The 144,179-nt window shown below is 40.4% G+C and overlaps 5 protein-coding genes and 1 long non-coding RNA gene across 7 annotated transcripts; 2 read left to right on the forward strand and 4 right to left on the reverse strand.

The window, feature by feature from the left end:
* Positions 1 to 3,925: 3,925 nt before the first annotated feature.
* On the reverse strand, positions 3,926 to 21,199 carry fam83c (family with sequence similarity 83 member C). Its single transcript, XM_032549681.1, has 5 exons — positions 20,387 to 21,199; positions 15,360 to 15,527; positions 14,702 to 14,826; positions 9,817 to 10,050; positions 3,926 to 7,857 (listed from the first exon to the last, which is right to left on the reverse strand). The coding sequence occupies exons 1-5, from the start codon at positions 20,882 to 20,884 to the stop codon at positions 7,074 to 7,076; spliced, it is 1,809 nt and encodes a 602-aa protein (XP_032405572.1). The 5' UTR covers positions 20,885 to 21,199; the 3' UTR covers positions 3,926 to 7,073.
* A 7,900-nt stretch (positions 21,200 to 29,099) lies between these two features.
* On the forward strand, positions 29,100 to 35,633 carry LOC116709903 (nuclear factor 7, ovary-like). Its single transcript, XM_032548617.1, has 3 exons — positions 29,100 to 29,104; positions 33,238 to 33,244; positions 33,537 to 35,633. The coding sequence occupies exon 3, from the start codon at positions 33,554 to 33,556 to the stop codon at positions 34,931 to 34,933; it is 1,380 nt and encodes a 459-aa protein (XP_032404508.1). The 5' UTR covers positions 29,100 to 29,104; positions 33,238 to 33,244; positions 33,537 to 33,553; the 3' UTR covers positions 34,934 to 35,633.
* Positions 35,634 to 37,053: 1,420 nt separating this feature from the next.
* uqcc1 (ubiquinol-cytochrome c reductase complex assembly factor 1) lies at positions 37,054 to 46,785 on the reverse strand. Its single transcript, XM_032549960.1, has 9 exons — positions 46,578 to 46,785; positions 44,958 to 45,056; positions 44,040 to 44,147; positions 42,971 to 43,043; positions 42,818 to 42,875; positions 41,976 to 42,084; positions 39,824 to 39,901; positions 39,571 to 39,684; positions 37,054 to 37,619 (listed from the first exon to the last, which is right to left on the reverse strand). The coding sequence occupies exons 1-9, from the start codon at positions 46,650 to 46,652 to the stop codon at positions 37,485 to 37,487; spliced, it is 849 nt and encodes a 282-aa protein (XP_032405851.1). The 5' UTR covers positions 46,653 to 46,785; the 3' UTR covers positions 37,054 to 37,484.
* Positions 46,786 to 94,527: 47,742 nt separating this feature from the next.
* Positions 94,528 to 106,702, reverse strand: gdf5 (growth differentiation factor 5). Its single transcript, XM_032548421.1, has 2 exons — positions 105,553 to 106,702; positions 94,528 to 96,872 (listed from the first exon to the last, which is right to left on the reverse strand). The coding sequence occupies exons 1-2, from the start codon at positions 106,217 to 106,219 to the stop codon at positions 95,965 to 95,967; spliced, it is 1,575 nt and encodes a 524-aa protein (XP_032404312.1). The 5' UTR covers positions 106,220 to 106,702; the 3' UTR covers positions 94,528 to 95,964.
* Positions 106,703 to 120,027: 13,325 nt separating this feature from the next.
* On the reverse strand, positions 120,028 to 124,706 carry LOC116710244 (uncharacterized). The gene is made up of 4 exons (XR_004337070.1): positions 124,422 to 124,706; positions 123,543 to 123,597; positions 120,942 to 121,057; positions 120,028 to 120,849 (listed from the first exon to the last, which is right to left on the reverse strand). It is a non-coding gene; the product is annotated as an uncharacterized LOC116710244 (long non-coding RNA).
* Positions 124,707 to 124,752: 46 nt separating this feature from the next.
* Positions 124,753 to 137,257, forward strand: sdc4 (syndecan 4). 2 transcript variants are annotated; one of them, XM_032549164.1, is made up of 5 exons: positions 124,753 to 125,030; positions 134,144 to 134,324; positions 134,401 to 134,426; positions 134,499 to 134,694; positions 135,263 to 137,257. In XM_032549164.1, exons 1-5 carry the CDS (start codon positions 124,974 to 124,976, stop codon positions 135,412 to 135,414), a joined length of 612 nt encoding a protein of 203 aa, XP_032405055.1. In that variant the 5' UTR covers positions 124,753 to 124,973; the 3' UTR covers positions 135,415 to 137,257. The 2 variants fall into 2 exon arrangements, with proteins under 2 accessions (XP_032405055.1, XP_032405056.1); XM_032549165.1 differs by having other exon boundaries at positions 124,755 to 125,030; positions 134,147 to 134,324.
* Positions 137,258 to 144,179: the final 6,922 nt, after the last annotated feature.

A 144,179-nucleotide genomic window follows, 5' to 3' on the forward strand; every position in this document is an offset into this window, starting at 1 on the left:
AAAGGTCCAAACCACAGATGGTCCAATCCGCTGACCGCACCCTGCAGGGAACCCGGCTTTCTATTTCTGTCCCAACCCGACCGCCGGCCCGTTTCTGTTCACTCAGCATCAAGTTTTCTGCTGCAGATAAAACCAGGAAACAAACTGATGAAGATGATGAGAAGGAGACACAACAGGCATAAAAACTAAAATCCCAAGTTTTTAAGCTAAAATCATAATAAATATAAAATATTTAATGTGAAATTAAAAGGGAATAATACATAGATTTAATAAAATAGAAACTAATTAACCACAACATAGAAAAGGAAAACAGATATAAAAAAATACCACAAACATGGAATAAAATCACAGATGTTCATAACTTAATATTAAGATGAGGATAAGTAAAAACTAAATAATATTTTCTAAACTTTTACATTTGCTTTTAATGGTCTACTCTGCTCTCAGTTATTATAATATTAAATTTTATGGTTACATTTCTGCAAAACCAACCAATAAAACAGCAGAAATCTGTTTAACCCCGAGGTCTTCAATATGGGGGTCACAACCCTGTCCAGGGTCACAGAGTTACTGCAGGGCGGCCATAATATTTCTGATTCATTGGATGTTTTTTTATTTCTTCCTTCAATTCAAAATTATATCATTGGAAATAAGTAATAAGTATCTAATAGAAGACATAAAATATTGCATTTTACACTAAACAGTTTGTTCACAGCAAGCTATATTAAAACTTAGGTTTAAAATATAAACTATAAATGTGTATTATTTGTATTGAATGAGCAGTAAAATGTCATGTTTGATGTAGTTTCTTGGTCCAGTTTATTGTAAAACTTAAACTCCTGATTAAAGCTGCTTAATCTTTGATTATTTAATGTATTTATCAGAGTTCAGATCAGAGTTCTTTGGATTTAGACATTAGTCTCCATTTGGACTGTGTGGTTCTGAAGCTCAGGTCGGGTTCTGGCGTTAAGCCGTCGGTATGAAGGAATTCCCTCTGAACAAAAGCCGTTGAGCAACAAACAAAGCCGAGGAATCATCCCGGAAAACCAGGAATGTGTTTGGAAACACGGAAACTCCAGGATGAAACCAGCTTGACTCCTCTGTGGCTGAAACTGGAATCAGAACTAATCCTGGTACCAGAAACCATCAGAACCCGGTTTCAGTTTCAGCTGCAGGTTCTTCATTATAGTTTAGCTTTATTTTCTTGTGACCTTTTATTTGGATGTTTGGTAGTTTGTATCAGTTATTAGATTAATATTGTTTACTTTTGGTTGCAGAATTCAGAAAGGTCAAAGTATTACAATGTGATTATTTAAACACCGATTAGGTAATGAATACTCGACAAAAAATAAAATTTTCAAAAAAGGTTTTTAGTTTGTCTAACATACAAACTAATGCAACAGATCAACCTCTGCTAATAGGATTACTTAAAGGGGCAGCATCAACTTTTTACTTCATGTTAAAATGTCATTTTAAAACAAACATGGACAAACTGTTGCTTTGATTCTTTCATGCAAATTTGAGAAATCCTTTAATCTCAATGGCAACCATTCAGCTGTGTAAAACACCTGGGTGGACCTAGCCCCGCCTTTGAGGTGCAGCTCCTCCCCCACTCAGCTCCTTCAGACTAGCCAGCAGCTTTTAGCAAACACCTGGTGCATTTGCTGAGCTCATTATAGGAGCTACTTGTCAGAGTAACTCTGGTAAAAACATTGTTAAAGAGTTTAATAGAGGAGCCATATTGGGATTGCTTCCTGAAGGCGGAGCTTCAGAAAGAGCAGGAGATTCTTAAAGAGACAGAGGCCCAATTTCAACTCTAATTTCTTTTATGTCATACTTGATATTTAAAGCATTTGAGTAACAACTGAAGGTAACAGTTACCTGATGATGCTGTAAAATGTGCCTGGAAAACACACAATACTGGCCCTTTAAATGAGTTAAACTCAGCTTCTAGCCACAGTCGACCTTCCATTCGAACAAATCCCAAAATCCTTGAGTCCAACTTTCCTGAATCATCAGATTATTTAAATATCAGAACCTAAATCTGGACAAGGTCAGGCCTGCACCTGTGCACTTGACTCAAAGCAACACAATGAGGTGACTCAAGAGTTGACCCAAGAGTCGATGCAAGCGTCGACCCGGGAGGCGACCCGGTAGACGACCAGGGAGGCGACCCATTTACTCTGAGACAAACAGCCAGCAAGTCCCTGGAAGAACAAAGAGGCTGCAAGTCGCAGCAGAACCAGGCGGGAGGCCGGAAAGCTGCTGCATCCTGCAGATAATGGCCAGCTGCACGTGAGGAAATGCTGAGGGAGCATCTAAACTGGTGTTGACTGGTTCTGGTTCTGGAGAATTCCCAGGTGGGGGAACATGCCCACTGGGTTTACCTTTCTGATCTCAGATGGTTCCAGTTCACAGACACCACAGCTGACACTGGAAATGAACCAGTACCTGAACCCTGATGGGTGTTGAACTACACCAGTCCAACCAGTTCTGAACTGAACTGGTTGGGATGGCGCCGGACTCTGGTTGCTAGGGGCAACCAGGACTCTGCTGAGCTCAGCTGACGGCATCTCCTCTGCTTCTGTCACTCCAAGGTTTTCCATCTGAGAAATGAGCCGCTCAAGGTTATTATAGTTAACAAAATATCAAAAACTGAAAAAACTTTTTAACAGAAATAAATAAAAATGGTAATTAATGGGGAAAAACTATAACTAACCAGAACTATGTTGCATGTTGTTAAGTATTCATTACCCAGTTGATGTATAAATGATCACAAAACAATATTTGTTGAGTTATACACCTAAACATTAACCAAATTATTAAAACTCTACTATAACTGGATGTGGACAGAGTATCCGAATATTGTACTCAATTAAGAGAAGAACAACTTCAACATAGTTTTACTCAAAAGTGAGAAAGTATTTGGTAAAATGTCTACTTGAGTCCTGAGTAACTGATCAAAACATCAATTATTCAATATTTAAAAATTACATAATCAGACCAAAATATAAAGTTATGTGGAAATGATGGTATTTTAAAGACCAAAATGCAAATCAATCATGTAAATAGCATTGACAAAAAAACAAAATAAGGAAAAAATAAAATCTGAATTTTTTTATTTTTATTTTTTTCAAAATAAAACTTATGAAGCTTTAAGAAAAACTGCAGGTGTGCGTCTGGTGAGTTTTTGTTAAACCATGTTTGTGTTTTATTCAGTGGGTAGAAAATACAGAAGTTTTACTGAAGTAAGAATAAAAATACTTCATAAGAAAATTACTCAAGTCCAAGTACAACATAGTAAAAATACTCCTAAATATAATTTTTTCCCAAAAAGTTACTTAAGTAAATGTAATTAGTTACCATCCAACTCTGAATACAACTAATAAAAACTGAACTAAAACTAAATAGTATTTAACAAAAACTAGCAGACACTCTAAAAACTAACTAAACTGGTCACAACAAAATAAAAAACCTAAAATAAAAAACCCAACGCTATAATAACCTTGGACCCGTTTTGGCCCGTTTCATTGTTCTGTCAGCTTTGGGACTTGCTGCTCATTGTTCCTGATTTGGACCCGGACCCAGACCTGGACTTCCTGACAGTAAAACGACATGCTGAGGTTCAGGAAGGAATACTGAGACCAGAACCGACAAAGACCGGTCCAAATGTAAAACCTGAAACCCGTCAGCAGCAGAACCTGCAGGTTTCATGGCATATCTGCATAAAAACCCTAAAATATGTCAGTTTGAGCAAGAAGTGGCTCCAAAAGCAAGAAGGACGAAGAACTGGAGTCCAAAGACGACAAAAAATCAATCATCAACTTTTTGTTTTTATTCAAATTTGTTCATCTTAAAAAAGAAAACCAACTTTAACAAAAGCTAAAAGTTCACATTTTTCCATTAATAATTGTTAAACACAAAATAATCAGAAATCTTTTTTATATGTACAATAAACTGATTATTCAGCCAAACAGGACAAACTGCAGGTAAACTGATGGCTGCACATTCTGACACATTTCAGCTGAAGGCAATAACTGAAGACAAAACAATAAAAATTACAAAAATTAGTCGTAAACAAACACAAAACATGTGATCAACATCATTCCTTATTGCTCGACGCCGAGGTTGAAGCCCTGATGTGCCGGCTGATGATCGGCGCGTTTCATTCTTAAAACTTCCAAGTAGAAACAGTTCAATAAGTTTTATACAAATCTGGATATAAAAGGAGATTTGAGAAGCAACCCAGTGAAACCAGTGTTTTATACAACATCACAGCAGAGCTGCTGGGAAGAAAATGCCCTGAAACCTTCAGGTCTCATTCTGCTGATGCTCCTGCGCCGGACAGGAGGAAACCTCGAGTTTGGACCCAATCCAGGTGGTCAGAGACAGAGTTGGTCAGAAACGTGGCTGTAAACCTTAAGGCAGGATGATCAAGGCACGACTTACCAGGAAACTATGATCATAACCAAAAAAACTGCAGATAAACAGCTTGATTTCTGTTTCAACATCGCACATATAAAAAAAATAAAACAGTTGATCATTATTTAATGACAATAATAAAAATACATCAGATTGTGCAGCAAACTGAGTCGGATTCGTTCAGAAACCAGTAAACGGTTCTTCCTTCTCTACGTTTTTATCCCGACACTCTGAGGACCCAACAGGGTTTTTCTGCAAGTTAGGAAAATAAAATGTGGAAAACAGAATCACACTCTACGCTGATGACGCTTTAATGTTCATTACTAATCCTGAGATTAGACCCGCTGGATGTTATTATTTATATCCAGAAATGTTGAGCCCACTGCTGCAGGACAAAAAGACGATTCCTTTACATGCTGTCTGCAGCTGTGCTGCTGCGGTAAAACAAAATGAAACCTGGAGATGGAGGTGTTATTAACTTAGGGCAGTGCACAGTGTGCAGTCCAGACGTCACGCTGCAACGGGTCTGTAGCATTTCTCCTTTTTTACTGACCGGTTTGGTCCCATCTACCACTGGGTGAGTCACGGCACCGGCTAATTCCTGCAAGAGTCTCAGAAGATGCTAAAAAGCTTCATGAATTTCAAGCGGTGGTTTGTTTCAGACACTGAAAGCTCTTCATTTCCTTCCTGCTTCCTTCTGTGTAACAGAGGATGAAACATGAAGACGTTACAGGTGAACTGGGACTACCTCATCTGTTAGTACAGACAGAAGCAAGGGATTATGGGACAGAGACGCCGAGCGATACCGCAGTTTATTAAAAACGTCCTCCAGACACTTCAATTTGAAAACTTCTCAACTTTTAGTGCGGTGATGAATTTAATTGGTACAATTGCTAATCGTGGTATATATATATTTTTTTATGTACAGAATCATTCTTTAAATCATTTCTCTATTTCCTTCGACTCGGCCCGGGTGTCAGGATGACACACTAATGCTGCAACTTATTAGATTTGTTTTCGCTTCCTGTTAAATTAGCAAGATTTATGCTGGAACGGTTAATTGGTTGTTGCTGAAATTTAATAAAAGTATAATTTGAAAAAAAAAACAACAAAAAAAAACTTGGGAATCTTTGTGCCTTTTAGCTTCCAGCCTCTAACTGAAGCTACGACGGCGCATTGGGGATTTTTAATTTTTAATGATCAGAATGAAGATGAAAAATTATGAGAAAAAACTTTTATAAAGTTACTAAGATCTGATGTGACCCGCTCAGCAGGTCCAGGTGGTTCTTTCCAAACAGACTCCACTATTGTCCTGCTACTGATAACAACTTAATGCTGATGTGATAAAAGATTAAATATTTTCTAATTTGTAAAACCGACCAAAATGTAACTTTTCAAGATCTTCAACATTCCTTATTTTAAATGTCAATTATATTTCATGTAGGAGTTTTCATAAAATTTAATTCTGTCGAACAACTTTATTATTGTATTACAACCTTTCTTGTATTGTTATAACTTTATGATTTATGGCTTAATCCTAATGTTATGACTTTATTCTCAGAATAATCTTTTGTGCCAGTTTCAACCTGGGAATGTTTTACAGTGCATTCTGCTTTAATAAAACATCAACAGAAACAATTTCAACAAGACTCATTTAAATTACCTGACTTTTTTTTGAAGATTTAAAGACTTTAAAATATCTTGAATTCAGATTGCTGGTAATTGTACATAACACTTAAGGGAGGGGCAGTTAAAATAAGTTTTAAAATAAAATCTTTATACAGTGAAATTATCATAAGGTTGCATTTATTTACAACATCTAGAAAAAAACGTTCCTGGAGTGTTGAAGGTTTAATCCAGTGTTAGCTCGTTGCTACGCCTTCTTGTTTCCAGAGCATGACTGATGATTAACAGATTATTTTAGAGAATAAACATTATATAAAATAATCTAATACAGAAAAATCTCTTTCAACCACTGGTGTCCAAACATTTTCCCAACACTTGGAGGCTGCAAAAGTATTTTAAAACAAACTTCTTGAGCCTTTTTTTAAATGTATCTGTTCAATAATAAAGTGAAATTTTAAGTTATTTTAGATCCAAAACATTAAAAGTTTTGCATTATCATAAGACTTTAAAAGTTTGATTGTTTTCTTATTTGGGCTGAATGCTTTGCATTTGAGTAACAGTAGATCAATGTTTGTGGTTCTAGTTACTCCAAAGGTAAGACAAAAGCAAAAAAGTTGTTAATATAAGAGAATCTATTTTTTGTACCTCATATTTTTGTAAGATGTTATGTATCTGTAAAAAAAAATAAAAGAAAAAACCTTGTTAAAAACTTGCTCTACAAGAAGAAAAAGTATCCATCCTTGGATTGAGGTTGGGGGCCACACACAATCATTCAGACGGCTGCAAATGGCCCTGGGCCGCACTTTGAACACCCCTGTTGAAACCAACAGTTGGTCCTTATTTCCATGAAGAGGCGAAACGGTTTCAGGAGGGAAACTGAACAGTGTCTCAGAGCCAAAATGGCCGACTCAGTAAGTGTTCCATGTTTTCCGGCTGTGGAAGATAATAAAGAAATAAAAAGTTAACAGAAAAGGTTCAGAAAACTCCTCTGAGTCTGAACGGTGCGGCAGGACGCAGACGGTCCTTCAGTTTTTGCTCTTCAGCTCAAAGCGGCTGTAGACCTGCTTCATTTTCAGCTTGTTGTAGTGGTTCACCAGGTCCAGCTTGCTGTGGCCCAGCGTCATCCGCTTCTGGTCCTGGCGGCTCATGTGGCCCGGCGGAGACGTCGGCGGCGGCGGGCACTGCTGGCTCTCCGGCTCTGGCTGGGAGAGTTCTGGCCCGCCCCAGGGCGAGGAGTTCAGCGGGGACGGAGACCGCCGGAAGTTGAAGGTTTCCTTGTCTTTGGAGGAGAAGAGCAGCTTGTCGGACATCTTGTTGTGGTACTGGCCGGTGGGCGTCCTCTGCTTTGGGGGCAGTTTGGGCTCGTTGACGGGCGACGGCGTCTGGATCTTAAGGTTCAGGTTTGTGTTTGGAGAACTTTGAAACAAGGTGGGCTTGTGATCATACAAACCCAATCCCTGAAATTTGGTAGAAGTGCCACCAATGTTTGCCCGCAAGAGTTCGGCTGAGCTGGGTTTGTTCCACTCGATGCCCGTTGACTGGCTGTAGGTTGGCAGTTGGCGGTCGGTGATCGGGTTGTGACCGGTTCCGCCGTTGGGAGAACCTCGGACTCCCGGGCCTCCCACCCTCAGCCCACCACCGATTCTCCTCTCTGGGCTTTGCAGAGACGAGCCGACGGGTTCCTTCTTCTCATGACCCTGAGTGACCTTGTAGACGTTGTTGGAGGTCATCCCCGGAGCGACCTTAACGCTGGAAACGCTGTTACTTGATTGGCTGCTGGAGTTTTCAGAGCAACTCCGGTCCCGTTGCCTGCAGGAGGAAAGACAGTCGAGATCAACAAGGAACAGAAACAGAGACGGTACCAGTACCGACCCGGTTCTTTAAAAACTGGTACACTAACAGGCCCGTCATGATAACTAATTTTGCCCAGATGTTATTGTGAAAAACAATAATGTTGTTTTGAGACCATTTTAAATTCATATAATGGTAATAATGCAAGAACACATTCTCAAAGATCAATAAACTTTAAATGCTTATTAATATTTAAAACTGGAACTGGAAGACAAATATCCAAAAAAAAAAATAAACAAACAACAGAAATAAATAAAATGAATTATGAAATCTCTGGAAACAAAATTGCCCATAAAAAAAAGATTTAACTGAGACCAAAACTCCAGAATGAAAACTTTACCATCCAGTTTATGGTAGAAAGAGAGAAAAGAGAAAAACGATAAATCATGAAATCATAAAACAAATTTAGCTCCGCCCACTTTGGTGGAAATGTTCTAACTTGGTCAGTTAGACTTTAAAGGTTCAAATTCAGCCTGTTTTTACTGGGTTTGTACTTTTTCTTGTGGTTCTGGTCAAATTACTACAAGTTGCAGATCGAATCCCACTCAGGAAACTTTCCACTGAGCTCCAGTTATACGCCGAGGCCAGCGGCCCGGTTCTTTCTGTGTTTACTTGCAAAACAAGCGACTCTGGAATCCTTTTTTGAAAACATGCTGACAGAAACGCTTCCAACAGTTGGCTTGTTGAGACAAACACCAAGTTTAACTGTAATGAGTTTGAGGGTTTGGGGCCGACTGCTGATGTGCCTCTGAGCCTTCAGTCAGGCGGCTTCAGAACCAGGTCTGGCGAAAAGCAACAGCCTTGTGCACAAATAAACTCGGATGAATTAGTTTGTTGACTCTTTGGAGGACTTTGGACCGAATGACCTGGTTTTTACATGACGAACCTGAACTGAGCAAAACGTGCCGTCATTAAACTCAGTCTGGGAACAACAACTGTAAACGGAGCAAATCAGAGGCACAACATTTCACCTCGGAAACGTCCTGTGGACCCGGTCCTCCTGACAGGTTAATGTTTCAACTCGTCTTTGGTAACAATAAGAAACTCCAGCTGTAAACCTGTGAACAGATTCTAGTTCCTGTTGTTACTCTGCAGAACCTGCTGCAGGCAGGGTGTGGCAGTGTGCAGAGAAAATGGAGGAATGAAGCCACAGCTTAGTGCTTGTTTACACTTTAACTTTGCAATTAAACATTTAGACCAAATGGATCCTTTATTTATTTTAGGAAATTTTCATCCTGTCTTCTGGTAACTAAAACATGAGAGTTTGATGACATTAAAATATAGTTCATGTGAGCAAACAGAAGAGCAGAAAATGAAAATGTTGTGAATAAGGTGGTGAAGGTGCAGCTGGTAGGAATTATACTGAGAAGCAGGAAGTTTTTCTATTTAAGGTTTCCTTCCCGTACAGTGTGAATTATCTGTACATTTTTTCCATGATCTGCTTCAGATTGTGGTTAAAATAATTAAACAGAATAAAAAAGCAGATGAATAAATAAGACCTGAGTGAAGTTGGTTCCCCTGGCGCCTTCTTCAAATCTAATGAAATTGGTGTCAAATGTTTGTGCAGCAAATTTTTTTCCTTTGTGCACCTATTATGTTAAAGATGTTCATAAAAATGTAAGACAATTGTGTTACATTTGGGTAATGTGGGGGAGGAGGGGCTGGTTGACCTTTAAACTTTCATTAATATTTTCAAAGCAAAAGCAGCACAAAGATATTTTTGCTGCACAATCATAGTCAAGTTGACTGACACCAATTTTGTCTAATATGAAGAAGGTGAGGAGGCTGGTTGACCTTTCCTGACCTCTGGAAACATTTATTATTGTCTTTAAAATGATAGCGATTCTTAATGTTTTCCTCCATGATGTATTTGATGTTTCCATGGAACGTCCGCCATGTTGGACAGGTCGTTCATACCTGTCGGAGTGCAGATCCAGACCCAGGGGCCCGCCGAGCCCCAGGCCGATCCCAGGGGCCTGGAAGGTCTGGAATGACGGAAAATAAGGCATCTCTTCGTCTTCTGAGTTGAACCTGTCGATGATCTGCGAGTCGGCGTACAGACAGCGAAACTCCCGATCGAAGCTGTCGGTGATGAAACCTGAGAAATGCATCACCATGTTGCTGTGCACCTGCGCCGACAGCCAGGTGAAGCTGCAGGGAGAAACGACAGGTAGTCAGGACCTTTTATCATCTAAGATCTAACAATCAGAAGGAAAACGGAGGAAAGTTTCCACAGATAACCTCGGGTAGGAGCGTCTGACAGCTTCGGTAACAAATTAGGGTTGGGTTCCTCCTGGGGCTCGGAGTGAGGCCATTAACTCGGGTTAGTTCCATCAGGACAATAAAATTATACGTTTAAGAATGATAAAACGCACTGAGCATCTATCAGTACTTGGTGTAAATGATCTCCCTCCACCTCCAGCTGATAAGCCAGAGTTAACCGTTTCCTGGCAGATGATGAGTCACAGCTGTGACTCATCGGTTCATTCGGCGTCCAGCCGACCTTCATCTGGCTGGAGCGACGACAGCTTGAGCTGGTTTCATCCAGACACATTCACTCATCACTCAGATTTAAAACCTTCAATCTGGAAATTCGGTTCTGTTACATCAGAATTAATCAAGATATTGGATCTGATGTTATTATAATTCAGCCTGAAAGCATAAAGGTGATTCATGGAATAGTGATGAAGTATTTATTAAAACCATATCATCCTGTTAGATATGAAAACAATGTTTTCTTACTTTAAACTGAATGTTGGTTATTAGCTAAATATATTGGAAAATTCCCCAAAAAATTTTATTACTTTTATCTTTTCAAATTGTTGATTTGCTTGAATTACAGAAATAACTTTAGATTTTTAGCCAATCTAAAAATTCTATAACTATAATAAATAAGAATAAGTATAACACCATACATCTCTGTATTACAACAAAAAACAAGAATAAATATTTTAAGAATTTTGAAATTATTAGATTTTGTTTTACGTTGAATCTTTAATAAAATAAAATGCAATAGAATGAGCAATTTGTTCTCCAAAAATACAGTAAAAATATTAGAACCAGTTCATTTCTATTTGAATAAAAAAATACTAAATTATATGTACTTAAAGTTTTTTTTCAAAGCAATCAAAATCTCTAAAATAAATCAGATTAAAAAAAGAAATAGAGATACTTAGCTATGTAGCTAACTACAGGAGCTAGCTAGCAAGCCTGATAACTTCTTAGCTATGTAGCTATTTCTCACTGTATTCAGAGAATTATGTTCCACTTACAGCTGATTAAATAAATAAATGATGATGCAAAACATCATATTTGGAGAGTTTTCTATGTCTATAAAACCTTTTCCAGACAGTTTTTCCTCTCAGTAGGCCGCGTCACTCTCACCTGTTAAACCAACCCATCATCATTATTATTAGTCATAGGAAACAGCAGCAATAATTTTTCCTCAGATGTGAATGTGAAAGTTGCTGAACTTGCTGGGCGGGAAATTAAACAGAGAAGTTGAGGTGCCTGCTGAGCAGCGACTCGCCGTCCGCCATGACGGTTCCTCAGAGGGAACCGCTGCGACCATAAAACTCTTACATCGCTTCACTCTGATGCTTTATCAACAGAGCCATAAACTTATAAAACATGTTCAGCAAGTTACGATACGACTTCCTGGAACATTTTATATAATTTTCCAGTTAGCAGCTCAAACATGTTGATGAATTATTAATGACGAATCTCAGGATTTTCCTTTTATTCTCTTTTTGTTCAGCTTATCATAATCTGCATCTTTACCCATGAAAAAAACATGCAGCAGATATACATCAATCAGGCAAAACATTACGACCACCAGCAGGTGAGGTGAATCACTAATTTTCTCGTCAGCATGCCACCTGTCCTGGCTTCGACAGGTAAGCAGGAAGTTAATGTTAAAGTCGATGTTAGCAGCAGAAAAAATGGCATGTAGTCGAAACCGAGGTTACTGCAGTTCACTAAAACAAACAAAATAACAAAAAATTTTAATTCAGGAAACGTTTTGTTAACTGATAAATAAAAACTGTAATTAATGGGGGAAACTACTATATTGTACGTTTATAAAACTAACTAAAACATACTGAAATTATAGATAAAATAACCTGTTTTCATTTTTATTAAATTATTTATTATTAAACATTTCGAACTGATGCAAAGTTGATATCTAATTTGATGAGCTGCAGCTCTGACTGTTGCAGGAAACTCAGCTGAAGTGAAGGTGTGGTGCAGATGAGACCTGACTGAAATATTTTGAACAATTTTTTGTCTTCATTCCAGAGTCAGCAGAGCAGCTGAACCGACCCAACCCACGCCTGCAGCTAGGGAACCGGTTCTTGTACAGAAACGGTTCTGGGTAGTCAGCTTAACGATTCTGTTTAACGGTTCCCGTAACGTGTGATGTATCCACGCTCCGTGTTTTGCTTTAGAAAATATCCAAGATGGCGTCACGGCAGAAACGCTGCAAGAAATGTTTAGATTTCACATAGATTTGAAATGCCTCCAACATCCTCAAACCGCTGACAGCGCAGCATGCAACCGATTTGAACGAGTGAGTTTGATCCGTTGCTTAGCAATGATGGTGAATCTCAAGGGGGCGGAGCTTAGAGGACAGGTAACTTAAACTCCTCCGCATCCTGGCTACTGTATTAATGTTAGAGCCATGCTGTATGAATAATCTACATCTCACGTTAACAGTTAAAGTCATATTCAATAAATCAGAATATATTTTCTGACCAGGCTCGCTTATTATGTTAAAAACACAAAAACTGTTGATGTTAATGTTAATTTGACAGAGGGATTCTTATTGATTAAGCAAGTTTTTGTTTAGTTTGAATCAAAAACAACATGGTGCATATTTTGAATTAAGAAGTTTATTTCCTAACTCAATGAGAATCGATAAGGAACCAATAAGTTCTCTTCAGTTCCCGTCCCAACCTGCAGCACCACGGATACGTCGCCTTCAAACTCCAAGCAAACTTTCTGCTCCCTCATAGTGACAGCCTGGGGTTTTACAAGCTGTGGCAGGAGTTATAATTACACCACCAAGTACATGCAGTAATGATCAACACTTCCTCTGAGCTGATCTGTGACAACAGCTTGGTAAAAACAAAGTCTCAGCTTCACGGCGATTTTACACTCAGACGCCCTCGGCATCGCTTCAGGGGACATCGCTACGCTCCGAGCCCAGTTTTCACTCTAAAACTGAACCCGTTTCCTCACCGGGTCGCACAGTTTGTTCATGACAGGAAGTCAAGTCCTCGTGATGTGAGCAGGAAAGTCTCTGCGCACAACAAAAGAGACAATAACACAGTTTGGACGGACGCCTGGAGACAATGGAGCTCAGTCTGAGCTGAGGATGATGAGTAACTGACAGCCGAGCCGACACCATGTTTCTGCCTGGGAACATTCACATCCCACAACGGCTCCTTTTAGAACAACAACTTCACGCAGAAACTTCATCTGAACCAAAAATACGCCACCGTCCAGGATTCATGAGCGTCTTCAGAGAGAGTTATGGTGGTTTATGCATAATGAGCTTAACGTGAAAGAAGCTCTGACTGAAAACAAAAAATCCAAACCGAGAAACGTTTCCCACAAACATTAACTTCCTTTTGTGGAAAACGTAAGATCTTGGTTGCGTCGCGTATCAGTGGGAATCTCGACTATGACTTCTCCCTCTTTGCTTTTAACATAATTTAAACTGAAGGTTTGTATCTGGACCGTCCGAAAGGGAAAAAGTTTCAGCGCTTACGGTGCAGAACCTGCTGCAGGCAGGGACTGCCAGACAAATTAAGTTACAGTTTAGCACATTCTGTCACGTCCAACGCTGCTCTCGAGGTAATTTTAGCTGAACAGCACAGATTTAGTCAGATAACGTGTTAAAACAGAAACTGGATTTTACACGAGAGGAACACAACCTCGTTACGCTTTAAAGAGCTAAATTATTGACTTGGTTTGAAACCTTTAGCTTAACTTTCTAACAACTAAAATATGAAAATGTCTGATCTTGGACACACTTATATCTGGTTCATGTTTGTGAGCAACAACAGAGGATATCAGCTGAATGAAGGCTGGTTGCTAATGCTAGCTGACATGTTTTATTTTAAGGTCATCATAAAATGAACTTGTTCATATTAGGAATGTGAACTTGGTTCAGAATATTTAGGTGTGGATCTATGAACATGAACTAATTCAGTTTTAGTAACTGAACTTTGAGTGGGTTCTGGTTAAGTCTGGACCAGGACAAGATGGCTGCAGCTTTACCAGGTCACAACGACGACACTGAAGGTTGTTTTAGTTCATTTCATCTGTTTGCTTCATTTAAAGCAGAAACATTTCGACCCTCAGGTGTTCAGTTTCGATCAGAGACGATCAGAAGGGGAAAACCGTGAGCTTAAACTGGATGACCTTTGGTCCTCTCTTATCTCCGGCTGTAATTACAGGTGATACTGGGATATTTCTGGAACCGTTTTAACCACCCGCAGCTTCAGGAGAACAGCTCTGTTGCACAACGTCGGCTTTATCAGCCTCGCCACAAGAATTTGCAAATTCATCTGAGTCTTCCTGTGTCAGTGCTGCGTATCAGCGAGATGCAAAGCAGACGTCAGGCTGCAGGACGGAGCAGCTCCACACAAACTTTCCTGTTTTCCTGCTAAAAAATGGAGGGCTGACTGATAACAGGTGTGACTGTTCCTAAATCTCATGTTTATTTGTTGCCACTGAGACTAAAGGCGCCTGGAAAAGTTCATTGGTGTAAACTGAGCAGCTAACGCTGCCGTCTCACCTGTAGGAGCCGGCGATGACCTCCTCACAGTCGATGATCATGAACTTCTCCAGGACCTGACCGGTGAACTTCTTCCCGCCTCTGGTGCAGTACGTGTCGCCGCAGACGCTGCGAATCCGCATGTTCTGCACAAACCAACACACGGACGTAAAATAATGGCTCTCAGCGTGAAAACAGGACAACAAGATCAACCAGAGAGGCAGCATTTATGGAGCTTGTATAGAAAGAAGCAAACAACTGGAATTATCTGCACAAAAAGCACAAAACTTCCCTGGAATAGTGCAGCGCACTAGGATCAGGACTGTGAATGATTTATAGCCATTAATTTTTTCAGAATGAACAGAATCAGAATAACTGAAACGTTCTGTTGGGAAATCTTCCACTTTTCTCCAGCAAATTTTTCATTTGGTGCTTTAGTGTTTTTGCCAACTTTGTCGACGCTTAGCACACTTAGCTTCCCCTAATTTATTTATTTATTACAGATAATTTACTTGGCTGTTAGGAACCAAGTTAGCAAAACCCAGCAACCATAAAACTGAGACCATGAGAGAAAGCCCTGTTCCAGAAAACAAATCACTTCCTTAAATGCAGCTGTGTTTGACAAATCTGGGTTCAGGAGAACGGTCGTGATCACCAGGTCCCGACCCGTTTCACTTACATTCAGGTGAGAGTTCTGAATGTCCAGCGCCACACACATGTCCGTGAAGTAGCTCAGGTTCTTCTCGTCCAGCAGGATGTAGACGGGGACTCGCCGCTTGTTGGACGCCTCCATCAGGTCACACATCAGGTCCACGTCGGTGAAGATGTCCATCACCACGGCGATGACCTGTAGAGACAGTGGGACTCAGTCAGCCGTGGTTTCAGATGGTACCGGTTCTGATCCAGACCTCAGAAGTTTCCTTCACAGAAAACTCTCCAGAGAAAGTTTTACTTTCAACTTCAGATGAATTTTACTCAGTTTCAGACAAAAAACTGAGCAGAGGAATGTTTTAGTTTTATCGCTCTTATTTTTACAGTATTTACAATAATAATAATGATATTAGCACAATGTTTGGAGAAATCCGTCTTATTAACTGTAAGGCACAGCGGTGGAGGCTTGATGCTCTGGACCTCCTCTGACAGATGAATCTTGGTCCAAACTGGGTAAATATTCAACTTCCTGCTTTCATGACCCAAATTATTCAAACTTTTACAACAAATCTCCCCTCAGACCAGAGAAAAAACTTTTTATTCTGTAAAGAGACGAGAATCTGAATCAGCAGGTTTCTAACTTTCTTACTCACCAAACTAAATATCAGCAGAGCGTTTATACTCAATCTAATCTTACAAATGAAGGGCATAAAGAAAGAAGAGAGCTGCAGTCAGTGTTTCATGAGAACCTGAATGTTTATTATTTATGAGCTCATAAAATAAAAGGAACTATATTTGGATATTATGAAGGAACATGTTATAACCTGATGAGCCGGTCTCTGGGCCCCGAGGGGCTAATCCGCTCCGCTGTGGGGCCTCACAGTTTCCATCAAGCACAGCTCGGATGACAGCGTGACCAAACCCAGTCAGCAACCAGTCAGTAACCAGTCAGTAACCAGTCAACCCAGAACCACGATCAGTTCCTCTGAGAAACGACCAACCAGGAGATTATCGATCATTTCTGATCAACTGGAGGCAGAAGATTTATTCTCACTTCCATCAGAACCGGGAGGCTGAATACTTCACTTCCTGGAGGATTTTCCTCCTTTACACCCCCACCCCCACTCCCACTCCCACTCCCACCTCTGCTTTGTTATTTCCTTCAGAACCAAAACACAAAGAGAGAGGAAACGGGCCTGAAGCAGCAAGAGAACCGACAGGAACCAACAAAGACAAAAAGATTCAACGACCAAACACTCCACTGTCTCCCCACTTCCACAGTTAATCTACAGCTTCATTTTAAACCTTTTGGTAAATATTCTTACATATTTACAGAGACAAAACCTCATGAAAAGCACAAATAGTTTCATTTTTAACGGAATAATATTTTATTTTACCCAATTTTTCCCCCACTGATTATTAGTAATTGGTCTCATAAGTAAAACAATCGATATCAATTTTCATCATGGGACTGGTCATGTGACACTGATGCAGCAAAGGATTGTGGGATGTTTCACTGAAGCAGAGACATTTTTATGATGTTGAAAGGGAAGATAAATATTAATATTGGTGGATGAACCTTATAAATTACATAAACTCTATAACTTCACCATATTAATAAAAACTGGTTTGTTTTATGAGTTGATTCTTTAAAACAAACTGAAGTTTCTGTTGCATTTAAAGTAAAAACAAAAAAAGTGACATCTCCAAAGTTTTAGTTCAATTTAAAGAGGTTAATATGAGTTTCTAATCATTCTATAAAACAATTTAGGAGATTTATCAACTTACTTTGTTCAGTGAATTGCACTTTTCAGAAGGAAAATTTGCAGTTGTCAGGGAAACAAATAATCCACCTCTTTATTTCCGAGCAGCAGTGAATGCAACACGACTTCAAGCATAAAGGAGGTGAAAATCTTTAACCTTTTCTGCTTTAAGTTTTAACAGGGAAAAATTGCTATGTTTTAACTGTGCAGACAGAAGCAACAGAAATCTGTTTGGTGATGAAATCCTCCATCAGCCAATGAAAAGCAGCTTCAGGCGTCAGGAAAGCATCAAGCCAGTCCTGCTTTAGTGGTTAAACTCTTCTGCAATCGTTGAAATAAACATTATTACCCAAAACCAACCTGAGGCCAGTTCTACAGTACAACCTGAAGCCAGGCGCCTGCTGCAGATCAACGTTTCAGACGAGGTCAAAGTTCATTTAATGGATGAAAAAGTAGCAAAGAGTTTGAAGGATTTCTGCACATGAACTTCCTTTATTTCAGTGGTTCCCAAAGTGTAGGGCGCAACCCCTATGGGGGGCGAAGTTCCATTGGGGGGGTTCAGAAAACGGCATGGATGAAAAAAAAAAACAAGACAGTTACACAAAAGTGTTTCACTGTAAAGATGGTTTGTAGTTTGTTTTGTTGCAACCTGGAGTTTGAAAACTAAATATGTGTTTAGGTTTATGTCTGGTTGAACCATGTGTGTGCCCAGTTGATTTTATTTTCTTTTTTGGGGGGATTTTATTGTGATCCATGGGGGGCCAGAAGAAAATCTTTGGGAACCACTGCTTTATTTACAGACACAGGAAGAGGAAGTGACTCACACGCAGCGCGTGCTGCAGCGTCTGCAAGCGGAGCAGCTGACCAGGCTGATCTGGGACCAGCTCACAGCTCCAGACAGAGACTAGTCAGGGAGGTCAAAGGTCACACAGGAACACGACCTGAACACCATGGATTCACCAGAGTCTGACTCAGGTTCTGGGTTTACTAATGCAGCAAGTCCAACCCGTAAAACCAGCTGCTGGGAGATCCACAGACACGCAAGGCGGCTGCAAACAGAGAAGCTAGCTTCAGAAACGTGACCTTTGACCTGCAGAAGGAACTTCAGACGCAGGAAAACAACAGAAATGAATTTCAAAGCACAAATTTGCCTTAAAATCCTTCTGGTAGTTTATAAAACACAAAACTCATTAAATATCTGCTGCTGTTGTATCAACCTTCCGGACCACTCCGACCAAACACGGAGAAGCAGCATTCAGCTTCTATGCATCACAGATCTGGAACAAACTTACAGAAAACTGCAGACAAGCTGAAACACTGAGTTCCTTTAAATCTGGACTAAAAACCCAGCTGGTTAGAGCTGCTTTTGATTCATAATAAATGGAACATTGAACAACATTCTTTATGAGTGTTGATGATTTTTTGATGGTGGTATTTGACTAAATGTAATGTCTGTTCTTATATTGGTGAACGTATGTTTTTATTTTTGTGTTTTTACAATATAAAGCACTTTGAGCTGCCTTGTTGCAGAAATGTGAGACACAAATAAACTTCACTGATTGATTAAAACGAAGAAAACCTTCAAAAAAGCAAGAAAACTGAAAAGATCTGAAATAAACTAAAGCTATTTCAGACAAAACAAGCTCAAAATGTTTTAAAAAGCAACCAAAGATGCAGAAACCAACATCAGGTTCAACTTCCTGAGTGTTTCTCCAGGTCAGTTTGCATTGAGGTCATTGATCCGGACTCAGCTGCTGGCCTCTGGTTCAGGACCCAATAAGAGCTGAACCAACATGGCAACAGGTGGGGGTCGGGCCGGCCCGGGCCTGTCTGCTCTGGAGATGAATTAACGCAGCCAGCTGGAGGAAACACACCTGCAGAGTTTCCTCTGGCAGCGTGTCTACCTGCGCCGTGATGTCATCAGACCGGAGAGTTCACCTAGAAGCGCCGCGCTGAACAAGAGAAACTCTATATTTGCAGCTCTGCGGCCGTCAGAGACTCTGGAAGCAACAGGACCGTAACCATCTGTGACCCGCCGGTCTGCAAACACAACGCAGCGCAAACGCAGCATTTTGGGCTGAGCAACAGCCTCAGAGAGAGAGGGAACATTTGAATTGGAAATGAATAGAGTCTGTTTTCACTGGAAGAGTGCAGACTGGTTCTGGTTCTAACCCAGGTCAGGAAACCTGCCACCTGAAGCTGAATCCATCATCAGATTAGATTAAACTACGGGTCATTAATCAGAGATAATCTGATTAATGATTCAATTATTGATCCACTTTTACTTCACAGCATCATCAGAGCTGCTCTCTTTTATATGGAGGAACAAAACTGACATAATTAAAAATAAAAGCAGAAATATGGATGTTTTTCATTTTCCTTAAAATGCATGTTTAAGGAAAACGCAAAAGAAAAAATTTAAACATTTCTTGATGAAAAGCAAAAGAAAAAACTAAATACATACATTTCTGCTTTTATCTATATATCTATATGCCACTGTTTAAATTATGGACAGGATTAAACGAGTATTCGCTCCTACTGCTTTTCAAACAGAGAAGTAGCTTTAAGCTAATTATTTTGTTCTTGGTTATGCGTGGACATATTTTCTCTGTCCAACTGATTACTTATTTACTTATTTTAGTGTTTTTAAAAGCCTGAAATTTTAAAAATAAATTAAATGGATTTTTTTTTAATGCTGTTATCGATACTATGCTGTGTTTTTATAACTAACTGTTCTAACTGGATAAAGGATCTGAATGGTGGGAAGAGAACCCGAAACTTTACTCAAATATCAGCAGCATTAATTCAACATAAGTTTTTAGTAAAAGTAAAAAGTAGCATCCAAGAAATGACTCCAGTAAGAGTAAAAAAGTATTTGGTAAAAAGTCTACTCAAGTACTGAGTAAGTGATCAAATTATCAATCATTTCAAAATTACATTATCAGACGGACCAAAATATAAAGTTTAGCGGAAAATTTGGCATTTTAAGGACAAAATGACAATAATTCATATAAGTAACAGAAAATAATAAAATCAAGCAAAAGCCTTAAAACTTGTGAAACTTTAACAAAAACTGCAGGTGTGTGTCTGGTGAGTTTTATTTGCTTAAAATATGTTTGTTTTTCGTTCAGTGAATTTACTCTGCGGGTACAGAATCCAGAAATTTGACTCAAGTAAAAGTAAAAAGTAGTAAAAATACTCCTAAAACAACATATCTTCCAAAACGTTACTCATGTAAATGTAGTTGAGTAAATGTAACTAGTTACTACCAAATTAAGCCGGACCTCCTCACCTTCTTGGCCTTGTTGATCATGGACCGGATCAGGTCCTTGATGTTGTGGGTTTTGTCCCTCTGGAAGTAGATCTGGGTCTCCGACGGTCCGAACCGCACCGGGGTCTCGGGCCAGCCCAGCTCCAGCATCGGCGGCTCGTCGTCGGACATCATGGGGAAGTAAGTCCCGGAGGTCAGCTCGGACACGGCGTCCGCGTCCCCGTCGTCCCGGTCGCCGCTGTCGGGGTCGGAGGTCTTGCTGGCGGCATGCTGGCTGATGTAGCGGATCTCCAGCGGGGACAGGAAGTTGAGCTCCCGCTCCTCGGCCAGGACCCGCCGGTACTCCTTCTCCCCGTGCTCCAGCAGCGCGTCCGTGGCCAGCCGCGCCGCCTCGTTGTGGCTCAGCTCCAGCTTGGAGCCCTCCCTCCACGGGTTCTTCACCTCCTCCAGCCGGGAAGCGAGCTTCCCCAGCGGCTTCCTGCCGGCGGGGGCCGGCCGCAGGCCCTCGGAGCTGATCATGGTGCTGCCGGACTGGGAGACTATCGACCTGAAACCTGGAACTAGTCGCTGCTGCGCTGGGAGTCCTGAAGCATCGCCGCTATTTTTAAAGCAGAAAGCGGATTAAATCTGATCAATAATCCGCGCCGACCTGCCTCCAGATTAAAGAGAGTAAATGACAGTTTGGTTCTGTTCGGGGCGCTGAAATGGTCCCGGCTTCTCTGGTTCCCGGCCCTGTCCGTCAGAATGTCCCTCTCCGAGCCGCGGCCGCCTCCTCTGCGCGGTGTTGTGTTGCAGCAGCCTGGGGTCAGGTGTGTGTGTTCTGCTCACCTGTTGCAGTCTGTCCTCTCATTGGCTGCTAGCCATCAGGCTCCTCCCCCTCCCGCCGTTACCAAGCCAACCAGCTCACAACAAGTAGCACACGTCTGGTCAGGGATTTCAAAATAAAGCTGCTGGTGATTAAAAAATAATAAACAGAATAAAAGCCATAATGGGTGAAAATGAAGCAAATACCAAAGAAAATACAAATTTTATTTCATGCAAACTTTTTTCGCCATTCCCAGTTTATTTCAACTTAAATGTTCAAATGAACCCGAGGTTTGACATATTTTACTCAAATAAAAGTCAAAAGAAGTCGTCCAAGAAATTACTCAAATAACATCTGATTTAATATTTAAAAATTACGTAATCACACTGAAAAAATGTAAAGTTAAGTTTGAATTATTGTATTTAAATAATAAAAACAATACAAATAAAAACATTTTCACAAGAAGTAATTTACTAAATATTTTTTTCAACATGTAAATTATTAAACTAATCCCACTGCAGGTAATTAGTATAAAGCAGATGATAAAACAGGGTAAAGTACTTTCTGTGATTAATTTATATAGTTTACTGTATTATCTTGATCAATGGCTCATCAGAAAATAATTAATCAGAACAACAAAGATGGTGTAGAAACAAGATGTCTCACTCTGATTTAAACTGTTGGTCTGTTTCTGGTGATTTTATGGTAAAAACATGTTTTTCCTTTTTCTGTGAAGCTACTCTCAGTAGGATCCAGAAATATTATTCAACAAAAGTAAAAAGTATGGTGTAGTTAAGCTGCTGTATTTAAATTCCAAAAATGTTACTCAAGTATGTGTAACTGAGTAAATGTAACGAGTTACACCTCGGTTAGAGTGTTTTGTAAATGTAATTTTGCTGTTTTATGTCGCATTTCAGTTAATTTCACACATTTTCATCAGCCTGTTTCTGGTTTTGCAGGTTTTGCAGATTTTTATTCCTCATCATCCGGAGGGAATAGTTGGTTGTTTATTAGTTATTTAACATAACTTTGTAGTGAAACGTGTAATTTTGTGTTAAGTTTTCCTCTTCATGTCTCTTTGTTGAGTCTTTTAGTGTATTCAACCATCAGTTTGTGCTGCAGAAAGCAGAGATAATGATATATGACTCAAAGTTTTGTGGTGTCATTTTGTTGTTTTGGGGTTTTGTGTGGAAATCCTTTGACTACCTGCCGTACATCTCAGTAGAAAACCACAAATAGATCTGTTTGTGATGTTTCTTTGTGTTTCTACTAGAATTATGGTACAGATATGTTGTGTAGCTAAATAATTACAGTGATAGTTTCAGTTGTCATCTGACACTAGAGCTGTGCCAGAACCAAATTCTTCCTTTTTAACTGGAAGTGATAGCAAAAGACTCAACCCTTCCCTGGAATGAAGGACTGCGTTCCTCCGTCCTCACCAAGCGCTTCTGCAGAAATTTCCTTTGATGCTTCAGCCATTGATGAAGAATTCTTCATCTTCTTCCTCTTGGCAGCAGAATCCCCCCGAGGTCACAGTGTCCGTAATCGGGCCTGAACATCCGGGATCGGGTCAGGTGTGACGGTGTGTTTACCAGCAGGGAGGTGCAGGTGATCGAACCAAACACCTCTCCCTGACATCATCCTCCCTGCTCTGTTTGAATAGGTAAAGCTGAGTGTGATTTCCATGCAGCGTCCGGGTCACGAGTCAGAACGGCCGGGCGGGTTAGTTGACGCTGTGAGGTCCGGCTGGGAAACTGGGCCAGTCAGAAACTGGTTATACTGGAACCATCATGGATCCTCGTTTATTCAATCAGTATTTTCCTTCTCTGACGGTTGAAATGGGATTTTCCTCACACCAACATCATCTGTACTCAGGACATTCAGGGTCTGCTCTTACGGAGATGTAAAATGTGTTTTTCTAAACATCTTAATGATCTTTCAGGTTCAGAATAAACTTTATTGTTTATATTCTGACCAGTTAAACGATCATGAACATCAGCGGCCATAACTCCGTCTGACTGCATCAGTTTCTCACATTGTTTAGAAATTTTGCTCCAATCTTTTTTTCAATGTGGCAGACTTTTGTTTCAGCTCATCTGAAGGTCCTTCCACAATCAGGTTGAGGTTTGGACTTTGACTAGACCGTTGCTACATCTCATTCTTGTCTTTGTCTCATTCCCCACTCATCAACTTATGCTGATGGTTCTGTCCGTCATGGTTCTGTCCGTCATGGTTCTGAGATGGTCTGAGATGTTTTACTCTCTTGAGAGCGACGGACGTCTGATGGTTTGCTGATGACCTTTGACCCTTCACAGGTGGATGGGCAGCAGCAGGTGCTGGCGTCTTTCCATTTTTGGCTTAATGTCGACAAATACCTTGGAATAAAACCTACAAATAAACAATTCAGTTCCTTTTGTGAATAAAATAAACATTCATTTAGAGTCTGTGTACTACAGTTATCTATTAATAGATTACTAAATTAGTTGATTATTATTTCAGTAATCAGGTTAATCATCTTAATCTGAGTAACTGCCTCAGCCGTACTGAAGAGGATGTTGTGATTCCATCCATCCATTGAATCCAACCTGATGAATTTCAGTTTCTCCATTTCCTGATTTTCTTCTTCCATCCTTCTGCCTCATTTAAACAGTAAATCTGATTTTTGTTTTTACCATTTTCAGGATTATTCAGTTAAAGTTGAATGTGATCAGCTCAGAAAAGGAGAGTAAAATGTTTAAAACACTGCAATGGCCGAAGGTAGTCCACCTGGACAACACTCCTATTCCGGCTAGAGATGGCCAAATGGCCTAAGTACCCTTAAGTACCCTTAAGTACCCTTAAGTACCCTGGTAATGGCCTCAACGCATCTCACAGTTGCACAATTGTTCCTTAGACTTCGACTTCAACACAATTAATTTGGTTAGTTTATTTCTAAACTGTCATTTTATACCCTCTTAGCTTTATTTCAACACTTCATGTATGCTTCAAAACTAGACTGAAGAGCATTACCTACAGGAGATCTGATCTCCTGTTGGTATCATAGATACCCACCCCCAACATGGACTATTCAGACTCCTACCTTCTGGCCTGACGGTCAACGACCACATGTACAATAGAAGAATAGAAGCATAGAAAAATGGATGAATGGAGGCTAATTTGAGCCATCAGTCGTCAGTTTGGACAGGGTCTTTTGGCCCTGTTTCAGCCAGTCTGGGGAGAAATCGAAAACCTGGCCATTGCAGTGTGTGTTTATTTAATCGCCATGGTTACAGACACAAAATTAGAGAAGTTCAGTTGAAAACATTTATTCCTCAAATTTAGATTCCTCCTGAATAAATGGTGTTAAACTAAAAGATTATGAGATTTTACTAAAATAAAGTTAAATATATCTGAAGACGTTTCCCTCATTTTTACTGGAGATGCTCCAATCCAATATTAATATTTTTATTGGGAAGATTTCAGTTAGTGACAAAGATCCTGATTCATAAGGGCAGATCTATTCAGTCTAATTCTATGCTTTATTATTTATTTTATATTATGTTTAGAATCCCTAATTACACTTTGATCATTTGAAAGAAGGTTGTTACAGTTTATTTTTACATGTTTGACCAGGTAGTCAAGCTATTGTTTTAGTTTATTATTTATTTTACATCGGCTTGAATAAATAAAAGTTGTTTTTACATGTTTGACCAAACTGGTGAAGCTTTTCTTGTATTAAATGAGCTGGTGCAGAGTTATCAAATAAGTTTAGAGTTGAGTGCATTTATGTCTGTGTTTAAGAAACAGAAACGTTTATTTTTCTTTTTTAATCAGCTGTTTTTCTGTATCGGATCGGCATCTACCGATAATAAATCTCAGAAATTGGGAGGGCAATCTGATGCATCCCTAATCTTTACTGGTGTTTGTACTTTTGGATTTGCATAATGGTCATAAACAGTTTTAGAAGAAGAGCAACATGAAGCATCGGCAGCGTTTGTTCAGCCGCCTTTCATGCAGTTATTTTAGGCAGCGTTACATGAGCTGCCACAATAAACTCGATGATGGACGTGTTGTTGATCTTGACGATCTTTGTGAGGAGCGGCCGAACCCGCTGCTAGAAACACAGCGGAGAACCGGTCCGACCCGCTGGCTGAGAAAACGCTGACGCATCACTTTTCAGTCATTAGTTCAAATTTATTCACGTTTATTTATGTAACCTGCAGTTACCAGGAAATTCATCAGCCGGTTCCTGACAGAAACAAAAACAATCAGTTCAAATCTGAAAGTTTAATCTAATATTATTGTGATGGAAATGATTCATTATAAACACCTGAATAAGTTCAGCTAATAAATGCTAATTAAAGCCAATCAGAGACAATAATTGTTCTGAACACGCCCAGGGCATTGAGCAGCGCTGAATAATAGATTTAAATTATTGTTGAAAGTTATGACAGCATCACTGCACTTATTATACTCTTACTTAAAAGTTTCATACACAAAATTGTGGAGACACTTTTATAAAACCAACATAAAACCTGCTTACATTCATCAGAAGGAAACTATGTGACTCATAACTGCATCCGATTATTTTCATTCAACTAATTAAATATTTATTACATTACATTGATTTAGTACAATAAACTGCTTCTAACAGAAATTATTTGAATAAAAGAAACAAACCGAATAAGAGAAAAAAGTTTGTTTAATAAAACTAAAGGTCAAATATTAACAACTGCTGTTCAATTAGAGGGATTCATGTGAGCAATAATGAAACTGTGTTTTTCACTCTTTAAATAAAAACTAAATGATAAAAATCAACTGCTAAACAAAGACAATAAGATTTGATCGTGATTGTTTATTTTCTTTTATGAGTTTGTCTCCTTGGAGATTTGTTCTAGAAAAATATACAGGAACAAATCGACAGTTTTGATTTTGATAATATTCCATGTATTAAAAAGTTAATAAGTTTATACTTTATACCAACTTTCCTGAGTTACTCCAAGCTTTTCCTGGACCTGGAAAACTTTGCAGTCATGAATTTAAATGACTTGTTGATGATGGTTTTAGTACCGACTCAAATATGCGGCTGCAGATAGAAAACTAACATCCACATTTCATGTCTGTGATAGTTTATGACGCTGCTGAGCTGCTCCCCATTATTCTCTTTTATTCCTCTTTATTATCTTTTATTCTCCTTTATTCTCTGTTATTCTCCTTTATTCTCCGGTATTTTCCTTTATTCTCTGTTATTCTCCTTTATTCTCCTGTCACTTTGTCTAGGAATCAAACCTGCAGGATTTTCCTGCGTCAGCACGTTTTCACTCTGCAGAAACAGCTGCAGGCAAACCAGGCAGGAACAGGAGAGACATTCAGCTGAGAACCAGAGAGAAATTTCTTGATTTGTGCATCTTTGCAGAAACCACAGACATTTTACACTCAACACAACGGCCCTCCATCTTGTCTGTATGGTACGCCTGAAATGTCAAAACAGGACAGAAAATGTTTTCTGTGGGGAAAACAATTTCTTTATTTTTGGTGCTGATTGTTTTGGATACTGTGCAGTTGGACTGATTTTTGGTCATATTTTTCATGCTTTGCTGTGTTGTTGTGGTGCGTAACCATAGCAATGGGGAGGTTTTCAACAAGGCACAGCTGATTAACATTGGAAAAGCTGAAATAATGCCAAAGCCCTGAGAGCTGTACTGCCAAAGTCACCAACATCTAGAATGACTCTTTGAAGAATTTGAGTTAATATGAGTTACAACATTTAATTTCCCTTTGAGATCAATAAAATATTTTAATGAAATTAAATTAAACATTTTTTACATACTTGTTGAAAGTGTCACCATGTTGTGAGTTTGTTATGAGACAGATAATCTGAACAAAATGAAGCTCCTCCCAGTGCTAACTAGAAACCACCAATCAGAGCCAGGAGGCGGGTCTTAGCGCCGTCAATCACCCATTCCCATTCCGCCCATACAGAAACATTTATCGATGATGGCAAATAAATGGTTTTCCTGTAATTATGAGTTGTTTCTCAGCCATTAGCATATTTAGCAGCGAACATGAGGTTGATTGACAGCGTTAAGCCCCTCCTCCCAGCTGTGATTGGTTGTTTTTGGTGTATTTCTTCAGACGACAGTAGTAGCTCAGGGAGAAGGTGAAGGAGATCAGTCTTTTCATAGATCGTCTGTTTCTGTCACAACGTGGTGACAGTTTTAACAAATATGTAAAAAACATATTTCATTAAGTAAAAATTACATACTGCAGTTTCAAAAAGTAAAGCATAAACTAGTAAGCTCTGCACATGCTCAGTTGCTGTCCTCTCAGTTTAAACCTTCACCTCTGACCCTGAGTCTGTATCAAGGTCAAAGTTTTCACCTCCACATTAATAATTCACTTCAGCAGATTTTACTCTTCATCCTGAGGAAGAGTTGTTGCTGTTTAACCTGAACTTCTGTTTAAGATGAAACAGACTATTTGGTTGGTCGTTCTGATCATAGAGGCGTGTCTGCGTGTGAGTCTGTGTGCGTGGGGTGTGTGTGTGTGTGTGTGTGCGTGTCTGTGTGCGTGTGTGACCTGCATACGCCTTCAGTAAACAAGGCCGACCCGTGACCATGCAGTCAGCATGAAGTCATGGAGGTGAAGACAGATGTTGGACAAACACCATCTGATCTGCTGCTGGAACAAATAGGCCAACATTTCACTGCAAGGAAACCAGATCTTAGGAATTAGACAATATTTTATTCCTAAAAACAATTATAGACTGTAGAACAACCTGCAGCTCTTGATTTTATGTGTGGAAAATGAGAAACGCTCAACTTTTATTATGAAAATGTTTGAGAGCCTAATCCAACGCTAATGTTAGTAAATGTTTTCCTGTTTTGTCCTAATTTTGCAGAAAGTCTTTGCTCGTGTTCCTGATGCCCCATTTTGAATCTGTTGTGTTTATTATTGTATAAAGTCTCATGAAGTCTGTTGATGTGGTCATTCTCTCAAAATGTCTTGGTTTTCTAAAGGATTAACAATCAATTTTACTGGAACTCCTGAAAATCCACAAGCAAAATGGTCATCCCTCCACCAAACTTCACCCTTACAAAGCCTTTTTTGTACCAGGTATGTTTCACTGAGATTACAAATGCATTTTTCGTCTTCATTTATGAATTTTGACATGTAGTTTGACACATCAGGCTCCCGCTGCACACATGATTCACGGCTTCAGCTGAACTCTGAAAATGTTCAAGATTCAGAAAAGTGTGAATCTTGAACTTAATGTATCTGGTAAAAATCCTCCACAACAGAAAGGATCCTTTTCAAAGCAGGTCAGATGTGAAAGGCAAAACATTGAGTCATTTTTCATTTGGACTTTTTTAATGATAGTTTTACATGTTTTTCAGTAAATTCTTGCTTTAGTAGTGAATAACTGCATTTAAAATTCAATTTTTTCTGTCTACAACAGTAAAATAATGTGTCTCTGCAGAGCACAAAGGATTTTTCTGCAGATTCAGCCCAACGTCAAGACATGAAGTGGATTAAAGGTTAAAGGTCATGATGCTGAGCTAGTATGGAAGCTTGGAAAGACTGTAGGAGAAAGCCTCTTTTCTCTAGAAACAAAATGGCGGCAGGTTAGCAGCGCTGCATCTGGATGAGATTCTGAGACAAACATCTGCTAAACACGGTGGTGGAGGTATGGTGATTTGGGCTGTCGTTTAATGAACTATGACCTCCTTCAGCTAAATGTGAGTCCAACTGTGTAAAATCTGAATTCCGGTCCAAATCAGGTCAAAAATCACAAACACAGATCAAGAAGCTGCAACGGTCTAGTCAAAGTCCAAATCTCAACCTGATAGAAATATTTCACCAAAACAAAATCTATATAGTTAAATTCGAATCAGGAGAGTGGGTTTTATTTAATGTACTGTGTTTTCTGTAGCTAACCGTTTTGAGCTTCAGGAGTTTTGTCCTGGTTCAGTAAAAGCTGAATGAAAACCAAAATGTTGCGGGACGTTTAGAGAGAAAACAGGAACCCAAATGAACTGAAAGACCTTCAGCTGCTGCTGAAATAGAAACAATGTGATTTTTATTTTTTCCACACTTCCTTTGACAGACTTTGACTCATACGGTCTGATAATTCGTTAGAGCTTCAGCTGTGAATCTTTCTGTCAAGCTGCCTGGTTATAAAGGACCCAGAAGATAAACGTAAAAAAAGACAAATAATCTGATCCTGAACGTCTCAGGAAAGGAAAGAAAATGTGAGATTTTCCCCAAAACGTTGTGAATTTCTGTTGAGACGGGTTTGTGTCTTTCTGAGGACGGCAGCAGCAGACAGACTTTCACAGGGTTTGTCCACCCACAGTTTCAACACTCGGACAGAACGGCATTGATGGTGTGAAGCCGGCTGGCAGATAAAGGTCCCAGCTCATAACGGAGAGAGAGAGAAACCGCACCATTGTTCTGCCTCACACAAGAACAGGACTCAACCAAAAGGCTGAAATTAAAATAATCACCACAACCCGTCCAGTGTCAGAACCTTCGGTCTGGAAAGCGGACCTTCACCGTATCAATGAGACCTTTGTTGATGCTCTGAAGCACAACAGATTGACACAGTCTGCGTGAGAATCTCACAGTAAATGTCAGCAACTGCAGTTTTTATTATTCTGCTGCTCCATAAAAGACGGACTGAACGATAGAGACCAGAAACAGAACTGCAGTTTGGACCGGTGAAGGAACAGAACCCACCCAAAGAAGTTACACTTATCAATAACCTCCATACAGTTCAACCTTTATGTCACTATTTTATTTATATACCCTAATTCATAAATGAACAGTACAAAGCAAACAGGTCCAGTCCGTTCCCAGCAGTACCAGCCAGAACAGTCCAATCACCTCAGTAAAAATGAATTCCAGCTCTTTCAATCGAGTCGTTCTCTTTGTAGCAGTGATTTCTCCTTGGCAAGAATATGGTGACAGTGGAGAGGAATGACTCACTCTAACAGGAAGACCACCAGAACCAGAACCAGAACCAGAACCAGAACCAGAACCAGACTGTGTGTGGCTGAACCAGAAGAGAGGACAGAAGAGAGACTGTAGTGGAAGCAGATTTTCTCCTGAACAGTTGGCCTGTATTCCCACCAGTCCTGTTCAGTTCGCTTTAATCCGACTCCAGCCCATTTGCCTGTAAAGTCCAGTCCGGTTGGTGAGGTGTGAACGCTAATCGACCTCTGACCTCTGGTCCTCCAAACCTTGGTCTGGATTTGGTTGAAGTGAACTCTGGTTCAGTTTGAATATGAAAGCCAAACGGACCACAGACCGCTCCAAAAGCAGGAAGTGAACTATAGCGCAGGTCATTCTGGGTAAATACAACCAAAGCTAACGTGCTAGCCTAGCGCTAGCAGCAGAAATGGCTCCTGGTCTTTAGTCAAAGACTAAAGAGAAATCCTCCAACACTAAAATCTGACGCCTCCATCTTGTTTCCATCTGGTGAAGAAGGAAGTTGCTCTCAGTGTCTTCAGAGGTTTTTGTGTCGTTTCCTTCAGTGGTTTTTGGTGCAGCGCCCCCACAGGCCAGGAGGGGAACAGGTTGGTTTGACTCAGAGAACCACAGCAGCTGGAGGTGGAGCAGATGATGGAGTTCTGATTCCAGTAGAACCGGGTCGACCGGACTATCAGTTGTGAAAATATCCTGATCTGATGGATGTTAGCTGAAAATCCCTTCCTGCTTCAATGGTCCCATGACAGAAACATCAATGTTTTATATATATGGACTCTTTTTGTGTATTTTCTTTACCAAAAATATCAGGTCCAGCACTGTCAGTTCCGTACAAATAAAGTTCTTTCACATGGGAACTAATGCAGAATGCTGTGAGGAACTAAAGCAGCAAACAACGTTCTATAGGGAAACTTTAAAAAAGTGACACAAGAACCAAATAGAGAGAACTCCCAGCAATCACTGAACTCTGGTGTTTGGAAACATGAAAGATTTTATCATGTAGCCTAAACGGAGAAAGAAAAGTGGACTGAGCCAGAACTTTGTCAGAATCTTCCAACAGCAGCAAGTTTACAAATGCACACCACACTTTTCAGATTTTCTTTACAAATTTGTATCCCCACTGATCCTTTTCCCTCCACGTCATAATTATATTTCACTTTGTTAGTTTGTCACATTAAGTCAGAATATAATTATAGTTCTTTGTTTAATGCTTAACTTTACTTAATTTATATTTATGATACAAAAACATTTTATTTTCTCTGAGATTTATATCCAGAAAGAATGACTGAATTGGTTCAGTTTAACTTTTTTCTTTTTTTATTCTATTTCATGGAGCTGATGAAGATCTATGTTTAAATAGTTAAATTATAAAGGAAAAATATTTACTGTGATTTTGACATTGGTCTAAATAATACAAAGTAGGCAATATTTGTGATACAACATTTTGTAAAATATAGACGTTATTATATAATCATATATTCCAGAAATATACATTTATAAAATTTCCTGGTACAAATAATTGAAGATGTCAGGTTACTATATATATTTTCATAATCTGCAGTTTAAAAGCTAAAAGCAGGAAACAGTAATTCTTATTGATTTTAATTAAAATCAGCTCTAAAGTTTACATTCAGCATCTCTAATTTTAAACAAACTGGATGCTTTAAGGTATTTTTTATTATTATATTCTGTTTTAGAAACAGCCAAGTTCATACATTTTAACAAAAAGAATAATTTAATTTCTTTCTTGATCACAATGCGACACATTTTATTAATTTTATTTGAGTTTTTTAAGGTTCTGACCCGCTGTGCCTCCTGAAGGTTTGACCTCTTCGTGACCCAGATGCCACAGCGTCACTCTGTCACCTGGGATCCTGCTAATCAGGCCTGGTTCTGACCCACTTCTGGTCCCGGAGCGACCCGGAGCACATTTAGATCCGATGAAGCTTTTCTACAAAGTGAAAGCATCAGGTAGGAACTGAGCCGGGTCATCTGTACGACCCGGTTCTGTCCAGACCCGGTCGTCTTCTGAGGGGAAAAGTTTGAATCAAGAAGCAGCAAAATGACTTGATTACATTTGAAATGGTCAAAATCTTAACATCCATATTTTATTATTTCTTCATTAACTGCAGCAAAATGTTTTCATAGATGAACCTTCACTGTCAGGCGAGTTTTCTACATGTTAAGGTCAAACAAAGAGAGATTCACACATTAACTTCATCTCTGTGCAGTAAAAGGGTTAAATAAAAAACTCTGGAGCCTGCTGCAGAGCCTCACAGCTGGAGGATTGAGATTTTATTTTCTAAACGCTTCTGCTCTAAAATAAAACCAGTGTAGTTTTGTTTCCAGATCAAAACTGCTTTAAATTTAAGTTCCTTCACTGCGTGGGTTGTGGCGCCCCCTGCTGGGTAAAGGTGGAACAGTTTTCCATTGTCAGAGGAGAGTCTCTCCACCTCAAAATGAAAACTTTAGGAAGCTAAAGTTTTCACCACAGGTTTCTGCCCTGTGGTCAGAAACCCAAATATCTCAGATTTATTTCTAAAACAAAATAAATCGCAGTCTGTGTTTCCACTGATGTCAAAGCAGAAAGTGAATTTAAAACACATGAAAAGAGTTTTTGGATCCAATTTTAAGCAGAAAGTAATTTAATGTCTGGATGATGATTTACTGTTTGGAACTTAAGTTTGTCTGCTTGTTGCTGAAAGTGATTTTTTTCTGAACAACATTTCAAATAGGAATAAACCACAATGCAAGGTAGTGAGGAAAACTTCCTGCTTTGACAGGATCTTTAAAGATTAAAGATTAATATCAAGCTTCAAACTGTTCATGTCTAATCTTTAACTTTGAATGAATCAGTGAATGATGAGTAGTCTCGTGGTTGTTGCTTGTAAATATGAAGGATGGTGTTGAAGTAACTGAGGGACAAAAAAGGCAAAAAAGGAAGAGAAGCAACATGTAGTTAGTACGACTGTTCTTGAATAAAAAGTATTCAGTAAGAAACGACTGCAGCACTGAGAGCAGTTAAATCTACTGTCTTCATTACAGGTTCAGTTCTGATCTGAGAAAAAGGAAACCTGTTAATCAGTGAGTTTTATAGCAGCTCAAAGGTTGAATTCCAGATTTTGGAATAAAAAACCTCAATCAGAACTGAACTAAAGCAGGAATCAGTTTGTGATCGTTGGTTCCCGCAGAGAGACGATCAGATTCACCTTCAGACCAAACTAGCAGCTTCCTCTCAGTGAGTCCAGCTGCAGGAGAGAAAAGTGGAAACCTCCAACTCTGCTGCTTCAAGTTGCTCACACTGGAGGTGAGTTGGACCAAGAACACTCAGAGTCACTTTGAGGGAAGTTAGTAGAGGAGGGAGGGAGCCGTGACTGACTGGACCTTCTGTGTTTTCAGCTTCACTCAGAGACAAAATGGCTTCCAGATCAGAGGAGGATCTCTGCTGTCCGGTCTGTCAGGACGTCTTTATGGATCCGGTTGTTCTGTCATGTAGCCACAGCTTCTGTAAGGAATGTCTGAAGAACTGGTGGAAAGAGAAACCAGCAAGAGAGTGTCCAGTTTGCAAAACAAGAGTGGTCACCGAAGATGGACCCAGTAACCTCGTTCTGAACAACCTGTGTGAGACTTTCTTAGTGCCGAGAGACCAGAGAGATACAGAGAGTCTCTGCAGTCTGCACTCTGAGAAACTCAAACTCTTCTGTCTGGACCACCTGGAACCAATTTGCGCCATCTGCAGAGATTCAAAAAAACACTCCAGCCACAGATTCAGACCCATCGATGAAGCTGCTCAGGATCACAGAGAGAATCTGGAAACATTTCTGGAGCCTTTAAAGAAGAAACTGGAGCTGAAGAAGGAAGTTAAAGAAAAGTTTGATCAGACAGCAGAACACATGAAGGTCCAGGCCCGACACACAGAGAGGCAGATTGTTGAGCAGTTTAAGAAGCTTCATCAGTTTCTAGCAGAGGAAGAGGAGGCCAGGCTGGCTGCACTGAGGGAGGAAGAGGAGCAGAAGAGAGGGATGATGAAGGAGAAGATGGAGGCTCTGAGCAGAGAGATAGCAGCTCTTTCAGACACAGTCAGAGCCACAGAGGAGGAGCTGAGAGCTGAAGACGTCTCATTCCTGCACAACTACAAGGCTGCAGTGGAAAGAGTCCAGCGCTGCCCCCTGCTGGAGGATCCACAGCTGCCCTCAGGAGCCCTGATAGACCAGGCCAAACATCTGGGCAACCTGGCCTTCAACATCTGGAGCAACATGAAGAACATGGTGACCTACACTCCTCTGGTTCTGGACCCAAACACGGCTCATCCAAGAATAATCCTGTCTGAAGATCTGAACAGTGTGAGTTTAGGAGAGACACAGAAGTTTCCTGATAATCCAGAGAGGTTTAATCATGGCTGTTCTGTTCTGAGCTCTGAAGGTTTCAACTCGGGGAACCACAGCTGGGATGTTGATGTTGGAGACAGTGAATTCTGGATGCTTGGTGTGATAGAAGAGTCTGTTCAGAGGAAGGGAAAGATAGAGTCTGGATGGTTAGATATTGGAGTCTATGAAGGTAAATACTCAGCAGGGTCTCCACCTGCTCCTCTCATATTCCTCCCATTCCAGAAGAAACTCCAGAGGATCAGAGTGAATCTGGACTGGGACGGAGGAAAACTGTCGTTCTCTGATCTGGATACTAACACACACATACACACCTTCACACACACCTTCACTGACAGGATGTTTCCTTACATTAACACCATGGATAAAGTAAAAATCCTGCCAATGAAGATCTCATTGATCAAACAGTAACTCTGATGTTCTCAGCATGAAGAACACAAAGTCAAAATGAAACCTTACTGATCAGATTTAAACTCATTGCCACAGGAAGTTCTCAATCCCTGCAGCTGAACTTTTTCTCTTTTTCCACATAGGACACTGATAATTAAGTCTCCTGTGGTCTTAGGGTGATTGCTCAAGGGGAGTGCGGCAAATGTCACGGTGGGCAAGCGGGGAGTTTTCCCATAAGACTGTCACTTTTCAAAGCCACACAGAAAAAACCTGGTAAAAGCGCACACAGGGTCAGTGTGACCCGCCAGACTGCGCATAGAGTAAAAACCTGATGGGTCTAAATGCCCCCATCTCTTAAAACAGCAGGAAGGATAATGCTATATAAAGCTTTTTATTATAGTGTTCTATTTATTTGCATTAATAAATTAAATAACTAATTAATTATCTAATCTTGTCTGACTATTGATTTGATCAATTTATTGTGAGTCTCTTGTGGGTAAATGTCTATTTGTTGTTAATCTCTGGAAATCACTTTGTTAAATGGAGTATGCTATTCTTAAAACTGTATAATTAATGTTATGTTTTCATCTTTCTGTGAATCTACATGATTTGATGGCCTGTCACTTGAATGTCTGAAATGTGAGGTAATAAATTTACTCTATTCTAAACGCCAGAGTGGAATATATTGTAAACGGTAAATAAAGATTGACTGATTCTGTCAGTGTCGTCTGCTTCAATTCAGCCAGTTTTCCAAATGGTTTTCCAATGAAGACGTTTCTGATGAAGCAAAGATTCAACTGCATCAACAATCCAGGGCACACTGACAGCAACACTCTTTGTTGTGGAAGTGGTAACTGAGTGAAGTTTGAGGAAGAAGAAAAGTTGTTCAGGTGTTGTTATGACAGGCCTGCATATATCTGATCATCAGAACCTCCAGGTGTTTGGAAAAGAAAACGTCAGACTCGACTTTATGCAACTTTCCAGACAATCTTCTGTTTTTTATCCTTTTAAACCTGCATAATAGATTTCTGCCTAAGCCAGTCGGCTCAAACTGCATTCCTCGAGAACCAGAATCCTGCAACTTTTAGATGTGTCCTTCGCCCTACGCACTTGGATTGAATGGCTAAACTGCCTCACCAGCATGCAGTGAACCCCTACAGAGCTCTGCAGACATGTTACAGCAGGACACCGGCCCTTGAGGACTGGAGTTTGAAACTGCTGGTCTTTAGTCACCTTTTGTGTTACACGTCTCAGCTGGGTTGAAACAATTGTAACAAATGATATTTATTGATGTCTCTGCTTCTCCTTTCTTCTGAGTGGAAAGCCTGTAAACATGATTAGCTTCAGAGAATGAAGGAACGACCGCCGTCTTCTTCCCCAAACTCTGTCCTTTTATTACAAATTCTCGAAATCATGAAATTATACAATGAACATTCCTTTGTGCAATCATGTCCAAGTGTCTTTTCGTTGTTCTAAAACAAAGATATACACTTCCACATCCACTTCAGTAAACAGCATCAGCTCCCACCAGCTGTGACAGCATCAAAGGGCCAAATCAAAACAATTCAACAATAAATTTAAATCTCACAGATTTACATAAAAAGACACCAATTTCTCAAGTGCAGTGAAATTTTAAGGGTATTAATGTCTTTGAATTGTAATAATTCTGAAAGACTTAATCATGTTATTAGTTATATAACTTAATATGGACATATTTAGGTGACTAAATCTACTGTAAGCTCTCATAAGCTTTGAATAACTATATGACTGAATGTACAGTGGAATTGATTACACAGTAATTATACATTGCAATACTAATAATGGATGTGCATAATAAAAACAATTTAATTTATGCTCTTAAATTGTTTTTATGAATGAATGCAACTGTTACACCAGAATGTTTTCACTGCGACCCTCAATCTTTTCTAAACTACTGTATAAAAAGTTCTGGATTGATTGATTCTGGCTCCATTTGTTCGTCCAGAGTGAGGCGGCTAATTACAGCCAAAGACAATAATTGGCTGCTTTATAGTCCAGACTGGCGTGAGAGTTCTGCAAAGATGAGTTGGATGTATAAATGTAGAAAGATTGGTGCGTCCAGTGAACAGTAAACAAGATCAGAACAAGCGGAAGAAAACAAGTCAGAGTTTGAAAAGAAAACTTTATTAACCATCTTTTTTTAGAACCACTGATGTTTAAGTCTCTGAGTTTTGCATCCTGTTCAGGTCTGAGAGCATCGAGGGAACAAGCAGGTTATTTAAACAAAGAGGAAACACACAGATATTCAAAAATACTTTATAAATACAGAGCGGCATTCAGTAGAAATATAAACAGAGTGTGTTTGCATACAGAAGCTGCTCTCAGACCCGACAGGACGACGGACACACCTGCATGTGTCTGAATCCTATTCCACGATTGTCTCTGCTGTTTTTCTGAACCTCCACACACACTTCATTATTTAAGAAAACCTGGAGCAAGAAAGAGAAGCTACAGCGACTGAGGTGAGGTTTAAAGTCTGATCTGAGGAGAAGCAGGAAGTGTTTCATGGTTTCAGAGAGGAGAGGCGTTCATCTCACAGCCCTGCGTCGTTATACGTGGGACTGACCACCTTCAGGATGCTCTGAGCATTCTCCTCCACCAGAGGGCGCCACTTCACCTCTCCTGTGAGCAGCAGATCCTCTCCGTCCAGAGAGTCGATAAACTGCATCTGTGAAGAGCAGAGGAACATTTACCCTCAGAGCAACAACAACATGCAATGAAAACACATTTTAAATGATTTACATAATTCCCATGAAATCCAGAGACTCAGCACAAAGAACACTAATGGTTTTACATCACATAAATACACACTTGAATGAGGAGGCAATTTTTATCTGTGAAACTATTTGGAAATGGAAGCCAAGATGAAATGATGCAGCATGAAGTCGAAACCCAACATGGGCAACTCCAACCTTACAGTCATCTCACTCACTGAACCTCACTTCCCTCCATGTGGAGGCAAGTCCAGTTGGTTCTTCAGGTTAGTCATTTCTTTGCAGTTTCACTAAACAGACCTCTTTGAAATGCTCTTTGTCTGACCTTCCTCAGAGATGAGAAAAACAGACACGTCTTTAAATGGTTCTACTGCAGCCAGAGCCATCGCCATCAGCAGACTCTCTGCGTCTTTTCTGCATTTTTTGTACCCATTTCAGAGGCAGTACAAGCCATATATTGCGCCTTGGCGTAATTTACGTCACTGCGTGAGAGAGGGCCAGACCTTGCAAACTCCTCAAACCACTGCAGCAGACGAGGAGACATGGTGTCTGCAGTACTGCCATGTCCACCTGAATGACTTTTGGAGCAGAGTGACTGTAATTTTGCAGCCGTTTAAGCAGCAGATTTATCTGAAGAACCGGTATGAAATGAAGAAGCAAAAAGCAATGCAGCTCTGCTCAGCGTTTTGTTGGAGTTACAGTTTTGTACCAGCCCGACTGAAACACCAGAGTGAAACACCAGAGCTACATAACATTAGCTTGGTGTAACTGTTTGGGTTTTCTTTTCAATGAAGTTCATTTGTGAATATTGGTTTACATCTTTTGACTGCATTACACAAATCAACAGGTTGCTCATGTTTAAAACATAAAACTAATGAGCTAAATTGAGTTGCTTTTATTATGTTTGGGCAAGAAATTTATACAGGACAACATTATGAGTTTAGTTGAGTCCAACAAAAACCACAACCTTGAGGTTCTCCATTTATCTGCATCGTTGCTAACAACATCAGAGTGTGAACGACCACGCCCACAAAACTGAGGAACAGACTCTAATGGAGACGCTCTAAACTGGGGTAGAACCAGACCAGTTCTATCCCAGTTTAGCAGCTGGAGTTAGATTTGACAATGGAGAAGAGGTTTTAACTTGGTAACTGTAGGCCAACGACAGTCATGGTTGTCCACCAAAATAAAGTAGTGACTCTAAGGGGAATGATGCAGAGAAGATGAGCCGTTTTTTAGGACCTCTGTTGCTAATCAACCTTCCATGAGCTTTGGTCAAAGGTCATCCAGGCCTTTCACAATGTGAAGACCCATTGACTGGAAAAGCTGATGGAAACCAGGTGGTTTGAGGAACTTTGGTTTTTGTAGCTGTAGAACCAAACCCAGGCATGGGAGAGATGATGAGACACCAGCAGCGTTTGGTTTGGTGTAACAGTTACTCTAGTTCATTCCCAATAGCAGAACCTGCCATGAATCCTCAGACCAGCACGGCCACCAACGACTGCCATCACTGGGAACTTGGACAAGATTTTCAATTCTTAAGAGAAACATGAGGGAGAAACACTTTTTAACATTTTGTAAAACTAATGTTCTGTTGAACCACAGTGGATTTTCATCTGTGTACTTTTGCTTATATTTGGTAGCTGATTTCAGACTGTTTTTATCTATTTTACATTTTTCTTCATCTACTAAATGTGTGGTGTGATTTTGTACAAATTTATAAATGAATATCTTTTTTATTTTGTTGACTTTTTTCACAATCAAAGTAAAATAAAATCTGTTTTGAAGTTACACATTTGTTTGGCCAAATTCAGTAAAATGTGGAACATCGTCTCTGATATTGTTATCCAAAAAAATATTGTGATATAATTTTTGGCAGGAAGTGCGACTGAGTAACCAACACACCTGTTTGCGAACGTACTCCACCATGAGCTCCAGCTGCTGGGGGTCGTCACACTGACAGTTGAACAGGTTCCTCCACAGAGCCGCGGCCAGGACGCAGTCATCAGACAGGATTCCCTGCAGAAACACAGAAACACACTTCACTCGTCTTCACCTCAAACCAGGACCAATGTCTGGACGCTCTCCAGGCGTTAAAACCCAGAGATCTGGGATTGATTTCATGTTTTCTAAAAAAAAGCTCCTGCTTTCTTCTGACCTCATCGTATCCAAATATGGCAGCGTAGAAGGTTTCAGTCATGGCTTTCATGGCCTCCTTCCTGTGGATGGCATCGATCTGCAGCACACACAGAACCACAGTTCAGTTCTGCACAGACAAACACCGAGCTGGGTCCATTAGAACCTGGACTGGTTCTGAGACCATCAGGTCTGTGGTCGATAAGAAGGATGAATGATGGACCTAGAATTTTATCACAATATTTTGTTGTACAATTGTGATATTGCTAAAGATTTTTATTTTAAAAAACTGTTAATTATTTTTTTAGGTAACTGTATGCCACAAAAACATATTCATGAAAAACTAATTTGAAACAGAAAAGGTGTGATTTATAAGTTGCACACAGTGGCTGCATTTAATCATATTTTCAAATTTACTCATATCTGTTGATTTTCTTGTGGGACAAACAATGGAGAAAATAACAAAAGTAAAACTTCTGATCATCCTGCAATAACTAAAATTTATCACAACAACACTGAATTAAAAATCCTATAAGGATTTTTTCACAATAAATAATCACAATATATGATAAATGCCGACCTATAGCAGTTAACTCAGGTTATTTTTGACCTGATGATGGCGCTGTTAAAACAATGTTGAAACAGCAACATCCGATTTTTCTGTAAATTAGAGTCCAAATGTCTGAGGAAACATTTCAAGTTCAGGAGTTTTTCTACTTTTTTTTATGCATGCAGAAATAAAAACTGAGGTTTAGGTTAAAAAAAAAATCTGAAAACTGATTTAAAGGGCAGAAACTAAAGGATCGATTGAGTTTGGACATGTGGAGGCCAGGAGAAGAATCAGACTTTTTCCCTTTGCGATTTCTGAATTGAACTGAAGGTTTTTCAGTGTGATAATCAAAACCCGGTTTGGAGCCGACCAGGCATCAGGTGTTTCCACACCTGCTGGTGCGCTGGACTCGACCGAGGACCAAAATTCCAGCATTTTTTAAATTTCCCGCTGCTGCGGTTTTCTTTCTCAATGCACTGAGTCAAATGAATTCAAAAACCTGTTCTCCTCCTGGCCTGTGGGGGCGCTGCACCAAAATCCACTGAAGGAAACGACACAACAACCTCTGAAGACACTGAGCGCATCTTCCTTCTTCACCAGATGGAAACAGAAAAATATGTATTTGAGTTGCATTAGCTCACTGTGCCGTTGTTGGGGGATCAACGCAGATAAAAACTTTTCTAACTGAAATTAATTCCCACAGATTGCAGTTAACTAAATGTTTTCTCCCAAGGCGTCTCTTCCAACCCAGTAACTCCCCCAGGAAAGCGGCGCTGATGTTTGACTGAAGCGGACAGATTTCTGGCGCGTGACGGACGCAGGTCAGCACCAGGTCTGTGTGAGCAGCGTGGAGCCACCGGTTAGAACAGCTTTTCACGCTTGTTGAGGCTTTCAGAGCGGCAGTTGTTTTTCCTAAAGTGACCCTGAAATATCCTGCAGACCCACATTAACATTCTTTGTTGTGACTCCTGAACAGAGTTGACTTTTTCAGAGTGAAACCTGTAATTTCTGCTGTGCAGTAATCGGCCTTGCAGGAGTCTCTCTGTGAGCCAGAGTCCGGCGCTCCATGCCAACCAGCGACGTTTCCTGGAGCTGCTCCACTGACGGAGAATAGAGGAGCGACTCTGTGGCCGCGGTGACCGCAGCCAGCCGCGCTCTCCTGGGACCTGGCTGCACTTCCTGCCTGTTGGCTAAGTTATGCTGATGTACAACCTGCGTCGCTCTGCAGGATGCAGCGGCATGGCTTGCAGCCGAGGGACTAAAATAACGGACATTTATTTCAGAAAACAACTCTTGTTTGGATCTTTGATTCTTCACAAATGCTTTTAGTCGCAGAGCTGTTCAAAAGAAAACGGTCAAACATCAGTGAGTTCCTTTAAAACCGTCTTCTAACCGAGGTTATTATAGGTAACTAAAACAAAATAACGGAAACTCAAACTGAGAAAACATTTAAACAAAAAAAATAAAAACGCAAAATGGCAACAGCAAAAGTTGGAAGAAAACTCTTGAGTCAGTTGGTTGTTCAACAATAAAATTTTAAAAAATGTAATTTTCTGTTGAGCATTCATTACCCAATCGATGTAAACAACCACAGTCCCTCTGACTGGCACCAAACCCGACTCACCCCCATGATCTTGCTCCTCTGCTCCACGTCTTCCCACATGGAGTGGACGACGTAACGGCACATGAACTTCCCCTCTCTGCCCTCCTGACGCATCCGCACCAAACACATCCTGCCAGACAACAAACAGGGAGCATGGACAAGACCTTTGTTTTCTAATTAAATTGGTCCAATCAGGAGGATTTAGTTGCTTTAATACGAACCTTCAGTCAGGAGTTGGGATTTAAACCCACCAGCACTGAACCATCTCACCGCTATCATCCTTCCCTCATTCGTCCCTCTGTCTACGTTTTGTAGCTCAGTTGATCTGTGTTCAATTCAGATCATCCAAACTACAATTTACCATGAAAAAATGTCCATCTTCTATTACAGATATTCTGACTGGTTCTGTTAGAGGGTGGGAAAAGTCCAAACTGCATCCATTACAACAAAATCTGTAAATCTAATCACATCCAAAATCCATCTAAGCTGATGTTCAGCTTTAAAAGAAAATGGTGGGAAACTTCTGCTAACAGCAGAGCTAACTTTTAGCTTAGCTAAGCTAACTTTGAAAACGCTTAGCGCACTTAGACTCCCCCAAGTTAATTTTCCTGGATAGATTCTTAACTTTACTGGTTGTTCAGTTCTGGTTTAGTTGAATAAAGTTCATTATTGAACTGTGTTGAAGTTTTGGTTTTAGATCTTTTTATTCATGCTCTTATTTTGAAATGGGTGAAGACTGCTTACGCAGCAGAACCATTTCCTCTCCTCACATCCTCCACCCGCGATGCGACGCAGCAAATGACTATTTGAACGAATCAATAACATGAACAGGACGGCATGTAACAGCAAAGCGTTTGACTCACCAGACATGCAGCTGAGCGACCAGGAACCAGGAGTTCAGAGTGTCCGGCAGAAAGCATTCTGGACCAAACAGAACCACGTTTTACTACATCAACAAGCCTGAAAACAGCTGGATCCTTCTGCTGCATTGTGGGAAATGTAGGACTCAGACTTACTGTCAAAGAACTCGTCGTAGTTTATTCTCTCCACGCAACACGTGTACATGCGCAGCGCGGCGATCTTGATTTTCTGTCAAGGCAAAAAAGTCCAAAACTTTAAAGAGGCGCTAAAACTTGAAGTTTTAATTTGCTGAAATTTTTTTTATTCCTAACAAGTTAGAAAGTATATTTTAACTTACCAGTACTTTTGGAATCAATAATGAAGAACTGACTTAAATCTCGATATAACTGGATATTAACATCTGTATCTGTCCCAATATGGAAAACATTCTAGATCCGTCACAATGTGCTGCGGCCATACAGGCACATCACTCTATTTCTATGTTTTGTGCCCTGAGCTTCGCCATACTTTATTATTTATTTTACATTATATTTAGAATTCCTGATTGCACTTTCTGAACCATTTGGAAGAAAGTTTGTTACAGTTTATTTTTTACATGTTTCACCAACGTACTGATTGTTTTAGTCAGTTTCAGTCTTTTTATTTTCCATTTGCTGTTTTACTCCTAACTGAACTGCCTGAAAAAATGAACGTTGTTTTTATATGTTTGACCAAACTTGAGAAGTTACTGGTGCATTTCAGACAGTTGTACTGGTGCAAAGTTATCAAGTAAATTTGATAACTCTGTCTGTCTTTAAAGAAACAAAAAATGTTTTAAGTAAATTCAGCTTTTTTTCAATATTAGATCAGTTTTAACCATTAATAAACCTCAGATATCAGACATGAAAAGAGTAGATCGGCGCATCTTTACTTAAAACAGACTCCTGTGCTTTGCTGAAAAGTTAGTTTTGTATTTTTTACGAGTTCTAAGACATTTGCACTAGAAACTAGACAAAAAGTATTGGTAAGAATTTGTGTTTTGAAGTGATTTCAAACATTTTAGTTTCTGTAGTTTCAGTTTAAATCAGGAAACGGTTTTGGTCCAACATCACGTCTCACCCTGAAGGACACGGATCAGGACATATAAACACGTTTTCTCTGGGTTAAAACCTCCAACATTTTCCGCCTTTCTGCTCTTCATCCAAACCTAAACAACCAGAACTCCATCCAAACCCTCCAACTCACCCATTTGTTGTATTTGAGCGGGGCGGTGAAGCCCATGGCCTCGATGAATTTGGTGAAGGCGCCGACTTCCTCCTGGGAGTGCTGAGGCGTCTCCTTCACGCTGCGGAGCTGCAAACCCACATCGATTACTTCTGATCAAAGTGTCTGACACCAAAAAACTTCAAGGAAAACATTTCATTTCATCATAAATAATCCACCAAAACAGAGACTAACCTCAGGAAATATTAATTTGTTTTCGGCTTGGAAAGAAGCTGATGGAATTTTAAAAATGTATGTTCATAAATTATGCAATTTTTAAATATTAAGTGGTTGATCATTTCATCAGTTACACAATACTTGAGTAGACGTTTTACCAAATACGTTTTTACTCTTAAGTAATTTCTTACTTTTTATTTGTACTTGAGTAAAAATAAGTTGAAGTAGTTCTGCTCTTACTTAAGTACTTTTCCCACCTCTGCTGGTCGAGATGTCAGAAGAAAAACTAACATCCAGGAAAGATTTGTTTTTCTATAGCAAAGACTGATCAACGTTTTGATTCACAAACTCAGCAGAAATACAAAGTAAATGTGATCAATTAAAAAATAAGATGCATTGAGTTAATTTCTTAAGAATTAATATCAATTTAACATTTTGTTCTTCTTTTCTGATCTAAATAAAATTATGTGTTTTTAAGGCTTCTGCAAGTTTAATGATTAGAAAAAAAATCTCTTGATGACAATCGCCAAAATATTTTATTTTCTCTTTATCTTGATCACCATTAGCTGCGTTAGCATCAGAGGAAGCTGAGATAAACTGTTCTGTGGCTCAGAGTAAAGCTGCAGGACGTTCAAACACATCCGCTACCCAACCTGCACGCTGTAGGAACGCCTGGTTTCAGCATGAGCGGGGTTGTTGGTCAGATTCCTGATGCTTCATTACCTGAGTGCTGATGTGCAGAGCCCGACTCTGCGTCAAACAGCTGGATCTGCTCAGCTGGCCGGCGGCCGAAGCTCTCAGACACCAATCCTGCTCCAGCAGCTGGAAGGAAAAAATTATATTTATCATTTCTCTCTAAAATTCAGATAGGTGTGCAACATAAAAGTTAATGTGCTGCATTTGTTCAGCGATGAACTTCAGTGCTGCTGCTCAATATCTGAGGAAAATTCAGCTATTATGGTTCTGCAGAACGACAAGAAGGCAAAAAAAAGTTTCAAAAAATATTTTTTATCCGTCCAACTCAGTGTTTTTAATAATGTCTATTTAATTCAGGAGTTTATTATTGGTCATCACATCTTTGAGAATAAATGTTAATGACAAAAGGAAAATATTCAGAGTTTAATTTATCATAGAAATGTTTACGTTTTCCTAAAACCAACTGAAGGTCAGAGGTCACGGTGTTCTGGCTTAGATGTTCACCGATCAGCACCAGGTTTGGATCTCTCAAATATTGCAGCATTTTCCTGAACAATAAACCCATAATTAGTTAAAAATACCCAATTCATCCAACACAATGGTGAGAATTTCTTTTTTAAAAATAACTTTAACTGAAAACTTCGTGGCGACATCAATAAAACCTAAAGATTCGCACAATTTTTGTCATAAATATTTAATTGAGTTATAACCTAAAGCTTCTGGAAGCCATTTGTTCCTGAAACTCACTTGGATCAGAAAAACAGTTTAAGTCATGAAGCTGCTTAAAAACCAGATTAATACCAAATAATCACACATTTCTCAGTATGTTGATCATTAAAACTCTGGGTTCATTTTGGACTTTTCAATGTGAACTCAGTGTAAAAGTGAGGTTTCATTATAACTTGTGAAACTCAAGTGAATTTACAGAATGAGAAAATACTGATCATTTTAAAATGTACATAAAAAATGATTATTTACCAATATAAAACTTAAGAAATTATTTCATGGATTCACATGTAACTATAGAGGGTAATAATGACCTTTAACAATTATAGTTTGTTTTTCTATAAAGAAAAAATAAGTAATTTACGAATGCTTTAAATTAATAAAAATATCTTATTGTAATTTTAGGAGTTTTCAATGAGCCCATTTACACAGAGAGCAAGTTTGCATCAGTTTTCTGATAAAATGCTATTTTTATTCTTGTGGAAATTATATATGTTATAATATATCTTTATATTCTGATTTATATGTGGAAATTAAAATAAAAAGAATCCAAAACCCCAACAAACATAACAATAAAAAGTTTTACAAATTCAAACATTTAAATGTAAACATTTCTATTATTTATTACCTTATTATTTTCATTTTCAGACTCTAGAGGAGAAATTATTTCCAGAAGAAACATTTCTGCCTGTTTACCTTCAACAAGAAAAAAACCTGAATATTTAAATCTATCAGCAGGTGAGTCAGAATAAATGATCCCATCAGGTATTTAATCCTGTAATCCTGACACATCTGTTCCTCTCCGCAGTTTCATCTCATCAGAACCAACCGAACCCCTCAGTTTCTGCCTCTCTGGATTTAAATGATCCGGATTTTTTAGATGGTTCCGGAGTTAGCAACAAGCTAACTTTTAGCTCCTACCTTCGCGCAGGCGCCTCTGGACGCCGCCGCTCTCACGGCGCACCTGGCGGCGACCTGCAGCGGCCGCCGGTACATGACTGCAGCAGGTACCGGTGTGAGGGCCGAGGAGGACCGGGCTGCTTCTCTATGGCTACCTGCGAGCACACCTTCTGGTTGGGTAACACCTGCCCGAGCAATGTCAACGGAATCTGTCCGGCAGCGAATACTGTCCGACTGGAACGCCGCGGAACGAACGAAAGGTCCGCTTGATTTAAAAACAGCAGAGAGTGTGATGTAATTTGTATTTTATTTGTGCTAATAAATTTATAATCCGCTTTCAGTGAGGATTAAACGTTCTGTGTAATTTTATACATCTGGTGAACTATTTAGGCAGCACAGCTGCTGCTAAGAAAGTTAATATGGAAAACTCAAAGTGCCACAATTACTTTTTATGAATAATTCCAGATTTATGGCGCTGCACCTTGAGCACCTGGAGACACTATTGCAACAAGAAGGCCTTGGGTTCTGGGTCTTTCGGCGTCTTCTCTCCATATATGACTCACAGGTTCTGATGATTCACAACTAAAATGTTAAAAATTTATTGGCATGATCATTTTGATTTAAATGTGTTGCATTGAATCAGAACACCTTCTACAGCTGCATCAAGCTGGAAGGAGAAACAGAACTCACTGGAAATAACACGAAGCTCCCATTCCAAAAATACCTTGGAGTTGTGGAAAATATAAATAAAACGGAATGCGATGATTTATTATGTTATTCTTCCTAGAATGTTGTAAACATACAGAACATATCAGCACCTCTTATTACCAACTCATCATTTTTTTAGATTGTTGTTTTTTTCTGCCTCTTAAATTTCTCTTTCACTGTCAACAACAAACTATAATACCAAATATCTGCCTCACACTGAAATCTAAAGTTTTGTTTTTCAAAACGTGAGATGACATCCAGCACCTCCCACTTGTGGAGTTCCTCAAGGATTTGTCCTTGGCCCAGTCTTATTTTCTATATAGATGTTGTCCCCAGGGTCTAGTTTGGGGAAATACAATATCTCCTTCTGCTGCTTGTCTGATGAAATTCAAATCTATCTGCCCATTCATGAAAAACAACAGTTTTGATCTGTTATTGGACTGTCTTGCTCATATAAAGGTCTGGAAAAACTCAAACTTTCTCCACCTCAACAATAATAAAAATAAAGTTATGGAATTTGGGGGATCAGATAATTTTTGAGTCCTTTCTGTCATCTTGGCAGATTCTTTAAACTCACAAATCACTTGTCAAGATGAAAATTTTCTAACTAAAACTTCTTGCTGGGTTAAGATCAATCATCACTTCACTGCTTCCAGTTAATACAACATGCTGCTCATCTCTTTAACAGGAACTAGGAATCAGGAACATCTATAACTCCAGTTCTAGTTTCACTTGACTGGATCTATAAAGTTGTTACTGGTTGGTAAGGCTCTTACTGGACCTTCTAAAACAGCAAACGTCCAAAATAAGAACGAGTTTCTCTTGGATGTTCGAAGGTAAGCAGATTGATCTGGACGTCATTTCCTAGAGAAGAAGAAGATGAGCAGAGTGTTTAATTTATTATTTTTTTCTATTGAACAAACTTTATGGCCCCAATTTAGCTCCATATTGCAGTTTCTGAAGAAGACACCAGTATACCCAACGACATCTAGCATGTCATTCTGGGCCTGCTAAACTGGAAATGATGCTGAAAAAATAATAATTTAATAAATAATAATAAATGTTTCTGACCGTTACACGTTTTCCTAACTGTGATTCAGCTGCAAAACAACTGAAGCACAGAGTTTCTTTAAATAAAGACTAAAACGCACCTGTTTGCAGTTGCTTTTGAACCATAACAAATGGAATATCGTCCAACATATTGGATGTGTATTAATGATTTTAACAATGATACTTGAATGTGATGCCTGTTCCTGGCTTTACAACTGTTAACTGCATGATGTTTTTATGTTTAACACATTTAACTGCCTTGTGGCTGAAATGTGCCACATAAACCTGATTGATTGACTTGACCAGAGGTCGTACATGGAGGCCAACCGTCGGCTCCACTGCTGCCACAACCAGAGAGAAGATGAGGAGCAGCCTAGTGGTTTTCTGAAGGTTTAAGATTCTCCTTCATCACTTTGTGGTTTTATTTTTCTCATCTGGAAGCGTCTGCATGTAGGAGGCAACATGTCAAAGTAAGGGAGGTCAGAACCGTCACTGCTCAGCAGGATCAACACAGCATGTTTAGAGACTCGGAGGCCGAGAGGAAAATTCAGTTTGGAATAACAGGATTCCTCAGAAAACACAAAGTCATCAGGGAAGGAAACTGGCATGGAAAGGAAAACTGGAAGGTCAAGTGGAGCTTTCTGGACCAAAAGTCTGAACATTCATGTTGGAGGAAATGAGATCAGCGGCGTCTGATCGAAGTTGGACCTGGGCTGTGAGTTATGAGACGCGACTGAGCGGGGCTGCTGTTTCCTCTGCAGTCAGATGTTGTTCATCCCGCAGAGACCTCGCCCTCAACGCACCATTCCTCATCGGTGACCTTGGTCCGACATTGAAGAACCCTCCCAGGAAGTCAGAACAAACCCAGCAGACCTGGAACGTGCCAAAGAGGTTCAGTTACAACTTTTAAAGATCTCACAGAACCATCGGCGCCATGCGGTGGACAAACACGTTTAGAGATCAAATACATGTAGATATCCAGAAATATCCAGCAGAAAACTCAAACATTTTACTCAAGTAAGAGTAAAAAGTCACCAAGAAATTACTCAAGAGTAAAAACGTATTTGATTAAAGTTACTCAATTACTGAATAATTATCAAATAATCAAGAGTTTAATGTTTAAAAATTACACAATCAGATGGACCAAAATATAAAGTTCAGTGGAAATTTAAGGATGAAAATAACAATAATTCATACATGTAACAAAAATAACAAAATCAGAGAAAATAATTTTTTTCCAAATCAGTTTCTTTCAATTAACAACTTAGGAGACTTTAACAAAAACTGCAGGTGTGTCTGGTGAATGTTTGGTTAAAATATGTTTGTTTGGGGCGTGCCGTGGTGGCGTAGCGGTTAGCGCAACCCGTATTTGGAGGCCTTGAGTCCTCGACGCGGCCGTCGAGAGTTCGACTCCCGGACCCGACAACATTTGCCGCATGTCTTCCCCCCTCTCCTTCCCCGTTTCCTGTCAGCCCACTGTCATATAAGGGACACTAGAGCCACAAAAGACCTGCTGGAGGGGTAAAAAAAAAAAAAACATGTTTGTTTTTCATTCAGTGGGTAGAAAAAAAGTAACTGAAGTAAATGTAACTTGTTACTACCCAACTATCACCAAATAAACCCAATATTGTAACTAAAAATCACATCTTTAGCTCCTGCTGGTTTACTGCTGGTGTAAAAATGAGAAGTTAAACTTTTTCTCTTCAGTTTTTATTCTGTTCTCTGGATGTTCTGGTTGTACCTGAAACTTTCACCTAAATCTGAAGGACATTCAAGTCTTTTGGAGCCATTTGTGAACAACTGCTGCTTCCAGATTATCCGATGCCTCAGCGGTTTAGTGAGGGTCTGGAATGGAGACCGAATGAACCCTCAGTAGAAAGGAAACTGCTGAATCATTCAGGTACAACCTAGAAACCATGAAGGGTGGAAACTGCTGGAAGCATCAGTGGTTCTGCCCACAGGGAAACCAGTTCTCCATCTCCATGAACTGGGAGGGTGCCGACTAAGAAAGAAGGTCCTGAGAAAAGCGTAAGGGTGAGACAAAAAGACTGAGCTGTTTGAATAACGACAGAAGAATGAAACACGGTGAGGATTTTGAATCATTTAAGTTAAAGGAACTATATTGTTCAGAGGATTTCAGTTTCTTCTTGTTTACACTGTTGGCTTGGTTTGTAGCGAACCTGTTTCTGTTCCACAATATGATTAGACTGAAAGATGATCCCACTGTTAAAGAAATATCTAAATACACATTAATAAACATTGTTACAAAATGACAGTTTTGGTACTTACAGTTTTTAAATGTAATAAACTGCATCAGGTGACCTGCATGGTAGAGGCAGCCTTATGCTGTGGGACTGTTTCTTTGTCAGAACAGGTGCTGTCGTGGCCATTTATGCTAAGGTTTTGTAGTTTATAATTTCTACCTCAAGTCAACAGTGAGATGCTTCCCACCTGGATCCAAACCCTCATCAGAACCGGGTCTGGGTTGATAAACCGGGATAAGCGCTCCAACATACTCAGGTGGACTCAGTGTGCAGAAAGCCCGGTGTGTCACACAATAAACTGCTGGGAGGGAAACAGTGTTCACAGTGAACTGCTAGCGACACTAAAAACCCAATAATAAAAAGTCATAAAAACACCATAAAGTCAACAATTGAGAAAACCAGGAACAAACGTTACATTTTGACGAGTCTCATCATCAAATCCATCAACACACATGAATATGTTGGTCAGTGTTACGTTTATTATGGTTCACAAAAAAGAACTTTGAACAGGCGGGAACTGGGTGTTTGGGCCGCTCAGGTTCCAGCTGTGTGACGTAGTTTTTACTGCGTCGGGGTTTTGAACTGCCTTGTTGCTGAAATGCTGCTGCAGAAATAAACCGACCAAACACTGACTGTCCAGCTGAACGTCCTCCAGACTCCTTCTGTGGTTTAATCAGATTTTATCTCACTGGTTGTTGTTCTGAACATCTGAGACTGAAATCCTTTCACCTGTTCCAAATCATCTCTTCTAAACTTTGGTTTCTTGAATAATAAATAAACTGACACAAAGGATAGCAGATGCTCCCCAAAGCTGGCATGAAGACATCAACAGGACTTAAAATAAACTTTAAACCCAACAACAAAACCTGAACAAAAATAAGAAAAAAAATGCATAAAAAAATGAAACCACTAAGCAGATGAAATGCAGTAAAAAGCCAAAAATCTGTCCAAACATATTTGTAGTTCTTTTTCCGTTTTCTGCCAAGTGATTTATGTTTTTAACCAATCTATAACTTTTAGTTGCTTATGTGCTGGGATTTGTGCCCCGGCTGTTGAGGGAAGCTCTGGGCTCATTAAATTCCTGCTTGTTGGTCGTATATTAAGAGGTGTGAGAGATGCCGGAGAAGAAGTGAGGATAGGAAGGTTTGTGCAGCTCTCCTGCAGAGAAGGCCTGATTTCCTCAGCGTTTTCATGGTGGGGCTAAATCAACAACGCCAGTGACATGTTGGAGCTCTGGGTCGCGGTGACGCCCCGCTCGCGTTCAGCTGCTGGCTCGTCCCGCCTTCACCCCCCTCCGCTAATGTTACTACTAACACCTCCTGACGCAGGACGGGGTACCAGCCTGCTGAACAAACTGATGATCTAACCTCTGCAGCTGCTCCAGCTGTAGCTTTACTCCGGCTCACCGTGTGTGTGTGTGTGTGTTTCTGTTTTAATGAAACTTAATATGCCTCCTGCTAATGAGTGAGGCGGTGACGTTCAACATGCAGGACAGAACATGAAGCTGACTGGTGTTCATGAAGTCTGTTTTTCACTAGAAAAGTTACAACTAAAGGTCAGAACGAATAAATCTGGAAGAAGTTAAAGCTTTGAGACGATTTTAGGTTAATTTATCAACATTCGGATTGGAACAAACACAATAAATACACGAGGCGAAGGCTGTGGGTCCTGATGAGTCAGCGAACCATTACTCCCAGTAAATGAACATTTCTGTTTTGATTTGACTCTGATGGAAGTTTGAATAATGACATATTTTCATCTTTCTGCCTGAAGTCGTCAGATTTCCAGTGTTTTTGAAGATTTCATTTTAGGAGCTTTACAGCAAAGACAAACCCACAGCATCACAGATCCTCTTCTGTACCTCAAAGCCATTGCAGCTTTTTCCACACTGACCACAGCTGTGGGGTTTAACTCCTCTGGTAAACTACCCTTCAAAGTAAAAGTCTGACTACATTCATCTGTGTGAGTTTTAACTCCATTGTGCAGGCGGATGTTTTTAGTTAAGTTTGATTATTAGGTGATTTTCCACACATTTGCCACTGATACGACCTGATGGTCGATGAAAGTGTCTCCACATTGATCACAGCTGGGAGATTTTGCTGAGGGAGACGCGCTGCCATCTTGCAGAAGCTGTTGAGGTTTCACTCTAGTCTTGTTTTTACTCATTAATAAGGACAATGTTACAGAGACAGTGAAGGAAATGTAGTCAGGTTTCTATGAATAATTTCAGATCCAGACAGAAAAATACATTTTAGCAGCTTTATGAGGCTGATGTCTGACATAAATGATAACGTTGACGACTTTGTGTGGACAATCTAAAGACCCTTTCTGGATTATGTTGTGATTTTAATCATGCCTCACTTTCTGCTACTCTCTTAAAATTTCAACAATTTGTTCTATACCAGAGAAACAAAACACTGGATTTGTTTGGGATGTACATCTCCAAAGTGTTGTGATTATGCTTTTCTGTGCTGACAGTTTAAACCTGCGGTTCTGTGAAGGAAGGTGAGAAAGCTCTTGACATGATCGGCTCTAATTTTCTGACCCACATGCAGACTCAACAAGTCCAAGTCTAGAAAAAGGGATTTATTAACAAAAGATCAAACAACAATGACAGGTCCACGTAGCGTCTCTGGATAATGGAAGTGATACACGTACGGCGGCACCTGGAACAGAGATGTGTTATTGGTGGTCAGAGGTGAGTTGATCTAGATGCAAATAGGAACTGCTTACTCGTATGACGGTTCTGGTGAACTGTAGGGGAAGGTTGTCCTGAGACCCGTGTGGAGTTTGGTGAGGGTAATGTGAGCCAAAGGTCCAGATGGAGTTAAATGATGGATGGGGATGGGCGGAGCAGGCAGGCAGATTCCTTGCAGGTAAGAGACTCGGGAGGTGAAAACAGATAGACAACTCCTTCTTGGAAATTTCCTTGATGAAACCTGGAGACAGCAACACAAGGATATGAAACTCTGATGGCAAAGCTCAAAAGACTAAACATAAGCTAAAACTAGCAGACAACAAGAGCGAGAGCCAGAGAGACTACCAGTTAATCCTCCAGCACTGATTGAAGACTCTGCAGTTCCTTTATTCCCAACCCCTGATGAGGCTGATGATCTCCACCTGTGTCGACTGCCCTGGCTCCTCACCAAGATTCTCGCTAGAGAAGATGTGTTACTCACACACACACACATGCACACAGGTTCCTGACAGCTCTGTTTTTAAGGTTACAGACTGGGTTGCTCTTTGCCAGCCTGTGTTGAACGTATTTCTGTCGCCTTCAAGGCTGGAGTTTGAGGATCTATTTTACCTATGTGACAGAAATGAGGGAGCTGAGAAAAGTGTGCATAAATATGTTTTTAGCACATTGTTTCACTGCAATTAACTGAAATTTAGTGTGTTTCAGTAAGTCTGAACCTTACTGAAAATAATTTTCTGGTTTACGGTAAACTATAGTAATTAAACTAATGTCTGTGCCGCCTTTTCTCCACTGTACCCCTGCTATGCCGTACCAGAAACGTTTCTAAACTCTGCCATAGCTTTGAAAAAGTACCAACAAGTTCTGCAATATAATCAACTCTTTATGTCACCGAGGTTATAACCCCTCCTACCCTGCAGCTGCAGCCGCTCTGATTTTTCATCTTTTGTGAGAACTGACTAAGAAAAACACCAGCCTGGGAAAACAGTAGAAGTTTTTGAGCAGGTAGAGACGGTAATCTGTCGACAGCACGGCTTGGAAACACTTCCATCTGTATGATGAGAGAGACACACGGGGAGCGCTGTGGCCTTGAGCTGAAAGAACGACTGAGGAGTAAAAACGGTGCTGAAGGTCTAAGTTTCACTAAAGTGTTTCTTGGCAGAGCAAAGAGTCTAACCTCACTGCAACTGTCAGAGGACAAAATTTCCTCCTATATGAATGTTTTATCTTCCAAATACAAGAAATTATAAGTACTTAGAGCAAAAGGTCGTAGTAATGGTTCTTTCTCAGTAGAACGGAAACAGCCACCGTCACCTGGGACCAGAGCTCATTTATTGTCTTGTTTTATGGGGGGATTTCAGCCAATCACAACAGTCCTAGAACTGATGAGCTTTTCTCTTCTTTTTGTTGCTGTTGTTTTAATTTACTACAACCTGAGCTTCTGATGACAAATCAGGAAAAATTATCAATGCTTTTATAACAAAGCCTCTGTGAAAGAATGCTGATAGGATGTGTTGCTTAAAGTACTAAATAAATTATGTGGACATGTTGCATGTTATTATTTACACATGGAAATTTTGTGCATGAACACAACGTTTCATAGCCGAGTCCCGCGGCAGAACAATTACGTTAACAAAATGAAACTTGGAGATGTAGAGATTATTAATCTGGTGCAGAGCGCAACAGGAAATAATGCAGAAACACCACTCAAAAATAACTCAAAACCACTGGTTCTTTTCTTTTTCTCGCTCTCTGTGCTGGCTATGCTACACACAGACCTGTTGCCATAGCAACTACGCCACAAATGTTTCAGGATTCAACAAAAAAAAGCACGCAAACATTTCCCACACAAACAACAGAACATTCAGACGGTTACAGTTTTATGTTTTCAGCCTTGATGTTTATTTTGTGATTATTAATAATTGATCACTGTGGTTGATTAGCTACTGTTGCTATTAGCTGAGCTAATACAGTTGATTAGTTGAAACACTTGCTCTACTGGTGATCTGTCAGAGTTGGTGTGTAGGTTGCCTTAGTTTTGTTTTTTTACTGAACCAAAACACTGAATTCCACAGCACATCTACATGCTCAGGTTGTCATAGTCAAGCTAGCATAACTGATCTACTTCCCTCTCCCTCCCCATTTTTTATTTAATTCAAACTTTTTACTGACCTTGTTATCTAGTTGTCGTATCGTTGAAAATTAGTAGCAAACACTGCGTCCATTTTTCTTTTAGATATCACACATTAAGACTTAGAGTGTTATGTTGACAACTGGACAGCTAAAGCCAGTGCTAGTCATCGTCAGCTAGCAGTTTTATCTCAGCAGGAAACTGCAGGAGGCAGGATCTTCCATGCATGACATTACGCTGCAACTAAAAACTACAACACTTCTACTGAAATCCTGATTACAACTCCGTTCCTTGTTAAGCTGATAGCATCTTGAAACAGTACTAAACTAAAATGGACGTGTTTGAGTCACCTGGTAATCAGGAGGTTGTTAGTTTGAATCCGGACAGTGAGCCACACAATGCTCAGGCTGTGTGAGTAAATATGACTGTGTAAAACCCAAGCTGCAAACCGTTGTTTGCTGAAGGAACAATTTCTATTTAGAAGAAATTATTAAGTTTAACCAAATAACTCCAGAACATGATGAGCCTGTTTGTGTCTTTGCATTTCAGTGCTGTTTGCTTAGTGAATCAGGTGCTGAGCAAGAAAAATAGAAGCAGAAAAATCTGACCTTCACCTCCAGGTAGTTTCTGAAACATTCACTGTAAAACTAAAACTAAAAGGTCCAATAATGGAGGACATATTTCTGCATTTCTTGGGACAAATCTGGTAACATCAGACATTTTTGAATTATTGACTGGACACATCTAAAGTTGCACATTAAAATGTTTAAACATTTTTCAACAAAAATGCAGTTTGGCTTGATTTGATATTCTGAACGCAGCTCACAGTAAGATGCAGAAATGGAGAGAAGCAGGATCAGAATTTTAGCATCAGAATTGGTTTATCTTGGCTTCTGCTTTGCTAAAGAGTTTCATATGAAGGAGAGACGATGCCAGCGGTTGATTACAGAGAAATACCAGAGAAGGTGGAAGCAGAGCGCCGGGTTTGGACTTCCTGCTGGACTGAAGTCATCAACAACCTGTCATCACCTGAAACCACTTCTGGTTCTGTTCAAAAACCCAAATGTAATCCTGACCCTGTAAGCCTTGAAGCAGAGCATCTGCCTGAAGGATTCATTTCATCATTTTATCCAATTTCACACATGAAACTTCTGCTTTATTCATAAAGGAAAAACTTTGAGCTCAATTATGTGATCTTGAGCAAACAGGAAGGAGAAAAGGTTCGTAAACTAGAAGCTGAAAACAGGTCCAAAATCACCCAAACAATTGATCTAACAGAACTCATAGAACCGGGTCAAAAACCAGATGGAATCTATCCATAATCAGAGTTTTGGGTTTTTTCCATTATAGTTAAGTTTTATTTTGTTCTGTTGGTCCAAGTTGTTGCAGGCAGCTTTAATTCACATTTAGAGTATGTTTGCCTAGAATTAATTAGTCCTAATTAGATTCATAAACACAAAAACAAAGGCTATTATATCTATAATTTCAGTAGGTTTTATTTATAAATGGATGATACAGTTATAGTTTTTCCACATTATTCACTGTTTTTATTTATTTCAATGAAAATATTTTCTCAAGTTTCAAATAATTAAAATAATATGACACATTAAAAGAAATACTCTGCATTTCAAAATCCGAACAATTATTTTTCTGTTTGCTTCTCCTGTGAGGTTAAAATCAGCAGCAGTAATAACACCGGTATGATGTAAGCTAATTACAAATGATGCTAATGTTACACACAGAGCAGCTTAGGAATGATGACTCAAATGGTGATGACATGTTGCTATGAAGGGGGCCCCAAATGAAAATCTGACTAGGGCCCCAGAAAGGTTTGGGCTGGCCCTGGCTATGGGAAAGACAGAGAAGCCGAGTGAAGGCTGAATGAGGGTGTCCAGCTCTTGGAGTAGTTTTGTGTGGCTCCTGGTACAGTTTAGGAACGGGTAAAGTGAGATTTTTAATGACAAATGTTTATCTTAAATAGAAAATTTTCTGTAGTTTTGTTTTTTTAACCAAGATTTATATTTTATTTGCTTTGATTTTAAGTAGGGCCACAATTCTCCAAAAACAGACTTAATCACACCAAATAATTAAACTGTGTTAAATACAGTTAAGGGAAATCGAACGGTTTTGAATTAAAATACTTGGCAATTTATTGCTAATTGCATAAAACAAAAATAATTCACAATAAAACTCATTTTTATTTTTAGCTCCGTATTGTTCCAGTGTTCACACTGCTGATATTTAATCAGCTCTCTCGTTGCTACCGCCCGGTTGTCCTGCTGGCTTTCTCTTCTGGGTTCTTGTTTTTGTCTGACTCTGGCTCCCTGTGTTCCCTGTGACTTTTTTGTTAGAATAAAAATAAGTAGATAAGTTTACTTGAGTAACTTTTTGAAAGGTGAGGAGGAGAAGTTAGCGTTAGGTTTTCGGTCCGTTCAGCCGGGCCGAAAACCGGTCCGGCGGGTTGATGGAGGATCTGCTGAGGAGCCAGAGGGTTGATCAGTTCAGCCAGCTCCGTGTTGATGTTGGCCTCCGTCGCTCACAGCAGCGCTGAGCTCACTCATGTAAAGTTTGTGCGAACATATAATCACCCACTGAACCGCCGCAGACCGTTTTATAGACTCCCAGAGCTCAGAAATATGCACACATTAATACGAGAACAGCCTCTGACCACTAAACTAACCAAAGCCTTTGCCTCTTGGGTTCTCACAGAAATCAGGAGGTTTGTGAAGAAAATATTTACTTCTGTTTGATCAGGACGACGACGCTGTTGGAAAGAAAACTCCCCAAGAAAACAGATGTTCTGGATGTTCCTCCATAAATCATAAACGTTCCTATGAATATTAACATCCAGCTGCCTTAAACTGAAACTTGAATCAGTTTTCAGCAGAAAGGATCCTGAAACTCACTCTGTCCTGAAACTGGGAGGAGCTTAGTTATTTCTATGCAGCATATAAATATGTTAATTAGGCTGAAATTAAGCTGGCTGTGTTTTTTTCTTTTAGACATATGGCTCTGTCCTTATTGATTTTTAACTATAAACATGTAGAAATGTTATTGTTTGTGAACCAACTGACCTTTTCACCAAAACTATTTTTATTAATAACTCAAACATTTTTGGAGATTTCTTTGGGGATTCAAGCCTGTTTTTTTCTTAAAGAACTTTCATATTTTTGAGTTTAAAAGTTCAAAGTTCAGAGTTTAATGTTCAGAGTTGCTTTTGAACCATAATGACCCATTTAGTAACCTGAGGCTCTGATCCACTTTGGCAAAAAGTGCAGTTTGTCTGAACATCCATCAAATTCACTAGTTTTACTGAGAGAAGATCAATACCTTCCTCTTCCTCAGGGATATATGTTAAAATACTGAATATTTTAACTTGGTTTGACATTGATGTCTTGAAATCTTGCATTAGATTAGATGGCACTGTGCATAAAGAAATTAATCATTAATGTAACTAGAAAGTGTACATTTCCTATGAAAATGCAAGTGTGAATGCTCAATGCTGAATGCTTTTGGTGAAAGTGGCAAAAGCATTTGAAGCCAACTGCTGAAGACTTGCAGAAAGGCTAAAAAGCTAAAACTACCTAAAATACTAATGATAACAAATAGGCTACCACTAGCATGCTGGTTTACAGTAAAATATTCCATGAAATGTAAAAAAAACAAACAAAAAGAACTAAAGTAAATCCTAAAATTTGAAAAGGACAGAAACGTTCCCCTATTCCTTCTGATAAAAACGATGGGTGAATGAAATCCAAACCTTTTATAGTTCCTGAAATATCAACATTTGCTTGGAGGCATCGTTTAGCACGGTGACTACAGAAAACATGTTACATGCAGCACAAAAAAAGCGACGTCAAAAGCTCAAATTATTCTCAGGTGTTAAACAGCATAAAAGCTGTTAAACTGCCCAACTTCAAAATGGCCGCTGCCTTGTCTCCTCCATGGCAGCTTCAAAACTGGAATGTTTGATTGCAATTAATAGGCAGGAACTGAAACATCCAGTGTAAAACACAACAGACATTTTATAATGTAATTCTCAATTCTGCCACAGGTTGGAGCGGTTTCCCCCATGGGTGAAAAATTCATAAAAAACCTGAATATTATAAAAAGTATAAAGGTTATGAATACCAAGAGATATAGCCGGTAATAGGAGAGCAAGCTGAATAGTATAAAAGTTGAATGGTGAAAATAGCAGAAAGTGTGAAGGAGAAGAAGCGAAATTTACGGAGCAACCAGAAAAGTGGAACTCAATGTAGGGATTCACACTAATAATTATTAAAAAGGGTAAGAATAACATAAGTAAACACAGCAGACAGTGAGTCTGATGCAAACCAAGATGGAATTAAATTTTTAGTTTTGTTAAGAAATAAAATAATTATTTTTGCTTTTTTACACAAATTATGAAGCTTTTTTGGAGGAAGAAAATCACAGATGTGTTCATTATAAAAGAAAAATCATATTTGTCAAGAATTTATTACACTCCTACTTTGACATGATGATTCATTTTAAATTGTAACCAAAACATTTTGTTTTCGTGTGAATCATTTAAAACTTAAATCTTATGCACTGCTCCAGCCACGTTTCTGATTTTAAAAATTCCATCCCCAACATGATTTCTCTCTGCCACACTCAGATGTTTGCAACTTGGTGGAAAAATGGAGCAAATTTTTCCTGCTGAACTTTTGTCCTTTATTTGTATTATTTGCTGCTATTTGCTTTGTGAATCAAGAGAAAAACAGACATGCAGAAATTGATGCAGAGATGTTTATGGAACTGATTGTAACGGATTAAAGTTGAATGAACTGAACTTTCATAACCTTATTCCTCCTATTGGGAGAAAACAGTCAGTTCATTGTTTAACAATAATTGAATACATTTTTTGAAAAGCAATGAATCACTTTGATGGTTTTGAATTCTGCACCTAAAAATTAACCAAAGTGGGAAATAAATAAAACTACTATAAATGATAAAAACTAAGCTAATACTAAACAATATTTAACTAATAATAATTAATTAAATCTAACAACCACATACTAAAAAGACTTAAAACTAACTGAATTAGACAAATAAAACCCCAACTTTGGTGGATTTTACTGTAAGTTATGAGGAATGACTGAACAATGGCGTCGATGTCTAGCAGGTCGGAGAACAGCGAGGGGCGCTGCTTCTTCACTTCCTTCCTGCTCCCACGCATTCTTCTTCTTCTCTGGTTATTCAGCTGTCAGACTGCCTGGGCTTTATCTGCAGGCACAAATTATCTTAAGGGTTCTCCATTGTTAACTCTTTAGCCTGCACACACACACACACACACACGCACACACGCGCACACACACACACACACACACACCCTCGCCCACACACCCACCCACACACACTCCCCCCCCCACACACACACACAAATGGTGCTGTTTTCCAGCAGTGTGTGGACTCCTGCAGGCGGTTGCTGCTGCGCTCACAGGCTCCTTGTTCGGTTCGGTTTTACAGCCTGGTTTTCATAGGCAGTCCCATCAGACTCTTTACACCTCAGCAGCTCCATGCCGGATCTCCTGAAGGTCCGGCGGCTGCTGAGGGTTTGTATCGAAGCCGCCCATCCAGCCAAACCTGGACTGGTTTAGCTTTTGTTGCTTTGAGTTTGATGCATTCAGAGAAATGGTGCAGATCATTAAGACGAGTTGATTCATGTGAAGAAAAGACAATAAAATAAAATCTTCCACATTTACTGGATTCTCTTGAATTCTGCCTTAGTTTGTGTAAACCAGGCTGGTTTGTAAGACAGAATGCGTTCAATCCAGATCCAGCAATAAAATCACTTAAAGGGACAGTATCATGTCAAATTTACCTTGCTTTAGCTTTACTTTAGGTTATAATGTTATTCCCTCATCTAAAACAAATCTGGAGTGTTGCCTTGATGATTTCTTAAAATCCTTTAATCTCCATGGCAACCATTCAGCTGTGCAAAATGCCTGATTGGACCTAGCCCCGCCTTTTAGACGCAGGTTAGGTCTAAAAGCTCCTTCAGACTAGCCAGCAGCAATTAGTAACACCTGCTGAGTTCGTTATATGAGCCACTTCTCAGAGCAACGCTGGTTAAAACGTTGGTAAAGGGTTAACAGAGTGGAGAAAGCGCTTCGATAAAAACGTAACCCAGATCCAGAGATCATCTTAGTGAACTCAGATCCAGATTAAGAAAGCAGGAAACCCAGCAGGAATCAGCTGCTCTGTGCGACTGAACTTCATCCAGGATCCTTTCAAACTGTAGTGGAAAATCTGAAGCCGCTGCAGCGTGTGAATTATCTGAATAATCACTCACTGAACGTTGTCATTCATCTGTGGCTTCATATTTTCCACAGCTTGGAGTGGAGGAGCTAAATAACCTGTTAAAGCAGCTCCCAACACACACACACACACGCACACACACACGCCCACACACGCACACACACACACACACACACACCCACATACCCACACACACGCACACACACATAGGGGGCTGATTTACAGGTGGTGTTAAGTATGACTAATGGTGTCGTTTGTTTTGCTGTCATGTTATTTCCCTGCAGTGCTGTGGAAATGGGCGCCGCGCCACCTATTGGAGCTGATAATGACTTCATTGCTCACTGTGTGCAGGACGGCAGCTCGTTTGTGGGAAAGAGAAACCTGGAAGGAGCAGAAAGTTGAAGAAACCTGCTTTAATGACGAGCGGCGCTGATGAACCTGGGCTTAAAACTTAAGAGTGCTCCAGACCCAAACAAGCTGATCCGGGATTTCTGGGAGGAAAAGGTTCGGTTTGTCTTCTCACTTTTTTTTTTTCCGAAGAGTTTTTGCGGCGCTAGTGGCTCGTATTATTTTTTTTGACAGTAGGCAGACAGGAAGAAGGGTGAGGAGAGGGGGGAAGACATGTGGCAAAGGTCGTCGGGACCGGGAGTCGAACCCACGACGTCCGCGTCGAGGACTAAGGCCTCCAAACGTGGAGCGTGCTAACCCCCTGCGCCACGTCTTCTCACTTTTAAATGAATCCATTAAAATTTACCTTCAGAGCTGCTCTGTCCTGCATACTTTAATTTACAAGGTAGGAAACCAAATGATGTCTGGCCCAGTCCAAACCTGGGAGCCACCAGCTTCTCCACAGCATTTCCTGAAGGAGGAATGGACTTTAGTTGGAAAGTTCCGACAGGCCCAGAAAGTTTCTGTGGAAACCAGAACAAAGAAGAAGATTACCATAAAAGTTCAGGAACATCTGAGGAAACTTGGAGGGAATATCAAGTCAACTGACTGAGGAGAATCTGATTTTTTAACTCCAAACAGAAAAAAACAAACACTTGGTTTTACTCTGGATAAAAATAAAAGTCTGAACTCAGGGTTCTTCAGCAGTTACCACAGAAAAGCTACTTGATTTTTCATGACTGATTCCTCCTTGAAAAGTAGTTCAGTTACTTTACATTAAAGTAACTACGTTAGATTACAAGTTACTTTATTAGTTACATTCATCCCCGCTCATGTCTGACTAGCTTCTTCAAATCTCCACTTATTGGGTTACAACATGACAAAATCTTTTTACAAATATTGATGTAATATTTTTGAAGCTGGATATTTTGATAGGCTGGAAGAGTATTATTATTATTATTATTATTATTATTATTATTATTATTATTATTATTATTATCCTGTAAATCAGCAATCAGCTAGTGAGCCTGTTCTGGGATCGACTGGTAGTGACTCCTTCATCCACTAGGGGACGTTCACATTGAGAAGAGCAGAAAATTACAAAAATAGTCGAGCACAGTAAAATATTAAGTAACTGTAATCTGACTACTCAGTTGGTAACACGTTACTGACATCATGGTTCCTCGGAGAGCTGCTGGCCACACTAAACAGCTCTTCTTCTGATGAAACCAAATGAATATGCCTCAAGTTAAGGTCATGTGACTCCTAGGCTTCTAAAGAGGCAGGTTTCAGCGGAGGTCAAAGGTGAGGCAGCCGGCAAGAGGAGCAGAGTGAGAGAAACTTCATCCAAGTTACCGTCGAGAGCCTGTCAGGATTTATTAGGCTGGGAAAGCACGCACACACACACACATGCACGCCCACACACACACACCCATGCACACACACATGCACGCCCACACACACACACCCACCCACACACGCACACACACACACAGCAGAGAGTCATAAAGAGGCTGCAGATAAGTTAACCTGAAAGCAGGACCCAGTGAGATCATGACAGCTGCGGCGGAGCTGCTTTTCTGCTGTTTTTCTTTCCCTGAGTGAAAGTTTACCTTCATCATGACGGAGGAGCAGCAGAGAGGAAGAGGAGGAGCAGGGCCGACCCCAGCCTCCATGGGGCCCTAAGCAATGTTGGTCAAGTAGCTCATTGATATATTAATGCAGTAGCCAGGTAGCCTGATGTGAAAACATTTTGCTAGACAATGTCAAACACTGAGACGTTTTAACTATTGTTATCAAATGTTATCAAAAATGCCATTTTGAAGCCAAAACCCCCTCAGAAACATTTAGGACCAACAGGAAAATCAACTAATTTAACATTAAAACTCAGTTTCACACAGAGACAAAGACTCTGTCTGCTGAACTGGACCATTCAAGGTCGCTATCAAGCTAAGTTTCTATCAGCAGCTCCACTAATCTTTCTGATAAGCATTACATTACCAACAGACATTAAAACAAACTTTTATCTCAGCTTTTTTCTATTCGTCCTCTTTCTTCTCTTTGTCCCTGAAGGATAAATCTTTTTTGTGACATTGTTTTGCTAACTTATCTTCCTCCATGCTTTGGAGGTTTCCATGCGATCTGTGCATGGCAGCTGATGTTACCGGTGAAGCGTGACCTACCGCGGCCACCAAGGGGCCCCCAAGAGCAATTTATGTTTTACTTTTGTCCATAAAAATAATTAGCAGATATATAATTGTAAAAACAAATCACAACATTATAAGAAATTGTGTGGATTGTTATTATAATGACAGAAATCATTACTAAAAAATAATAATAAAAAAAATCAACTCCACATAGGGGGCCCCCTTACTGGCCCCGGGGGCCTAAGCGACTGCTTAGTTAGGCGAACTTGGGCCCGCCCTGAGGAAGAGGAAGAGGAGACAGGAAGGAGGACGGTCATGTTTTAATTAGTGTGAGAATAAACCTGTTGGTTAAACGTGATAAAAATGAGCTGAAGGTAAAACTGGATGTTTAGTTGGTAGCTTTGCTGAAGTCCTGGGTTCAAATCCCAGTCTGAAAACCTGAATGTTGGGTTAACTGGTTTCTCTAAATGAGGTAATTCTTTAGGTATAGTGTCCAGGGTGGACCCCGCCTCGTACCCATTGACCTCTGACCCTGGACCAGCAGATGACGCTGCATGGAGTTAGCCTATTAGCGGAGCCTAAAATACCATCTCAATGCTAAACATGCAGCAGCTAATGCTAATGTTAGCGTCCACAGTCCACATTTCTAAATATGCTTCATGAATGATCAGGACTTCCTGAAACACTTAATAACACTTTGCTCCAATCTGATGGTTGAAGAACCGATTAAAAACTAAATATATTTTTTGTTGAGCTCATATGTCTATTTATTCACTAATTTAGCAGCAAAATGGGTTTTGGAATTGATAATTTTGCTTATTTTGTTGATGCACAGTGTTTATTAAAATATGGTTAATGAATTAATTGCAGACCCTGAAATCAACTCCATTAAAACATTTAATTGAGCCACTGTCACTTCTGACCACGTGTTCTTGGTGGAGCAAGTAAACATGGAAACCATTAAAACCAGTCACTGAACATATTGAACCTGTTTTCTGTTCTGGAGATGAATCCAGAGATCATTCCCACAATAACAACATTATTCCTCCTAATCCGGAAGATTTGCCAGGTAGATATTTGGTAAATGTTCTCCAGAGCGTTTCAGGTCCAGATTAAGGGTTCTGGTTCTATTAAATCAGAAAAAAGAAGAAGAAAAATAGCTGATTAATTAAAGAGATCCCGGCTGAACCACAGAGACGTGAACTTTTTATGGCGGTTCAGCGGTTCTTAACGAGCCTCTCAAACTGTCAGCACTCGGCTCGAATGAACGGCCCCGGCTTCCCAGCGGCTTCCGATGCGAAAGCGCCACCACTTCCGAGCGGCGGTCCCGAGAGACCTGGGAATACCGAGAGACCTGGGAATACCGAGAGACCTGGGAATACCGAGAGACCTGGGAATACCGAGAGACCTGGGAATACTGAGAGACCTGGGAATACCGAGAGACCTGGGAATACCGAGAGACCTGGGAATACTGAGAGACCTGGGAATACTGAGAGACCTGGGAATACCGAGAGACCTGGGAATACTGAGAGACCTGGGAAACCGGGAAGACGAAGGCCGTTTCCACAGGAGAGAGCTCCTCGCAGTGACTGCTTTTTACTCGTTTCAGGAGATTCTTTAGGACTTTATTTGACAGCGGAGTGATGGGAGCCACCGGTCAGGGAACGCCAACGCCTCTGAGGCAAACACGGAGATATTTTATGATATTCACTGGTGATTTCCAGAAGTCACGCTGTGTTTTCCCTCAACGCTAATTTATGGCCGCCAAAGGAACATGTTTGCACGGCGTTTTACTGCAACAGATTTACTGCAACAGGCTACAACTGTGTCCAGAGGCAGCAGAGGAGTTTATTCTGTTTCTTTGTTTTTATTAGCTGTCAGATATTTTCCAGAGATGGTCAAATGTTTGAGAGGAGAAGAAAGAAAGCACTGAATGAGGAATCTTTACTTTTGCAGGAGCCTCTCCAGAAGAACCATCACTTTGCTGTTTGCTCCGGACCAGAATCTGTTAAGTTTCTCCTAAATGTTCAGCGAAGGAAGGGAAATATATCAACAGGGGGAAATCTTCACAGTCTGATGTGCGAGAAAGTTCTTGAAACAATTACAGCAAAGGTTTTCTTCTTCTTCTTCTTCTTCTTGTTCTTCTTCTTTCTTCATCCTAAACGAAGCTGAGATACAAACATCCCAGAGAAAGTTTATATCTTGGTTTGAACGGATCTGACAGACTCCAGAGCTGCCGTCTCTCTCCGCAGCTCCTTGCTAACGCAACCTGACGCCTGATCTGAATGCTGGAACACACACAAACACATGTACACAGTTTATTTACCGTGATGGTGCGGGCCGCCGGCAGCCTGCTTTCTGGTTCTGCCCAAGCTGGACACTTCCTCATCTGGAGAAGATGCTCTCGGTTTTAGATTCAGCTGTTTCCCTGAACGATGCGCTCCAGCAGAACTCTGATGTCCGACGGTGAAATCATCCTGAAGGTGGATTTCTGAGCACAGTCTGCAGTGAATCACTGGTGATTCAAACATGATCAGTCAGCGACTGTTGAAACTCTGGAAACGCCAGAGTTCAGATTTTACTAAAGTACGTCATACTATCAGCAAAGTACTGTCTGTACTTCTGGTTAAATACATCGATGCTTCATAAAAACATAGAGTTTAATCAGTTTGGGTGTGATGGACCAGGGTTGGAAGACATTAGCAATGATCACAGAACAGATCACAGAAGTGGACTACAGCGCAGGGCATTCTGGGTAAATACAACTAAAACAAATGCAAAAGTCAGCTAGCAATAGAAATGGTTTGTATTTTACCAAAGACCAAAAGAGAAATCCTACAACCTCTGAAATCTGATGCCTCTTCATTTTTGTTTCCATTTGGCGAAGAAGGAAGTTGTGCTCAGTAGCTTCAGAGGTTTGTGCTGTTTCATTCAGTGGTTCTTGGTGCAGCGCCCCCACATGTGCCTGGTTCACATGGCAAGATAATTATTAGGCGAGGAGGGGAACAGGTTGCTTAGCTAGTTTGAATTAGTGCAGCGTAAAATAGAACCACAGCAGCTGAAAATGGAAGAAATTTTGCCACTTTGGTCACCAATTGAACCGAGTCCGCCGGACCATCAGGTATAAAAACAGCCAAACCTTAGCAAAGCTGCATCTGGATGTACTGGAAGATTTCTGGGACAATGTTCTCTGGGAGCAGAGTTGACATGTTGGACAGAACCAGGCACAAAAGATCAGTACAAACACCAAGATTCAGCACGGTGGCGGAGAGATGATGGCACATTGAGTAAACCCTGAGTTTCTCTGTAGAACAAAGTTTTCTAGAGCCCAGCCTTAGTCCAAGCTGAAGCCGGGTTCAAACAGAACCTTGACCCAAACAAAGTAGCAGATTTAAATCAGAACAGCTAAAAATGGAACTAAACAAAATGGTGCAATGGTCCAGTCAAAGTTCAAATCTTCAGATGACCGTAATGCTGAATTTCAGTTTGTAGAAACCTCAGGAAAATGTCTCCTCAACATTGACAGAGACTGATAAAGTCAGACAGAAAACTCTTACACTCATGAACTTAACTTCTACGCATCATAACAGACATTTCTGAGTCTCGTTAACAAAAACAAACAGAAACATCAGATTGTTTTCCACTTGCTCAAACAAACAGCTGCTCCCAGGTGAAGCAGATCTGTTTGGACCCGAAGATCAAACGTGCCTTCAGCGTGTTTCCACTCTTCACTGAAACTGAGGATTCCTTTTGAAATCAGATTCTGGTTCTGGTTCTGGTTCTGATTCATCAAAGACGTCTCAACCACATCTGCCGCAGTCGACTGCTGGAACAGCTGCGAGTGTTTCTGATCCCAGAACAGCGAGACACAAACAGGACAGAGAAAACTGTGGTTCCAGCTTCAAACTGCAGTTAAGTCAGATGAAAGCTGAGGACACCATCCGTCCCAACACCTATTGTCTTCCACTTATCTGTGGTGACACCGAGGCGTTCCTCAGGGTGGATCCTCCTCACAGTCCTGGATTTTCTCCCAGTAAAACATTCTTGGAAAAGCTTCAAATTAAGGCAACCAGCAGATATCAGAACCACCTAACTGGGCTCTTTTCAAAGGAGGTCTTCTGCTTATCTCTAAGGCGGACATATTTGCTACAGGAAGTCATGCCTGGTTCACATGGCAAGATAATTATTAGTTTTTTTGACCAAATCGTCAAAACTTAACAGCAGTAATTTGGGTTATTTAGTCTGAGACTAAGAGAAGGAGATGTATTGTCATCATGTTATTCATTCATTTAGATAGCAAACTAAATATTTTGCTAATATGCAAATTCACTTGCCACTAACCAGAAATGGACCACCAAAATAAAAGCTTGGTCTTGACCGAACACAAAGTGACATAAACAAGAAAGGAAATCCAAAATTCAGAAAACAAAATAAAAGTGGACTTTCTGGTGAGCTATGTCAGCAAACTTTGACCGCTGCTTCTTCCAACAGTCGGCCATGTTTGTTTTTATTCTGAACTCATGTTTGGTTTTGAGAGATTTAACGAGATTTCCCATCTGAGTGTTGGTGAGTGAAACTGGTTCATATGTGGAGTCGGAAAGTAACTAGTTACATTTACTCAGTTACACTTGAGTAACTTTTTGGGAAAAAATACTTTTAGAAGTATTTTTACTACACTGTACTTTTTACTTTTACTTTAGTAATTTTATTATGAGGTACTTTTATTCTTAGGTGAGTAAAATGTCTGCATTCTCTATCCACTGAATGAAAAACATGTTTGAACCAAAAATTCTCCAGACGCAGACACACACCTGCAGTTTTTGTCAAAGTTTTATATTGAAGGAAAATTATTAGGACTTTTTTTCTTTTGCCTAATTTTGTATTCATGTTATTTATATTAATTATTTTCATTTTGGTCTTTAAAATATCAAAATTTTCTCTTAACTTTTTATTTTGTCCATTTGATTATGTAATTTTTAAAGATTGCCTGATTGATGTACAGCTACTCAGTATTTGAGCAGACTTTTAGCAAACAGTTTTTACTTGAGCAATTTTTTACTTTTACTTGAGTAAAAATATATTTAAGTATTTCTACTCTTACTTGAGACCATTTTTTGGGTTCCCTGGCCACCACAGCGTACGACCAAACCTGTTGAAGCTCAGATTTTTAATCGTCATGTGTTGGGTTCACTCAGGTGTTGAAAATCAACAGAGAATTTTAAAATCTTGCCGTGTGAACCAGTCATCAGCTGATGGTTTACAGGATCTCGTTCCTGCAACTGTTCTCCAAAATGCCAAACAAAAGACGGGAACGTCTCTGCTAAGTCGAGAAAAACGTGTTTGGTGAAATCCCTGTTCTGACCTGCTGCCTCTGAGACATGGAGGGAAAAATGCTGCTGAGTGAAAAGTCACATGAAGTCATAACTCAACGTCAGACTAGAGTTTAGAGGTTTTTTTCTCCCAATATTATAAGAAGTCGTTTTTGACCCGAACACGTCCGTTCACTCAGGATTAGTCACGGTTTTGATTTGCTGCAGTTTGAACCAAGTTTTGCGTCAAAATGCCAAACCAGTCATTCCAGTTTCACGACGCTGCCGATGCCAAAAACCATCAGAGTCAAATGAAATGAAAACACAGGATGTTCAGAAGGTTCAGAGGAGGAACTACCGACAAAACACAGAAATCTTTTCCGCCACAAAAAACCCCGTTTGGAAACAGAAGTTCAGAGCAGGAAAAGTGGAAAGAACTTCCAAAATTATAGAAAATCACACAAAAAATGTCTAAAAGATGCTTTAGATGATCCACCTTATATCAGACTATCCTGGGCATTTACTCATTACGAGGCAAAATCCAAAATGTGAAGATATTGCTGAATCAAATCTCTCACTTTTTTCTTCTTGATACTAATGTCCATTATTTCAGATGTATTAATGCATGAAATTAAAAGTATTTGGTTTTAAATCTTCAGTTGCAAATAATTAAAAAAGAAAGAAACGACATTTAGAAAATTGTGCTTCATTAATCTGATTATATTATACTTATTTTTTTATCATATTTCATTCAGTTCAGTAAAACACAAAACATGAAATTTAGTTTGTAACAAACTAAATAATACATCTAATAAAAAGTTTGTGTTGCAGACGAGAATATAGAGCCTGAGGTCTCAAGATCAGAACATTTAGAAAACCAAAACCAGAGCAAAGCTTCCAAACCTGAAGTCTGCTCTGCTTTTACAGCTGCATATCGTAACTTTTACAAAAAAACATTTGCCCAAACTTTCATGTCACCATGACAGTTTGGTGTCAGAAAGACAATCTGTGAAAAAAATCGAGCAAACTAGAAACAACCAATCAGAGCCAGGAGGCGGATCTTAGAGCAGCTCACCTTCCCTCGCTGCCTTGCCCTCTGCAGCACTGCTGCTGGCATTGCATATTGAGAATGTTAAGGCTAGTTAGCATAGCCATCGATGACGGCACATAGAAAGTTTTCTTGTATCAGTAAATTGTTTCCATGTTTAGTTTGTTTTTTGTCCTGTTCAGAGTAATGATCGTCACCTGCGCGGCTTTGATTATAAATGATAGTCCGCTGGAAAAAGCAAAAAATGAAAGCAAACCGCACCTAACGACAAAAATAAAGTTTGACCAGACACACCATTAGTGAACGTCTTGTCCCTGGACGTTTAGGAATATGTCTGGTTCCGATATCATCAGCATATTTTAGGTATGAAGGTCTGGAGAGAGTTTTTGCCTTTCATCCACCATGAGAAGTTTTATATATATCTATATATAGATATATATATATATCTATATATAGATATATATATATATATATATATATATATATATATATATATATATATATATATCTATAGATATATATATATATATATATAAATATAAACTTTGATATTAAGAGCCTTTTTATCAGCTATCAGCTCAGACTGAACCAGCAGATTTCAGTTGTTTTCCTGACTTCCTACTGCTTCTTTCCTTCATGTGTTCAACATTTTTTTGTCTTTCCACATCTCATTTGTTATTTGGTGAAACTTTCAGCCTCATCATACTTGTATCTAGTGAGAAAATCATGGACGTGTTCAGTGGCAGTCCGGTTGGTTTCAGGCCTCTGGATGAACTTCAGAGTTTCTCTAACTGTGTTGTTGTTGATTTTTTTGCCATGCTGTCTTTGTTTTTGTTTTATTTGAGGCTCCTCTGTTGCCGTGGCAGCAGCGAAGCCAGACTGGCCGTAATTAATGTCCAGGATGTGGAGCGCTGTCCTGAGCAGGTGCAAGGCCTCACCGAGTCTCCTGGGAATTCCTCGGAGATGTGAACATCTGTCTGCGGCGTGTTTATGCTGCTTGGCAGGGTGGCAGGCATGACTGTGTGTTTGGCAGAGTAGCTCAGCAACAATCAGGTAAAATGCCCCATTATAAGCATTCTTCTGAACTTAGATATTACAGTTGTTTACCAGTACCAGACACTGCTGCGCTGCGGACACATCCGGGTCAGGACTGGCTGCTGTGGGAAAGTCTGCGGCTCGATGTGGCTTGTCATATCAGGAACATTTTCTGCTGTTCACAAAACGGCATTTTTGTGTAAAATAGTTTCAGGGTCATGTTGTTCTGGAAGAGACGGGAACAGACAGGGGAAACTAGATCTGTCAGGACAATCAGATCCGGACCACTGACCCAAATGGGAAGATAAAGTTCTGGAAATAACTCAGGTCCAGGTTTTTCTGCACATTGGAAAATGTGTCTTGCTACAAAAAGTCCCAAGTTTAGACTCTTTGAGCCTGAAAACAAAGTGAAACCACAGAAGAAGAAAAAAGGTTGCTCAGAGGACAAAGTGGTCTTTGTCAGAAAAACACATGGAACAACTTGAGGATAATAATATCTCTAAATATCAAAATGCAGAAGTGCTGAGTGGGAGCAGGTGCAACTCTGAATTCACCTTTTCTCCGAGTTCCTGAAAAGCTGAGTAAGTCGTTGGAGGTCTGGCCTGAACAATGTGACATTATGCAGCAGTGGTGAGGCCAGCGGAGAGGAAGGGTTGTCGACAGGAGTGGATAAGGTCGCCTTTGTTGGGATTAAACCCCGAGTAGCAGCGGCTCAGATGTGCAGATAAAAAACACTGTTTTCCTGCACTTTCACCACCTCCCTCCCCTGGTGTCTGCGCTGCAGCCGCCACTTTTCTGAAGGCTTCAGAGTTCAAACACAGCCGGGAAACTATGGGCGCTGTTTGTAATGTAAAACAATTAACAGCAATAATTTTGTTTATTTAACCTGTTAGAAAGAAAAATTATAGGTGTTCATTTTTCAAAGCCATATTTTCACTGTCGTTCCAAACCACATATTTCATTCACAAGATAAATATTTAGTTACTTTTCTAACTATTTACTTCAAACAAAATATTTGTCTACAAATTAAATATATATTTGTCTGACTAAATATTTCGTTTTAAAATTAAATATTAAGTTTCCCAATTAAATATTTTTATTTTTGCTACAGAAATAAATAAATATTTCATTTGGAGGTAAATATTTACTTTCTATATGTGAATTAAGTGACTGCATAAGGTCCCCGCACCACTAGGGGGACCCCAAGAGCGTGAAGCTAGCATGATCGTTTTTTAGAATAACATTAGGTAATGCCAAATAAATGCTATTACACATGTGGGTGATGCTTCTTTTGGATAAATATAAAATACTAAACATCTTAACTTGTTTACTGTAAATTCAGTGTTTTTCTGCTACTTTCAAATAATTAAAATAATATGACACACTTTAAATACCGCTCTGCATTTCAAAATCCAAATTATTGTTTTTTGGTTTGCTGCTCTGTGAAGTCAAATTCAACAGCCATGAAAACACCGGTGTGATGTAAGCTAATTACAAATGACGCTAAAGATAGCCAGTATGCTACATGCTGGTAGAGTAGCTTGGGAATGATGAAGCAGATGGTGTCGACATGAAGGCCCGTCACGAGTAATTTTACTGCACGATAAATTGTTCCAAACGTTATTGCAATAAAGAATAATGTTTTTGTTTTGAGACCATTTTCATGATATTGTAATGCAACAATACATTCTGAAAGATCAATGAACTTTAAATTTGAATGGACATTTAACACTAGAACTAGAACTGAAAGACATGTTAAATATCCAATATAAACAAAACAACCAATAAAATCAATAATGAAATCTCTGTAAACAAAATTGTCCTTAAAAAAAGCTCTTTGAGACCAAAACACCAGACTGAAGACTTTTATCATCCAGTTTCTGGTAGAAAGAGAAAAACAATAAGTCATGCAAATGGAAATTATTGATTCTTTCTAATTTATCATGCAATTAATTGATTTATTAACGTATTGCGACATGCCTATTGACACATTGGTATGAGCGGGGCCCCAATTGGAAATATGCTTAGGCCCCCAAAAGGCTTGGGCCGGGCCTGGATGAGGAGAAGCTCTTCCTGCTTGTGTTTCTGGGTTCACTCGGTTGGACCTGAGTTATGGCCGTGACAGTAACTCAGTCTCCATGTTGTCGGTTTGCCTCCTCCAGCTGAACTCTTCACCTCCAGCTCCTTTACACCCAGAGTTTCCTTCAATCCACCAGAACCAGACCTGCTCCGGCTCTGCAAGATGAACATCCATCAAAACCTCGCTGGCGGAGCTGAACTCTGAGGCTCAAGGGCACGCAGGCACATTTTATTCAGGAAGTGATATAATTCTGGTCCTTGGACTTCTGGGCAGTAATTCGTCTCATAATGGCAGAGCATTGTTGAAAATGGCACTGCTCCGTATTTACCCACCTGGCTCAGGTTTCACACAATAAAACCCAACAAAACATTGGTGCTCCGTTGTAGTCCCAGCATGAGCGACACCCGAGGTCAGCCGACAGGCGATACGGCCGCAGACGCTCCGAGAGGTAGCCGCTCGCTTCGGGTTTAGCTGCATTTCACTCCTGGCTGGAAACACAGGAAGTTATTGTAATGGTGCCTCAGTGGTCTAATGTTTAACATTTCTGCCTGCCTTGGCACTAATGGTGATCCCTCGTGACGTGTAACAGAGGCAAAGTGAGATTTAGACCCATAAAAATGATCTATGTGCTTCTGTTTATTTGTTTCAGAATAAACATTAGAAATAAATGTTAGAAAAACTGCAGGGGTTCAGAATATTGAACATTTCTAAACAGTGTAAGACGGACTGAGTAAAAAACCCCATGAATAAAAGCCAACCAGGATCTGAACTCATGATTTTATTGTTTACAGATTGAATATGAATCAATAGAATCAGATTTTTTAAAACATTTTGTTTAATCTGAAAAATTTATTTATCCATCCAACACATTTAGCATCAAACTTTGAATCAACTGAGAATACTTACAGCTGCATCATCGTCTCCACTTACCTGTCTATGATTTTTGTTTTACTGTTTGTGGCAGATAATTTCACTTTCAACATGGGAAAAATGTTTTGTTATAAGTGAAATTATCTGTAATTTTTCATCAATGAAAGTGATTTTTGTATTATTTTAACTGTACTAAGATATTTGCGCTAGAATAGACCAAAAAAGATTTTCAGTTTTTGCAGTGTGACGGCAGCACTTTCTGCTTGTTCAGCTGATGTAGAGCGATTTCTGCCTCGCCTGTCGACATGAAAGTCTCCAATAACAGAAAAAAGTCACTGGATTTGATACCAGTCCCTATTTGAAAAAAAAGACACCAAAGGGTCTGAAAGTTGCTAAACATATCGTCAAAGTCGCAGAAATGATCAACGTTGCATTCCCTCATCCTGACCACACCCACTCCACTCATCCAAGGCTTGGATGAGAGGAAATTTAGATATTTTAAGGACAAAAATGACAATAATTCTTATAAGTAGCAAAAAAATAAAATCAGGTTTGTTGGGTTTTTTTTCAAATCAGTGTCTTTCAAAAAAACACTTATAAAACTTTAACAAAAACTGCAGGTGTGTGTCTGTGTCTGCTTATTTTTTTGTTAAGACATGTTTGTTTTTCATTCAGTGGGTAGAAAATCCAGAAAGTTTACTCCAGTAAGAGTAGAGACACTTCATAATAAAATTATAGAAGTAAAAGTAAAAAGTACAACGCCGTAAAAACACTCCTAAAAGTTTTCTTTTTTCCCCCAAAGATTTACTCAAGTAAATGTAATTGAGTAGATGTAACTAGTTACTACCAAACTCTGGCTCTAATTGCGAAACACTAAAGGAAACATTAGCGCCCCTAACTGGTGAGGCCGCCCTGTACATCAGTCAAGTGATGGGATAGATGAGACTGGCGTCCATTTTTTTTACGTCATGCAATCTCCCCACACTACCATTGCAATCGATTGGTAGATTGTGGTTTAGACAACTGAGTTGTCATATTAAGCTAAACTTTTAAGACATTTTTGGTGAAAAGCCCAGAATGCGGTGAAGCTAAAGTTTCCCTTTCAGACGATCAAGCTGCGCCTTGATCAGCTGTTTCCTGACACTCTAAAGGGATGGATCTGCTTCCCTTCAGCTGCGTCCGTCTGTCTGTCTGCTAGCTGCAGAGATGAACAGGAAGGGTTCCTCAGACGGAACATAAGTGAGTCCGTATGAAGCTACAGATTAAAGTTTGTCCTTTGATGTCGTCCTATATTGTCTCCGGCCGTTTGGAGGATTAAGGGTTATAAAAACGAGGAAACAGGATACATGCAGCGAAAAGCTGGGAAACATTATTATTAAATGAGATTAGCAGGACAACGATGCATCTCTGCAGATGGAGACAAAAGAGCTGCGGCGCAGTATCGCCACAAAGCGGAGAAAGAATCCCTTAATGAGGTCAAAGGTCAGCTAACAGAGAGCGCATGTGGGAGGAACCAGAACCAGAACACTAGCTTTCCTTTTATTCAGGGTCCAGTTACACAACCAGCACAGGGAAGTCGTCTGGATGTAAAGTCACTGAGGGACGGGGAGAGACACATAGGGACAAACAGAAGGGGGCGCCAACACGCAGCATGGACGTCAGCGCTTTGAGGTCAGGGGTCAGCCTCAGTGGGTGGGGGTGAGGCCGAGCGTCAGTGCGGACACGTCACCTTCACTCGTTACGGGCAGCGCCACGCGGCTAACTAAGCATGGCTAATTTCCCTGTGTGTTGTTCCGATCAACCCAGAACACAAACTCCACCTTCCTGTTGGGGGTCGGAGACAGAAACACGCTCAGAAACTGAAAAAACGAATAAATCTGTTTGTAAAAAGTAAATAAAGCATGCACACATTGAAACTAATGCTTCATTAAAGCAACTTTTCATTCAGTTTCAGACTTCAAACCCGTTGTGTTCGCACCGTCCACTAGTTACAGTCAGAATGATCAACCTGGAGTAAAATATAATTTAATCAGTTTGTTCATACAGTGCCAAGTCACAACAAATGTTGTCTCAAGGAAAGCCACTGGTTGATAAAGATTTTTAAAATATGGTTATCTAGAAGGTCAAAGGTCAGGAAAGGATGCAAAACAATCAACAGCATTTAGACAGATGGAGACAATCATCAATACATAATAATTTTCAATGTTTTTACAAAGAAACTGACATTAAATCACACCAAATGTTTGGAACAACCAAAATAAAACCACAAATACAAACAAATTTCAGAAAATTTATTTATTAATTTTGAGGAAATGTTGCATTAAAAACATAAAATACGCAACAATAAGACAATCCAAAACATAAACACAGAAACACACACACACACACACACACTCAAATAAAGTCCATAAATGAAGGGTAAACAATTGGAAAAACATGGGTAATAAGCATTAACAACGTGAATAAAAAGGATGTGAGAAACCAGCAGAAATTTGTCAGTTTTTAGGAGAAATTCCTGCTGCTCTGTGCAAATCAATACCAGCTGCTTTAACTTTAAACTGATGGCCTATAAAAAGGTTTCACATAATCAAATGATCAACCAGGTCTTCAAAAGCACAGAAAACTTCACAAAAAGTCTCCCTGTTGCTTTTTAAAATTAGTGGTTCCAGCTGAATGCCATTGGAAACAAAACGACAGGAATTCACTCTAAAGGAACCTCGTAGGATCTATAACAGACGAACATTTTGTTCAGTAATGGCACCGCGTACTGCAAAATAACAGCTTGACTTATTGTGTAAAAGAAAATTTGGGTTTACAGTGTACAGTTAATGAATTCAACCACAATTACATCTATGCACAAGACTCCACTGCTGAAGGAAAAACCTGATTACTGCAAAAGATGTGGAAAACTCAGGGAACTACAGTGAGAACTGTTCAGATGAGATCAAACTGAACTGTTTGTTTGGAGTGAACATGATCCAGTTCGTTAAACACAAGTCTCTGAATGCCCTCAGGTTTGCAGTATTTGCAGTAGCTGTGAGCACTTTTAATGCGGCCTCTCCTCAGGATGATGGACACGGCCTTTTGGTCCGACTGCACACCTCAGCGCTCTGCATAAACAGGGAGAAGGAGGAAGAAATAAACAGCCTGCCCCCGCTCCAGATGGGCCTGAATATAGAGGTGAAAATTACAGGAGAGACGCTCGTCCTTTAAATAGGACGTTAATCAGGAGCGTCCCAGTGACTCAGCAGGTTATGGGCCATGTCACCGACGTCAGCGGTCTGAGCTGCATCTCACTTTTTCTGTCTGCTGAAAGGAACTTTTCACATTTTGGGCTTTTCTTAGCCGGATTCAGGTGGTTAAAATAAAACCTTTATTACATCCTCTCTTATAGGTTTACTGTGGATTTCCTGACAACCAAAACCATGCAGATAAATAGTAGTCTCTGTGCCTGGCATCATCTTCTCCCTGACCTTCAAATGGATTTAATATGCATCGTGATGGCATAATGACGCTATGTAGGTCTGTCGTTCTACGGTAATGCATTCTGGGCAGAGAATAAACGTCATTTGCGGCACCACATCACGGGTGGAGAACATGAGGAGAATCTATTTTAGGATTTTTGTTATAAAACAATATTGTGAAAGGATATCACATTTTTTTGTCAAAAAAATTGGAAATTACTTAGGATGGATAAATGTGACCTTAGAAATACAGAGCTTTTACATGTTTTTAGCTTTTTAAACATTTACAGTAAATATATTCAAATAAATACATATTATTTTATAAATATATTCTCTAAACATCTGCAACAAAACCTAATTTCCAGATTTCAATATCCTTTATTAATACGTACATAAAATTCTTAAAATATGCTAAAACCATTGAAAGTAGAGACTACAACCCTGAAACACCAATTTAATTGTGAAATAACTGACATGTTCTATTATAGACATTGTATTTGTGTTTCTGTCGACCTGTTCTCTACTGTCTGTTCGTATTTTATTTTGTTGCAGGATGTCTCTTGTTTGAAATAAAGTTTTTTGGGGGAAAAAAGAGAACATGAGTAAAGGAAACAGAACTGCTGTGTAAACTATTTTCACCCAATTCAAAATAAAAGCATGAATAGAAAACTTTGACACATTCAACTGAAACATTAGAATTTATCCAGAAAACTTAATTTAAGGCAAGCTAAGCGCACTAATTTTTTTAAAGTTAGCATTAGTTTAAAACATTAGCACTGCTATTAGTGAATTAGAAGCTAAAGTAGTTTTGTAGCTGATGTTGAAAAGCAAAAGTGGATTTTTGCTGTAGATCTGCCTCCATTCACCTGCCGCAGAAAACAGAGATCATAAAAAAATTAATGATCTGTAATCTGGTGTTCAGCAGATTGTTGTAAAAAAAAACATAGAAATACAAACCTGACTCAACAGACACTGGTTCATAATTCTGCCCATATTAGTAACTGTGTTTATGCCTAACTCCAACTTGAATGAAATCTAATCCCTAAATGTGAAAAGGGGTTCCATCGCCTTGGAAACGGACTTTGGTCCCCATAAACCTAACTGTCTTCAGGTGACTGGTGACTTTTAACAGAAAACGTCCTCAATAGACAACATAAACCAGTACACAGACACACACGAATGATGTCATTATATATATATATATATATATATATATATATATATATATATATATATATATATATATATATATATATATATACATATATATATATATATACAGTATACACTATATATATACAGTACAGACCAAAAGTTTGGACACACTTTCTCATTGAATTCAATGAGAAAGTGTGTCCAAACTTTTGGTCTATATATATATATATATATATATATATATATATATATATATATATATATATATATATATATATATATATATATATACAGTATACACTATATATATACAGTACAGACCAAAAGTTTGGACACACTTTCTCATTGAATTCAATGAGAAAGTGTGTCCAAACTTTTGGTCTATATATATATATATATATATATATATATATATATATATATATATATATATATATATATATATATATATATATATATAATGACATCATTCGTGTGTGTCTGTGTACTGGTTTATGTTGTCTATTGAGGACGTTTTGTAGGACATATATATATATATATATATATATATATATATACTTATATATATCCCACTTATATATATCCCACTTGTCCTACTTCAGTGGAAACCAGTCTCTCATAATATTTGCAGGCCACCCTGTGGTGATATTTATTTAGCGCGCTTATTTATGTGCTTTTACTGCGTGCATCCCGGCGTGGCCGCTCCCGGCGGTTTCATGTCCGAGTACCACTGTTTATGAACGGGGTAAGAATGGGAGACAGGCTGGACGTTCGGGCCAAAGCTAACGCTGCGTGGGCGTGAACCGTCTCCATTTCTGGAAGCGCCTTTGGTAAGGAGGTTCCGCTTCAGAGGCGTCCATGCTGGAGGCTGGACAGCTCTCAGAGACACACCGTCCAGCACAGAGACAGTTTTACACCAGCATGGACTGGGAGGGTGTGGTGAGGATGAAAAATTATAATTCAGAAGGATATGAATACTTTTCTTACTGGAATATTTTGAGAATCATCTGTGACTAGGTACTGTCATAATAACTAATGTTGCCAGGCGATAAATTGTCCCAGAAGTTATTGCGATAAAAGACAATACTGTTGTTTTGAAACCATTTTCAGGTAATATAATGGTAATGGCAAAATAATGCAAGAGCAAATTACTGAGCTTGTTTTAATGTATCATGTGATTAATTGATTTATTAGTTACTGCGACAGGCCGACCTGTAACTCAGTGGTTCAGATAAATACAACCAGCGGAGTCAGATTATCTGTTTCTGCCCACAAACAGCAGCAGGTACAGAAAGAAGGGGGAACTCTCAGAGTCCAGGATATTTCTGTCATGTTATTGGTTATGTTATGTACAAGTGATGCATCTATTTTGGCAGGAAATAACTATAGAACTAACCCATCATTTTTGTCTCATTTGACGTCATTCTAAGGTATAAAATTAAGATCTGGGACCTCATGGATAAAAGAGTGCGCAGTTTTCACACTAAAACTTGGCGTATGGAAAAATGTAGAAAAATCGGATGCATAAAGCTGCGTACGCACGTGGCCACGGACCTTTGCTTTATAAATCCTAATTTGCTTGAAATAGAGCAGCTGCTGGTCCGCCCTGACGCCGCCATAAATACATCTTAACGTAAATTAGTATAAATACCCGGAAGTCTGCCCCCACGTGAAGCAGTAACCATGGCAACGTCCTGGTCGAAGCAGAATTTATTGAAGTATTTATAATAATAATTATTATTTATTTTATTTAAAAGATGTTTTGAGGATTTTTGAATGTCACCTCACAAAAATAAAAATACATTTTAAAGACAAAAAAATCCAAATTAAAAAAAATAATAATAATAAAGAGATCCTGTAAATGCCTGTTTGAACAGTAGCGCGTTCAGCCGGGATTTTAAAACAGACAGCGTGTCAGAGAGTCCTTGAGTGGGAATGTGGACGTTTATTCTAAATACTAGAATGATTTATGTCCAGAAGGCGCATTCACAAAGCGGGCGACTGCAGCTGGACCGGTACCAGTACCGCACGGCTCTTTAAGTTTTACTCAGAGCTCCAGGATGACCAGTCTGGATTAATCTAAACGCTCATAAACCATCATCAACATTTCCTAGCAGATCAATATGATCTCTGATCAATGGCTCCCTCTGAATCCTTCACTTGGCGATGTTCTCCACCAGAGCCAAAGCTCCACAATTACGCGGCTCACCTTTGCGCAGCTATACGTGTGATTGTATACACACCTTGATCACCTTAAAAACAATCAAACCTGTTGATTATTTTTAATCAGCAGGTTTCAGTTACTCTGCTGATGCAACCCTGTTTTCTTCTTTTAGTGAGAATGAAATGACCCCATAGATGCATTTCAGGCGCTTCGGCGCACAGAACAACGCCTTACATCTTTATGAGACAAAAACTGAGAAAAAGTACTATTTACATTCAAGCGGGGTTTTCACATACTTTTATTTTTATTTTCTTTATTTTCTGTGCGTGTTGGCTTATTGTCTGAGGATAAATGCGGTTCAGTTTCACCGTTTACGTTTAAACAATAAAATATTAAAATCATGAAAAACATCGGGTTTGATGCTTCTTGGTCTAGATAACACGGAATGTCGTCAGATTTCAGTCTATTTAGGTGAGTTTTGACGCTCTGTAGTTTGATATTGTCCACAGAAAAAGTTTGCGTGGCTGCCGCACATTTTCACGCCAGCGAAAAAGTGTGCGTAGTATATTTACGCAAACTTTGGCAAAGTTAATTTTTGTACATGCCGACTTGTGCGTAAAATATGGCGCCGCACATTTTTTACGCGCAGCACGGTTTATGCATGAGGCCCCTGGACCTTTTCCGGCCTGGAACAGATTCTGATTTACCAAATAAATTTCCAGAGAGAAATCAAACGACTTATGTCTCCTTAATGAAAGTTTTTAAAACTCAATAGGTGCCAACCAAGAACAAAACTTCTGCTCTGAAATGAAACTGAACTTAAATTAGCAGCTGCCCACATGAAAAAGCCACATGTCTTCTGGAGAAATGTTTGACAAAGACTGAGCATTTTGGATGCAGTAGCTGTGCATTACAAATATGCGCAAATATTTGTCTATATTTTGCTGAAAATTTCTTGTTGTGATTGCAGTGCTTCCATTAAGTAAGAAATTCAATTAAAATCATGTGTGTGAGATTGATTTAAATCATTAAAAATCATGGCAGTGATGAAACAGTTGGATATTTTCGTAATTTAGTTTTAGTGCTCATCGTGTACCAGCCAATCAGATGAGACTTTGGCGTCTTATTCAGGTGCTGGAGCAACAAGCCCCGCCTACTCGGGAGCGGCGTTAGGGGAAAGTCATGGTTTAGTTCCAAGAGATTTTACTCTATTTTCTGAATGTGGATGTCTTTGTTTTCCAAACTTCTTCCTCAGACGGTTTGATTCAGATCTTAAAGAAAACCTCACATTGGCTGAATTCCTGAGAAAAGAGTTTAGATGTTGCACTTATGAGCTGTCTCTGCTTTTAACGTTACATTTTTTTTATCCATCCAAAATATGTGCAGATCAAAAAACACATGAAAAATTTTCTGGTTCAAAACTACAGGGAGAATAAAACAGAATTTAGGTGATTTAATAAATATTTATTGATCAAATGACGAGTTGGGTAAATCAGACAGGGGATTTAGGAGTTTCTTTGAAATAAAAAGATTAATTGTAACAAAAATCCATTAGATTATAGAAGAATGAAGAAAAATGTCCTAAACTCTGTCCTGAGGAAGTTCTCCAGAGCCAAACATCTTGAAAAGACTCTGTTGGCCTGAAGAGTCTGTGCCTGACAGTGATCTGTTGTAATAAAACCAAAGTCTTTGTTATCTGAGTGAGCTCATCAATAAAACAACGGAACAAAGGAGTTCATGTGTCAAAGCTACTCCTCATAGTTTGTATTTTGGGTCAATTCAAACCTTTCCTGGACCTGCAGTCGCTGAGCTGTGGTTGTCTGCTCCTGCAGGTGTTGGTTACATGAGGAGGAGGCAGCTTCTTGGCCGCTCATGTTCAGAAAAACGCGGCTTCAATAACGTGTTCCTTCACACAGCTGGATGAAGAAAAACCACCAGACTGAGACACACATAGTGACAAAGAGAAACATGAGATGCTGCACATCAAAAGCCAAAGAAAAACCTAAAATAGACGCTCTAACACGACTCTGTCACAGGCGGAAACACGAGAACACACCAACGAATCAAACACAAACATTTCCAGCTTTTTTCTTCCATTATGGGTCACCGTTCTGTTTTACACAAACGGGTTTCTGATCCAGTATGAACCATGCAGACCCGCTGAGTCAGCGTTCCCAGAACCAGAACCGAACATGGCGAGGCAGTGTTTAGTTTAATCCTTTCAGTGATTTATAAACTACCAGCAGTAGTTTAAAGTCTCTCAGTGAAGGACTGTAGAACCGGGTGGTGTAGAACCAGATGGTGTAGAACCGGGTGGTGTAGAACCAGATGGTGTAGAACTAGTTGATGTAGAACCGGGTGGTGTCTCGATCCTCCTGGTTCTAGTCAGAACTCCAGCAGCAGCGTTCTGGACCGTATCAAAGCCACTAAAGAGAAACGCCTGGATGAGTTTCTCTGATCTGAGACTTTAGTCCTCTGGTCCTGGAAATGTTCTGCAGCTGCTAGAAGGCCCACTCTGGAACCGGCTTTATGTGGCTCTGAATGTTCCTTTAAATCAAAACTGAACACAGGACTGTTTACTGCAGAATCTGATTCATGAACTGTTCAAAACATTTCTTTCTGCCTTTCACATCTTGATTTTAACATATTTCTTTTGTTTTTCTGTCGATTAAAACCCTTCGGATCGGTTCTGTAGAACTGACCCTGCCTTTCTTCGAGGAGCCTCTCAGATCAGGATGGGATGATAGAATACCTTCACCCCAAGCTTCCTGCGGCTTCCCAGAACTCCTGGCCTCTCCGTGAAGCATTCCCAGTGTTTGTTTTCAGTCTAACTGAGAGGAACCAGGGATAAACCACCTGGAACGGAGCTTTTCACTAACTGCAATAAGCTCTCCGTGTGGGGATACTCGAACGATGACCTTCTTGGTGGTTAGAAGAAGAAGGAAACACCAGAAGATGCATAAAACCTGGGCAGCTCCATCAGGAAGCAGTTTGTTATCGTCTGGCTGCTCCAGGTATGCACACACTTATCTCACAGTGAGACGCTTCTGCATGAAAATGAGAGGAAACAGACAAATGGAGTCGAGCGTCAGCCAAATGTTGCGACTGGAGGCAGTTAATGCGCCCGCAGCGCCTGCGGTGTGAATGGAAACAAGGTGTGAGGACGTGTTGGTGGGTCCGCTTGGTTCTGACAGCTGGAGAGCTGCAGAGTTCAGGAGTAATTATCTGGAACATTTTCATCTAAATAAAAAGCTCCGCGTTTCTGATTTACAGCCAACTGATGGATTAAAGGCGGAGTTTGGGAAGAGCAGCAGGAAGAAGGAAACACTAAAGGTGTCCCCGAGTAAATACGGCTGGAAATGGTGCTGTTACTCCGGCAAAGTGCAAATATACCATCAGCATGAGGAATACAAACATGCTTCACTCATTCAGATGGAGGGAAAATAATTAATAAAAATAATTATGAATTTCATGTGCGTAACTTTTCATCTACACAACAACAGCGTTTATAAACAAATCAGACATAAAACTATGAAGCTGCTGCTGCGTTTCAATCAGCTGAAGATTTCATGATCTTTCAGTCTTTGGTTTTATTTTTATTTTCCTTAACTGCATTATTGTTTAAAGATTCAGTTTCTCTTTGGTGGGTTGTTTACTTGTGGGTTCTGCTTCCTGTTTTCCATCAGTTTTTTTTAAACAGTTTGGATTCAGGGAAAGTGGCAAAAAGAGCAGAGTGTTGGGAAGAACCAGTAAAGATTAATGGGAACCAGTGACCTTACACACTGAAGCTGTGGTGGAGACAGGTGAGTTAATTAGGGGGGTAATTAACAGCTGTGAAGAGGGAAAGTGAATAATTGTCTCAACAGAAGCTGAACCTGGATACAAAGAAACTACAAACCAAAGAGGAAAACAATAAAAAACTAAATCTAAATGCACTAAGAATAAACTAATAAACTAAATGTGAACTAATGTGGGAACAATTTCTAAACAATAACGCAGAACTCAGAAATGATCAAAACCCAAACTCCCAGAAATCATAACATCCTGAGTTTTTTCTGTTCTTCACCTCACTTGTGTTTATTTATTGATTCCTTTTCTATTTAATATGTTTTCCCTCAGTTCTCTGCAGTGATTTGGTTCCTCTCATTTGATCCTCATCCAGTAATCACTGCCACATCTTAAATACCTCCCAGTTTTATTAGTATGTTGCCAGATCTTCTCCTCCTCTTGCTCTTAATAATCCGTTTTCCTCCTAAAGTCGCCATAAACCTGATCCTGACTGATCCATCACCGTGTTCAGATCCTCCGTCAGAAACATTTCTGACAGTAAATCCTGGATCTGTGGTCATAAATATTTGTCACATTTCTTTTCCTGTTGACTTTTAGATCCATTATTGTTCTGTTGGGTTTTAATTTATGTTTTTACTCTGTTATGTTTTTGCATTTAAAACCTGAATCTTGTTTCCATAGTTTTTATTCAGAAAGCGACAGATGTTTAGGTTATAAACGGCCCAATATTTAATATTTAACATTTGTCTTGGTGCAAATATATTAAAAATGAATCTGTTGGATGAGAACTAAACAGTCCAGATGTATAAATGACATTTGGTTATCCTGCTGTCCTGCAGATCAGAAACATCCCATAATGTTGCAGCCAGTTAAACTGACTGTTTATCTGCTTTCTGCCTCAAATATTCACATTAAAACACATTTTAATCTCCTGAGACATGAAGAGATAAGAGTAACAGGCAGCAAAGTATGAAAAAAATCCTTTAAATCTTTAGATTTTTTTTCTTGTGTTTAATTTTGCTGTTTTGTGACTAAACCTCATGTTTTCATATTCATAAAAGTGAAAAATGAATCTGGCTCCAGGAGCCAAAAGAAACAGATGGTCAGAATGTTTTACATGTCTGTGCAACTGGAGGTGTGTTTAGTTTGAGGAAAGTTGTTGTGATTGATGAAACACCAGAGCAGATATCTCCTGGTTTCAACACCTGGCAGTGATAACGGAGCCCGGCGTGACTCTGCAGCGTCCATCCAGCACCGTGTGTGGCCCGGGAAGTGATCCACTTTACTTTAACTAAACATGAGCAATGCATTCAGGACTGCAGGTGAAAGGGAAGCATCACCACAATGCAGCGGTAACCTCAGGTTTGTTAGGAAAGAAGGAAAGTTTCAACGGAACATGTCTTCAAAAAGCAAAAAACGCCTGACCCATTAAAGAGTATTAAAGAGTAAACATGTAGAAATATGAGTTAAGGTTAGAGAAAAGCACCAAAATCTAGACTAAACATCCCAAAAAGCCAGACAAAAACTAATCAGTAAAATACCAACCAAGCAGAAAATTACAAAACAGAACAGAGGTCAAAATACTGGACTGTACTTTCTTTTGGTTTGTATTTCCTTTTAAATCCTGTAAAGCACTTTGTATTGTCTTGTTGCTGAAAATGTGCTATATAAATAAAATTACCTTTAGCTTTTAGTTTTTATTTGTTTTCAGAGTTGGTTTGCTAGTTTAGATTTGTAAAATATTGTTTAGTTTTATATTAGTTATTAGTTATAGTAGTAGTTTTAGTTTTTTCATACTTTGGTTAATTTTAGAGCACCAAATTTTCAAAAATGTATTCAAATGTTATTGAACAACAACTGACTCTGTTGTTTTGTCCCAATTTTTGAGGATTATTGGAAATGTCAACAACTGACGTACACTAGATGTGTGGAGGAAAATATCTATTTTATATTACTTTTAAAGGCTAATAAATAGATTCATTAACATAAAAACTAAGGATATTATATCTATAATTTCAGCATGTTCTAGTTAAACCCATGATATAGTTATCTTTTTTCTCTATAAATTACCATTTCTATTCATTTTAATTAATGAAAATGTTCTCGGTTTTATTTTTTGTTATTTCGCTAACTATAATAATCTTGGAACAAACTTCCAGAAAACTCCAAAACTGCAGAAACACTGAGTTCCTTTAAATCAGGGCTAAAAACCTCCAGGTTAGGGCTGATTGTGGCTAATAGTATGTGGATCATTTATCTACATATCTTGGCTTGGACAATCTGATCATAGCAATGAAAACCTGATGAAAGCAGGTTTGGAGAGAGACATGATGTGTGTTAATGATTTTGATAATAATATTTGAAAAATATTATTAATAATAAAATAATAAAAAAATATTATTACAATATATGAAACCTTTTCAAATTTAAGATAAAAACAACTTTGTCAAGACGTTTTACTAAAAACTGGGATTTTTTAAATTCACCCAACTCAAATTCACAACCGTGTTTATTTTTCTCTTGAGTTGCTTATTTCCATCTTTTAATTTGACAAAATATTATTTTGTCAAATATTATGCAAATGTTTATTGCTTGTTTTATAACTTTCTATTTGTAGTTTTTATGATATAAAGCACTTTGAATGCCTTGTTGCTGAAATGTCCCACACCAACAAGCCTGACTGGTTGGTTTGGATAGCAGGTTGTTGAAGCAGCAGAAGGTGATGAAGTAGCAGAGAAACATGAGGAGGAAGACGACATCTCTTCATCACCTCCACGATGGACCAACATGAATCCTGAACGGGTGCTGGGACAGTTCTGTCTCCTCAGAAAAACTCAGACTAAGAGCTTTTTATTCCTGGAGATGAAGGCGGGTGAATCATCAGCCCAGCACTTACTTATGATTTAAAGTTGGAGATTAAAATGTCCTCGGCTGCTCTACGTGTCCAGAAAAAACACCCCCTCTGGCTGCACACTCAGACTGCGAGCTTCAAAAACCCGCCATGTCCAAGCCGCAGATATCAGCACCATATGAAAAGAAACTGGAATAATATGCAAATACCAGCTCCTGCAAGCTGGGAAGCTGCAGACTGCTGAGAGGCGAGGCGTCACACTCTACGTGCCAGAAGAAACTGCAACGCTTCTCCTTTTCAGCAGCAACTGGCACGGCTTCGTGATGAAATTCCTCACTAACATCTGTCAGGGAAAAAAAAAACACAAGTGCTTTTACTAAAAAAGTGAAACAATGTTCAGATTGTCCAAGCCAGATCTGATAGCCATGAAAACCTGATGAAAGCAGGTTTGGAGAGAGACATGCTGGTGGAGAAGGAAGGTCAAACGATGGAAAGGAACGGACGATTATCGGGATTCTGGGATAATCTGAAGGCCAAAGGCTCCAGATTATAAACTACAAAACTGTTCAAGTCAATTAACACAGTTCACCTCAGCAGTCGCTGTTCTACTTATCAAAACACTTCACCTCCATCATTTCTTCAACATCATTCAGGAATAAGTCAAGTTTATCGTAAAGCACATCAGCAACAAGGCAGTTCAAAGTACACAAAAATAAAAAGTCATTAAAACGTCATGCAGTCACCAACATTATGAGAAACCAGAAACAAACGTTACATTTTGTCAAACCCCATCATCAAAATCATCGTCACACATCAAATGTGTTGGTCAATGTTCCAGTTGTTATGGTTCTGAAGCAGCGCTAACCAGGTGGGTTTTAGTCTGGATTTAAAGGAACTCAGTGTTTCGGCTGTTTTGCAGTTTTCTGGAAGTTTGTTCCAGATCTGTGGTGCATAGAAGCTGAATGCTGCTTCTCCATGTTTGGCTCTGGTTCTGGATGCAGAGAAGAACCAGAACCAGAAGACCTGAGAGGTCTGGAAGTTTGATCCAACAAGCAGATATTTAACTAAATATTTAGTTTGAAACTGACGTTTTTCTCTCCATGAAGCTAAATAACCCAAATTATTGCTGTTAATTGTTGACTGTGTAACTTTACAAACTGTTCCTCGTAGTAAACTAGCGGAAACACTTTTGTTCTCTGACGCCTTTAAACTCTTCAGGTTTTTATTTTGAGAAGATTTGTAGCCTGCAGCAGTAACTCTGCATTTCTGGGCTCTGCTATGCTAAATAATAAGTAATAATTTGTTGGATCTCCCAGGACTGATAAAACGCACCTGAAACCTGAGAGGAAGCTTCCGATGGAGGATTTCCTAAACCTGACTGTTTATTTCTGGGAACCGAGTGGATCCAGCCTCTTCTCCTGGAGGTGGATTTGTGGACCGAAGGCGCACCGTTCCTCTGTGGGGAAGCGCGTTGTTAAGTGGTGTAATGGGGCGGCCATTAAAGTTGTGTTCGATGAAGGTAGGTCCAGTTAAACAAGCCCCCCACCCCCAGCGCTGACGGGGGAGGGCATCTGGTTCTGATTACGACCCAGTAGGAAAACACAATAGGCCTCTTCAGCCGGGCTCTTGATGCTGTTCGCTCCGATCTGGCCTGACGCTTTGCCACAATTCCCAGCCACAAACAGAAACACTTGAAACCTGAAACTCATAAACAGCCCATGTTTCTGCTTAGCCGCTGATTTCTGGGCTTGACGAGGCAAACCGCGGAGTAATCTGATTACAAGATGCATGGAAGAAAGAGGCTGCTGCTCCGCTCCATTATTGGCCTTTCAACAGCTTCACCACAAGCTGACCTGACTTTGACTCGGTTTAAACCCCGTTAGCGTCACAATTACACCAGCATAAAGTTTTTGAAGGCATTAAGCTGAAGCTACAGTCGTTTCCTGGTTTCCAAAAGGAAATCCAAACGTAAAAATGGGAGACTAGGCTTAAAACTGCTTTTTACTCAAGCTAATGCTTTGGCTAGCTGACCAATTCTCCCTCTGCTACTTTCTCCTACTACTCTCCAATTATCCATGACAAAATAAGGCTGCTTGTGTACAGCTGAGATTTACATTTCTTCATCAGAGATAGGCAGCGCTGGAAGCTCTTGAAATGCTAACGGAGCTAGTGCTACTGCCTCCATACTGAATGTGAAACCAGGGACCGACACCGGACCCTAAACAGCTGTTACCGGACCGAACACAGAGCTACAGAACCACTTACCGGATCACACAGTCGGACCAGAGGTAGGTATCATTCATTGTTTCATTCATGAAGCTGAAGGCAGCAGCAGCAGCAAAATACCATCAGTTTCTTCTTCCAACTCTGAAAAGAGTTACTCCGCCCTGTTTTAGCTGGATGAAGCTAGCGCAATCGGACCAAACATACGCCATTTACCCATAATGTATTGCAGCTTAAACAACATGGCAACGTCCGTATGACAATATTTAATTAAAACTCATAAAAAATAAACAGCATTCAGTATTATTACTATTTTATATTTATATTTCTGTGAACGAATCGGTAAAGTACCTTGAGAAAACATGTATTGTAAACCAGGCGGTGTTTATGTAACGTCATTTCTACAAGGTTTTCTGTTTGAACAGCTTGTTGCAGCGCAGCGCCTCAGTCCATCAGGTCAGTGTTTTTGAGGGCAGCAGGTTTACTTTGGCCCCTGCAGTGGAACCGGTAAGCAGTTTGCTTTTCTCTTTAAGCTCCGATGACAGCTGCTGTAGCTCTTCACAGCCGAAACTGGGAGGAGGCGCCACTGCACCTACAGAGCTGTCGTTCATCATCGCTGCTCTACGTCTTAGATTTTTGACACCACAGAATTTGCTGTAGTTGTAATTCATTAAAGATTAACTAACCTCCAGATTAACTTTTAAAACGATTCACTGTATAAATTTGTTGTCAAGAGTTCTATCTTTGTGTTTTTGTCCAAGCTGTAACATTTTTGTGTAAAAAATTTTAATATTTGGCGCAAAACCAAACACTCAGTGCTGCCCTCTTATGGCTAAAGGGTGGTACTGCATTTATTGGTTCCAACAGATTTTGTTAGCGATTCTATTGCAGTTATGGAGGGCAAGTTAAGAATCATTTAGCAAATTTTCCAAATGTAAACAATAACATGCAACAGCTCTATAAAATTGTCTCACCCAGGCACGCCCCCTGGTGGCGAGTCAGGAGTTGGTGAGTTTTGATTGATAGCGTTACTGTGTCAGACTAGTCAACTCACTCAATTGCTGCAGGGCAACTGGTGTTTTCACATTTTGCCTTAAAAGTCTAAAAGAACAAAAAAGTTGTTAGATTTGACCAGACCCCCTAATTAACTGCCTCCACTCGTTCCCTCTCCTGGCCCCGCCCCTCAATGCTTATTGGCCCCACCCACTTTTCTTTGTTCACTGTCAGGGGGCGGTGCTATGTTTCACAGGTGGGTTAGTTGCAGTTTAAAGGTCATTATGCAAAATGTTATAATGTTATTCCCTCATCAGAAACATGGAAGAGCATTGCTGTGATGAGGTGCTGAAGGTGGAGTGTTAGAAAGGGATAAAAACATAAAAATTAAATAAAAACAATTAACAAGCATGTTTATCCTCAGACCAGGAGGCAGATGTTAAGTGAAGACAAAGCAGGGTTCTAAATATGGCGGACGTTGATGCTGAACCCACCAACAGCCTCCCAGTCACCCAGTTTTCTTTTTAACAATCATTTTCCATCAAAGCAAGGAAAAAAGGAACCATACCACAAAGTCAATTTCCCAATTATGCTTCATTTCCTGTTGAGCCAACCCCCTATTTACACCGTCATAAATCATAGGAAATATCAGTCACCATAAATCATACGTACAGATTTAAATCAGCTGTTTGCATAATCCACTGGCTGTGTCTCACATGGACTAATGTGTGGAAATCTGTGATAATTAAATCCAGGCAGTCTCGGTCCGGTTTGCCAGAACTCTGCTGCTCAGCTCCTCCAGCTGCAGCCTGACAGTAGCTCACATTAACTCTGCTTTCTGCGGGGTGTTTGTCTTCAGTGTGACTTTTCTGTGACTGTGTCATCGGCTCTTTGAACAGTTTGGAATAAAAAAACCTTAATACAAAATTTTCACTTCTTGATTTTTGTGAAAAGACAAAAACAAACGTCATATTTTGCAAAATATGAAACTACGTTCTGCATAAAATGTATTTATTGACTGATTATTAACAGTGATTAGCTTAATATTGCAGGATGTTTAAATAGAATGCAATGAAGAAGCAACTGCTGCTGATAATTAACCTTGGAAGGGTCAAAGGTCATCTTTAAACCACCTTTCAGCAGAAAAGATTATTTCCAAGAGGAAAACATCTCATCAGATGCAAACCTTCCCTGGAGATCCAGCAAGAAACGCAAAGAAATTATCAATTAGCTGCTTACAGGTCAAAGGTCAGGCCAAAGCATGGCTTCTTTGGGAGGTTGAAGCAGTTACATCTGAATAAAACTTAAAGTTTCTAGAATAATGAAAACTCGAGAATGAAACTCAAGGAGAGATGTGTCTCAGCAAATCAGCTCAAACAACTACTGACTATAAAACACGGTGGTGGAAGGTTCATGATGTGGGCTTGTTTTGCAGACAAGTGTGACAACTCTACCAAGAGAAAATTCGCCTCACATGATCACAAAAAGGATCCCAAGCAGTCAATGACTAGGCAACTAAAACGTTAATAAAAATAATAATTTTTATTAGGTAATAAAAATGGTTTGAGAACAATTTGTTTAACTGTATTGTTTAGTTAGCCTCACACCAGTAGCTAAACTTTATGTTTGCTGTGTATTTTTGTGTTTCAGATAAAAACAAACTGTGTCTTATCTGTATCTTGTATTTGCTGAGTTAAGCTAAATTTAGGAAAACGTTGTCCTCCCTGGAACCGGAGAGAAGGAGCCGATTGTTGACCCCCAAAGCTCCATAGATCACATCCTTCCAACAAATAAATGGGTTTCATTTAAGACCAAGCTGCCATAAACACAATCAGGAGAAACCGCTGCAGCTGCACCAAACACTTTTTATTACGTGTTAATGATGCAGAGCTGCAGCGAAGCATCCTGAACAGAAACGAGACGCTCGCAGGATCCAAACGCAACCAGAACTATTGAGAGTCTCCCGGTCCAGTTCTGCTCAGCTTCTACCTGTCAGGTTCCATGTGAGGAATGAAAGGTCCGACTGGAGCCTCGGCTTTGATTAGAGGAAACGATGACATCACCGCGTCTCGTTGGCTCCTGGCCCCGACCCGGACAGACGGACAGGTGCTCACTGCCGGCGGGCTTCTCTTAACAACAAGAAGGAAACATTTTTATTAGGATGTTTTTACACCTGATAGTCTGGTAGACTCAATTCGAATTGGGACAAAAATGCATCATTTGTTCCATTTCCAGCTGCTGCTGTTCACTTTCACACTGCTGTTCCCCTCTAATCCAGGGGGGATGGGAGGGGGACAAATGTTGCACTGTAGTCCACTTCCTGCTTTGGGAGCAGTCTCAGGCCCGCTTGGTGTTCATACACACATTTTCAAACCAAATCAGAGTACACTTCAAGCGACCAGAGCAGGGGTTTTTAGGCAGACTAGTTTGCTTTTTTTGCTCCACATCAGAGTTTTGATCACGCGTTCACTCTCCAAACAAATAAAACTTTGATTAAAGCGGACTAAACAGGGCTGGTGTGAATGCAGCCTTAAAGTCAGAGTGTGTAGAAAATATGTCTGGTTTGGTTTGAATGTATATATGCAGGACAAGCATACCGGATACCGCTCCAAAAGCAGGAAGTGGACTACAGCACAGGGGATTCTGGGTAAATACAACCAAAGCTAACGTGCTAGCCTAGCGTTAGCAGCAGAAATGGCTCCTGGTCTTCAGCCAAAGACTAAAGAGAAATCCTCCAACCGCTAAAATCTGACGCTTCCATTTAGTTTCCATCTGGTGAAGAAGGAAGTTGCTCTCAGTGTCTTCAGAGGTTTTTGTGTTGTTTCCTTCAGTGGTTTTTGGTGCAGCGCCCCCACAGTCCAGGAGGGGAACAGGTTGGTTTGACTCAGAACCACAGCAGCTGGAGGTGGAGCAGATGATGGAGTTCTGGTTCCGCAATCAGACTATCTGCTGGAAAAACATCCTTAGACATCACTAAACTTTAAATATTTCAAAACGTGTTAAAACAGGAACTAGTCTGTCTCTGAAACGAGGTTCAGTAGGTGTTGGTTTATCTGCAGTGATCAGAGCTTTTCCTGTTTTTGGCTGTGGGTTTGGAGGAGAACAGAAATGATGGCAGGCCTGAGCACCCGATAAAAAAGTCAAACTCAAAAGTTCAATATTGATACATAATTTTTTTTTTTTTTTTTAAAGAACTATCCATTTAAATAATTAAAACACACCAACGACAAGTGACAAAGTGAAATCAGCAGCAACAATTAAAATCCTCATCCTTTTCCAGTTTGTTCTTTAATCACCAATCATCACTGGCAGGAAACAGAAATCTGTCATTTTAAACAGATTTTATTCATTTAGGTTTTACAGTGCTGGTTTATTTTAACATTGTTGGCCTTTTTAAGGATGTTAATTATGCAGATTAGCCAGAAACTGTAGGAACTTGTTCAACCCCAGTGAAACATGAATGTTATCAATAAAAAAGGCATTCTTGTGTTTGACTGTACTTCTGGCATCTGAAACGCTCAGATTCTTCCAATAGTTCAGTCTGTGGATCATTCCTGATGGGGAGGGGGTCAGAGGTTCCCACTGATAGCAGTCCGAAGCTCAGTCACTTTGGAATTTTTTATTGAAGACTAGTCTAAACAATTTTCCCACATTTGGAGCAGGTCAGATTAGCACTTCATCACTGTTTGGCATTTATACATCAGGGATTCTTCACATGCTTTACAGAAAAAAGGACATCTTAGTTAAGGAATACAAATGACTCCATCAGATAAGTGCTGGAAAAAAGGGGGCGGTTCTGAGTATAATTCACTTAATGTTCCTGCAGAACGTTTTCCACCAATCAGGATGCAGATACGGATCTGAGGAGAGTCTTTTCTGTTTTTGTTTTGGGCCGTCTCTCAGACACATCCTGACAACGTCAACAGTTTAAGTGAGTCTGTGTTTAAGAGCACAATTTCCATCAGTTTATCTTCTTGTGTTTAGCCTTTGCAGCCTTTGGTATGCAGTGTGAAAGCCCACTGGAGTGGGGAGAGCCATGTCTGTGGCACAGCAGTATGGAAGGCCCTTCGTAAACTTACTCACTCTAAAATTAACAATAATAATAACAACCAATCATAGCAAACAAAGTCATATTTTTACGATGTTAGTCATTTATTTATAAAAGTCACACTTTCAAGTTCAATATTGACTACTGAGTTAGCTTACTACCTATTTAGCTTACTGACTAAATATTTAGTTTGAAGCAAGCAAAATATTTAGCTTTAACTAGCTTCAAAGGAAATATTTAGTTTGCAAGCTAAACATTTAACCTACTAACTAAATATTTAGTTCGAAATAAACTAAATATTCAGCTGTAGGTCAGCTTAAAAGTAACTATTTAGTTAGGTTGCTAACTAAATATTTAAATAGCAAACATAACATATAGATTAAAGCTAAATATTTAGTTTGTACCTCAATACTTAGCTTAAAGCTAATCATTCAGTTAGGAAGCAAAACTATTTAGCTCCAAACTAAATATTTAGCTTGCCAATTAAATATTTAGTTTTAAACTGTGATATTTGTAAATGGAGGAATAACATGGTCAAAATATGACTTTGAAATCTTTTTTCTCATGACAAACTAAATTATCCAAATAATTGCTGTTAATTTTTGACAGTGCAACTTTACAAACGGGCCCCATAAAGCAGTGTGTCTTTTGCTCTGTGATGATTTGCTTTGTAGATTTCAGAGAACTTGGAACAAACGGAGTCCGTTTTCTGTGGCTGCTACCTGCAGCCGCAGGACTCCACCACCATCTCCTCGTACTGCTTGTAGACGACATTGTTGGCAGAGTCGATGTAGAGGATGCTGATGGAGCTGAGGCGCGTTGGGACGCAGCAGGTGGGCGGGGTCGTGTCCGGGTCCATGGAGTTGATCAGGGTCTGGATGATGGCGTGGTTGGTGGGCTCCAGGTGAGAGCGTATGGGGAAGTCACAGGCGCCGTCGCAGTGGTAGGCGTCGTACTCCAGCGGCGCGATGATCCAGTCGTCCCAGCCCATGTCCTTGAAGTTGACATGGAGTCGCCGGCGATGGCAGCGCGGCCTGGACTTGGCCGCCTGGTGCTGCGGGAGGATCTGAGAGGGGGCCCGGAGGGGTTTCTTGGCGCCTCTTGGCGGAGGAGCTCGCCTCATCCGTCGCTGGTTGAACAGATACTCGTAGACGGTTTTGTTGTCGTGACCCGAACGTGCTTTGATCTCGTTGTAAAAGAGATCTCGCTTCTTGCTTTTGCCAAACGCCAGGAGGAATGCCTTCTCCTTGTTGGTCCTGCTGGGTCGTGCGAAGCCCAGAGTCCGCAGGTCCAGCGGCCGGCCTCCTCGGTGCTCCAGGGCCTCCAGCTCCAAGCACAGCTGCTGGCTCTTGAATCCCTTGAAGACTTTATAAATGTCAAACACTTCCCACTTGTTGCTGAATCCGCCCAGGAGGTCATCCACTGTCCTGGATTGGAGCAGAGCCGCTTTCTGCCGGCCTGAAGCGCAGCTGTACAGCTTCAACCAGGGCACCGAGCCTCCATCAGCCGCCGCCACAGAAGCCAGCTTCCTCAGGATGCGGAGCTCGGCCCCCAGGAGCCCATCCCGCTCCAGAGAGCTGATGTTGAACTGGTACTTCTGACGTCGCAGCATGGGCCCTCGATCATCTGCCAGAGACAAAACAGTGTTAAAAAGGGTACATTGGCAGTTTCCCACACTGCAGATTTAGTTTAATAAACAGCATCTGTTTGAAGAAACTCTCCCAGCTGGACATATGTCTAATTAATTCAATTTATTACGTGTTTCATACAACTGTTTCCACTTTGTGCATTAATTTGAAAACAGCTTTGCATGGTGATTCCCTAAATTTCTGAATTTTTGGCTATGTGTTGAACAAGAACGTCAAAAAAGGATCATCAATATTTCTATCATTTGTAAACAAATAACAGAAAATCAAAAACTGATGTGAAGTAGACAGCCACTCTGTTGTTCAGTTAACTGAAAACAAAGAATGAAAAATAAAAACAGAAAAAGATTGTTTACAGTTATTTCATCTTTGATAAGTGATGTTTAATGTTTAATCAAGTTAATTGCATGGTCTCCAATTAATCACATTTAATTGCCACAATAAGCAACATTTTCAATTCCAAAACAATTTTTGCTGCTAAATTTTTGAATAAATAGACATGGAACTCCTTTAGAAATGTGGACTGTGGATGCTATTAGCAACATGTTCAGCATCTGGATGCTATTTTAGGCTTGAATAGCTTTGCTAATATGCTAACTCCTTTTTAGCATAACTTGAAAGCAACCATTGTCTTTTCCAGCATCCAATCAGATCGAAGCAGAAATTAACCCCCAGTTGGCCAAGAGAAGAAATGTTGTCCTCCATCGCTGTTGTTAATGGAATTCCCAGTGTTGTATAGTAACGAAGTAAAAATACTTCACTACTTTACTTAAGTATATTTTGGAGTACTTCATACTTTCCTGGAGTATGAAAATTTTTGATGACTTTCACTTTTACTTCACTATATTTCCGAACTTAATTGCGTACTTTTACTCCGATACATTTTCAATGTGTGGTTTAGTTACTCGTTACAAAAAAGCGAGAGAGAGAAACGCAAGTGCTTTGACCCCACCTACTGATTAGCAAGTAGCAAGTAGGCTACCGAACAAAGTCCGTAGCCTGCTTGCCTGGGCTTGTTCATCACCTCCAATAGGATACTTCTTCTTCTTCTTCTTTTCTATTATGGCGGATCACAAGCAACTTTAAGGTGCATACCGCCACCTACTGTACATGAGTGTGTAGAAGCATTACTTCACATCTATTAAATTCTATTTTTTAATTTTGTATTCTTAAGATAAATAAACAATGCTTTCCTTAATTTGTGAATATCTGTTATGTTTCCTTCATTTCCTAATATACCTTTAAGATTCCATTCATGCCCCATATTTCTAACTATTCTCTTTAATTCTTCCCTTTCGAGTTCATTTGACTTACAGTTCATCAATATGTGTTCTACATTTTCTTTCTCTCCACATCTCTCACATTTATCATTATTTTTCCTCCCTATTTTATAAAGCATGTCATTTAAGTAGGTATGACCTACTCTTAATCTACTAATTATTATTTCTTCTCTTCTGTTTCTTTCATTAATGCTTCGAATTTGAACTGACTTTTGTACTTCATATAATCTTCTTCCTTTCTTATCTTCATTCCACATTTTTTGCCATTTCTTGATTTCTTTACTTTTAATTAGGATACACCTGTTTCGCTTCTCCCATTAAACACAAAGCAAGTCTCGCAATCAGTAGCAGTCACATGGAAATTCTATCTTACAAAAACTCCCCGTCCAACTTGAAGAAACACATCGAGGTAACTTCTTATGAAATGGTTATAATCCTCCTGTTTCAGTAACTATAGCTTGGTCACTAGGCACTATTGTGAAATCTTGACCATAAATGAACTTTGTTTGGCATTGTTTCAGTTCCACACTTGGTGTATTTAGCTTAGGCCTAATGTTGACTGTAGCAGGCTACCTAGACTCCTCTGTTCAAGGGGGGGCAGAAGCCATAGCGATAGCAATTTAGACTAAATTTAACAAATATAGGAAAGGCATGCAAGTTCAAAACCAGGTTTACAGATGCCAATAAGCTGCATTTCCCTCCCAATTCTTTTTTTCTTTTGCATAATGACCAGTTGTGTGCACCACCTACTGACTGTAGCATTGACTGATTCACTGATTTGTGAAGTAGAGTAATCGTAACAGCTCTTTTTCTTCATGTTGGCCGCATTTTCTGTACTATTTATTTTTCTCATTTTCAGCACTGACCTTACTTGAAGGGAAAACTTAAGGCTTACAAAAACTTTGTATTTTCTGTCCTGGAGGGTTTACTAAGAAGCTGGTTCAGTTGTAAAGCAGGTTAAGTTAACCTTGTGCTATAGGTAAAGCACCTAATTTTCTTAACTAAATGATGCCTGCAGGCATATCTATTAGCAGGTTTAATTTTGCCTGCACTTGGTTGGGTACATTATTTTAAGTGTATTTGACAAGTTTTCCAAAATATAAAAAATGTCATTCAAACTGCATTTGCTTTGTTTTACTTTTTACTTGTACTTTTCATTACATTACTTGAGTACATCCATTTTTACAGTAATTTCCATACTTAAGTACAAGAAGTTTCAGATACTTTAAGACTTTTACTCAAGTAACATTTCAGTCAGTGACTTCGACTTTTACCAAAGTCATATTTTGGAGAGGTACTTATACTTTTACTTGACTCTGAGATTTCAGTACTTTATACAACACTGGGAATTCCCTTGTGCGTCAGAGTTACTGGCGTACCGGAAACTTGTGATTATAAAGGTTCCATTCAATACTTTTGTATGTAAAAAAAAAAATGCCTAAAGTTTTTTTAACTGGTTGAAATCTATGTAATTAATTAATCGACATTAACAGATTAAAGTCCCAGTCCTATTAGACGTCAAAATAGAAACATTTCTTTTAAATCCTGTATTTATAAAGCACAACACTGACTGACCTTTGTAAAATATTGTCATAGTGAAAGGAAGCAGCAGAAAATTTACTGCTCAATAGTTATTTTGTCACATTTCTGAACTCAGGTTTTCCACTTCTGTTGCATCTGCAGCATCTGATTCACAAAACAAACAGCAGGACTAATCAGTCACTGCAAACAAATGTTTTTGTAACAACTCTGTTATTGCACCACAGGAAACTCAGAAGTGGCATAGAGGAATGAAAATGGTTCCTCGGTGAGTCAGATCATAAAACCTGAACAGTGTCTCATTGTGTCAGAGAGGAATATCATTTAGGATCACATTTAATGTGCATGTCTTTAAAAACTAATTGGGAAAAGAACGTGAGATTATTTATTCCTCTCAGATTTTACACTTCACACTAGAAAAACCAGAGATAATTCCACTGAAAAACTCAAATGTTTCATCAATGGCCTTCTTTTATATACAAACAACCTATAACTGAGATGGTTGACTAACATGCCAGAAGCAATCAAAGCAACACTGCAGGTATGTTTTGATGATAGGAAAGCATTATAAAATTATATAAATCTAAAAAAATCAAATTTACATAATTTCCCCCCTTTAAATTATGCACATTGTAAAATAACTTAATAATTTATTTGAATTACGGTACTCTCAAAAGTGTGTTTCTGAATATCAATCAAATATTTATTTAGCGTTTCCAAGTTGAGAAAAATATATTCTAGATGAAGAAAAATTTTGCTGACAATTTTTGTTTCTGTAGATTAGGGATCCTCAAATCTGTGCGTAGAGGTTTGCACTACAAAAACACAAAATCTTAAGTATTTTTTTGTTTAATTTCTATTGCAAATATCTTAGTACACTTTAAATAAGTCAAAATTGACTTACCAGTAACTTTTCAGCAAGAAATAAGAGCTTTAAGAAAATAACTCCTTAATACTCCTTAATGATGGAAAAAGTACTAACTCCATTGGCAGATTATTTTACTTATAACATGGCAAAATGTCTTGTAATAAGTGAAATAATCAAATACTTATTCATCAATAGTATGGAAATACTTAAAACAGGCTACTATGTCTAGCTGAAAAATTACTTGTAAGTTAGCTTTGTCTTATTTCAAGTGTATTGAGGTAATTGCACTAGAAATTAGACTAAAACTACTTGTGTTTTTGCAGTGTGGTGTCCTGCAACTTGTAGATGTGTCCCTGTACCTGAAACGACTCAATCACCTCCTTTGTGCTCAGTCCTGCTCCTGACGTGATTATGTGACTCAGATGTATTGAAGCAGAAATACATCTACAAGTTGAAATGAACTCCGTCCCTTGAGGCCTGGAGTTCAGGACACCTGCTATAGATATTTTTCCTTTTTGTGCCAGTAAAGGCTAATGAGTTAGTTTTCCACATAAAGTTGTAGAAACGTGGAGAGCACTATGAGATGTTTTGTTTCCTTTCAATGGTAGAAACCAGCAAAGGTCATCCAAATGAAACCCAGCATAGAGATAATCTAAAACACACCCAAACACGCGTGTTTGTAATTGTAGTATTTTGAGGACCTTGGCTCATGTGAGACTTTCTGAGGTCTGTCACACTAAACCGAAACCGGACCCCAAACCAAACCCTGAAACCAAGCTTGAGCCTTCAGACTGCAACAATGTGATGTCCTTTCTTTTCCAAAGATGTCCTGAAACTCATCACAGTCCTCAAAAGAACCTCTGGATCCTCATACAGTTTATTCCTTCTCACGACACCCCTCCTCCCATCCAGCACCACCAGAGCGGTAAAAAGTACATTAGAACCAGACAGGGAGACCACATCTGACCACAAACAGGCCTGCTATTACAGACCTGCAGCTATTCCCCACTGACAGCAAACCAGCATCTGCTACAGAGGAAACAAACCATCAACAGCAAACACACATACACACAGAAAAAGAAAGAAATGTTGGCACTTCTCTACAGACGGCCTGATTAAAGCTGAGAGGAATTTGATTTCACAAAGTCTCACATACTTTTAAAGCAGAAAGGTTGAAAATGTTTGCAAGCTGCGAAAATGTTTACAAGCTGCTGAGCTCTCAGGTGTGGTCTTTGTTATCACCTCAGACTTTACATCCTTTAATGTACGAAAGAAAATCCAAACTATTTCAGGCACTGAGCCCACATGGAAAAGGTTTTCCTGGAGATAATTTGAGCTTTCTAAATAACGTTCTTGGCCTCAGATTTCACCTGTCACAGGCTTCAGGCGAGCGGACGGTGGGTGGGCCGTTAGACTGATCAGAGCTGCAGTTAACACTCAGAGAGAGCTGGTTATCAAAAACTGAGCTTGGATTCCATTTTTTGTTTGAATAGCTAATGTAGCTGATGCTACGTAAAGAGCACTGATGGGTTTTCTAAATATAAATTTTTCTTCTGACAGTGGGTAGATTTGATGTGAATCCTGCTGTTTTCAGGGATGGCTCTGGTTTATTTTAATGACGTCTGTTGTGTCTCATAATGAATTTAAATGAGGCAAGAAAAGAAAACTACAGCAAATTATAATAAAATCTTGTGTGGTGCTGGCTGCAAAGCTTCCAATGCACCACAGGGATGTTGCTGGTTGTTTGGTTTCCTTGTAATTTTGTACTTCTGCACATTTTTAGTTTGGTGGTAAAAATGTAAAATAGTCTTATCTTATTAGTCGGGATATTGTGGATGAGAAGATGTTCAGTACCTCCCTAATTCTGTCTCCAGGCTGCAGCATCAGGCTTATTGCTGTGTGAATTACAGTCAAAGTGGTTAAATCCAGGCAGATAGAGGTTGGGAATCTGATTTAGTTGGACTTACACAATTAATAGATGAGCTCCTCAAAATGGTTTGCTCTGAAATGCTTTTACTGTTGCTCTTTAGGGATCCAAGAGAGCTTTTCAAAGACACCGAGGGGGTAAAAAAACAACAATAAAACAGCAGAGGAAAAAAGGAAGAAAGAAAATAAATAATAACAATTTAAAACAGTAACACAAACGAGGAATGAAAAGTGAAATGAAGGAAGACTATAAAAAGGAAAGGGAAGCTGTAAGGTCATCAGTCTCTTCTGTAAATATGTGGTCGAGGTCGATGGCATCCTGCTGAGGACTTGCTGAACAAATACAGGCCAAATTACAAGTGCATTAAGTGCTGGAAACATAAACCTTCCAGCAGCAGCAGAAATATTAAACTTTGGTCATTTAAACATTGTTTCAAACAGTTTTACACGGTAAAAACAACACGACACCAAAGGGGGCCTGGAGGAGCGTTTATTTACCCTCCTGGAGACGGATATCACTGAGAGCCCACCAGATGTTGGAAAAGCACAGCTGCAACTCACAGATGGGTAAAGTCTGCAGTACGTCCACAACTGGATCAGAACAAACACACACACACACACCTACAGTACATCCATGTTCCCAGGATTGCTCCATGGAAGCACTGGGAAGTCTGGTTTCAGACTCTGCAAACAAAATGCTTCCATTAAATACATTCTGAGCTTCTAACAAGTACCAACATTTGCAAAAGGAATCCAGAATCATAGCTTATATTTTCTAAATGCCTCCTGGTGGTTCATAACTAACCACAACTTTATCCTAGTAATTGAGACAATAACCAGAAGAATCTGTTAATCGTATCGCTGCTCGTATTTTCTGCATTTGACCATTTTTTTAAACATGATGCAAAAATCTGACAGAATTGTAATCTGTCATTTTAACAGATTACAATTCACACATCTGACAACTTGGCGGAAGAGCAAAGAGATCTTCAATCAATAACAAAATTCCCTCATGAACATCATCTCTGACCTGGACACTAATTTTAATGCTTCTTGCTTCCCAGAGCTCTGGATGCTTTGCAGTGCCAAAGCGCCACGTCGTGCAGGAAAAGAAAAACCATCGATCACAGAGTTTTCCCGACTTCTGATCACTTAAATTGGTACCTGGTTATGATGTCACCAGGTGACTCTGGACTCATCCAATCACAGAACAGGTGCTTAGAACAGATAAATGTGCCAAAACTTTCTTCAGCTAAACAGAAACAAAACTTTGAACCCAAAGAAGAACGGTTCAATTCTTCCAGCTGAAAACTTGACATCAAGGTGAACTTTGACCTGACCCTTCAGAGCCACATAAAGACAGTTACAAAGTCGGCCTTCTATCAGCTGAATAACATTTCCAGGATTAAAAGATTAATGCCTCAGCATCAGAGAAACTCATCCATGCATTTATCTTTAATCGATCTTTAATTGATTACTGCAGCAGCGTCTTATGGTGAACTGCCTTGCTACTGAAATGTTTTGTACAAATAAACTTGACTTTGCTTAACTTTATGCTGTCAAGCTAACACCTGTGACTCAGTTTCTTCATTATGCCAATATTCAATCTGTTTATAGATAATCATTCTATCCCTTCATACCTCAGGCCACGCCTCCAGGCACCATCATGCACTTTGTTCACAGAAACACGCGTTGGTAAATGACCAGTTGAAATTATAATACAGTCTATCAGCAGAAAAAGCCAGAACACACATGGGTTTTATTGCTGTATACCTACAAAACAGTGATCTCGTAAAAAAACTCTGGGTCACCTGATCATTGTTGCGGCTCTTACTTGTACTGCTGTGCCCTGGAGTCAGTGCCTGTGTTTTAGGCAGGCATGCACTCAGATATTTGATATTTTGCTTCAACTCGTCTGGTTTCATGTGACATGAACACTTTTAGGGAGGAATTACATTAGCCCAATTCTTCACTAAATAATTTCAAAACTGTAAATGGATAAAATAACTGGATGGAAATTGAAACATCATCCATGGAGGAGGCTGTCTGCAGAAAAGTGGCACTCTCTCTGGGAATGGTTTGTAAAAACAAAGCAGAGGACGTAAGGAGGGAAAAGAGACTTTTCATGTCTCCATTTGTCATTCTGCCCTGCAGAGCAGGCTGCAGAAAATCATGAGGATCCTTTTCTCTCTTCCTCTCACACACCCAGCACCGCCCCCTCTGGTGACCTGCAGATTGCAGGTTGACCCCGCTCACTCCACACCCATCCATCCTCTCTTCCTCCAGAGCTCTATCACTGTCTTGTTTTAGATCTGATCGAATGCACGGCTCTGAAGCTCCAGAGTTTTCACTCCCCCAAACATGATTCAGGCAACATCCATCTAATGTTTTATTGGATTTAAACAAAACTACCTAATGCAGGAGTGCAAAACTTTTTAAATCAGGAGCCACAACTGTGAAGTTCAAAATAGTCATGGGCCACAAAAACTGTATCTGTCTTCTTATGAAAAATGCAAAAACAATTCTATCGAAGAAGCAAACTAAATACAAAAAATTCTAATTAAATTATTACATTTTATAGATTAATTTTTATACAGAAATTATCTGCAAATTATTTTAGAGTCATTGTAGGCCACAGATTGTTGTTTAAAACATTCTCTCATAAATTAGTTTAATTCTACCTTTCAGTAAAGGTTTGTGGATGTTTGTTTTGCTATTTACTGTAACATTAAAATGAAAGCAAAAATGTGTTTACTTAAAGATTAATAATTTGTGGTGTTGCTTACATTTTATTTTTTTACATCTTTTTTTGATCAGTGAAATTCTCTTTAGTTTGCATCACCAGCCTCAGTCTGTTGAAATAAATCTGTGCTGTTTTTGAATCATTGTGAAGGTCCAAATGGGCCCTGGGCTGCACTTTGGACATCCCTGACCTAATCATTTTAAGCACGTTAATATCTCGTTATTTCCTTCTTTATTAAGTGGTCGCGGTTATTTCACGTTAACACAGTTGAAGCAGATCTTCTGTGGTTTCTTGGGATACTCACCGTGTCCTCGGTCCACGAAGCTGGTGATGGTGTTGGCCAGGCCGGCCTCATGCAGCGCGCTGCTGTTCAGGTTCCCGCTGCTCAGGGACCAGTACAGGGACAGCATGTAGTCGTGCGGGGTCACCAGCGGCTGCTTGTCGCCCAGTTTCTGCCTCCTGGCGGCGGCTCCGCGCTGCGCCGCCGGAGGAAAGCCGCCGCGTGCCGCCGCCGCCGCTGCGCTCGCCCTGGCGGCGACCTTTCCCGCAGGTTTCCCGGGTGAATCTCCAACTCCGACACCTCCTCCCGCATGTGCGGGGGCGTGCGGTTTGACGCGTGCATCCGCAGCGGGAGGCCAGGAGCGCGCAGCCTCTTTGCGCCCCAGGTCCAGCGCTCCGGTCGGCTGCTCCAGCTGCTGATGATGGTGAGGATGCGGATGTTCAGGGTTCCCTCCCGCAGTCTGTTTTCCTCTCATCGGGATTGTCTCGGCTGTAATCAGCGGGGGTCCTGCGTGGTGTTTCCAGCTCCCTGCAGCGGGGACCGGCTGCCTCCCTGTGGGGTGCGCGGATCCACGGTGGGTTCCTCCTGTGCGCTCTGCGGGTCCGCTCCGGCTGAGGGAGCCGCGGACAGGTTGCAGGTAGAAGAAAGTCCAGCAGCTGAGCAGCAGAGAGAGACGTGTCACAACGTTCATCCTAAAGCCCTGAAGCGCGCCGGCAGGCCGTCATGGTACAGAGCACAAAGTCACTTCAGGATCAGCGCAGCTGCTGGGCTGGAAGCGGAGCAGAGCGCAGAGATGTGGAGGCTTTCATCCTCATGTCAGACTCTGCGCGCTGCAGGACAAACTTCTTATCCGACCAGAAACAGAGAAAAAAACTCAAATCAACGCAAATCAAACCGATCCTATAAAAGTCCTGCAGACTGTATTCTGTCCTCTGTCATGTTGAGGAAGCAGAATGCAGTGGAAGCCCCGCCAGCGCCAGAAGAGCTGCTCTGCTGGATTTCTGGAAGAAACTTCTTTAAATCCCACTTTTTTTTCTTCCATGAGAGGCAAGAATGGCGTAATGCCGCTGCCTCCGTTTTTTCTCTTTTCCTCCAAAAGTTTGAACTCCGTCCAGTGAAAATATTTCACACACACACAACCTCTCTCTCCCTCACACACACACACACACGCACACCCACCCACCCACACACACACACACACACACACACACACACACACACACACACGCACACACCAACAAGCCAACCTGCAGGTGCTCCAGAAATCCTGCAGCAAACCTGAGCGCAGGAATTGGGGACGGAATTCCAGAAAGCGGTTTTAATTACCCCGTGATGTCATGCTGTCCAGACTCATTTAACAGCAATATTTCACCCCAAATCTTCCTCCCTCTTTTCCACCGATGACTCACTGAGACTGCAGCACGAAATGGCACAGAGTGACCCCCTCAGCGCGCAAACACCAGAGGAGAGGAGAGTGCTTTATGGCGTTGAAGGCGAACTGTTTTAACTGCTCTAAAGTGATGTGAGCAACATCTCAGAGGCCCCGAAGGGCCCCTGGTGCAGCTGCATCTTTTAGTTCTTAAAGGTTTCAAACAAATCATAAAACAACTTGAGCATGGACATAAAAATATTTGTTTCAGACAATATTAAGTCAAGATGCTCATGTTTTATCTATATAAATTGATGAGTTTTTAATCGAAAATGACGTAAAATCAGCAAAATTTTAAATTAAAAATCTAATTTAGCTGCTAAGTTGGTAAACAAATAGATTTTAATTTATTCTTCAACTATCAGATTTGTGCCAAGTTTACCTTCCCGGTGTTTCAGGAAAACCTAATCAGGATTTTCTTTAGAAATGTGGATGCTGACATTAGCATTAGCTGCTACATGTTTAGCACTGACATGCTTTGCTGATAGCCTACCTCGTTTTAACACAGCAATAGTCTTTTTCAGCGTCCAATCAGAGATGCAGCTCCGTCATCCATCACTGTTGTTAGCGGATGTCGTTTGTGTGTCACGTTTACAGCTGTACTAGAAACGTGTGAGAATAAAGGTTCCATTCCGTAACCATTCTATGTAAAAAAAAATAATGATAATATTACATTATTAGTTGTGTTAAAAATTTTAACATGTTAAAATGTGTATATTTAGTTCATTCATTAACATGTTAAAGTGGTTCTGATTTATGAAATGTGTATAAAAATGATCTGTATTAGTCCAACAATCTATTGATTGATGCTTTAACAAACTTCATCTCAACTATATTTTTGAATATTTCACTGAATAAAGCTTCACTAAAGTTTGTACAATCCAGTAAAATCAATATTTTTTTATTACTCATCAAACTGTATGAGTAAGCCTAATTTTTCCCAGTGATTTAAGAAAAACAAGAGAACACAACAACACTCCCTAAAGTCAAACTATTATCAAACCTAATTAAGAAGTTTGTGTTTTTCTCCGTTCAGCCTTGAAGAGACTATTAAGCTGCTGAAAGTTAATTATTATATTAATAATATTCAAATTTATTGAATAAGTTTGTATCTAAAGTCATGTTTAATAAATTAGAATATTGTTTCAATTTTTATATATTTCACTAATACATTTAATACATGGATTAATTTCACCCAGACTGACATTGTCAAGCCTTTATTTCTCTTAATTGTGAGGATTTTCTAATCTAATTTTAATCCAAACATGTTGGATTGAAATCTTACATCAGAACAATAAAATTCTGGTTTATTGAATATGACGTGCATCCAGCACTCTTTCATAAAATGACTCTGAAACACACGAGAGGCTCGATGGTATATTCACTTCTAACTTAAGAAAACTCAAAGTATTCAAAGTAAATAAAGTAACCATAGCACTGGAAAAAAAAGACTCATTTAACAGAAAACACTCAATTGATACAACGTGCTGATGACGACATCACGTGACTCCCTCCGGTGGGCTTTAATCCGGAAGTAGCTTTGTTCGAGTATCTGAACAGGGAAAACTTGAATATCCATGCTGCAAATTACAAACTAGAATGGAAATGGCGGCTGAGGCGGAAACACCACGACCAGCCGCGCGAGTTTGAGTTGAAACTAAGAAGTAAGTTTTGTCAGCACGGACTGTAACTGCGGCCCAGCTGGAGACGTCTCGTCCGCCATATTGGAGCGAAATATTTAGGTATCAAAATACATATTTAGTTTGAAGCTAAGCATGTAGCTTGAGAACGGAATATTTAGCTCAAACCTAAGCAATTAATTCGGAACTAAATGTTTATTTTCCCAACGAAATATTTAATTTGATAAGTATATAGTGTGTAAACTAAATATTTAGCTTGTTAAATATTTAGTTTGGAACTCTGACAGTTATGTAGGAATAATATGGTGAAAATATGACACTTTTTTTTCTGAAAGACTAAATAAACCAACTTACTGCTGCTGATTTTTTCCTGTGTAATTTTCCAAATGGCAGCCCATAGTTTCAGACGCCATGGTGTCAAACAGCAACAATCATTCTTTGTTTTTACCTTCTGCCTCACTGATGAGTCTGGTAGATTTAACTTGGTAACCTCTGCAGCGCCCCCTGATGTGTGGATCTTGAACTGCAGTCTTGACCCTGTAATTTGGAGTAATCAGTGCAACTCTTCATATTATCACATCATCCTGGGTTTGTCAGGTTTACAGTTTTTAAACGTCCTTTTTTCTCAGCATTACAGCGATCTTGGTTCTGATTCGGAGTCTAATTTATGACACCACAAACAGCGCCAGTCTGGAGCCATAAACATAGTTTCAACCAAGCTTTAGGAGTAATTAGCAGCCAGAAAAGTTGGGTCAAACCCAGAACTCTTGGCAGCGGCGGCAGTCCCTGGTGGTTTGGAGCTGGTTCTGGTTCTGCCTTGTTTGTCTTTCTGTTCTCTTGACTTGTGTTTTTCAGCATCAGAACGTGGAGATGATGGATGAGGTGAAGTGATTGGATATTACGAAGCTGTCGCTGATCAGATGCGGGCCGGTGCTGATGCGGCCGGCTGCAGTGATGGTGACGGGTTTGTGTTGGCCGCAGCCTCAGCTGGCAGGGTGATTACATGCAGGTAACTGTGACCGAGTTCAGAGCGGCTCTGTTTGGCTCTACGGCTCATTACGCAACAGAAAACTAAATCACTGATTCAAAATTGGCTTTATTGCCCTGAACAACACGGCTTGGGCTGATGGTGAAGTTACACAGCAGGCTTTTCCTCTCTTTTCCTCTTTCAACACACTTTTTACACCTTTTTCTCCCTCGTAGTGAAAGCATGAATGTTAGTTTTACACCTCTGGTTTCTTTCAGGTTGCTGTGCTTGATTCTTCTTCTGCTGTTGGTGAAACAGAAACGAGGAGCAACAGAGAACAACTTGTCCTCACAAAGCTCAACTTTAATTCCGCAGGTTTGATTTTCTGTTTGTTTTTCTCAGCTGGTTTGCACATTTTCTCTCTGCGGTAATATTTTGTCATCCAAACCATGCTGGTTAGATTTATTTTGTAAAGAGAGCCTTAAAACTGTAATTTCTAATCAAATGTGAAAAGTAATTTGAGGCAACAAAAACAAGGTGGGAAGAAAAGAAGAAACAGAAGCTGCAGCAGGACTGAAAGTACCAACCAAAGCAGATCTGACAAAAACTGAAAGGAGCCGGGAGACTTCACATCGGTGGATTGGTGCAGCTGAAGATCTGGTTGTGGAGCTGGGAAACTAACACAAACCAACACAAAGAGTAGTCAGTATCTTACCCATTAGAGAAGGAAAGGTACTGGGGCTGCAGCTCCCCCTGGTGGTGACCAAAACATCTAAAAATGAAATTCAAATGAAAATATTTTCAAACAAATAAAACTTTTTAAAGGCTGTTTGTAAAGTTACCCACTGAAAAGTTAACAGCAGTAATTTGAGTTATTTAACCTTAGGGAGAAAATGGTGGTTAATTTTTCAGTTATATTTTCACCATGTTATTAATTTAGAAACACTACAGTTTCAAATAAACATTTAATTTACAAGCTAAATATTTAGCTCCAAAATGAACATTTAGCTTTCTAATTAAACAAAGTAACAAGGGTGGAACATGAATTATATCCTACAAACAGAACCTCTATGGTGGAGCATTAATATCCCTATAACTCATGGAGATGTGAGAAATGTGAACTGGCATGATGTCTCTGTATTTCTGTTAATGTTATATCAAATACAACACTATGATGATGATGATGAAGAAGGTATAAAAAAGAAAACCGGATGAGATTTAGTCAAACTCAGATTCATGTCATCCAGAGTGATTGTGATCCAGGATCCGGTGCCAGAGCAGAACCGGCCCAGACGCAGAGGAGGGAGAAGAATAACTGGATAAAAAAACATTAGAGGAAGTGGACAAAACTGGAAGTGAGAATGAAAGTGAATCTCAACAACAAGGAGCCGGCACCGGGCTCGATCCGTCACCGTGTCACTTATCTAATCCAGAACAGAACCCGGCTCGCTGCAGCCCAGGAGGGTCTCAGCCTCCGGAGCAAAAGTCATCTGGCTTGAATCTGCTCCGGCATCTTCGCTGGATGTTCCAAACTCAGAAATATCAACAAGTCATCTCTGTAGGCCAAAGTTTCTCTGTGAAAAACCACATTTCCTCCGAAGTTGCTGCGCTGGACGTTCCTGGCCTGGAGCTGGACGTCTGAATGATCTGTTTACATCTGAGCGTCGCCCACCTTCCTCAGATACAGGAAGTGCCTTTACATCCACAGAAGCTGTAAAAACTTTCAACATGCGGACAAAAATAAAGCTAACCACATTTATTTCTTTAAACAAGAAGACGAGAGCGAAGACAGGAAATAACCAGAACAGTCAAAGAAACGGCCTGGTAGATAGAAAACGACAGATCAAGTCACATGATTACATATGATGATCAATAAATGATCTAACAGTGTGGCGTTCTGCATGTTCCACCAGAAGGTCAGAGGTCGCCCCAACAGGTCAGAGGTCAGCGTTGAACTTTCCTGAGTTCCGAACCGAAGCTGAGAGCAAAGATGGCAATATTCTGACATTATTCTATTATTACAATTTTTATTTTATATTCTGACATTATTCCCGTATCATAAGGACTTTATTCTGGTAATAATGTGACTTTTTTCCTCATATTGACGTTATTCCCTTGCTATTTTCTTGCTTATCGACCTTTTTTATTTTCTTATCCTGGGCTGATACTCCATCGTAATTTCCCGCCTTGTAAACGAAGACCATGCTGCCGCCGTTTGCGCCGTTTTGTCATTAGTGCTGTTCGCTTTGTGAACAAGAAGCAAAGACGGAGTAGACAGACAAGATGTGGAAAAGTTACATTGACCCTTTGCAACGATGTCATCTAACCTCGTCGAGGTCGGAAGTGAGGAATGGTCACATTTCTTTCACCAGTGTAGCCATGGCATCTGCTGGTTCAAGTTGAGCTAACTTGTCTGTGGAAGTAGCAAACCTACCTGGGGGACATAGACAGCAGTATTTACAAAAATTGCACACAGTTAGCTGAGAAACCAACTCGTCGGACTCATTTTGCCCAAACACCGGAGGAGATGTATTTCCATTCTCAGACTTATATGAGGCGATGCGGACAGCAGCCATTTCGTTGATTTTTCTTTCTATGACCATTTTTAATTTTAATAAACTACATAAAGGTGACATTGGGCGACAAACTGTTTTTTGACGCGTTTACAGCAGTTAAAGTGAGCGCAGGTTGTCTTGACGTCTCATGGCAGAGTGGGCTGCTTTCTGAAGAGCATAAAGTCAAGAGCAAACGGCCAATTGGCTGAAAGGCTACTGGTTGAATTTCTTTTTCTATTTATTGTTTTTTTTCTTCTTTCAACACATTTTTCATGGTTTGAGTCACAGACTGAGTCAGGCGTTTACAGACAGCAGGGATCGGAGTCCGGTTATCAGTCCGCGCTTCCCGGGACGAGGCGGAGGATTCGACTCCAGGCAGAGAGCAGGAGCATCATGGAAAGTGTGACCCGGCCGGACACGGCCACTGAACTGTGAAGCTCTGGTGGTGACCCTCGCTCAGAGCGGCGCTGGGAAAGAAAAGGCTTCAAACAGAGGGAGGAACAAAGGTGCAATCAGACCGACCGCATTCACGTCAGTGCCTGTTGTCTTTATGGGGGAAAAAGTTGTAGACGTTGGAACTGACCTTTAGCCAGGATTCCTAGGTGTTCACCATCACCAACCCTTTTATTACTGTAGAGGAAACCAAATAAAACTGAAGGAAAAACACTACGCCTTCATCTGCAGAGTGTCTCCCGGCTGCAGGGGGAAACATGGGAGGACGGCTGTCAGTCTGAAACAAACCCAGAACACAGAGACGTTGGTCCGGGGGGTTGAGGATGAGGAGCAGAAAAGAAGCTCTGCTCATCACATCAAACTGTATGATGTGATGAAGAAAACAGCAAGTAGCTGCAGTAAAACATGGCAGAGGTCGTATCATGCTGCGGAGAAAATAAAATAATATCCTGGTCTTAGAAAAAGATAAATATCGCTGTATTTTGTCTTGGGGTGAAAAAGTCAACTTTGGGTCGCATTTATCTGCTGTGAACGTTGCCCAGGTCCTGCTGCCATTTTGTGTGTAGAGAGACAAGGCTTTTTCCTTTAACTCGCCCAAGCAGCCATGCTGGGTTGGTGTCCTGACCTTTAACCTTTAACCTGCTTCCTGCTCTGATGTTGGGCTACTTTGGCTTCCCTCCAGCTGATGAAATGTTTTCCTCTCTAAAGAATGATGGACATCAGGTAGCTTTGAGATGACCTTTGACTCCTCCCAGGTTGATGAGCAGCATCAGTTGTTGTCAGGTCATTGCTGATGTCTTCCCACCCTGGCGTTGGGCTGACCGTTACAGTCACACCTTCCTGCTCATGTTGACGGTCAGTCGATGAATGAGTCTAAATGTCTTGTTGAATCCTGTGGAAGTGGAACAGACTGACTTTTTTCTAGCCTCCCTCTCTGGTGAAAACAATCCTGCAGGTGAATCAGGTCGACGCTCCTCCTGTTTAAATGTTCTGGGACCCAGATATCTGTTGGTGGAAGGAAAACCTGAAGGTTGTTCAGTTAAAGTTTGGGGTTTCCTGCTGAGCTGAGATGAAGAGTTTCCTCTTTGAGCCAGAGAGGCCTGGCTTTTCCACCTGGATCTCAGGTGTTTGCTAATCAGCTGAAATGTTGACCTTCAGAGAGGAGAGAGGGGCTCCTGATGCACTGAGGGGGGGGAGATGATCCACTGCTGGACCTCGTTAAGGAAAAAATTATTCTTTATGAGACAAAAAGTCAAAGGTTTGTTTATGAAGATATTTAAAATCGTTAGGATTTAAAGTCAGATGATCTTTGAAAATGTGGACTTGCATTTTTATGCCATTATTACCTGTTTTAGGACTGTGGGAGGAAGCCGGAGTACCCTGAGAGAACCCAGCAAGAAGCAAGAAGGTCCTGAGTTTAGGAGCTTTGATGGTTTAGAACAAAACCACTAAACATGAAAACATTTGGACCTTCGGTTCTGATGAGCTGCTTCCACTGAGAGCCCAGAATGTTTTCATGGATTGTTTCTTTCTCTGGATGTAATGCACACGTTTGCAACATCTGGACTGTGGAAATCTTTTGCCAAAACTGTAAAGAGTGAAAAGTTTTCACAGGCCAAGAAAATAAAAACTAGAAACAGACAAAATAGGAAAGAGATGTTGGTCATCATAGATCCAAAACTTTTAAAGGATTTTGTACGTTTGCCGTTTTAAAATAATATTTAAATGATTAAGCTTAATAAATTAGCTAAAAGCTGATTTTGGTGCAGTAAAGTCGGCTTTTCAGTAAAAGTTTCTGGATAAATGTCTCGATTACAAATACACAAGAACAATAATTTTACTCTCATTTCAAATAAAGAATCTCCATCTACGTTTGTTTAACACGACAACTTAATAAACTTATATCTACTTTGGTAAACTTAATTTGATTAGTTGTAACAAGTTAACTATTTTTTAAAATTGGATCAACTGACAGAAATAACTTTAGATTTTCATACGTTTGATGAAATTCGCATAAAGAGTAAATGTATCTGCAGACCTCCAGTAAATGGACTTGGTTGTCAGTAGTGATAAATCCTGTTTGGACCTCCGTGTCTCAGCCGCCCTGTTCATCAGAACCATCAGTCAGAGTCAAACCGGGTCACAGGAAGCTGGACTTCACCCAACCCAGTTACCATTCTGATCCATCCTCCAGTTTTCCCACAATCCCAGTTTAGCTTTGAGGATTTCTCTCCCAGCATATTCCCGCTACAGCTCTTTCTTCAGTCTTCCACTACTGGAGGACTTCCTGGTTTCTGTCCAATCAGGGGCCAGGGAGCAGAGAGACACGCCCTCTCTCTCCTTCTCTCCTGGTAGATTTGGTTCTGCTTGGTTCTGGAGAAACTGGACCTGGAGGTTCTTGTAAGTTCTCCTCTCTACTGGCAGTGACTGTTGGAGCCGGAAACTCTTTGTGCTGTTTGTCGTCATGGCAACGGGCTCCTTTAGCATGAAACGTTCCGGTTGTGGTTATTTTTCTTGCTTCTGGGTCAGTATCTAGCAGATTGGACGTGTGCTGATGGTTTTCAGGCCTCACCTGTGGACCCTGCCCCCGGGGCCTCTCAGCACGCGGCCCCTGAGTTACCTGCATGCCAACCCTGCTGCTGCTGCTGTTTATTTTCTCGCGGATCCATTTTCTGGCACTCTCTGCCAGAGACAATATTATTCTGGAAACCTGCAGGTATTAACTGTGGAGCTTCAGATGGAGCCGCGGCCCAACAGAGAGGAGACTGTGTGTGAACCGCCGCCGCTAATGAAACGCGCGGAGGAGGGGAGGCTGTGCAGCGGCTATTAATTCCTCCACCCACTCATCCATCCGTCTGTAAATCTATCCATCCCTCCACCCACCGCTCCATCTGTCCGTTCATCCATCTCTCTTTCAGCTCAGGTGATTTCCAGCCGCCTCTCATTCGTCTTCTCCGGCTTTGATTAGGACGTGACGTCCATTTCACGCTCATTTCCTGCGGCCTCTCGCTCCGCTTTTCAAGGCGGCCCTTTCATTGGCGGCTCGGAGCCTCTAAGCACCCTCTTATGCGCTGACCTCTGGGAGGCGGGGTGGTGCCTGGGTCCCTGCGGAGACAAATGGCGCTCAGCAGGACGTAAATGATGATGGATCTGTTCTGGCAGGCCGCAGGCTTCGGTTACGCAGGACGGACCGCGTGCGTCCGCATCCATGCGTCAGGCACACTTAATGACTGGAGCGCAACACCAGGCGCTGTGTTCCCCTCAGGGCTTCTGCTTTTAAAAAAGTTGCTTGAACCAACATGTTTGTGAATCCCAACCAGAGATAAACTACTCAACTCCAGTACTTGAGTAAAAGTATTCATGGTCAAAATGACTCAACTACAAGTAAAGGTTCCTCGGTCAAAGGTTTACTTATAAGAAAACATTTTTCCCGTCTTATAAGTGAAATAATCTGCCAGTGGAACTACTGCTTTTTCATCAATATTAAGAAGTTATTGAATTAAAACAAACTCCTTTGGTCTTATTTCAGATGCACTAAGATAATCACACTAGAAACCCGACAAAAACAACAGAGTAAGATTTTGTGTTTGTGCAGTGATTTCATTTTAGGCAGTAAAATGTTTATTTTCTTCCTTAAAATAAGAATTGTATTGGTGTATGTTGATGTTGGACCCAAATGCAGAGAAGCTCAGGCAGTAAGTAGATTTATAGATTCAATTTAAAAAAAAAAGAAAAATGTACAAAAAGCATGGGAGTCCAGGGAGCCAGAGGAGAACAAAAACCGAAAACAGACAGCAGAGAAGAGATGAGACGTAACGGGAGGAACAGCAAGGAGAGAGAGCTGAAGAACTGCTAAAGGACTCGCAGAGTGAATGCTGGGAAATAGGATCTGGACTGAACATTAACGAACAACTAAACATAATTAAACTACAGTAACAAGGAATAACTGGACACAATAAATAATTAGACATCATAAAGTAGAATCACTAACTGACTAAACAAAAACAAGTACGACCTGGAAAAAGATGGAGACTAAGGAACGCAGAATAATAATGAAAATAAATCTAAATTAACAACCCGGGATCCTGAAAGCATCTTTTAATGTATTTGTGGTTAAATTAAAAATCTGCAGAATATGCCAGTTTATCTGGTTGATCTTTAAAATAATAGTTAAACAACAATATTTAAAGAAGTCCACTAAAATCTGCACATGATCTTAAACTAACCCAGTATTCAGTCAGTTAACCATAGCTTAATTTTTCATGGGGGGGGGGAGATGCCGAATTTCATCAGAAAACTGGTCAACATGATTGTTAAAATGGATCATAACCTGCAGAAACCCAGCTGAAAATGTTCCTGCAGCTGGAAAGCAATCATTTGTGAGCTGATTAACGTCTCTGTCAGATGTGATTGAATGAATGTTTTATTGCCTCCACAGTTGCAGCTGAGGCTGTTTCCCCTAAAACAGCTCAGTTGGTCCCAGGAGGCAGGCTGAGATGTTTTCATTTCCTCTCAACCTTCACATGAAAACAGGGCAGAAGGGTGGAAGCATTTCTTTTGTCATTTTTTTTCTTTTGACTCTGTTTACGTCTATTTCCTATCAGTTTTTATCCCTGCTGGTTTTGGATTCCTAAAAACCCAGAAAACCCAACTTGAATCAAAGCCACCTTAGTGGGTTTTCTACAGAACCACACTGTTGCAGCTGCAGGGTGTGAAAATGATAACTTCTGACACGCTGCTGCTGCTTTTCATTAGCGTGAGGGAAGCTGAAGGTGTTGCCATCACATCTGATTGAACGAAGCAGAACTGAAGCTGCAAACGTTTAGAGAGTCGTGGCTGACCCGATCTGATCCGGGATCAGAACTTCAGGACCGTCTGGGTCTTTCTGGGGTTTTATTATTAACTGCAGAAACAGCGCTACCGTGTGGGGAACAAAAGATGAACCCAGATGTTCTGGTGCGTTTCTCCTCTTTCTGTGATCGTTTGATCATTTAAAGGAGTTTTGTAAGATTTTCTCTTATTTCACTGAGGAAAGTGAATTTACTTTAACCTTCAGTCTCGTTGGCTCCACTGGAAACAGTGGTTCCTCTCCACTGTTGCCACATGCTTGTTCAGGATACAGATCACCTGTTCAGATCAATTATCAATCAGTTAAGTTTATTTGTATGGCACATTTCAACACCAAGGCAGTTCAAAGTGATTTACAAAATAAAAAAACACAAAAATAAAAAATCAAGAAGTTTGCAGTTTGTTCCAGAATGATAACATATTAACAGTATTATAATTTGACTGGATTGTAAATATCCTCCAAAACTTTGAGGGAAATATTTCAGTTTGTTACAAGAAAAAGAAACTAAATATTCCTTAAAATGTAGCTTTACATCTGATTGGTTCAGAAAGTTAAAGTTTTGAGATGAAACGTCATCAGCAAACAGTTTGTGGATCAATCCTGCCACCTGCTCGTCACTTTGGGTATGATGGTAGAGGAGATCAGAAACCTGAAACGTTTGCAGCTTTCAGCAGATAAACTAAACTAAGTGACCAAACATTAAGGCCAAAATTCAAACATCATTATTTAAACTGACATAAACTGAAGTTCCTCTGCAGCAGCGGATGTTGATTAAATCTGCAGCTCTGCCTCCATCACAGGTTTGGAAATGGGTTTGTGTTATCGCTGATGTCAGGAGGCTTCAAGTTCAGTCCACAGGTTTTAATCACAGCTGGAGAACGATGAGCTGAAATATTGATGAAAAAATAATGAAGAAAAAGCGGCGGAATGCGCTGGAAGTTTAAATTAGTAGAAGTTTTCCAGGGAATGTTTTCATCCCTGGATATGTTACTTCCATCTTAAACTCTCAGCTGAGGTCTGTTCCGCTCAGTGACCAGCAGATGGCAGCATTTTCTTTGAAGAAGTCTTTCTTTCAGGATCAAACTTCCATCTGGTGAACATTTAATATAAAAATCAAGTTTTGGCTCTTTCAATTGTTAGAGAAAAACACAAAAATGCATCAAATTTTTATTTAAACGCTTGTTGGGAATAAAAATAACCAGTAATAGACCTGGATGAAAGATGAAAATGATCTCCAGAAGTTCAGTCAATGAATGTTCAGGTGTTGATCTGAACAGCAGGGGGCGCCAAAGAAAACTTTAGATTACATAAAATAAGAACCAGAGTAAACAATCAGGTCAGGTTGTTTAATAAATCACGTTTCTCCTCCCATTCTGGGTTTGAAACATCTTTTTCATGTAGATGTGAATTCAGACGCTTTCAGGTTTGATTTCAGCAGATTTATTAGTTTAGTTTATTAGAAGATGGATAAGAAAACCTTCTCATTACTGTGATGTTTTTCTTTGTACTGAGGGACTTACCCCTGAGCTGGTGATTCATCTATAATATTATATTTATATTAGTAATAACACACATATATGCACAGAATGCACAGTATTTATGAATAAACATTCCTGCATCGTATTTATTCTCGCTGCTGTTGCTGTCCACATCGGCCTCAGGACAACAGATGCTTTGCCATTTTGTTTTATTTTCAGTTTATTTGTTTTATAGTTATTAATGTATCTGAGCTGTAAGAACTGAGAAAACACAGAATCAGTTATTCTTCATCTTAAATGTTTGCTGGACTCTGAGGTTTGGTCAAGTAGAATTTCACTGATTTAAAATGTAAACTGTTGATTCAGAGCTTTAAAAGAGTTTCTGGTCAAACTGAGTTTAAACCAAAAAGTTAGATTATTTTTACTCTTGATCTTCTTTCATATGTTTTAAGGTTTCTGCTTCCTGAGGCAGAGAGGAGTCCTGGTTTTATGGGGAGTTTTAATAAAACATGGATGTTATGAACAGACACACCTCAGGCTGAAATGCTTCATCATCCATCAGCCATTGTTTATTTGGTTCCTAATTTCTTAAATAATTTCTCCTTTCAGAGTTCAGGCTGCCAGCGTGCGTAACGCTCCGTATGACTGCGGTGGGTCCAGTTGCTGCTTTTTGACACAACATTTCAACCATGTTGGTGACTTTATGCTGCCCATCAGCGCCTGACTTCCTCCACACTCTGCTGCGAAGCTTCTCGGTTTGTTTTTCACTTCTGCTTTCCCTGACATCATGAAACTTTTCCTAAATGTCATCTTAAATGTAAATACTGGAGACCTTTTCTCTCTTTCACATCAGTTTTTTTTTTACGTCTCTGCATGTAAAACCACAATAAACATCAGATGATTAAGACTCATGCAAATATTAGGGCAGAAATCCCCTCTAAATATTATAGTAGAAGAAAAGCAGATGACCAGATATTAACATAAACCATCAACCAGGGACTTTAGCTGAAAGGGGAACTCTGAGGGGAACTCTGTCAGTTCTGACTACATCCATTAATGTCTCTGATATGTAAACAAAAGTTTCTCCACATCATTTAAAATCTGGATTAAAGATGAGCTGAAAGCAGCTTCAGATGTTCAATAAAAACGTTTGTTTTATTTTTCTGTTCGGTCAGAGTCATATTTATCTTTATGAGATTTTCCTGATTTGCTCTTTTCGGGTTTATTCTGTTGGATTTTGGTCGCAGCAACGAGAGGAAACATGCAGATTCATCCAAAGGTTGCAACTAAATATGATAAATAAGAGACTAAACAGTCTTATTTATCCACAAACGGTTAAACTACAGCATGTAACTTTAACAGAAATATGTTTTTTACACATTTGTTTAAACTGTCACCATGTCCTGACAGTGTAAATGAGAAACGGTGAAAAGATTGAGCTGCTCCTCCTCCTTTCTGTGCACCTGCTGCCATCTGAAGAAATGCAAAACAACCAATCAGAGCCAGGAGGAGGGTCTTAGCTCTGTCAATCAACCTCAAGTATGCAATGCTAATGTGCTAAAACTGTTTGTCTGTCATGATTGGTGGCCATGCTAACTAGCCTGAGCATTCATGGCAGCCTGTGCAGCAAAGAGAAAAGGGAAGGTTGTGAGCAGCGCATACAGAAGAGTGATTGACAGCAATAAGCCCCTCCTCCTGGCTCTGATTGGTTGTTTTTGACAGAGCATTGTATTTCTGTAGATGACAGCAGGTCAGTTGGGAGAGAGTAGGGAGACCTTTTCTTACAAACCAGACAGTGTTGCTTCAGGTTCTCTTTCCACCAGTTCTTCAGACATTCCTTACAGAAGCTGTGGCTACATGACAGAACAACCGGATCCATAAAGACGTCCTGACAGACCGGACAGCAGAGATCCTCCTCTGATCTGGAAGCCATTTTGTCTCTGAGTGAAGCTGAAAACACAGAAGATCCAGTCAGTCACGGCTCCCTCCCTCCTCTACTAACTTCCCTCAAAGTGACTCTGAGTGTTCTTGGTCCAACTCACCTCCAGTGTGAGCAGCTTGAAGCAGCAGAGTTGGAGGTTTCCACTTTTCTCTCCTGCAGCTGGACTCACTGAGAGGAAGCTGCTAGTTTGGTCTGAAGGTGAATCTGATCGTCTCTCTGAAAGGAGCAACAACCAGTCGAGTTCCACTTAGAAGTTCAATCCAAAGGTTAATAATAAACTGAGCTGCTGAAAAACCTCCTGAATCTTTATCAGTCGGCTCCCACCCTCACCTCCTTAAAACTAAACGGAATTTGGGTCAAAAATTTTCATTTGGGCTGCTGTCATTTTAAAGATATCAATGACTGTTTCCAGGGGTCGTCAAAGGTCAACCAGCCAATTCATTTATAAAATCAAATAAAATATAATTTCAATCAACTGTGCCACATTTGTGCAACACAAAATGTGTGAAATTACAATTAAGACTTTTATTAAAAAAATAAAAAAATGTTTTCATAGGTGACCAGAGATCCACACTCCCCTGTCCACATGAACAAACTCAAACAATATTAACAATTATTTACACCAAATTTGTTTAATTTAGTAAACTGTGTGGGGGGGGGGGGGCAACTTTACTCAGGTTTTCCATTAAAGTTTCATTTAACCAGGATAAAACAACATGAGATCAGGTGTCCTGACACCGGTACGGGCAGATTGAATAAAAACTTAGAGACTGAAAAGAAAAAGATTACAGAGAAAAATGACAAACTGCTGAATCATCAACATAATGTTAGTGTTTCCTGCTTCTCTACTTGGGCTTCATTTCTGTTCAGTAGTCTAAAAATCTCACTTTTCTGCTTTCATATCTTGTATTTCCTTTAATATCTGATCATCTTTCATTATTTTCTGACAGTGAAACATTGAAACTGGGAAAAGGAGTACTTTCTATGAGCGAGGCCGTACGTAAGCAACATCCGCAGCAGGTTTAAGTGCCTGATCTGAGCTGATAAGGCCAGCAGGTTTGGCAGGGAATGAAACTTCCCTCCTTCCAAAGCAAACAGCACGCCTACAGTCACTTTAACTGCTTAGGGGTTTCCAGCAGCTCTGTGACACTTTCCCTTCATGCTGCTAATATTAGTCTGCTCATGAGGAGTTTTCATAGGCAAACAGCTCGGAGCACGCGCAGGTACGGCCGTTGGGTTTTCCCCGCTTCGTAATCTTCTTATCTGAACTCGTTTCCTTCTCATCATGGATGAAATGAAACAGCAAACAGGAAAATCCCCACCTTGTGTCCCAGCTGTCAAAAATAATAGAAACACTGATTCCAATCATTTTCTGAAGATAAGCAGTTATTATTACAGGCTGTCCCCTGAGACTGAGGCTCTCCTTTCTTTCTTCCATTCACTTCCTGAGCTTTGCTGCATCTTTCAGGCCGCTGCTGCCGGTCCGTCCCATGATGGACTCACACCTGGGGGCGAGTCGGCCTACGCCTTCAGACTGTGGGAGGAAACATGCACTCAGGAAAACGTGGAAACTCCACACAAAAAGCCTCCAGGCAAGGTTTGGATCCAGAATCCTCTTCATGTGTGAATTTGTGGATCCAGTTTTAGGGTTTAATTGGCATTTAGCAGCGAAAACTCAGTGATGAAAGAATAAAATACCAAAAACCTCTAAAAGTTTCTATAAATAAGCAAATCTAAGCCATGCAGAATTCACACATTAACATTCTGCTGTATTTTAAAGGATACAGAAAATATCTATGAATAGTCTGCATATGAGCCATTTGTTATGATTACTGAATAGTTCAAATATACTTAAAATATATTTTAGATGGTGAAAATATTATTTAATTACAGTAGATGGAACAAAAATAAATGCTAAAGCAGCAACTGATGAATAGGATGATAATAAGGATGTGAGAGAAAAATATATAATAAAATGTTTGGTATGTTGGCTTTAATGTGGAAAAACTGGACTAAATAAAACAGCAGCAGGTTTTAAAGCTGATTTTGTCAAATAATTTCTATTTTCTCTGAAAAAGAACATATTTACTGCAAATTAGAATATATACCCCAATGAGTCAGATTAGTTTTTGAAAATAACCTTTAAGCAGGTAATTTCATTAAACCCACATTTCTGGTTTTAAAAAGAGTTTCTTTATTGGTTTGATGTATTATTTCAATTTTAAATTATGTAGAAAATCATCATAATTCAAATAAAGGCATCTGTGTGTAATTAATCTATGTAAAGTGTTTCAGTTCCTCAAATAAATTTACTTTACAATAATAATCTGATTAACTGAATGGGTTAACTCAGCCTCAGAGGAAAATGCTAATCTTTCCACCAAAAAAAATAAAATAAAAAAATTTAATAAAAATATGTTGGAAAGTTGGATTTCCACATTTGTTGGTTATACATAATTAATGTCTAAATTTTGTTTTGATTTAGTAATTGTTCATAAAATCTATTTACCTCAGAACAACAAAGTTCCAGTTTGGTCTTGATAGAGAAACTGTTTTTTTTTAGGTAACTAATATGATTTATGAAAGTGAAAACAGAGACCACTCATCATAAAAGAAAAGGATGCAGACAGGAAAATGAAATAAATTGCACTCTAGTGGTGAGAAAGTGAAAGAGTAGAAAGGAGGAAGAAGATGTCGTCACCCTGAGTTTCCATGAAGCAGCGGAGAGAAAAACCCGTCGGTTGCTTCAGCTTTCCCTGGAACAGACAGAAAACCCTTTAATGGCACCTTCATGACTGATTTACTCAGAGAAATTCAACCTGCGTTCTCTTATCATTCATGTAGTTTTTTCTGTTTGGAGGAAAGTGAAAGTGGTCCGTAACACCCTGAGTTAGATAAGATAACCTGTGGGGTTGGTTGTTTTAAAGGTTTGTATTGTTATTAACTGTCATAAAAACAGATACTGACTGAGACAGAAAAATACAGAGAAAGAAAGCAGCTCCACTTTAAAAAAAAATAGATGTTTCAATGCTAAAGGAACATAAACTGCTTCCTGTGTTACCAAACTCCAGATGTGTGAGTGGCTCTACGGCATTACATTTTCTCAAACAAGAGATTCTGGACTAGTTACTTTATTATTATGACACTTTCTAAATAGGTAAAAATATAAATACTGTGTTATTTCACATACATCATTACAATATCCATAAACAGTGGAAACTACTTTTAAAACTTTATCAGTCTGGTTTTCTGGTAAACAAAGTAGTTTATTCATACACATGGCAACACTGTTTGTTTTACATGATTCATTATAAACGCAAAACCACAGAATAAAAATCTGTGGTACATATACAGATATTTAAGGCAAATCTGAACCTAACTTTTGGTGAATGTTTAATTTTGAATTTAAATCTAGTTTTAATACTCATGATTTAAGCAGCCAAAGAGTTTTTTATTCAAATTTTTTATCAGAAGCTGCAGTAAACCAACACGTTGTCAGTCCTGATTTAAAGGAACCATTGGGTTCTGAACATTTTTTTGCCCATCTGAGGAGCAGAGAAACTAAATGCTGCTTCTTTACCTATTTTGCTGGTCCAGAAAGCACTTGGTTCTGAGCTGGATTAGTTCTTGTGCGGCCCATATCGTTAAAAAAGTGCTTTCACAACTCAAATAAAGATATCCTCTTCAATATGGCGGCTGCGTTGACGTATGACTGCTAAAAGAAACAAGCAGAATCCAAGCTGCCTTCCCCCACCAACATGGCGGAGTATTTTATTTTTTTTGTTGTTGTTGCTGAGGGGCGGAGTCAATCTGTTGGATTACCGAAAGTTTCGTAACGTCACGGATTTTGATTGGCTACGTCACTCCATGTGAAGCATAGAGGAGGGACGAGCCGGCGTGTGAGCCCCAGTAGAGATCCAGCGGTCAGCGGAGACAGACATAGTAGGAAACAAACGATTAAAGCGACAAACACCGGAGCAGACGGAACCTTTTCTGGACTAAAGTTGGACCCAGGAGCAGTGAAGACTCACCAGTCCGAACCCGGAGCCGGTAGAAGGTGTTAAATATCCGCGCCGCGCAGTTTTATCCTCCTGTTTCTGATCCAAACAAGCTGCGAAGTGAGAGGACAGCCATGATTTTCCCCCTGTGCCTCGTGTTGATGCTGTCCGCCTCCGTCCTCTCAGAGTCGGTGAGTCCATCCAGGCCGAACCGAACCGAGCCCACTGCTTTCTGTGCTTGGTTTAACGGGTCCAGCTGTGACTGTGGTTGATTTGTATCTGGTTTGTTGTAAAACTGCGGGTTTTCAGGCTCGGACTCCCACAGCCTGCTCCTATTATCCCAGATGGGGCCCAGATCGGGAAGGGGGTGGGGGGCGGCTCCAGAACCAGAACCAGAACCGCTCAGTTGTAACCCAGATAACGTTTCATCTAGTATCCAACCTAATCTAACTTCATAGATGTCTATTTTAGTTTAAATGTTGAGGAGAAACTTGAACAACCCGGAGGTTAGAGCAAGTTTTCCCTCCTCCTCCAAACATTTGGGAAGAGTTAAACAGGGACTTCCTGTGTTCCCAGATCCAAAAGGTTGACTTAATCTCTAAAGAATTTGTGTGCTGCGGGTTTGGAAGAACCAGACTCCCTCCCTGGACTTTTTGGTGTCGATTTGGGCTTTTCCATGATGTTTGCTGATCCAGCAGCTCTCAGTCCAGAACCTCTAATTTCCAAACAGGTTTTCCCGTAAAAAAAAAAAAAAAAAAAAAGCCAAATCAACAATTATCCAGACTTTTCTTTCAACTTTGGCTGCATTTTCAAACTCCAAAAAGAAATGTCACAATGTTCTGCTGTCTGTCGTAAACAGCATTTTGTTAATATTTCCTCAGCTCAGTCTGTAAAGATTAACAAACAGTTTGTTGGTCAGATTCAGGCTCAGACGAGCTGATCCCGCTCCTACTCATGTTTAAACATTAATTATCCTTCAGTAAGAGAAGACATTTGTAAGAAAAGACTCAAATTCCCAAGATTACACCGATGCTGGATGAGTCTAGTGTGGTAGACGATCATCCAGCTCCATGTGTCATGCTGTGGGCTTGCCCTATGGACAAATTAACACAGAAATTACTTAATCTAGATTGGGTCAGACGCACCCTGACGGGATCAATCTGACCCGATGTAATCGACCCAGTGAGTCATCCTGGTGTAGACGTTGGGCTCATGGAAGTGGAAATCCTGGGTATTTTGGACGGGAGTGGATTTCTTTGATTGGTCAACTGTTGAGGCAGGTACCAGTTTCTCCAGCAACCTGTTGCAACTTCTATAAAGTTCCTGGTTCAGGTTCCCTTTGGGTCGTAGTAGAACCGCCATCTCTTGGTTCTGACCAGCTGTTGGAGGTTTTAGTTATATTCTTGTTTCTCGGTTTAGTCATGTGACCTTGTTGTCTACGAGCAGGAGCAGCTGATTGGTCATGTGATTTGGTTGGTTTCTGTTGATTTCTCCTGGATTTAGTAAATAAAACTGTGACTAATTGTTTTTTGTGTGTGTTTTATCTGAGCGATAATTCTGGGTGGAGGTGGAGGAGTGGTGCTGCGAGCCACCCACAGTCCTCTCCTCCTCCCAGCTTCTCTGAACCAATGGAGGGAAATGGCAGTAATGGCAGGTTTAGCGGCATGCCTGCTGGGTTTTCACCCTCCTGTCTTCAATCATCGGAAAGCCGGCAGGAATTTCTAAGATGATCTGATCCACCTCGTTTTTACAGTCTGCGATATTCCTCACCTCCTCCTCTTTCTTTTCTTCCTTCATGCTGGAATGTGACCTCTGGTGATCTTGACCGGCCCTCTGGGGGATTTTACACACTTGGAGGGTTCTCAATAGGGCCTCGGGGTCTTTTCACAGGGGACGCTCCTTTCTAGCCGGGCCTGGTGTGGAAACACCTACAGCTTTCCCACCGAAACATTCTCCCTCATCCCGTTTCTCCTGCTCTGTAAGCGACGCTCCAGGCTCTTGCCTCCTCGGCCCGTCGCTCCATCTGTCTTCCCTCTTTTCCCGGCTCTTTGAAAAGCCTTCCCTCCGCCTCCCTCTCACTCGCCGCCTTTTCATCTCCTGCTGAGGTCATCGTTGGTATGTGGCTTCGGCGTTCCTCGCTAATCGATAACAATGTTCTCTCACCTGACAAAAGAACGTGCTCTGAATGCAAGCAGAGCCACGGGAATGATCGGAATGTGTTTGAGGATTAAGTTGGATTTCTAATCCACTGGAAACCAAACAGGAAGTTTTTGGAATCGAAGGATCCAACCTTTGTTTGTTTCGGTTTAGTCTGGAGAGATGGAGCCAAACGCATCCGGCTGTTCCAGCTTTCCGGCCTCGTCAGCCTGAATGTTTTCTGCTCCTGTTGGGATGCAAGTTGGAACGGGTCCTTCCTGAGCAGGATGGGGGTGGGAGACGGGAAAGCACCCGAGGATCTGAGGAAAATTATCCTGCCTTTAAATAAAGAGGTTATTGTCACATGTGAGAGTAAAGGAGAGCGAACTTCCTGTAGCTCGTTGAGGCGTGACGCTCCGGTTTGATCTCAGATTGGTTTTAATTGGCTCTATTAATGCAGATTAAAGGCTGTTAATCAGTGGAGTTAATCCAGCAACCCTCGGCTTGTTGGCTCCTTTCTGGTGGATCTTGTAGGAATGTGGCTGGTTTGGCATTTAGCCTCTCGGATCATTTGCAAGAGAATGAGGCAGGATTTTTAAAGGAAGTTTTTCTTTTTTGTCTCCTTTGCATGACGGGGCGCAGTGAAAGCCGCTGCGTTGAAAGGACGAAGGGAAGGAGGGGAGCGTGATAAATAGTATGACTAGGATGTAATAATGGTTCCTGCTTTGCTGTCCGCTGGTCTATAAAATCCTTTTGGGCCCAGGAATGTTGGCACGGAGAGAGGAGCTTTTTGTCCTTCCTGGCTGTGCTGGCGGGCCGCCGAACCCGACCTCCCTCCACCCGGTCCGACCGCTGCATACTCTGGCAGCGCCGACGGGAACTATACGGGAGCATTTAGCCTTAAACCCTCCGTATCACTTTCATCCCTCTTCTTTCTTTCAAAGAACTGTAATTATAGTTCTTCCATGAATCCTGCAGGATCTCTGGACAGAACCAGGAACTCTGGAGACTAGGGACATTTTCTGTAGTGGTTGGACTGGATTAAAGTTTTTAATCAAGTTAATTATAGAGTTATTATCGCAATTTAATCAAACTGTATATCAACAAAAAACATTATTGAATAACTGGCCATATGAGCACAAACACACATTTCTTGTTTTTAATCTGTTATTCAGGTTATTCCACCATCAAATAAATTTTTTTAAGCAAATCCTTTAGAGATGTGGGCTGTTTACGCCGACGGCAACCTTGAGGACGTCTGTGTTGCTGAAACATGTTTAGCATTGAGATGCTGTTTTAGCCTTGAACAGCTTCGCTGATAAGCTAACTCCTGTTAGCACAGCAATAGACATTTCCAGCATCTTCATCAGGTTGTTTTTAAAAGCAGAAGTTAATCCTGGCTGGAGCATCTTCGTTGTCCAGCGCTCCAGCGGATGTTTGTGCTTCGGGTTTACTGGCGTACCGGAAATTCGTAAAGACATTAATACAGTTCAGTTTCCTCTCTTCGTCTCTGAAAGGTTATATGTGTAAACTCCAAACATTTGGGTAAGATTCACCTCCCGATTCCAGTGTCCTTTCCAAAGACGTGTTTCCAGTCTGATTTGGAGAAACTCTGAATGGTTCATCGGCTAAATGAAACATTTTAAAATAAATGTTACATTCAAAGAAAAAAAATTTCACCATAGAAATGTAATGATTCATCTAAATTAACAGGTTTGGGTGACGACCCTTATCTTCTATAAAACCAACAGAAAACTTCTGAAATATCCTTTTTCTAAAAATTAGAAAAAGGAATACACCGATATTTCAGCCAAAAAGCTTAAAGTTGGGATGGAAGCTCACGTTTTTCCGCCATGTTTAGATTAAATTTCATTGAACCAGCTTCCATAAATCGTGAGCAGAACAGCTGATATGGGAACCTACATCACTAGGAGATGTTAATGTATTTTATTTATAATAGCCCTTTATATCTTGAAATCTCTACAAGTTAAATGATTTGCAACTCCATTCTGCTTCGTTTGTCGCGGGACGCTGAATGGGACTCAGTCGGCATCCATCAGCAGAACTGACCAGTAATCACCTTCCTCCTCTGGAATTGATCCTCCTGAATCCCTGTGAGGTTTTGCTCAGCTGAAATTTGACCTCCTGCTCTGCAGAAACGTCATTTTTTTACTCGTGGTTTTGGATTTGTTTGCCTGCCGCTCCGTTTATTTGCCTGGCTGTGGTTCTGCTTGACGTTTTATTGTTTACCGGCGTGTTTGGCTGTGGAAGCAAACTAACGCAGGTTCTGCTGGTTTTCGCAGCTGTTGCTGTGGAGCTCGGAGGAATTTTTCTCGGTAAATGAGAGCAAATCAAATTAGTTAGTGTCTCGGTGAATGTCCTCACACAGATCAGAGTGTTTCTGACTGGATCTGCAGAACTCGGCTGCAGGTTCTCGGCCTGTTTCTGTGATCAGCCGAGTGTCGGCGTGTAATTTTCCAGAAAGTTCTGAGTCGGTCGGGACTCTGAGACTGTTTTCTTGCCGGACTCTGCAGGCTGACGTTGGTTCTCGGAGCGTCGGTTTGCTTTGGCTCCTCCAGAGCCGAGACAGGAATGTGGTGGCTGACTGAGCAGCCGAGACCTCGACTGGCGAGCCGGCCCACATCCAGGCACATTCCTGAGTCAGAACACACACACACACACACACACACACACACACAGAGCGACAGTCAGCATAAAGCACCAGCGGACCAGCCGTGCCTCCAGGCCTGATATTTCTGTGTTTGTTTCAGGGTCAGATATCAGAATATAAACGATACGCTGCAGATTCCTTCTGATCAGAACCAGAACTGACTGCAGCAGGCTTTGGTCCAGCCATGCGTTCATGTTCTGATTCTAAATGTTCTGTATTTTCCCTCAGCAGCACAAATCAGAACCCATCTCTGAATCAGAGGTACTGCCTCTAAATGGGCCGTTCCTCGGCTTCCTGCTGGAAGTCAAAGCTCTTATTGTGTCCATCCGTCGTGTCTTCTCATCTCCTGGGACTTTTGTTTGACACTGAATGGATTTGATGTTTCCTGATGCACCTTTAGTGCTGCAGCTGCATCTTTCATCCAATAAAAGCTCTTCAGCATGGTTGTCTTCATCCGGTTCTGCCTGGAGGAGAAACGTCGGATGTGACGGATGGATTACTGCAGGAACGACCCGGTATTGTCTGGTTATTGTGGCCCGACAGTCTCATCGCTGGCAGGAAGTGTCCAATAAAAGCTGCGTCGATAAGATCAGTAGCTCCCTCAGGAGGATCCTCATCAGAACCCCATTAGACCCATTAAGCCCAGAACCTCCGCTTCCCATTGAGTCTGTCGCCATGAAACAGGAAGTCTGGGAGAAAACTGGAGCTTCTGCTTCTTCTCAGAAATAACTGCATCAACACTTGGTGATGGAGTTACTTCTGGACCAAACGACCTGAAAGTCCAACTGATTAGAACCAGCTAAAAGTACCAGAAGGAGTTGTAGGAAGACCGGGCTCGATGTTCTGCTCCAGACTGAAACCGCATCCTTAAAGGCCCGACTGGACGTTGGGGGTCATGCGCCTCCGGGTTGGGAAAACGGCCGGACGTAGTGACCGCCTGCCGTTTCCACGGCTCCGTGTGAATGGAGCAGATGCTCCTCTCCGGGTCGGCAGATGGAGGGATTGTTTTCAGTTGGACCCGGTTGGCTCACTCATTGACATGCTGGAGGCATGTCCACATCTTTGTTCCCTGTCACGGATTGGATCCGGGTCCAAACTGGGTTGTTCTGGAACGTGGGTGGCCCAGGAGGGAGGTGATAATTAGTCTTAAGCTGCTGAATGATTCGTGTTTGAAAAGTTTTCTCATAAATAAACCTGGAGATGAAGTTTTTGTCCAGGAACATACCGAAATATCCCATAAACTTTCTACAATAGTTGGACTGAAATGCAGTCAAACTTCGTCTTTTGTCTGATGATCGGTTTAACCGGCAGCATTCCCAACCACATTCCAGCGGAAGGAAAACTCCAGCATGTCGGCCGTTTCTTCGTCTGATTGTTGGAAGTTTCTGCTCCTTCCTCCGCCATGCCTGTCGTTTGGATCCCTGGCGATTCACGTAATGAACTCTGAGTCACATGATCGGCGAGACCAAACAAGCTCTGCAATTAAGAAGCTTTAGTCGAACAAAGAGCAGCTCTGTTTGGCAGAAACGGTCCGGATGGTGGGAGTTCATCCGGGTCGGAATGATGATGATGGTCTGGGTTTCAGGTCCGTTCAGAGTGAGAAATAACAGATTTTAACTCTGGATCCCTTCTTAGTTTCCCCAATCCTGTTTGTCGGGTCCATCTGGATGCAAGGTTCTGGTTTGGCTCGGCTCCACATCCACCTACGGGTCACATGCTGCTCATTACAGTCGGAACCGAAGGCGGACGGCCGCTGATGTTTCTGTCAGTAAACATCGTCTCTCTGCGGCACATGGTGTCGTTTATTCCCGCTTCTCCGTGATGTTTGGACCGCAGCCGGCCCGGCTTTGTGTTCCTGTTCTGGAGCGCCAACACATTTGGTTCCAATCTGCCTGTTGAGGTTGGTTGTGGTGGCGTTTCCAGGGCAACAGCCGTGTTTGGTTAGCCGTCCGCGCAGCTTCGGTTTCATCTCCTGAGCCGTGGGTCGGGCCGGGTGGAGCCCGGTATTTATAGCGCCGTCCATTAAAGTTGCTGATCTTATTGTTTACGGGCTTTGCTTGTGGATTCTGTTGGGTTTCATGTTCTGTGGATCGACTCGGTGCTGCCGAGGCCAAACGTGTCTCCGGACCTCACTGGGCTTATTTTTGTCACAGACTCGCCCCGGTTCTGGTCTCCTCTTGCGTAACGGATCCCGTCTTCCTGCCCTGGGTCCGACTGGGATGATCCTCGGCTTGCCGCTCTGACTCCAGTTTCATAACTGCAGGGGGTTAAAGGTCAGGGGCCGCCAGGTGGAGGAGCTGTTATGGTAAACATTAACATGGTGACGATTCCAGCCAGTTGAGCCAGTTTAACTAACTGGGCCAGAACCTAATGCACTGGAACATGAAGTCTTGCTCGACCCCTTGAGCTTCAGTCTAAATGCGCAGAACTAAAAGCAAAATGAGTTCAGCCCAACTTCCTGAATTATTCGCAGCGTTGATCTGTCGTTCATTACTGGAAATGAAGCCAAACCGGATGAACCATTAAAGATCTTCAGTTTTAACCAGTTACTGATTAACAGGCTGCAGCCAAATCAACCTGCAGGTCGGATCCAGGGAACCTTCCCTCATTAACGCAGAAAACCGTTTTGAATTGGGTCTAAAAATGCATTTTTAAAAATCAGCAGGTAGATTGTTTACAGAACAGTTTTGTCAAACATTTATTTCTAAATGTTTTCATTAACTGATGAATCGGACTGGACCCTGGATTCAAGAGGTCAAAGTTACCCGAATGAAAACGCAAAGACAGCAAACAGAACTGCTGAGCACATCTTCATCCCCTTCAGAATAAGAGCATGAGTATAAAACTGTTCTGATCATTATTCAACTGAAAGTTTACAAAACAGCCAAGTAAATTAGTGCTTTATATTTTGTGGTAAAAACTGAAATTGCCAAATGTTTTCAAAGTCGGTAGAAATGCTGAGCTGAAAATGAGCTCTGTTAAATTACTTAGTAAAGTTCCTCTAGATGACATTTGTTATGAATTGGTGCTTTAGAAATGAACTGATTCGAAATGTCAGTCATTTTCTTCTTTTCTTTCCATTTTTCCTGGAGCCAAATCCAGTAGTAATCTGGAATAGCTCCACGTTCTTCCAGTAGCCGGAACAAGCAAACCTTTGTTCTTTACTTAGTTCTGCTGGTTTTAGTTCTGGTTGCAGAGTCGGGATAAATATTTACTCACAAACCCAAAATGTTTCCAGTTAAATCCGGCTGAAATATGCCAGTCGGAAAGGTTTATCATTTTAAAAGGAAGCAGTCTTCAGGGCCTTTAAACCTGCTGGAAACCGCAGAGTGAAGAGAAGCAGGCCTGAGGGGTCGCCATGGAAACCTGACTCAGCCCGGCTCCGAGGAATGGGATTCCTGTAACGTAACTCGGCAGGCATGTTGCAGCCCTACTCGGGATGAGGAAACGCAGAGCCACGAGTCACCGCTTTCTTACGTCTGAGGCAGAACCGCCTGCAGGGGCGGAAACGGGTCTCTGAGCCGACAGCACTTCCAGAACTTCCTGAAAACATTCCCAATCAGGGTGAAGGTACCATGAGAGGAAAATGGCTGCTCCGGTGTGAAGACGGAGTCGGCTCCAGAGCCGTGTTCGACACGTCGCTGCAGAACTCACATGGAAGCGATTACCAGAACCATGACGTCGCCGCTGCTGGCCCGGCCCGTGAGGATGTGGTGTTTGTGGTCGACTTTTATTCCGAGAAATTCCAGTTTCTATATATAAAAGCTGAAAAAGCTCAAAGTTTCATTCCTGTTTCAGTTAAATCTGCTCTCGGGTTCAGTTCCCTTAACTGGTTCGAACTGACTTACTAAACCACAGCAGTCGGGAATTATCCGTTCAGCGGACTCGTTTGGTTCTGTTGATACCAGCGCCGGTCGGTTTGAAGTCAGAACCAGGAAGAAGTGAAAGCAGGAGTCGTTTTGTCCTGAGAAGCTCTGCAGCTGTGAGTCTCTGAGGAAAACGTCTGGAACAAGGAATCCTGTTGAAGTTTGGCTGCAAGTTAGCACTGCATGTTTTCCTGTTTTCCAGCTGAGAATTCCCAGTTTACAGATTTAAAAACCACTGAGAGGATTCTTCTCCCGCTGATGAAAAATATTCAGAATGAAGTTTTTCATCTCTGCTTCCTTCCTCTGGGAGCTGAACCGTTTCCTGCTTTGAGCCTTTAGCAGCTGGTTGGGAATTCCTGTTGTCATTGTTACACACACACACACACACACACACACTGCTTCAACCTTAAAGCTGATTAACTGTGTGTGTGTGTGTGTGTGTTAGTTAATCAGGCTGATGGAGGTGTGTGTCTGCAGTCAGTGGGATCCTGAAATGTGATTAAAGTGCCGTCCGGTCCGGTCCGGTCCGGTCGGTGATGATTCCTGGATCTGGATGTGTAAAGATTCCCGGGAATTCTGGATCTGTAGTTTTGGAAATGAAATCCTTCCTGAACCGTCCGTTGTGTCCCAGCAGGTCAGGGAGACGGAGACATGGATGCCCATGAGCACCACGCAGACGGTTGCCATGTCGACGGACGGCGGCGACCTGGAGGCATCGGGAGACTCTTTGAACGGCTCCGACTTTGGTTTCACAGACGATGAAGATGATGATTATTACGATGAATACGACGTGTCCGGATCCGGAGAAGGAGGTCGGTTCTGGTTCTTAAAAACGAAATGTTCTTTAAGTTCTGCTTGGATCTAAAAAAATTTTTTCATTCTCTTTAGAAACCGAGTCCAGACCTTCAGCTAAGGTGAGAACGGTTCTGAATGCAGGTTCTGTGAGGTTCTGGAACGAGTTCTGACCCGGTTGTTTTCCCCTGCAGCCCGACTTTGATAACAGGATCCCTGACCTGCCGGACCCGGCGCGACCAAAAGACAGCGAGATCGACCTGGTGAAGAACAGAAACGAGATTCCTCTGCTGGGCAGCGAACCCAAAACCAAGGAGGAGAACCCGTCCAACGTCCTGATGTCCCAGGCCAAAGGGGACAGCATCTTCAACAAGACGGAGGTCCTGGCAGGTCGGTACCGGCTCGCCGACCCGCTGGCACTCAGCTCAGTTTTGCCCATTTTACACCCCTAAATGAATCTTTCCAGTTAAATCCTTATCTTATTCTGCTGTTTTGTAAAATTAAAAAATCTGTGTTGAAGTTTGGTCATCGGCTGTTTATACGTTTATACTCATGCTCTTATTTTGAAGTCTGTTTTACGCATCATGTCCTGATTTCTCGCCTCACACTCTGACTGTTTTATTCCCCAATAATTTTATTTAAAACAGACATAATGGAGCAAAAATACTTTAGAACATTTAAATCATTTTAAATTAAATTGGTTTTAGCGTTTAAATCAGTGGTGTCCAAACTTTTTCCCAGTTTTTTAGGTTTTGTCAACAAAAAACAAATCTGTGAATCATTTAAGATCCAGATCATCAAAGTGATTCAAACTGTTGCAGAATTAAAGGAAAAACCAGGAATTTCGTGTTTTAGGTCTCGGACCAGACTTTGCACACCGCTGATGTAAAGTCTATTTTAGGGAGTTTTGTGTTTGATTAAATGAAATAAAATGTGTGTTTTTGTTTGTCCGCTGCAGCTGTGATCGCGGGCTGCGCCGTCTGCCTCATGTTCGCCGTGCTCCTCATCCTCCTGCTCATCTACCGCATGAAGAAGAAGGACGAAGGCAGCTACGACCTGGGGAAGAAGCCCATCTACAAGAAGGCCCCCACCACAGAGATCTACGCGTAGGCCCCGCCCCCAGCCCCGCCTCCTTCCTCCCTGACCTCACATACACACAAACACACACACCTCAGCCGTAAAAACCCGACGGGCCGACCGGCGGCCCTGCAGTGCCTCATCTTCATCACCTCGTGTTTCTTCAGCGGCGTGGCGTCAGTTGAATCCCCGACGCCTCGACCGATTGACTGACTCCGCCTCCTGATGCGTACGAATCTCACTGACCAATCAGAGGCTGAGTTTCCTGGCAGGTTGGAGCTTTTCCACTGCGGTACGCCGTGTTTCCCGGATCAAGTTGAGAGGAAAAAAACAACAGAATGAACTTTTCCTGCTAAACACTAACAGATGTTATTTATTCACTCGTCTTCCTCAGTCTGCAGTTTCTGTCTCCTTTCTTTTTTTGTGATGGAAAAGTTTTTCAGACTGCTTTTATTTTGAAAAGGCCGTTAGCTTTGCTGTTAGAGATCACAATCATGTTAATATTTTTAATTTATCTGCTGGAGTCCCAGAGGCAGGCCTGCTTTTGTTTCTGCTCTCTTCTGTAGAAGATTTTTAATTAAAACAAGCTTCCGATTCCTCGGGTCCGTTTCCCTTCCTGCCCGACGATCCGGCGCGAACGGCCCGGGTCATGGCGGGAAAACGCAGAGCGCCTCCGCTGCTGGGAAGGAGTGAAAATCCTCAGGATGTTTAGGAATGATCACCGCCGTGCCTCCAGTTTGGGACAAACGTTTAGCAGAAATTAATTTTCTGAGGAGTTTCCAGGGTTACACCCCGACTCGCGTGACTCGAATCCCCCTTTCATTCACAAATCCGATGGGTGGAAGGTGAAAATCCTCCGTTTTCTCCACATCCTGGAGGTTCTGGAAAACCTTTCTGTCTCGTTTTGGTTCTGTTGTTTTTTTCCGTCAGGGCTTTCCTCGATAAGCTACACCGACCGTTTTCTCCAGTCAGCCTGAGACTCCACGAGCAAATCTGAAGCAGAAATATTCATTTCTCCAATGCAGCTGGTGTTTCTCTGGCGGAGACGGCCGGACCCAGACTGATCCGACCTGTAAATAGTCCTTCAGTAAAACGTATCTGACGGTTGGTACTTTGGCCGCTTCCTGGCAGCAGAAATATCTACCAAATATTTAAATGCCAAATAGTTTGTGTTTCCCACGGTAACGCTCATGTGATCGACTGTAAATGTAAAGTTTTTTTTTATACTAACTCTCATCCTCCTCGTTTGTTTTTCTGCTTTAGATCAATTTCCCTTTTTGTATTAATTTAACTGTCAAATAATTTTATTGCCTTCCTTCAGGTTTGGGTGTCTGGCCCTTTAAGCTGTTGTACATGTGATTCTCAAAGTTTTATACACACTAGTTTGATTTTCAGAGTCCTAGTTTTGAAACGATTTATTTTGTAAGAATTTCTTTTATCTTTTAGACATTTTTTTTGCTTTCATATTTATGTTTTATGCTGTTTTTATGTGTAGAAGGAGAAATCATGTGGTTCATCTCTATATTCAGGGGATGTTGAGCCGCGTTGACGGCAGCAGACCTGGGCCTGACCTTCTTTTATTTTTACGGTTTTTGTTACTGGAACGAAACGCCGTGGGCGAGTCCAGGAGGTTCTGCAGGAGCGAGCCGACCTCGACGCCTGGCGGCGCCGGGGGGCGGAGCTCTGAGATTAGGAGTTGGGAAAAATAAAAATGTCCGTCGTTCCCAGGTCTGGGCGGTCGGCGTGGAGAGAAAGTTCTGCTGCTTAATGTCAAACACCAGTGGAGCGAAGAAGCCAATGAATCATTGGTTTCTACATGCAGGTTCTGATTTATTATTGGAAATAAAGTTATTTTTATGCACATTAACAGATTAAACCCGTCTCTGTCTTCTGTCTGGCTCTGATTCATCTTGACCTCCAGTTCCAGATTTCTAGACTAAATATGATGAAGGTCGCAGAACGATGAAGCTAAACTAAAACAAAAAGTCCAGCCTTGAACTTTTTCTAGGAATTATTTAAATATCTGCTTATTAAAGAATCAACGTTTTGCTTCTCTAGAGAACGCTGGATTATTCCCAAGAAGGAAATTTCCCAGAATCCTGCTGATATTCCCAGCAGATTCGTCTCGATGCATTTTACAAAAAAATCTGTTCATAAATTCATTACAACTGAACTTAACACGATTCGGTTCATTGTTAAAATGAAACTCAACAGAATGACGCCAAAAGTACCAAAAATATTCTTTTAGGTTTTTTTATTCACTTTCTCTGCATTAATTTCCACAGAAAAAAATTATATTTTCTCTTCTGGGCAAAAGTTTTGTTTCTCTTCAGTTAAAAAACAAAAACTTAAATAAAATTGTATTTCTTTTAGGAAGGTATTGCATTTAGATATTTATCATAAAATGTTTTTTCCAAACGTCGTGTAACATTAGCAGCTCTAAAGTTTTATTTAGCTGGACTGATTATTAATCAGATCAAGTTCAGTTCATTATTAAAATTAAACTCTCACAACATAGTGACACTAAAAGTACCAAAAGTATTGATTTAAAAGTTTTTTAAAATTTTGTTTAAACCCTGGAAATTGAACGAAGATGGTATTTCATATAATAAGGTTCCAAATTTCCTGTAGTGGATATTTATGTAAAGATATAAAGTTTTTTCCAAATGTCACATTTGTGATTTTAAACAAGCTGGACTGAGGGAAGAAATGTTTGGATAGTAAAGATTGCAGAGGTCTGAACTAGAGACAAATGTGAGATATTGACTGTAAAAGGGAAGAATCAAGATGCTGCAATGGCCTAGTCAAAGTCCTTTTACAGAACTGTGCAGAAACCTAAATGAAGAAGCAGCATTGGAAAAGCTTCCCGTAGGATCTGAAGCTGAAAAAGCAGAAACTTTTCTTTTCTCCATGTCTGGATCTTCCGAGCTAACGCAGCTGAACGGAGCCGGTCCAGTATGTACTCAGGTGGACGGGATGAAAGCGCTGAGCTCCTCCTCCACCTGAACAAACAACGTTTCCCTCTCAGTCTCAGGCTCTGTGTGTGTGTGTGTGTGTGTGTGTGTGGGGGTGTGTGTGTGTGTGTGTGGGTGTGTGTGTGTGTGTGTGTGTGGGTGTGTGTGGGTGTGTGTGGGTGTGTGTGTGTGTGTGTGTGTGTGGGTAAAAATGATGCTATAGTGTGTTTGAGCTGGACCGTTCCCAGGAACGGCGCATTCATCCAGGTTTTGCCTGCGGTGCCTTTTTCCCGGCAGCCGGCAGGCAGCAACATGTTCTGGTTCTGCATGAATGTCAACAACAACAAGCCTGAGTCACAGATGACGGTTTGTTCAGCTTTCAGTGAAACCTCCAGGACCAGGACGGGATATTTTCCATGTTCTGCACTTTTCTTCCAGCCATCCCCGCTTCATTTCAGTCGGAGACTGGAACAGATTTCACTTCTCGCTGCCTGTTTGGGTTTTGGTTTCTACGTTTCATGAAGCACCGAAAAATACTTTTCATCACATCACTTGTTGCTGCTGCAGGCAGACTCGTGGTGTTTGAAGCAGTTTGTCTTGGTTGTGATTGGTTTGTGGTCGCTGCATCGCTTCATTGCGAAAATGTTTAACTGCCAGAGATTGGAAAATAAATTCTGGAACAGCTTGTCGTTTAAACAGAAAAACTTTCTCTAGAGCGAAAACATGTTGAATCGAGAAAGTTTTTCCTAAAAACAAGTTTTATATCTTGTTTGAATAAGAAACAGTCTTTTTTTATTGAGTTTTGGATATCATTTAGACAAACTTTTTCATTTTAACGCGTTTTATATCATAAAACGTGAAAGTTTCTCGTTACAACAAAATTTTCCGTTAAAATGAGTAATAAAACCTGCTAAAATGCAAAAGTTTATATCTCAGATTAACAAGAAACTTTCTCTTTTCAATGAATTTTGCATTTCATAGGACAAACTTTCTCGTGAAAGTTTCTCATTACAACAACGGTTCTCGTTAAAATGAGATAAAACTTGTGAAAATGTAAAGGTTTATATCTTTGTTTAGTGAGAAACGTTTTGGTTTTAACAAGTTTCGCACCACCACTTCCTCCTTGAGCTGTTATTGCTGTGTGAAGAGATCCACCAAAAACAACCAATCAGAGGCAGGGGGAGGGTCTTAGCGCTGTCCATCAACCTGGTTCTTGATGACTAAAAGCAATAAATGCGCTAATTGTGTTGCTAAATGTGCAAATGGCAGAGAAACAACGTACTGTTACAGGAAAACCGTTTATCCGCTGACATCTTTGGAGATGCAAATTAGATTAGCATTAATAACAGGCTATGCTAGTTGCAGCGTAGCAGAAAGCAAAGCTAAGGCTTGATTTTCTTTCTCATCCCAAACTGTCAGGATATAGTGACAGTTTCAGCAAATATGTAAAAAAATTGTTTCTAAAAATGACATATTGCAGCTTTAATAATGATATTTCATTGTTTTTGTCATTTCCTGACACAAGTAGCGCTCCCTGTGGTCAGTAGAGGTATTGCATGTTTAATTAACGTCAACATTTGAAGACTGAACCATCCTGAGTTATAAAGTTGATGAAATAAACAAACATTTAGAGGAATAGAACAATAAAACTGGATGAAAAACGTTCCTGACTAAGCAGCGACTGCGTTTGGCGTCTCGTCGTAACGCTGATCGTCTCAGAGCGAACGGACCGGCTCTGATGACCCGGAGCGATGGCTCCACATCTCCTCCCTATGCTGTGTGTCTGACAGCCAGCAGCAGACAAAGAGGCACAGGTGAGACCCGCAGCGTCTCATGGGACAATGGAGGGAATGTGAAACCCGGAGCCACGTCAAAGGAAAGCTGGGAGAGTCAAAGAGCGGCTTCACACAATGCCGCCAGCACCGAGGTCAACATGCGATCCTCCGGCTCTCTCCACCTGCCGGTCCCACTGGATCCACCAGCCAGTAAAACAACAACTACAACAATTATAATAATGAAATTCATCTGAAAACCTTTGACCAAGCTGGAAATATTTCATCAAGGCTCAACATTGAGGCTTTGGTCACATGATGCACTGGACTTCAAACAGAGACAGTAGTCATTGCTAAGCACTGCATATTTAAAGGCATATCACATTCAAGCATGAATATATGTGGAAAACTAATAAACTCTCCCAAATAAGTCAGCAAATATAAATGAGGTCATAGTTTAATTTTATTTTATGTAACTTTTATTTTACCAGGATAAATCCCCGTTCAGATTAAAAATCTTTTTTTCAAAAGAGTCCTGGCCAAAAGGCGGCAACAAATACAACACAAGAAAATCCACAAAGAAAAATATGGAGCTGTAAAAATGAGGTGCATGTTGTAGAATCGGCCTCAAGGACCTTTAGTTTAGATTTAAAAACCCTAAATGAGATTTGTTATTGTTTCTCTGTTTTATTTTGTGATTCTGCTCCAAAATTAATAAAACGGTTAAATTGTTAATTTTCCCCGTTACAATCCAACATATTAAAGCAAACACAACATGGAGGACCGTCGAGGCCCGGACCAGATTCCAGTACTGCTCTGAAACAGGAACTGAGTTATCATGGCCAAATCATGGCTAGTTTGTTTGTTAATGTTTTCATTAATGTTAATCTCATATTACGTGAAGTATTTGACCATTTTGTGTTATTTTTGTGAACATGATGGTTCTGGAGAGCAGGAAGATGTTCCTGCTGGGTTAGCAGTGAAGCTAACTTTGGTATTTTAGCTCATTTTAGCTCATACACTAACATCTGCTCTCTGAATGGAGGAATCTAATCTCAACATGCTAGTGATGTTTACCCTCATCCTAATGATGGTGTTGATATGCTAGCTGCTGTCTGTATGATAGCTCTCATGCTAACATTAGCCTTGTAGGTAAAGCGGTGAGCATTTTATCTCATTTTTGATATATTAGCTATGCTCAGCATACTGAGTTGAGTAAGTCACTGGGAGTCAACATGCTAGTGATACCCCACATCTTACTGACTACATTTTAGCTAACCTTAGCTATGTTAAGGCTAGCTACATTGTTCATTTTCAGCCTCAGTACCCTTGATGTGGGTCAGATCAGAACTCTGGGATCCAAACGACATGCACACTTTGACGGGACGCTTTTGAATTTTCTAGTTTTAAATTATTCTTATCAGTTGTAGACATTTTTATCTTAGTTTGCTGTTTATGTAGCTGTTGAAACACCTGAATTCCCCCAATAATGGACAATAAAGAATGTCCATTCTATTCTGCCTTCAGGGTTAAACAGGACAAACTGACCCGGTTTGCAGATGTTTTCTCTGCTTCGTTGCAGATGTTCTGCTGATGACAACCTTCAGATTCTGAACATTATCTTCTCTCTGCTCAGTCTGGTCAGTGTTATTTCCTGCGATGGAGCGGACAGATTAATGATGAGCATTAAAGCACCATCAGTACTTCTCTGTGATTGTTTCTCCATCATTTGCATGTAAACAAAAGGTTCCTCTTTCCTGCTTCTCTCGTTTGAATGTTGGGAGGCAGAAAGAGGAAACAGAACCTGAAGCAGTTCTTTGTTAAAAGGAGCAGCGCTGTTGTTCTGCTCTTATTATCAAATGTCAACCTGATCAAATCACCTGGGTCGAGTCTGCGTCTGCGTTCGCTCTGGGAAACATTAATAACTATTTATAGTTTTCCATGAATAACTCTCCTCATCCCTGTAGAGGTGAAAGAGTCGGGTTAATCCAGCAAACCAAATGTTGCTGCTGAATCTGTTGCTCTTCGTCTGGCGTCTTATCTTTGATCGGTCGAGTCATTTTTAGGTTAAGATGCTTCAGCGAGAGCTGCTTTATGGAGCAAAGGTCACCTAAAGCACAAAGAAAATTAAATTCCTGCTCCGGAGATAAAAAACCAGAAGAAGCAGGGATTACATTCACATGTTGGGATTCTGATATATCAAAGTTTACAATGTGCGACAAAAAGTTTTTAAAAATGTTTCGTTTCATTAGGCAGTAATGAGTAATATTAATTTTGATTGGTGAGAATTGCAGAAATTGTTGTTATATATTTCAAGATAAAATTAAATTATAATTTTTTGGTGATGGAGGAATACTTCAGTTATATAATAAACACTAATATAGTATTTCTGTGCAGATGCTAACAGGAAACAGTCATTTTTGCCACATTTGAACTGCAATGCACTATAATGTTGAAACAGTATTACAATCCAAAACTTGCAAATGAATTTTAAAGATAAGTTTGATGAACAGACATAAAGGAATCTTTATAAGTAAATTGGTTTTATTTTACTATTTCATGTCACTAATTTATGTAATATGTCATTTGAAACAAATTCTGGATGTATTAATGAAATAAATGTCATCTAATTAAAATCTAGCATCAGATTATCAACAAAATCAAAACAAATGTTTTTTTTAACAGAAATAGATAGAAATGTAATTAATGCTAGTTTTGTGTATTTATGTTTAAATTTGACCCTTACTGCACAGTATTTGGCTTTTTATTTTGTTTTTATATATTATTTCTACCTTTGTGTGAATCAGTGTGTCACTTTGCTGCTGCTGCACAGAAACTTCCCTAATATGGAACAATAAACGATATTTTCTATCACTGCCTTCATTCTGCAAGACTTTTCCAGTTCTTACCCAAAGTAAAAACGGTGGAGGTTCTCCGTCCGGCGAGGACGAACCTCAGAGTTACTCAACTGTGGTTTACACCGTTTTGAAGCTTAACATGCAGAAATCATCTGATGTCAACTAAAAACATGAGAAATCTTGACGTCTGCTTGTCCGACGAGGCTGGAACGAGGATCAGTCCCAGAGGGACGTTTCTGCGCCGAAACGTTTTATTTGACTTCAAGTGTTTCCGCTCAGCTCTGAAACCAGAGAAACTCCTTCAGAGAGGAGATCTCATAAAACCAGAGGAAGCTGAGGGTCTTAAATCTGTCCACACCACTGCAAAGGTCAGAGGTCAGTGGATGAGGGAATGCAGGAAATGAGGCTGCAGGTGAGTTCCCGCGCATGGCGGCGTCCCGGTACGTCGCACTGAGTCTCTTTCCTTCTCTCCGGCCGTTTCCCTCTCTGTGCCTCTTCTCCGCTCAGCCACAGGCCGTCTTTTGTCTTCATGCAAAAACTCACATTCCTCATGGCCTCTGCCCACAGACACACAAACACACACACACTCAGGCATTCCTCTGCCCGGCAACAATGAGCTCTTTGTGCCGCACGCCCGCCTGTGTTTTCATTTCATTTTTTATTGCTTTTGAACTCCTTGCATGGAGAATTTAATCATCTCTGCGCTGGTTCCTGACTCTGCTTCTGAAAAGGATTTTTTTGTGTGTGTGTTGTTTGACGGCTGGTAGTCCGGGAGGCCGGCAGCTGCGGTGTGAGCAGAAACGCCCTCCACACACACACACACACACACACACACACATGCTCCAAAGACAAAAGGACTACAAGTCTTAGAGACACCTGACTTAAGCTCCGGTTTTGTTGTGTCGCTTAACGTCTCTTCAAGGATTCAGGCAGTGAAAAGAAGTCAGAGGAAGGCAGGAAGTGACATAATATCAACAAATCACTACATCATGACCTCATTCAGAAACGCTACTGTCCCGTAAAGAAAACACTTCCTGTCATATTCAGAGCTGATCAACATGTGAGCTCACGTTTTCCAGATTCATGTTGGCCTGTTTCATCCACTCAGACTCCAGTTTGGACTCATCAACGTGACCCAAACAGGAAGAAGATCCCTGACCCCAAATCCTGACCTCCAGGCTGGACTGAGGTCAGAGACGCCACGTTGCTAACCA

Source organism: Xiphophorus hellerii, chromosome 20 (assembly GCF_003331165.1).
Source record: "Xiphophorus hellerii strain 12219 chromosome 20, Xiphophorus_hellerii-4.1, whole genome shotgun sequence".
Taxonomy (NCBI): domain Eukaryota; kingdom Metazoa; phylum Chordata; class Actinopteri; order Cyprinodontiformes; family Poeciliidae; genus Xiphophorus; species Xiphophorus hellerii.

What these genes read in the sequence shown, in the direction of transcription:
- fam83c (XM_032549681.1), bottom strand. Translation starts at nt 20,884, where the DNA reads ATGATCAGCTCCGAGGGCCTGCGGCCGGCCCCCGCCGGCAGGAAGCCG. An exon ending in TGATCAACAAGGCCAAGAAG is followed by an intron (nt 15,528 to 20,386) that starts GTGAGGAGGTCC and finishes CTGTCTCTACAG; the next exon opens with GTCATCGCCGTGGTGATGGA. An exon ending in GTCATCGCCGGCTCCTACAG is followed by an intron (nt 10,051 to 14,701) that starts GTGAGACGGCAG and finishes TTCTCCCTGCAG; the next exon opens with CTTCACCTGGCTGTCGGCGC.
- LOC116709903 (XM_032548617.1), top strand. Translation starts at nt 33,554, where the DNA reads ATGGCTTCCAGATCAGAGGAGGATCTCTGCTGTCCGGTCTGTCAGGAC.
- uqcc1 (XM_032549960.1), bottom strand. Translation starts at nt 46,652, where the DNA reads ATGTACCGGCGGCCGCTGCAGGTCGCCGCCAGGTGCGCCGTGAGAGCG. An exon ending in GTCGCTCAGCTGCATGTCTG is followed by an intron (nt 42,085 to 42,817) that starts GTGAGTCAAACG and finishes GTTGTCTGGCAG; the next exon opens with GATGTGTTTGGTGCGGATGC. An exon ending in TGGAGTACGTTCGCAAACAG is followed by an intron (nt 37,620 to 39,570) that starts GTGTGTTGGTTA and finishes TGCTCTTCACAG; the next exon opens with ATGCAGTTTATCGACTCTCT.
- gdf5 (XM_032548421.1), bottom strand. Translation starts at nt 106,219, where the DNA reads ATGAACGTTGTGACACGTCTCTCTCTGCTGCTCAGCTGCTGGACTTTC. An exon ending in CTTCGTGGACCGAGGACACG is followed by an intron (nt 96,873 to 105,552) that starts GTGAGTATCCCA and finishes TGTCTCTGGCAG; the next exon opens with ATGATCGAGGGCCCATGCTG.
- sdc4 (XM_032549164.1), top strand. Translation starts at nt 124,974, where the DNA reads ATGATTTTCCCCCTGTGCCTCGTGTTGATGCTGTCCGCCTCCGTCCTC. An exon ending in GTCCGGATCCGGAGAAGGAG is followed by an intron (nt 134,325 to 134,400) that starts GTCGGTTCTGGT and finishes CATTCTCTTTAG; the next exon opens with AAACCGAGTCCAGACCTTCA. An exon ending in CAAGACGGAGGTCCTGGCAG is followed by an intron (nt 134,695 to 135,262) that starts GTCGGTACCGGC and finishes TGTCCGCTGCAG; the next exon opens with CTGTGATCGCGGGCTGCGCC.